This window comes from Cyprinodon tularosa, unplaced genomic scaffold (assembly GCF_016077235.1).
Source record: "Cyprinodon tularosa strain WSP-4 unplaced genomic scaffold, ASM1607723v1 ctg960, whole genome shotgun sequence".
NCBI classification, from domain to species: Eukaryota; Metazoa; Chordata; class Actinopteri; order Cyprinodontiformes; family Cyprinodontidae; genus Cyprinodon; species Cyprinodon tularosa.
The window spans coordinates 17,094-152,500 of NW_024039741.1; the positions used below are offsets into that span (position 1 = coordinate 17,094).

General features: G+C 45.1%; 4 protein-coding genes across 6 annotated transcripts in view; 2 read left to right on the forward strand and 2 right to left on the reverse strand.

Annotated features, from left to right (window-relative positions):
- Positions 1–8,033: 8,033 nt before the first annotated feature.
- Positions 8,034–27,900, reverse strand: nudcd1 (NudC domain containing 1). Its single transcript, XM_038275485.1, has 10 exons — positions 27,662–27,900; positions 25,644–25,798; positions 24,300–24,485; positions 23,859–24,042; positions 23,483–23,671; positions 21,495–21,702; positions 19,178–19,322; positions 17,695–17,820; positions 10,228–10,387; positions 8,034–8,489 (listed from the first exon to the last, which is right to left on the reverse strand). The coding sequence occupies exons 1-10, from the start codon at positions 27,774–27,776 to the stop codon at positions 8,200–8,202; spliced, it is 1,758 nt and encodes a 585-aa protein (XP_038131413.1). The 5' UTR covers positions 27,777–27,900; the 3' UTR covers positions 8,034–8,199.
- Positions 27,901–28,094: 194 nt separating this feature from the next.
- LOC119776857 (transcription and mRNA export factor ENY2) lies at positions 28,095–35,241 on the forward strand. Its single transcript, XM_038275486.1, has 4 exons — positions 28,095–28,277; positions 29,817–29,887; positions 31,006–31,080; positions 34,944–35,241. Exons 1-4 carry the CDS (start codon positions 28,210–28,212, stop codon positions 35,018–35,020), a joined length of 291 nt encoding a protein of 96 aa, XP_038131414.1. The 5' UTR covers positions 28,095–28,209; the 3' UTR covers positions 35,021–35,241.
- Positions 35,242–44,795: 9,554 nt separating this feature from the next.
- Positions 44,796–120,865, forward strand: pkhd1l1.1 (PKHD1 like 1, tandem duplicate 1). Of its 3 annotated transcripts, none has more exons than XM_038275481.1 (77): positions 44,796–44,848; positions 45,018–45,123; positions 45,284–45,361; positions 49,385–49,529; positions 49,603–49,711; positions 49,797–49,854; positions 49,928–50,021; positions 51,762–51,815; positions 51,897–51,970; positions 52,052–52,094; positions 54,209–54,279; positions 54,361–54,471; positions 56,251–56,343; positions 62,207–62,472; positions 62,554–62,645; positions 62,718–62,877; positions 66,237–66,372; positions 66,454–66,597; positions 67,482–67,636; positions 67,712–67,816; positions 67,890–68,039; positions 68,108–68,232; positions 68,304–68,467; positions 68,602–68,771; positions 70,476–70,608; positions 71,099–71,253; positions 71,345–71,467; positions 71,541–71,646; positions 75,362–75,469; positions 77,235–77,399; positions 77,477–77,598; positions 78,847–78,979; positions 79,348–79,540; positions 83,057–83,199; positions 83,281–83,385; positions 83,465–83,650; positions 84,371–84,538; positions 84,651–84,856; positions 88,230–89,202; positions 89,278–89,526; positions 89,761–89,910; positions 90,399–90,573; positions 90,894–91,050; positions 91,132–91,288; positions 91,375–91,584; positions 92,789–92,918; positions 93,350–93,591; positions 93,756–93,892; positions 93,984–95,013; positions 96,617–96,808; positions 96,902–97,053; positions 97,126–97,285; positions 98,483–98,645; positions 98,720–98,808; positions 99,148–99,272; positions 99,399–99,528; positions 102,636–102,754; positions 103,044–103,173; positions 103,265–103,438; positions 107,285–107,388; positions 108,035–108,161; positions 108,259–108,380; positions 108,462–108,552; positions 108,627–108,775; positions 110,845–110,967; positions 111,055–111,166; positions 113,093–113,209; positions 113,280–113,445; positions 113,527–113,759; positions 113,873–114,037; positions 114,111–114,268; positions 114,347–114,482; positions 116,702–117,046; positions 117,120–117,271; positions 117,347–117,493; positions 118,550–118,703; positions 120,330–120,865. In XM_038275481.1, exons 2-77 carry the CDS (start codon positions 45,066–45,068, stop codon positions 120,539–120,541), a joined length of 12,558 nt encoding a protein of 4,185 aa, XP_038131409.1. In that variant the 5' UTR covers positions 44,796–44,848; positions 45,018–45,065; the 3' UTR covers positions 120,542–120,865. The 3 variants fall into 3 exon arrangements, with proteins under 3 accessions (XP_038131409.1, XP_038131411.1, XP_038131410.1); XM_038275483.1 differs by having other exon boundaries at positions 83,060–83,199; XM_038275482.1 differs by lacking the exon at positions 44,796–44,848 and adding an exon at positions 44,872–44,917.
- Positions 120,866–125,038: 4,173 nt separating this feature from the next.
- Positions 125,039–135,407, reverse strand: part of LOC119776855 — a 23,839-nt gene continuing 13,470 nt past the window's right edge. The window contains exons 6-13 of the mRNA XM_038275484.1: positions 134,469–134,519; positions 134,232–134,360; positions 130,970–131,086; positions 130,680–130,796; positions 130,423–130,494; positions 125,479–125,628; positions 125,181–125,261; positions 125,039–125,096 (exon numbers count right to left, since the gene is read on the reverse strand). Coding sequence (XP_038131412.1) covers positions 125,050–125,096; positions 125,181–125,261; positions 125,479–125,628; positions 130,423–130,494; positions 130,680–130,796; positions 130,970–131,086; positions 134,232–134,360; positions 134,469–134,519 — 764 coding nt within the window. The 3' untranslated portion in view covers positions 125,039–125,049. The remainder of the gene's footprint in view (positions 125,097–125,180; positions 125,262–125,478; positions 125,629–130,422; positions 130,495–130,679; positions 130,797–130,969; positions 131,087–134,231; positions 134,361–134,468; positions 134,520–135,407) is intronic.

Sequence of the window (135,407 nt, forward strand, 5' to 3'; positions counted from 1 at the left end):
CCCAGATCTAGGTAACGCAGACACGCTTCTGCAAAGGACAACCCAGATCTAGGTAACACAGACACGCTTCTGCAAAGGACAACCCAGATCTAGGTAACGCAGACACGCTTCTGCAAAGGAAAACCCAGATCTAGGTAACGCAGACACGCTTCTGCAAAGGAAAACCCAGATCTAGGTAAAACAGACACGCTTCTGCAAAGGAAAACCCAGATCTAGGTAACGCAGACACGCTTCTGCAAAGGAAAACCCAGATCTAGGTAACGCAGACACGCTTCTGCAAAGGAAAACCCAGATCTAGGTAACGCAGACACGCTTCTGCAAAGGAAAACCCAGATCTAGGTAACGCAGACACGCTTCTGCAAAGGAAAACCCAGATCTAGGTAACTCAGACACGCTTCTGCAAAGGAAAACCCAGATCTAGGTAAAACAGACACGCTTCTGCAAAGGAAAACCCAGATCTAGGTAACGCAGACACGCTTCTGCAAAGGAAAACCCAGATCTAGGTTCTTCTGACTCTCAGCTGTTTATAATTTCTTCTAGATGTGGATCCGTTCCTGCAGGATCCAGAGGTGATGATGTCATTCTGACCTCTGACCCTGAATGAGGCACGATCAAAGCCTCAGAGCTGACGGCTCTCTGCTCTTCACATAAAGGGTCCATTAGCAGAGCCGCTCCTGCCGGACCCCATGAGGACCCCTAAAGACAAAGCTGCCACGGCTTCGCTTTGCTGTTTTTAACCGTCTGGGTGAAAAGAAGAGCAGCTAATGCGTCTGCGGCGTTAAAAGGATCAAATAAAGCAGATAGATTCATCTGATGAAACAGACGCTTTTCCCTCAGCTGAGAGAGAAAAGCTGCATGATTGGATTTCAGTCCATCGGATCCGTCTGAGATTGAGGCTGCAGCACCAGAAAGCAGCTTGATGAGAAAAAAAATATGTTTATGGAAATTTATGGAAATGGATTTTTTTGCTCATAAAGAAAAGGCGGAAAAAAGAGACGAGGGAATCTTCTGTCCACCTCCTCCAGAAGCATCTGAGAAATCACTGACAGCAACAGGAAGGAACAGTTTGAGCATCCATTCTGATTTAAAGGAAAAGTCGCTCATGTTCCGAATCTAAACGTCTGAAAGTTCTTTAAATCTGAAATGATTCCATCCTGTTCAATAAATGATCAGTGTTTTTAATCCAGAGTCATTTTCATGTGAATGTGCTTTACTGGAGGCATCCATGTTTGTCAAGGAACACTACTGCCACCTACTGGTTAGTGACGTCACAGTGCGGTATCGGCTGTTGATCAAGTCCCAGTGCTGTATCTGGTGTTTGTCACAACGCGCTATTATCCAAGTCATCTTGAAAACATTCTTCTTCCAAATGTTGGCTACATATTACGGGTTTTTTCTCTGGCCAGAAGTTCGATGGCAAATCCTCCCTCTTCAAGTTGGCGATCCAACGACCAACCCGTCCGTGGAGGATCAGGAATCAGAAAGGTGGAATAACTCTTTGTTTTCACTTTTACCCGATGTATTCCAGCATCCAGCTGCCATGCACGTGGGCATTGTCAGTTTCACTACAGCTCTGGTGAATTTCAATGGTGAAGTCCTCTGGAAATCGTCAATAATTGTTGTTGATTGCAGATGTGTCTAGTAGTTCCCATTGATTTAGCTTGGAAAGCGGGGAGAATGGCGCTAGGCTTACCGCACCGTGACGTCACTGCTGGAAGATGGCAGGAGGGAGGGGCTACTATATTTGGGCAAAAATGGCCGCTCCCAGACTCAGTGATAGCAACAAAAATTAATGTTTTTTTTTATTGATTAACGCTAAATTCATTAAATCACAGCGAACGTATTAGTTTTTGGTGTAAATATTGATCCATTGATTGTTCCTTTATGAACGGACTTTTCCTTTAAAGCTTCATGCATTTGGTCAGATAATCTAATAAAACCTGCAGATGTCTGAATTTGTAAATAAAAGTCAATAATAGATAATTATCAATAATTGTCTGTTCTCATAGACAGAGATGTCCAAAGTATTCATGTTTATTCCTCCAGTATAAATCCGGCTGTTGAAAAACACTTTTGAACTTCAGGTTTTTTACTCCAGTAAAAGTGTAAAAGTACCATTTTTACAACAACTTTTTAAACTTTTTTTATTATTTTCTTCTACCAGTTTCAGGTAAGGTTTTGTTTTCATGATAAAGATGAACATGTGGCTGATATTTGATTTTTTTTTTATTTAATCAGCTCTGTTTTAGTACAATCAAGTTTTTTTTTATTTACCCATGTTTTGTTTTTGTTTTTATTGTTTTTGCATAGCAGATTATTTTTCCACATTCCTGAATTAAGGTTGTTTTTGGGTTTTTTTTTAACCAGACGATCCTTTTACATTAAATAAATGACATATTAAATAACATTTAACCACACAGGACAATGTTAACGGCGTTATCAGAGCTGAGTTTAGTTTATAGGCGTGTGATTGATCGGATGATGGGACGGATGATTGCAGCGATCGATGCTGCTGGTATCCAATCCATTGGCGCTTACGGCCCCATGGAGGCTTGGGTCGGTTCCGGTTCCATCAATTCCAGCAGGTCGTTTAGCTCTGAAGCATTAAAACTGGCCCAGGGGTCTCATTGGTCAAAGATTGCTTGCAACCAATAATAAACCCCCAAAAGCTAAAAATGGTGCATGCCAGTAAAATATTCAGATTTGAAAAACAAGCAAAAATCCCAGCTTTACCTCAAAGTTTGTGTTCAAGGATTCCTGTCAAGTCAAAACCTCTGGACTCTGTTAACCACAAATGGTCCATGATGAGTCAGATGATTTATCCGCTGGCCGCCGTGGGAGAAAAAACTAAATGGTTTAACTGAAGCATGTTGGTCAGTGAGGAGGAGAGTCTGATAAACTGGGTTGGTCGCCACAGTAGACTGGATGGGAGACAATAATCTGAGGATCAGAATAAGATGAACATCCGGAGCTGCGATATCTCAGATTTATGGCAAATTCACCGAATCATTTCGTTCCAATAAGTTGCCAACAGGGAATTAATTATGTGTTGATTATTTTTAACCGCTGGGAAAGAGAAAGAAACCTGCCATTTCTCAGGAACCCCAGAGTTTAAAAGCTGAATCTCAACTAATAATAATTAATAAACTCAATTAATAAAAGCAAAAAGCCAAAAATCTGGATTAGCTGCCCACTAATCTATCAGATTTGGATTATTATAGTTAAATCTTTGATCTTTAATAAACTGCCGCATGACATCATGTCCATTTTTTCACATGCATGAACTATTAATCTCGAACTATAATACACTTACAGTGATATTTGGACACGTCATCAGTGATTAACCAGGCGTCTCGGAGTGTTTCAGGTCACCCTCACTCAGGTGACCCAGCTGAGAGTGATCACTCCTCGGCTTGTGTCCAAGTAGCGCACCACGGTTCCCCCTACAGTTCCACAGCCACCGTGTAGCCTTTTCTGCTAGCCTGGTGAGACCATCCTGATCTCGCGAGCTTTCAAGGTTTCACTCGCAGATCTGTCTGGAGACTCTCCGTTAAAGAAAATTTGGAGCCGTTCACCAAACGAACGTCCAATCAGCGTTGGCTTTGAGGCGGGTTGAGGTGTGACGCAACGAGAAGCGCGACAGTTCAGTCTAAAGAACATGGCGGCTTCAGCCGATGAAACTAGCGTTAGCGTGGCTATCGAGCAAGTTTTATGGGAATTACAGAGTATTTCTTCACTGAAAGAAGAGCAAAACACTGCTCTGGAGGCTTTTCTCAGAGGAAAAGATGTTTTTGCTCTTCTCCCGACTGGTTTCAGCAAGAGTTTGATCTATCAATTGGCTCCTCTTCGTCATCGCTCTGTTAGTACGTCATATGCTTCGTTGATCTGATTGGTTTATTTGGCCCGTCTATCACCAACATAGGCCAATCAGCTAACCAGTATTTTCGCCCCTTCCCAAAATTACTTCAACGGAAGGTTTCCAGAGGGATATGCGTAGGGTTGGGAATTGAAAAGATTTTCACGATTCCGATTCCCTTTTCGATTCTATGAAACGATTCGATTCTTTATCGATTCTTTTTTCGATTCCAATTTGGGGGGAAAAGGAGAACAAACAGTTTGATTATCAGAATCAACTTTGTTTACTTAACTATTGCACAATCTTACAAACTCAACAAGATCAAGATGTCCATAGGAAATGTGAAACTGGAGTAACATCTGTGTTTAAATGAAAAATGAATACAAGACAACAATGTCTAATAACAAATGATGGGATAATAACCTATTTTAAATAACAAAAATACTAATTATAAAACAGTAGTAGGGAAAATTAACAGTTCTTTTGCAGAAAGATGAGCATATCTGCTTTTTCTGGAAGGATACGGGATCTTTCAGGGCTTATGGTGTCTCCAGCCGTGGAGAACACCCTCTCAGATGGGGTGGAGGAAGCCTGCACACAGAGGTAGTATTCAGCCAGTCCAGATAGCAAGGGCAGCGTATGTTGCTTGTTCCACCACCACAGTGTGGCGCTATCCCTGCAGGGGATGGAGGGCAAGCTTTTATAGAGCTGGATTTCCTGATCTACCCTCTGGGCTAAGGAAAGACGGGGCTTTGATTCACAAAGTGACCGCAGCTCGTTGTCTTCCTCCTCGAATATTTCTTCCAACTTGCGTAACTTGCGTAACTTGCGTAACTTACGTAAAAAACGTGACGTAGGTCGTGCTCCCCAGAGCCGGCGCTCTAGGCTCTGGTGCTGCGGGAATCGAAAAAAGAATCATTCAGCGAGCTGCCAAACGATGCCATGGAATCGGAAAATACGGAACCGGTTCTGAACAGGAACCGGTTTTCGATTCCCATCCCTAGATATGCGGAGCAAATCCATCTGGCGGAGTCAGGTTACTTTTCTGCGGCTTCAAGAATTTTCTTGGTGGCTTCCTAAAATGCGGTCCTCTAACACCAAGGAGTTTGAACACTCTCTGGAGGGAAACCTCTGCACGCGATTTTGACAGATTTGCAGCGGGTCTTCCAGCCATTGCGCGGCACTCTGAGTATTTACCTCTCTTGTGCTCGTTAGCCACCTCAATCCAATCCTCCCATGTGACGATTTGTTCCAGTAAGACCACTTGCTTGGTGTTCTCCGATGTTAACGCCATATCAGGGCGGAATTGCGAACTTGAGTTGCCGTCCTAGAGCTGCCAGTCAGGAGCGGTAGCGAGGAGCCCCCCTGAGGATTAGGGTGGTGGTTTTACAAATGTGATCGACTGCTTGAGAGTAACATGGGTCTTCCTGTTCTCTATCGCTGTGCTGACCGAATCCGCCGAGAATTTTAGAACTTGATCGTAACGCCAGTGATACCGCCCCCCTCCTAGGGCCTTTGGGCAGAAGCTCAGAATGGTGTCCCTTCTCTCTATCTGCCAGGCCCCAGATGTGAAGGTCGGACAGACTTTGGAGGACATCATAGACAGATTGAGGAACTTCGGAAAGCTCCCCAGATCTGCCCTCCCCACTGCCACGACTCCAACCAGTTTTATGCCTCAGCCTTGCCTCCGCTGTACTGACGGCTTCTTGTTCCTGCCACTTCCTCCTGGTCTTGATGAGGATTCCTGCCGACGCCACCTTAGCGTCCGCAGAGTCCCTGTTCATCCCCACCTCTGTTGAGAGCGTGACTCTGAACTCCTCCATTAGTCCACCTCCCTTTTAATTGAATTAAAAGGGAGGTGCCAATTAGTGGAACGGCCAAACAGGGCGATGCTGCTTAAGGGCCGAGGAAGCCAAAGCCATCGATCATTTTTAATTATTTATCCAATCTTATACTTACCAGGTAGGGCTTGTTCTCCATATTTAACCGTGGTTCCTTAGAACCGTTGACCCAGACAGCCTGGTTGCTTACATAGTTGTGCTCATTCGGATGCTGTGGGTCCGTCGGGTCGGTCCTGCATATTGGACTCGATTCACCACATAGATCCAGTAGCAATGCTTCATGAGGTCTGAACCGAGGAGTCATCATCATAGGCCAGGTAACGTTGGTGATCCATGAAAACAAGTTACCTGCCAATTCTCTCATTTTTAACATCCTGCATCATCACAAGTTCAAATGTTTATAGCAAACAAAACTTAGGTTTACGTGTCGCTATGGTTCCCATGAGGAGGAATTAAACAGCGACATCAGACATTGATGATGACGTTGATCTATGATCAATATATATCAAGTAAAATTGACTTAACCTCCCCGTCTGCGTCGCCGTTTTTCACTTTCCTCTAAAATCTACGTTAGTCATTTGGTGTAACGGGCGGCACGTTTCCACGCCTAGTTTCTTTATAACCTTTGGAAAGGAATGTTTGCAAGTTTCAGGTTTAGTTCTGTGTCGACAAACAATTTATAAACCAGCCATGATTATCACACTGCCACCAGCAAGTTTGGCTCTAGATGGGATTTTCTATGCAACTTGTCTCATCAGTTTGCAGAAACTGCCATAGATCATTAAAATGTTTAATATAAATGTGTTTTTTGGGGGTTTTGTGGAGTTTTTTGGCTCAGCAGTGGTTTTGATCTTGGGACTTTGGGCACAGAAGCCATTTTTGTCCAGTTTTATAGTTGAATCATTTTTATTTCTCCCATATTCAGTTGCAGCCTTCATGTCACCTGGCAGCTTTCCTCTGGCATCAAAGTGGAGCGGTTGCATAAATATGAACTAGTGTTTGTATGACCTTCAACATTTTGGATTATTTGTATATGTGTGTGTGTGTGGGGGGGGGTGCATTGGAGCAGCAGGAACCTTGCTGAAAGCAGCAAAGGTGCAGATAGATTCGGCTTCAGGTGACTGCAGAGAGATCAGCAGTGAAACGAGCAGCAATCTCCAGATACCAAACAGCAACACTGCAATCACACTAACAGGAGAGGAGCAAACCCACCGCAAACACAAAGGATGCTAACATACAATGAATGCAAAGGGGAAATTTATGGAGTCACAAATGGGTCAACTTATAAATCTTAGTTGAAACAGAAAAAATAGGAGTTATTTAATTTCACATTTTTCCTTATAATGTGAGAAACTAAAAAAAAATCAAATGTTTTGTATCTGATAGTTGAAGTGAACATCCCCCCCCACACACACACAGAAAGTATGAAAAGGTCAGAGCTTCTATGCTTCTTTTTCTATGTCTGCTTCTGTCTCCTTGAACCCCAGTGGGCCTCAGCAGATGGCCGCTCACACTGAGCCTGGTTCTGCTGGAGGTTTCTTCCTGTTCAAAGGGAGTTTTTCCTCTCCACTGTCGCTACAAGCATGCTTAGTGTGAGGGATTGCTGAAGAGTCATTCAGGTGGAGAGAATCCTGCAAAGTCAGTGACTGCATTATCTGATTGATCTGGATCTATAAAGTGACCTGCGATGACATGATGTGAATTGGAGCTAAATAAATAAAGTTAATCGAATTAGTTTTTCTGTTTGCATTTAAGGATGAAACAATTAATCAGATTAATCAAGTATAGAAATAATCATCAACTAATTTAGTGATTGTTTACTGGAGTATAGAGACTGTAAAACCTGCCTTTAGCTGACAGAGCGACTCACTTAGAGCAGGAATTATACCAAGAATAAAAAATATAAATATTCAGCATTTAATTAACTTTTGGCATTCTGATTATTATTCGATTAATCAAAAAAATAATCAACAGATTAATTTATTTGCAAAATAATCATTACCTGCAGCCCTAGCGCTTTTTTTTTTTCCTTTGCATGTGTTTCCTGTGTTGAAGTATTTTCTGCTTGCAGCAGATTTTTAATCTGAATTTGGTCTATTTTCTGTGTTTCTCCATCAGTGTGCGATCAGCGGTAAAATGCATTTACACCCCTCTGATCTAAAGGAAGTCTTTAAGGAGATCCTTCAGGTGACATGTTGGTGAATTTGCACTATAGAAATAAACTGGAACTAAAATAAAATTCTATTTGGGGCTTAAAGAAGAGGCTGAGACCAAAAGTCCGTCTGAAATCTTTTAGTCTAAAAAACCTCCAGAGAGAATAAATGTGAGATCCCAGCTGTCATTCATTCCTTTATTTCTGCAGAGATTTCAAGTATAAAAACAGATTTCACACAAGTTCATCCTCATAAAACCCCGTCTCGTTCACAGAGAGGAGAGAGACGCCTTCATCCAGGTGGGAATGACCCCCCCGCTCCCGCCGGGTTAACGAGACCAAACCTCAATCTAATTATTATTGACCTTCAGCACAAACAGATTAGAGGAGGTCAGGATGAACAGCCTCTCGTTGGACGCTCTGAAGCCCAGGATTGGCTTGTCCGAGTCCAGGCTTGCCACCTGTTGCTTAGCAACCTCTCCCACCTGACGGCCCTGCTTCCTGTTGAAGAGGACGGTCTCCACGGGCGACGGCTGGCGGTAGATGAAGGCGCGGCGGAGACACTCGCCGAGCGCGGCGTAGGAGAAATCTGGAGCGCAGGTGGCAAACTTTTTATCCTGCTTGGAGGCCTGGACGTAACCTGAGGACAGAGACACGTTCAGCCTGAGCGGCGGCGGCGTCTCATCAGCGACGCCTTGATTAGCAATCACTGATGGATCATCAGGAAAAGAGAGATTATTAAAACAAAGCGTTCAGAGCAGCAGATTGCGTCCAGCGGCTCCTCTCTTCATTTATTCTGCAATCAGACGGGAAATTTATAAAGTTTAATGAAGTTTGGAGTAAGAGACGCTTCTGGGTGCTGAGGAACAGTGAGGCTAAATGTCAGAACAAAGAGATCCCTCTTTACTTCTTCATGCGGCTCTAAATGATCTGAGAAAGTCCAGTTGGCTCCTGAGCTCCTGTTCCTGCTGGGACACCAGGGAAAAATCCAAAGAAATCAGCTGAGATACCAGGAGGAGAACGTCATAGCGTCACGTCCCAGCGCCGTTTATACGGGACAGAGACCCCGATGCTGGAAGACACATCCTCTGGTCTAAAACTGGACTCTAACGTCACTAAATCTGCTGCAGAAGAGCAAAGCTGCGAATTCAGGACATCATCTCAACTGTAAAGCAGGGGGGTGACGGCATCATGCTGCGGGCATTTAGCAGCTACAGTCAGAATGTTTAAACCGAGACGCTTAAAGTCGTAGGGAAGTCATGTTTAAATGTCAAACCATTCTGGCTTAAACATGTATATAAATGTTCTCTTTATCAGATGATATTGTTCCAAAAGTTAGACGTTCAAAAAATAAATCCTGTCTTAAAATCTGTGTTTTTCCGTTATCTTCTTCAGGCCAGTTAGTTCTACGTCAGCCTGAACACCTAAATTCAGCCAATCATATATCAACGGTCATCTGTCAATCAAATGTTTCCGGTCATAGCATCTTGATTCATGTGTCGCAGCTAATATACGCAACGGTTGAAATCAGAATCCTTTCCTTTCCCATTGAGTTGCGTCCCAGTGTTCACGGGGATGGACGTCCGTGTCTTCGGCAGGCGTAGAGCTAACAGAACTGGCAGCGTTGCGAGGCAAGGGCTCAAACATGTACGGCTGGAAGCCTTCTACACCAAACCAAGCTTCTGCCGCCCTGGCGTCCTCTTCCACAACATCTTCGTCCCCGCTTTCCTCCTCTAAATAAAAAATGGATGACGGAGGAGACTCATCCACGACCTCCGACACTAAACTCTCCTCCTCTTGCATGTTTCAGCTGTCCATAGCGTTCCTTGACAGCGTCGTTTCTAAGTCACCAATTTAGTGCTACTTGGTCCCAATGGAATTTCCCATTGGGAACCTACTAGCGCTAAGTTGCTAACTGGTTAGCAAGATGCTTCCGACAAACCGGCCACAACCAAACATGCTTGTGAACCTTCCACCACAACAATCCCGCCTCCTTGATAAACGACCAATCACATTCACTTTATTCACCTGTAAAGTCGGGAACCACTGGGAGAATTCGGAAATGCAACGGTTGGAACGGCTGCTTCCCTACGACTTTAAGGATGGTTTTGGTGGAAAATCGTAGGGAAACAACCATAATAAGAAGTTAGGGATCTCAGTGTTCCGACATTAGATCCTCAAAGGTTCCACATCCTGCGAATCTTCTGGGAGAACCATAGTTCCTCCATGTTCCTCATCTCTAATTCATGCTGGTTGAAGGTTGTTTTTTTTGTTTTTTTAGACAAAGAAACATTTTAAATTCAGGCCAGAGCTGCTTCCCTGAACGCCATCAGATCAGGTTCTAAATACAGTCCTGGATCTAGACCCGCCTGCCTCACCCAGAGCGTTGAAGGTGGCGATGTGCTCCCACATGTCCTCGGGTCGGTCAGGACGCGGCTGCCAGACCAGGGCGTCCACGTCGTGTCGGAGACAGAGACACGGCATCTGGGTGGGATCCACGTCCACGGTGAACAGGTACTGATGGCCGTCCAGGTTTACCTGGAGGAGCAGAGACAGTTCTGGGTGAGATTTTTCCTCCATGTTTGGCTTTAACATCTCACTCTCTGCAGATAGCAGCTTAATTTCTTTCTGATCGGCTAAAAAAAGCATTAAAATCCCGATTAAAGTGTAACAAACATCTTTAATTACTGCTATAGAGAGAAACACCTTTATATCATTTCTATGGGATGTTTAACAGCTGATAAACATAAAAATTTTTGATTGGTATGCGCCACACAAACATGAGCTAACGCTGCCGACTGCTAGCTTATAGTAGTTCTCACTGAAACCAGCACCAAATGATTTAATGGTTGAAGATCATAGTTATTAATATAAGACTGTTAATAGTGACTCCGCCCCCTGACCTATCGGCGACCAACGACTCTCTGACCTTTCAGTGCAACTTAAAGCAGCTGGAACCACGAGCTAGCAGGCGCTAAAAATGGATCCACAACACGGTTACTAACGGAAACACTAAAGGTGAATCAGTGCAAATGTGGCGCTTAGCGCCCCCAGGAGACAAATATTTCTCATTTATATACACTATATTGCCAAAAGTATTTGCTCACCTGCCTTGACTCACATATGAGCTTAAGTGACATCCCGTTCCTAATCCATAGGGTTCAATATGACGTCGGTCCACCCTTTGCAGCTAGAACAGCTTCAACTCTTCTGGGAAGGCTGTCCACAAGGTTTAGGAGTGTGTTTATGGGAATTTTTGACCATTCTTCCAGAAGCGCATTTGTGAGGTCGCACACTGATGTTGGACGAGAAGGCCTGGCTCTCAGTCTCCGCTCTAATTCATCCCAAAGGTGTTCTATCGGGTTGAGGTCAGGACTCTGTGCAGGCCAGTCAAGTTCATCCACACCAGACTCTGTCATCCATGTCTTTATGGACCTTGCTTTGTGCACTGGTGCACAGTCATGTTGGAAGAGGAAGGGGCCAGCTCCAAACTGTTCCCACAAAGTTGGGAGCATGGAATTGTCCAAAATGTCTTGGTATGCTGAAGCATTCAGAGTTCCTTTCACTGGAACTAAGGGGCCAAGCCCAGCTCCTGAAAAACAACCTCACACCATAATCCCCCCTCCACCAAACTTTACACTTGGCACAATGCAGTCAGACAAGTACCGTTCTCCTGGCAACCGCCAAACCCAGACCCGTCCATCAGATTGCCAGATGGAGAAGCGCGATTCGTCACTCCAGAGAACGCGTCTCCACTGCTCTAGAGTCCAGTGGCGGCGTGCTTTACACCACCGCATCCGACGCTTTGCATTGCACTTGGTGATGTATGGCTTGGATGCAGCTGCTCGACCATGGAAACCCATTCCATGAAGCTCTCTGCGCACTGTTCTTGAGCTAATCTGAAGGCCACATGAAGTTTGGAGGTCTGTAGTGATTGACTCTGCAGAAAGTTGGCGACCTCTTCGCACTATGCGCGTCAGCATCCGCTGACCCCGCTCCGTCAGTTTACGTGGCCTACCACTTCGTGGCTGAGTTGCTGTCGTTCCCAAACACTTCCATTTTCTTATAATACAGCTGACAGTTGACTGTGGAATATTTAGGAGCGAGGAAATTTCACGACTGGATTTGTTGCACAGGTGGCATCCTATCACAGTTCCACGCTGGAATTCACTGAGCTCCTGAGAGCGACCCATTCTTTCACAAATGTTTGTAAAAACAGTCTGCATGCCTAGGTGCTTGAATTTATACACCTGTGGCCATGGAAGTGATTGGAACACCTGATTCCAATAATTTGGATGGGTGAGCAAATACTTTTGGCAATATAGTGTATGTATAAAGATTTCTATCATTATATAAACAAAAATACAAAAGTATAAAAGAGGTGCGTTTCTTTTGCTAACATCAAAAGCGTCTGCATTGATTATAGCAACGAGAAGTCATAAAATTACGAGAATAAAGTCGTAATATTAAGATAATAAAGTCCTAAAATAAGAAGAAACAAGTTGTATTTTATGACAACTCTTCCCAGAAGCCCTTTCTTCCCTAAAATGAGGAATGTGGAGCATCATGGGAAGTTCTACTTTAGCATCGGTTTGACAAATCAGGAAATCTTTTAGCAGCAGCATCAAACTGGACAGGATGTCAAAGTGGACTCTGGTTGCTGATTGGTGGAGCTGGTCGGCCGTCATCTGGTGGGCGGAGATCCAGGCTTTCTTTCTGAAACGGGTTGCTGTACGATGACTTAATTCTCGTAATATTATGACTTTATTCTGAAAATAAAAATAAAAATTATCTCTAGCCTGGCCCTAATACTCTATCGAAGAAAACAGATATTTTATTTTGAAAAATAAAATATGAGAAAATAAAAGAAATCAATATAATTTGAAGAAATTTTAATCTGAGAAAAATCCTTTTTCCCTTTTTGATTAAAATATGGATTAATGTGAAGTGAAAGATGTTGTTTTTCCGGGTGGATCATCTAAATAATTGGTCCTTCTAACTGTCAATCATTCTGGTGACATGTTTACATAAAGCCGTCCTTCGTGCTCAGAGCTCCAAGCTTTCCTTCTGAAACCAGTTGTTGTATGATGACTTTATTCTGTAATATTACAACTTTATTCTCATAATTTTACGACTTTATTCTCAAAATAAAAAATAAAAAGAATTTCTACGTAATATCAGATTCTCTTTCCTTTAAAAAATGATTCCAGTGGATCAGGAAAGTCTGAACCATCAGGAAGACGGAGCAGAAGCCTGGATCCTGCAAAGCATCATGGTCCCTCCCAGGGCGGGGGGGGGGGTTTAGGCCTCGTCTCCTTATTTCATTCAGCGGTTCTGTTTATGTTCCGTTTGTTGGCAGACAGAGGAAGTTTTTAAACAAGCCGATTTTCCGGCTCTGAGTGTTTAATGTTTCTAACGGATGATTTGATTGGACGCCGCTCGCCGGCCCAGAGGTGCGTTTATATCGTTAATAAAACCAGCGGAGCAACAAACGCTCAATCATTTCAGGACGGCGCCGTTCCTCCCAGAAACTTTGATCAAAATGCTCCTTTTTCTTCAAATGTTTTTTTTCTGCTGCTGAAGCTTTCGCCCCAATTTCACCTCCATCAGAAAAAAATGCTTTTCTTCACTTTTTCAGGAAGTTACAGCAAATCTGGACCAAATGAAGGTTCATTAAAGTTCAGTTAAAAACCTTCAGCAGCTCCATTTTTATCAGTTATTCCCAGAAACACTTTAGGCCTGATGGTTTTCTATTTAAGATGCGAGGGTCCAGATTATTCTGGATTAATGTTGAGTTTAAAACCAGTTCACTTCCAGAGTAAATAGAACATTACAGGGTTTTAGCTAGCAATGCGTACAGCATACGCCTGTTTTTGAGATGCATGGCTTTGATATGCCCTAAATCTCCCCCAGAAATGCTCAAATGTTCAAATTTCCCAAGCAGCAGCTGCTGGAGGTGGATAAATGAACTTTAGCTGCTGGACGCGCCGCATCAACCAATGAGAGCAGCTGATCTAGGAGCTGGCAGGGAGTCAGACGCAGCGCTGCTGATGCAGAGCGCTATGATCACTCCTCTGAAACAGTTTATTAACGCCTAAATTAACTTCAAATGTAGAAACCTGCCGGCAGAATATGTTGGCTTTTATTATCCTGCTGCCTGCAGTTTGTAGCACAGACCTGAAAAACGCTAACATCTACTTCCAGCCGCCACCAACAGGAGGGGAAAACCCTGGAGAGGCGAGCGGGCCTGAGGCAGCTGCTGCTGGGGATTCCCAGTGACAGCGCAGCGCCGGTATGTGGGGGTCTGAGCGGCTCCCACAGAGAAATAATCTTTGAAGGCAGGATGGTAATCTGGATGAACTGACTGCACAGACCATGTTTTCAGGAGGACTTTCTCACTTCAACATAGATTCTAACTACTTTCTACCCGCTGATCACAGCTAATATAGCAAAGCTGCTCTCTGGCATCGAACACAGGAGCAGCAGAAGCATCTGGACTCACTTTACTGGACGCCTGACCTTAATGAGGACGAGCATCAGAAATGAAGCAGCAGAAGCGTCTTTGATGGCGTTAACCGTTAGCCTCGTGAGACCGTCCTGATCTTGCGAGCTTTCAAGGTTTCACTCGCAGATCAGTCTGGAGACTCTCCGTTAAAGAAAATTTGGAGCCGTTCACCAAACGAACGTCCAATCAGCGTTGGCTTTGAGGCGGGTTGAGGTGTGACGCAACGAGAAGCGCGACAGTTCAGTCTAAAGAACATGGCGGCTTCAGCCGATGAAACTAGCGTTAGCGTGGCTATCGAGCAAGTTTTATGGGAATTACAGAGTATTTCTGCACTGAAAGAAGAGCAAAACACTGCTCTGGGGGCTTTTCTCAGAGGAAAAGATGTTTTTTTTTCTTCTCCCGACTGGTTTCAGCAAGAGTTTGATCTATCAATTGGCTCCTCTTCGTCGTCGCTCTGTTAGTACGTCATATGCTTCGTTGATCTGATTGGTTTATTTGGCCCGTCTATCACCAACATAGGCCAATCAGCTAACCAGTATTTTCGCCCCTTCCCAAAATTACTTCAACGGAAGGTTTCCAGATGGATATGCGGAGCAAATCCATCTGGCGGAGTCAGGTTAGTTAGCTGTGAACGTAGCATCAGACTTTGATTGTTTGAATTAACCTGTGAAACATTATATTGTTCTTAAAATTATCTCATGTCTTCCTTTTAACATTTCCTCTAGACAAGCAAACATACTTCCCATAATCCGGACTAAAGTAGTATTGGAACAAAGACTAAAAGTTATAGCATTCTACCTCAAAATGCAGGAAATAGTTTCAGGGTCTAAATTTAAACTTTTTTTAGGGGAGGAAACACCCAGACCCCCCCTACGCCACGCAAATCCTAAAGATGTGACATCCTATGGATATATATTCCTAGATAAATAGAAAATAGCTAATAGAAAAAGCTGAATATCATGTAAAACAACAGCATTTCTCAAACATCATCAGACGTTTGAGCTGTGAAATAATATATAAATTTCCACCCGTATAAAAAACGGTGATATTGAAGAAGGATCTAGAGAACCAAGACTGACCCAGTCAGTGTGAGCGGCCATCTGCTGAGGCCCACTGGGGTTCAAGGAGACAGAAGCAGACATAGAAAAAGAAGCATAGATACAAAAGGCAACTGTCAACCAGCTCCACAGGCGGCCCCGTCCAGGAAACACACAGCCAGGCAGACGAGCTCCGAGCCAGCTCCCATGTCAGAGGATGAAGAGAGCACATCCAGTTAGTCACAGTCAGAGAAACAGGACTACACTGGAAAACAGGCCAAGCTCCAACATCTAGAAACAAAGGTGTTGATGGCAGCAGCACAGCTGATATTTCACTCCAGGATGGAGTCACAGCCAAACAGGAAGCATGGATCAGATCTGAGGCTTAAACAGGAAGTGAGGTTTTAGCGAACGCAGGCGTCTGCAGAGGACAGACGCCTCCAACGTCACCGCCGTCATGAGCGTCATCTGTAATACGACTGAGAAACAGATGAAACAACATGAGGATTTTAGTCTGTTGCTGCAAAGAACACATTTTAATGGAAATAAAAACTCTTCAGAGGAAGATTTTTATCAGATATTAGTTTTAACAGATTTATTATATTCATATCTGATCTATGAACCAATATCAAAAGAATGCAGTTTGTAAAAAAAATGCGAAAAAGTTAAATAAAAGAGAAAATCATTTGAAAAAAAACGTTCCTTTAAAGTTTTATGGATTATTTTCTTAAATGCATTTTTTGTTTTTTGTTTACAAATCCTGTTTTTTGCTTGAATAATGGAATAAAATCTAGATTTGCACATTTTCACGGCTGCAAAGTAGCTTCTTTGTTCATCACTTCTATTCTCAGTGATGAGATTTATAGTTTTAAACGTTATCTAACCTCATCCTGGTTTCCTTAATAAAGCTTGAAGTTCAAACAAGATGAAGGATTTTATGTTGGATTTATGGAATAAACCGTCTGTAAGCGTGCAGAGCTTCTCCCAGATGTTGGTCTGCAGAAGGAATAACAGATCCTGCCATCAGGGGTGAGTCACAGCCTCCCCCACAGCAGCAGCACAAAAAAACCTGATTTTCTTATTGAGCCGGGATCAGAGCCGAGGCGAAGAGCGGCAACAATAGCAGCCAAATGATCAGCAGCGGGCTGAGAGAGGTCAGCGTATAGATCCTGGAGGAGCAGCTGGAGCCTTCAGAGGGAGGTGGAGAGGCGGCCATGCGCGGAGAGCGAAGGTAAGGCTTCCTGGGCGAACAAAAGACGCCATTCAGGCGGCGGCGGTGCAACGGACCGAACCGTCCTTCAAACACAGCAACAATAATCCAGAAGCTTCTGAGAATAAACGGAGGCCGTCTATTCAGGCCCTCGTTACGTCCTGATTACCCAGCTCTCCGTTCGCCATCAAAGGCTGCAGCAGGGAGGCTTTATCTGCCGATTACTCAGAAGCAGAACGTTCACCAGCACGGGTTCACCATGACGCCATTCAGCAGGCCACCTTCAGCTTCAGATTCTTCTGGTTCTGATCCAAACAGCATTTAAAAAATGCCCAAAAACAAACACGTCCCATAAAGTTCCTCAAGGTGGAGCCGATTACCTGGAATTCCAGCCCAGTACACTGGAAAAAATCTAAATCTAGATAAGTCATTTTTTCTTAAAATAAGCGCATTTTTCCTTGAATTGAGGAGGTAAATGAGACATTTTGCCAATGGAGCAAGATGATTTAAACTTAAAATAAGAAAACACAATTGCATTGTCTTATTCCAAGTGCATATTATCTAATTATCTTATTTTTAAGAGTAAAAATACTCCTTCCATTGGCAAACTTTCTGATCTACTTCCTCAAATTAAGGGGAAATACAGTTAATTTAAGAAATGTTTACTTATTTCTAGATCATTTTTCCAGTGTATGAACCCGGGACCCTCTCGGGTTCTGATTCCGGCCTTGATTAGTACAGCTACCATGTTTTCCTTCCACTCAACTTTCTCTAAATATGCTAACGCCACGTTCAGAACGCACGCAGCAGCTAAAACGCGCGTACTGCTTCATTTTTCATGCTTATATCAGTTTAGTTCTGCCGGCAGGTTTCTACATTTGAAGTTAATTTAGGCGTTAATAAACTGTTTCAGAGATGATCAGATATCACCAGGAATAAAAACCTAAAGACACTTTTCTTTCTGCAGGGAAGAAAATATGGAACCTTAGCTTGGAGCTAAATGAAAGCGTCCAAGTCGCAGCGGCTGAGTAGAGGCGTCACATGTGACCTGAAAGGTGAGGGAACAGGTTCAGCCGACAGGCGGGTTACTCACCACCTGAGTGGCTCTGAGCGTTTCCCCATCGAAGCGCGTGAGGCTGAAGCCGTCCTCCGGGAAGCCGTCACAGTCCTCCAGCTCCTGGGAGTTACAGGGCGGCTTTTCCCCGTCAGCGCCTCCATTCTGGGCACAGAGGAGAAGAATCAGAGGCTGCGGCGCCACCTGGTTAGCATTCATTAGCATCTAAAAGGCCTGATCTGCACAGGAGGAAGGAGCGGGTAAAGGATAAAATGTTTCTCTGTTATGATGAGGAAGAGGAGAATAACCATGATGAAGGAGAATACGAGGTTACAGAGAAAGGAGGAGGAGCTTTGGAGGGATTTTAATACACTGCAAAAAACATCTAGAAATAACAGTATTTAATTAAGTATATTTACCCTTTATTTGAGCAGGTAAATAAGATGATTTTTAATGGAATTAGTATTTTTTACTTAAAATAAGATAATTAGATAATATGCACTTGAAATAATAATTCAATTGTTTTTTTTCTTATTTTAAATGTAAATTGTCTTGTTCCACTGGCAAAGTGTCTCACCTAAGTCCTCAATTCAAGAAAAATGCACTTATTTAAATCTACTTTTTTTGCAGTGTATGATGAACAATATGAGCATCAGATGAATATCAGCAGCTTTTCCTCTACGGCTGCAACTACAGATTATTTAGCAAATTGATTTATCTGTCGGTGATTTTTTTCCATTAATAATCAGATAAACGAAGATTCTTTAAAGAAGAATGTTTACGAAATCAAACCAGGTGAAACTCAAAGCTCTAGCCAAAGCGCTAGCCATAAGCTACTACCTCCTAGTTGTTAGCTGCTAGCTGTCAGCTGCCAGTTGTTAGCTGCTAGCCATTAGCTGCTACCTCCTAGTTGTTAGCTGCTAGCTTTTAGCTGTCAGTTGCTAGTTGTTAGCTGCTAGCCGTTAGCTCCTACCTCCTAAATGTTAGCTGCTAGCTGTCAGCTGCTAGTTGTTAGCTGCTAGCAGTTAGCTGCTACCTCCTAAATGTTAGCTGCTAGCTGTTAGGTTCTAGCTGTCAGTTGCTAGTTGTTAGCTGCTAGCCGGTAGCTGCTACCATCTAGTTCTTAGCTGCTAATTGTTAGCTGCTACCTTCTAGCCATGAGCTGCTAGTTGTTAGCTGCTAGCTGTTAGCTGCTATCTTCTAGTTCTTAGCTGCTAACTGTTAGCTGCTACCTTCTAGCCATTAGCTGCTAGTTTTAGCTGCTAGCCGTTAGCTGCTACCTCCTAAATGTTAGCTGCTAGCTGTTAGGTTATAGCTGTCAGTTGCTAGTTGTTAGCTGCTACCTCCTAGTGTTTAGCTGCTACTTGTTAGCTGCTAGCTGTTAGCTGCTACCTCCTAGCTGTTAGCTGCTAGCTGGGTTCACCCGGAGCTTTCCTAACGGCTTCATGCTGGACGTGTTTCTGGTAGAAAGAGAGACGGGATGGAACAAAGCGCCATCTGTGTCTCGGTCCGAGCGGCTCACCAGGTCCTCGGAGGTCAGGTGTGTCAGTCGGTCATGGATGAGGGCCGCCTGCTCGTCGCTCATCACAAACTCCCCTCTCCTGTTTCCCAGCACCAGCTCGGGCCACATGGGCCCCTCGCTGAGCTTCTGCAGGGTGACCTCCAGGCTGGGGGGACAGACACACACAAACGTTAGCAAACACTGAAGTAACTAAGATCCAACGGTTCTGATCCGTCCAGCTAAAACGAGTCCAGAAGGTGGTAGGTCTTTGGAGGGTCTCAGTGGAACCAGTGAGATGTTGGTCTGTGGGTCACTGGGAGGTCAGGTTTATGGACGGCAGGTCCAGGATTTCCCTCCAATCACCATGGGTCAGGGCCACTAATATCTGTTTATTCACTGGATCGCTGTTAGCCCAGAAAAAGTGAGGCCACCGGCCGCCATATTGGTACTCTCCCCACTCCCACAGAGACGTGCAGTAAAACTCCTCCCTGTGCATTTGGCTGCAGAAACCAGCAGTTTTCTGGCTGCAGGAAGACGTTCCACTGGTCATTTCCCAGTCAGTGGATGAACTAGGCAATAAATCCATCTATAGCCGATGGATCCTATAGTTTAGTCTGCAGACTAACATTAGTCTGGCTATCTGAGACTGACTGGAAGACATTGACTGATAATGTTGCTTATTGTTGTGTTGTTACATCGTTGTCTGGGACTCTGATCAGCAGGTTCTGGTAGAACCCCAGGAGAACGTCCTGCAGCTCTTCCAGCCCGTCCCTGATTGGCTTCCTAACGCGCTTCACATGAACCAAAGGCTTAAAATAAAAATCAGCCCAAATGAAGGATCTAAAATAAAAACATCCTACAGAGATTTTCTGGTTTTAGAGACCAAACAACACGACATCATAGCAGCAGAGCCTCATTATTCGCTGTGTTGGACTAAATGATGCTGATGAGGAAGAGTCTTTATGGATTCTAGGAAAAATCTGAATTAATCAGCATCAGATTATAATTTCATTATCTCTGCTGAAGGCAGGAGATCCTCATCAGGCTGCAGAGGTTCCTCGCTGCGTGTCGGTCAGAAAGCAGAGCTTCAATCCTCAGGGTTCATTTGCTTTTCATTAAAGCCCAATGAGGATCTTTGGTTCCACCTTAAAACAAATTAATTTATTTCTAATTTAAATTACCTCAGTCTATCAAAGGCGTAAAGAACTACAGAAACTACAGATTTATACTGTAAAACACGAACAAATAGATAAAAAAGAAAAATGGACGTTTCAAAATGGAAGCCAAAACGAACCCGGTTAATAAAAACAATCCACCTTAAAGGAAAAGTTCGCTCATATTCCGAATTTAAACTTCTGAGATGTGTCTAGTAGTTCCCATTGATTTAGCTTGGAAAGCGGGGAGAATGGCGCTAGGCTTACCGCACCGTGACGTCACTGCTGGAAGATGGCAGGAGGGAGGGGCTAATATATTTGGGCAAAAATGGCCGCTCCCAGACTCTATGATCGCCACGAAAATTATTATTTTTTAACTGATTAACGCTAAATATATTAAATCACTGCGAACGTATTAGTTTTAGGTGTAAATAATGATCCATTGGTGATCCAGCAGGTCCCGTCTGTGGTGCAAACGTCCTGCAGAACATCAGAGAGAACCGTCAGGATGCCGCTAAGGGTGGATAAAATGGGATGGAGCCAAAGGAGGAGATAAGTGTCCTCTGGAAGGACATCTGGATGAGTTCAGAGAGTCGACATAAAGACGATGGCAGCAGGAGGAGGAGAAGGAGGCTGTATGGGAGCTGCAGCTAAAAAAAATTTATTTATTTCTCTGCAGCAAAAATGGACAAACGAAGGCTCCCTCCTCTCCCTCCTCCTCCTCCCTCCTCTTTCCCCCCTCCTCCCCCTCCTCCTCTCCCTCCTCCTCCTCCCTCCTCTCCCTCCTCCTCTCCCTCCTCCTCTCCCTCCTCCTCCTCCCTCCTCTCTCCCTCCTCCTCCCCCTCCTCCTCCTCCCTCCTCTTTCCCTCCTCCTCCCCCTCCTCCTCCTCCCTCCTCTTTCCCCCCCTCCTCCTCCCCCTCCTCCTCCTCGCACAGCGTTAGAATTCATCACCAATACAAAGCAGGATTGAACAGAATGGATGTTTTTCCATTAAAGCAGCAGGAAGCAGAGCTAAAGGTCTCAGAGGGAGGATGTGACTCAGCTCATATTGACGACTGAATCAATAGATCCAGCTTATAAAAACTAGTCAGCCTGAACGGGACAGATGGGCTTTAATGGCCGACACTCGGAACCATCGCGTAGAGGAAGAATCAGAACCTGGAGGGTTCTGTTAGAACCACACCTCTTGTTGTTCTTGATGATCCAGGCGCTGGCCTCGGGGTCCACCGACCCGTACAGCTGACCCTCCAGCAGCGGCGGGAAGCCCCCCACCCCGACGCTCAGCGTGTCCGCCGTCAGCCGGAAGCTCACGTCCTCTTTGGCCACGCCCTCAGGGAGGCGAAGGCTCAGCGTGATGTCATCAGCCGTCTGCTGCCAGAAGTAGAGCGGATCTGAAACCAGAGAGAAAAAAAAACGGGTCGGCTGGGTTCTAGGAACCGGGTCAGAGCGGAGAGGAAGAGGAGGAAGAGGAGGGGGAGGAAGAGGAGGAAGAAGAGGGAGGAAGAGGAGGAGGAAGAGGAAGAAGAGGAAGACGGGGAAGGGGGAGGAAGAGGAGGGGGAGGGAGGAGGAGGAGGAGGAGGAGGAAGAGGAGGAGGAGGAGGAGGAGGAGGAGGAGGAGGAGGAGGAGGAGGAGGAGGAAGTGGAAGAAGAGGAAGACGGGGAAGGGGGAGGAAGAGGAGGGGGAGGGAGGAGGAGGAGGAGGAGGAGGAAGTGGAAGAAGAGGAAGACGGGGAAGGGGGAGGAAGAGGAGGGGGAGGGAGGAGGAGGAGGAGGAAGAGGAGGAGGAGGAGGAGGAGGAGGAGGGAGGAAGAGGAGGAGGAGGAGGAAGTGGAAGAAGAGGAAGACGGGGAAGGGGGAGGAAGAGGAGGGGGAGGAGGAAGAGGAGGAGGAAGTGGAAGAAGAGGAGGAGGAGGAGGAGGAAGGCTGGAATAAAACAGAAACCTTTCAAAGTTGAAAAGTTTCAGATAAAGTTAGAACAGAATTAACAAAGAAAAAAGCTTTGATTAAAAAAAGATGAAATGATTCAGACGATGATGAAAGTAAAGAATAAACTTTAAGCAGATTCAGGATGAATGACATCATTATGACACAGATCCTGCTTCTAGAAGCACATTAAGAACTTAATTCACAGGAACAAAACTTGGAATGTAACTTTCTACAGCTTCAAATTCACAATTATTAAATAGTTCTGGAGCAAAACTGAGAATAATTTATCTATTTTTTTTTTAGTTTTTGCGGCACTAGTGGCTAATTTTTTTTGACATTAGGCTGACAGGAAGTGGATTTGCTCACCTCATCCCACCACAGGTGGAGTTGCAGTGTGAGTGAGAGAGAGACTGAGAGAGTGAGAGAGAGAGGGTGAGTGAGAGAGAGAGAGTGAGAGTGAGAGAGATCCTTTTCCAGGACCTGGTTTAGCTCAGCGAGGCTACCTGCACGCAGCGAGGCTACCTGCACGCAGCGAGGCTACCTGCACGCAGCGAGGCTACCTGCACGCAGCGAGGCTAACTGCACGCAGCGAGGCTATCTGCCTGCAGCGAGGCTAACTGCCTGCAGCGAGGCTAACTGCCTGCAGCGAGGCTATCTGCCTGCAGCGAGGCTAACTGCACGCAGTGAGGCTAACTGCACGCAGCGAGGCTAACTGCACGCAGTGAGGCTAACTGCACGCAGCGAGGCTAACTGCATGCAGCGAGGCTACCTGCACGCAGCGAGGCTAACTGCCTGCAGCGAGGCTACCTGCACGCAGCTCTGAAATGACAGAACTTAAAGATCTGGCTACTTCAACATTATAAAAGTTAGGGCCATTATATTTATAATAAATAACATAATTCTGTATGAAGGTTGGTTTACTGATTCACTTTTGTTCAAAATCGATCGTATTAACGCAGCGTTTCTGATTTGAGCGTCGGATCCTGCTAACGAGGCTTCCTTTTTAACGAACTCCCTGTTTTAACCAGACTGTAGCTCAGAAAGCAGCAGTGATCTTCTCCATGAAGGAGATGAACCTCCAGCTGCAGCCAGAGGAGGTTCTGCAGAGTTCTGCTTCTCAAACCAAACCTTTTGTTTCCTGCTTAGTTTGATCAGCTGATAAAAATCGAGCAAAAGTTCCAAACTTGATCAAACCGGCTTAAAGATCCAAACCAGCTTCCTCCCCATCAGCCGCTCTGACCCACCTGCCTTCTCCACCTCCATGGGCTCCGGTTCCGGCTGCTCCACGGGTCGGCCGTCCACGTGCGTGAAGACGAAGGGTTTCTCTGACGCCACCATCAGGCCCCTCCCCTGCGGCTCCACGGCGGCGTAATGAGGCACCGACTTCCCCCTCAGGACCCTCCTCTTCCTCACCTCCATCTTCTTCTCTGGACCTGCAGGTGGAGATGAAGGTTCTGGTGATGAGGAAGCTCTCTGGACTCGGATCAGGTTTTCGCTCAGAGGTGGAAGGTTCTGAACTAAACGGACTCTAGGGAAGCAAACAGTGAAACCGGGCCGCCATGCGCCTCGTTAGCTAGAACCATCCAGAATCAGCCGGACAGCAGCTTCCTTTGGACCCACCTTGTCCGGCGGCGCCGCTCACAGTGACCCACTCCAGAAACACACAGAACCCGCTCCCCGTGGTCTCCTGGGGGTCCTTCTGGACATGCAGCAGCAGAACCTCCACGGCGTGCACGCCGGCCTGGACGTGGGAGACGCTGTGCAGGATGGTGAACGGGTCGCCCAGCCGTTCGCTGAACAGAACCTGCAGGAACCAGCGTTGTTCAGACCCAGAGAACCAACCATCATTTTGCAAATCGGTTCATCTGTCGATTATTTTTCCATGAATCAATCAGAGCAGAAGGTTGATCAAAGATTTTATGACGAGTTTAAAAACTTTTCCACCCGTTTCTGACCCGTTTCTGGAATATTTCTGACCCGTTTCTGGAATATTTCTGACCCGTTTCTGGAATATTTCTGACCCGTTTCTAAACAGTTTCTGACCCGCTTCTACCCACTTACCTCCCACTTGGTCTGACAGCCGTCTCCTCTCTTGCCGGTCCGGAGGAGCTGCAGCCGCCCGCCGCCGTCGGACAGAACCGCCGAGGTCGCTGAGGAGAGGCTGATGGACGGGCAGAGCCGCTCAGAACACGGGTCGGATTCTGGTCCGAACCTGAAGACCTCCTTGGGCTTCCCCAGCGCCGTGTCCTGCATCCAGAACCAGAGACAATTCTTTAGAGTCCAGATGTTCAGTCCAGCTGTGGTTTGAGCGTATCCAGAACCAACTGGTCCCACTGGAACCAGATAATCCGGATCACTGATGTTTAAATTCTGATCCGGGTTTAAAGCTGTTTCCTGCAGCAGCACCAGCAGGTCCAGTTCTAAGGCATCCAGAACCCGGCTGAGTGACCATCAAGCAGGGTTCTGGTACCGGGAGGAGGCAGAAGGTCCGACAGGTCTTAGTTTGCTGCTCGCCCTACAAAGAAGTCCAGAACCCAGCAGAACCATCAGATCCAAGAAGCTTTGATCAGAAAAACAACCATAGAGATGATCAAGGTTCTGTTTGGACCTCCGTCCTTCAGCAACCATCTCCATCAGAACCATCAATCAAAGCTGAACCGGGTCTCAGGAAGCTGGAACCGGTTCTGACCCAGTTTCCATTCGGGTAGTTTAAGCTGGAGGATTAGAATGATTATGGTTCTGATCCGGTGAAACATCCAGAACCTTCTGGATCGGTCCAGTGTTCGGTTCGGTCTGGCGGTTTCTGACCAATCAGAGTCCAGAGCGCTGAGAGACACGCCCACATCACTACCAGCAGATTTCTCTGCTTGGTTCTGGTGAAACTGGACCTGAAGGTTCTGTTTATCCAGAAAAGATGACCGACCCGTTCTGATGGTTCTGGTTCTTCCTCAGGGTCTAATCTGGGTTCATGATCCGGACCGTTAGGAAGAACTTTCTGTCTGTTTGATGGTTTCTCACCTGACAGGTGAGTCGGATCAGAACCAGATGCTGCAGCTCTGAGCTCCAACATCCAGAACCTTCTAACATCGATGGTTCTGCTGAGGGGCAGAGACAGCGACCCAGATGATGATGAAAATGATCTGGTTCCGTTAGTCTCTGATTATCTCTGAATTCTGGACATAAAAGCGGTTCGGCACCAAACCGGATCAGAACCAAGCTTCAATCCTTTAATAAGCCCCATGATTAACTGCATTATCAGAACCGGACCTTTCGATGGAGCCTGGACTGAACAGAACCTCTTCCCTCTAACGCTGACCAACGCCGCCCCCTGCTGGTGACTGCGCTTCACTGAGGAAACAGGACCGGCTCCTCCAGATGAACCCGGGGATCCTTCCAGAGACTCACCAGGGTGACGGTGAGGCTCAGAACCCGGGCCTGGCGGTCCACGAACAGAACGCTGTCCTGGTACCACGGGTCCAGCTGCAGGTAGTTGAACATGGCGAAGGCCTGCATGTGTTCCAGCGTGTACTGAGCGTCCGTCAGCTGCATCTCCTCCACAGCTGGGCAGGATGAGACATGAACAGAACCAGAACATCGGGTTATTCTGAGCTGCTGATACAGAGGAAAGAAAAACAACAAAACATCTCAGATTACTTAATATCGCCATGACAACCAGGACAACCTTTGGAGTTGGTCGGCTCAGTGATGCCGATACTGTGATCATTGTCCCACAGACCACCATTCATATCTATTAGAGCTGGAGGTGGAGCGATGCACCGATTGGCCGATATCTGCTGAGAAGGTTGCAGTACCCGGTTCGATTCCCAAAGCCTGCCACTCTGGGTCCCTGAGCAAGACCCTTAACCCCACCGTGCTCCCCGGGCGCCGCACAATGGCAGCCCACTGCTCCCCAAGAGGATGGGTTAAATGCAGAGAGGGAATTTCTCCAATGTGAGATCAATAAAGTTCAATTCAAAAAAAAATTTATCCAGACATGAAACTTTGAAACATTTCCTAATCAATAAAAGTTTTGAGACTAATTTTAACCTTTTCTCTAATTTAAATTTTTTATTTGCTTTTCAGATGGATTTTTATTACTTATTTTTGTTAAGTAGCATTACGCCGATTACATTCTCTCCACTTCCAGTCAGATTCAAACGCTCACCTTTCACCAATGAAAATGTCTCTAACATCCAGCCGACCAATAGAGACGTGTCTTTGATCAGGGGAAAGCCCGCCCCCACAAGGAAGGAGAGAATCTGATCCAGAAGATGCATTTTAAATCCATCCATCCATCCATCATCCATCCATCCATCCATCCATCCATCCATCATCCATCCATCCATCCATCCATCCATCATCCATCCATCCATCCATCCATCCATCCATCCATCCATCATCCGTCCATCCATCTATCCACTTTTAATGTTTTTTTTGTTAATAAAGATTTATTTCAATTTAAAATGAGGCTTGTGTAACATTTTTATCACGTAAAAGTAGACAGAAAAAGCTAAATCTGCTGTGAGAATCTGCAGGATGTTAAAATAATCACAGCAGCTGATCTTCAATTAAAATCCTACAAATCAAAAGCAGATAAAACCCATGAAACAAACCAAAGAACCAGCAAAGACAACAGGAAGTCAGACATTCCCTCTCTAATATCGCCTTTCTATGATCGGATCTCCTGATTCTCCTCTTCTAGCTTCACACAGCAGCTTCCTCCTGTGGTTTAGGAGAAACACGGCTGGGAAATATTTCAGCACTGAGAATAAAACAAACAAGGCAGCAAGTTCATCAAAATGCTTGAAAGTTTTCCAGGAACCTTGGAGAACTTTCTGGAAGAACACTTTTAATCATTAGAGAAAACATGGAGATGATTGAAATCATCTCAGGACTGAAAACAAGGTCTGTTTGTTTTATTCCTAGACAGAAATTACACATATAAACTATTTCTCTTTCTAATCTGGCATAAATTACATTTAAAGACATAAAAGGGCCCAACAGAACCACGGTGCAGTGAAAAAGTGGCCAAAGTCCAAAGAAAAACCCAAAAGGGGCTTCAGGAATCCACCAGAACCTCTGATCTGCTGTGATTTACTACAGGCAGCAAAGAACCAGAATTCAGACTGGATTAGGATCTGAATCTGGATTAGGATCAGGATCTAAATCTGGATCAGGATCTAAATCTGGATCTGGATCATGATCTAAATCTAGTTTAGGATCTGGATCTAAATCTGGATCAGGATCTAAATCTGGATCATGATCTGAATCTGCATCAGGATCTAAATCTGGATCTGGAGGTTCGGCAGGAGACCTGAACCACCTTAAAGCAGTTGGAGATGAGGCTGGTTTTAACTCCTGGGCTGTATAGAGCGCAGGTTCTCCGGAGGAACCCGGGCTGCTCAGCCTGCTAAGCCGCTCACCAGCGTCCAGGTCCACGGTGTAGGTCGGGATGGGGTCCAGAGACAGGCGGTAACTCTCAAAGTTGGGGTCCAGCAGGTCTCTGTTGACCTTCAGGGTGTAGTTAGCTGCAGCCATAACTTCTCAGTGATGAAGACTAGTTTTCAGACCCAACAGAACCGGACTCATCCGAGCTGCAGCAGAACAATGCTGGTCACCAGCGATTCACGCGTTCGTGTTTTCAGACGGACCTACTTCACAGCGGACCCCCCGATGCATCATGGGAGGTGGAGTTCTTCACCATTTTGCTTCAAAAACATTTTTTTCACATGATTTAAATCATGTTAATTATTCTATATAATGTCTATTATTTTATTAAATGCATTTCTGGGTGAAATGTGTCTCTTACTTTACCGGAAGTTATTTTATTGTGGATCAAGCCTCAGCGGAACCATCGAGCTAGACCTCCTCGGAAGGTCCGTCACAACAAAGGGAGGATTTTAACTGCTTGTTCTGGCTTTCCGTCTTTAAATCCACGGTTCTGGTGCATGAGTCCGGTTCCGATCTGATCATGAGCAAAGAATACCAGCTGAGAGCCGCCATCAACCAGAAGCTGATAGAGATGGGAGAGAGGGAGAGGTGAGGCTGCGACACAGATGGACCCATGCTGCCACAGTTCAGCCTGGTCCTGGTGAACTGATGATGATGATGATGATGATGATGGTGGTGGTGGTGGTGGTGATGATGGTGGGATGATGATGATGATGAGTATGATGAGGATGGTGGTGATGATGATAATATGATGATGGTGATGGTGGTGGTGGTGATGATGGGGGTGATGGTGGTGATGATGGTGGTGATGATGATGAGGATGGTGGTAATGATGATAATATGATGATAGTGATGATGGTGGTGGTGGTGATGATGGGGGTGATGATGGTGATGAGGATGACGATGGTGATGAGGATGATGATGGTGGTGGTGATGATGGGGGTGATGATGGTGATGGTGATGAGGATGATGATGGTGATGAGGATGGTGGTGGTGATGATGGGGGTGATGATGGTGATGGTGGTGATGATGATGAGGATGGTGGTGATGATGATAATATGATGATAGTGATGATGATGATGGTGATGGTGGTGGTGGTGATGATGGGGGTGATGATGGTGATGAGGATGATGATGGTGATGAGGATGATGATGGTGGTGGTGATGATGATGGTGATGATGATGATGGTGGTGATGATGATGGTGATGATGATGATGATGGTGGTGATGATGATAATATGATGATAGTGATGATGGTGATGGTGGTGGTGGTGATGATGGGGGTGATGATGGTGATGGTGATGAGGATGATGATGGTGATGAGGATGATGATGGTGGTGGTGATGATGATGGTGATGATGATGATGATGATGATGGTGGTGATGATGATAATATGATGATAGTGATGATGGGGGTGATGATGGTGATGGTGATGAGGATGATGATGGTGATGAGGATGATGATGGTGGTGGTGATGATGATGGTGATGATGATGATGATGGTGATGATGATGGTGATGATGATGGTGATGAGGATGATGATGGTGGTGGTGATGATGATGGTGATGATGATGATGGTGGTGATGATGATGGTGATGAGGATGATGATGGTGGTGGTGATGATGATGATGATGATGATGGTGGTGATGATGATGGTGATGATGATGGTGATGAGGATGATGATGGTGGTGGTGATGATGATGGTGATGATGATGATGGTGGTGATGATGATGGTGATGAGGATGATGATGGTGGTGGTGATGATGATGATGATGATGATGATGATGATAATATGATGATAGTGATGATGGGGGTGATGATGGTGATGGTGATGAGGATGATGATGGTGATGAGGATGATGATGGTGGTGGTGATGATGATGATGATGATGGTGGTGATGATGATGGTGATGATGATGGTGATGAGGATGATGATGGTGGTGGTGATGAGGATGATGATGGTGGTGGTGATGATGATGATGGTGGTGATGATGATGGTGATGAGGATGATGATGGTGGTGGTGATGATGATGATGATGATGATGGTGGTGATGATGATGGTAATGATGATGATGATGATGATGATGGTGAGTCAGTGTAACCCAGTGATTGAACTCTGACTGTGTGCAGGTTGAAGGAGCTCCTCAGGGCCAAACTGGTGGAGTGTGGATGGAAGGACCAGCTGAAAGCTCACTGCAAAGGTTTGTTTCCTCTGGACCTCAGCAGGTTCTGGTTTAGTTATCAATATTTATTCATCAGAACATAGTAGCGGTTGATTTGCCCGCCTCTAGAACCTCCTCCTCTAGAACCTCCTGATATAGAACCTCCTCCTCTAGAACCTGCTCCTCTAGAAGCTGCTCCTCTAGAAGCTGCTCCATGGTTGGTGTTGTCCCTCAGGTTGCTGATGTCTTTCCACCGCCTTCTTCCTGGTCTGTACTGAATGTAGAGCCGCAGATTCCAGATTCTCCGATAAGGGATTAGAGTTTGGAAAGATGTTCTGATAAAAAGCCAAACGGTTTTAGTGAATTGTAGACTATTTAGTTGGAGTCTTGTAGTTTTTTCTGAGTAGTTTGTTTTTGCTGTGAACTGCAGCTTAATAACGGAGAAGTTTTCTCCTGTTTTTAGGTTTTCATAGCTTTATTTTTACTGACAGACAGGCTGCTATCATCACTGGTTTAATATGTTTAGATCATTTTATCTTCATACCTTTGGGACATGTAGATGTGAGCGGTTTTTGCTCACCACTAGATGGCCCCAGTGAGCATTTGAAGCCCTAAGGCTTTATTTGAACACATTTGCTGAAGAACTGTGAAGCTTCAATAAAGCTTCATCTATTCATGTATTCTGGGTATGAATATAGTTCATGATTGTTGGCTATAAATCAATCTACTTTTTAATTATTCATGATCCAACATCTTCTCTGCCTTTTTCCTTTTTTTTTAATCATTTATCATGAACATATCCAGCAGTAGCAGTAGGTAAATGCAGCTCCTCTCATTGAATGTGATGTTAATAAAGGTGTGAAAAACAGTTTTTATTCTCTTTAATTTGGAATTGTTGAGTTTTTCATTCCACTAAATGCACCAGTATGTGGGTTTGATTAAAATGTGTTTTAAATGTTACAGAAAAACTTGGAAAATGAGTCGTAACCCGATTCACTGCCAGCTTGTGCCTCTCAGCCAGGATTAAATCTGTTCTGAGTTTAAATCTGAGGCTGGATTTAAATCAGTTTAGAACCTGCTGAGGATCAGATGATCCATCAAGTTCCTCTTTCCTTCCCACTGACTGGATGTTTAAAGCTGGGACTGTTTGTGTGCAGATGTGATCAGAGAGAAAGGTCTGGAGCACGTCACGGTGGAGGACCTCGTCACAGAAGTGACGCCCAAAGGCAGAGGTAATGCAGAGCCTCAAACACGACAGCAGGGGGGGGAGAAGGACACAAATAAACAGCCGAGGTGCAGCTAGAAGACACCAAACTGTAGCCCAGTCCTTAAACTGTCCTGTTCAGTTTGAAAAGGCAATTGAGTTATTATGATTTCTAGAATTGAAGCTTTGTTTTAGATTCCTAAAAGGTGGACTGACTGAATCCTCTAAATCATGCAGTCTAAGCTGCTATAGGCCTAGACTGCTGGAGGACATAGAGACCGCTTCTCATCATTCTTCCTCATTCTCACTTATCCCATTCAGCAGAATCTGTTAAATCAATCTCTCCTGTTTGGCTGTGACTCCATCCTGGAGAGAAATATCAGCTGTGCTGCTGCCATCAACATCTTTGTTTCTAGATGTTGGAGCTTGGCCTGTTTTCCAGTGTAGTCCTGTTTCTCTGACTGTGACTAACTGGATGTGCTCTCTTCATCCTCTGACATGGGAGCTGGCTCGGAGCTCGTCTGCCTGGCTGTGTGTTTCCTGGACGGGGCCGCCTGTGGAGCTGGTTGCCTTTTGTATCTATGCTTCTTTTTCTATGTCTGCTTCTGTCTCCTTGAACCCCAGTGGGCCTCAGCAGATGGCCGCTCACACTGAGCCTGGTTCTCCTGGAGGTTTCTTCCTGTTCAAAGGGAGTTTTTCCTCTCCACTGTCGCTACAAGCATGCTTAGTGTGAGGGATTGCTGAAGAGTCAATGAGTCGATGCAATCAGCTGGTTTTCCTTAGATAGAAAACTTTGAATCAATCTGACTGGATGATCTGGTGAACTGGAAAGTGTCTTGAGACGACATCAATCCCTAACAGGAAGGAGGTTTTTTTGACTGGTTAGATTTATTTATAACAAAATATTTGACGTTATGCTAACCTGCACCCTAGAGCTACAGCCACATACAGGTGCTGGTCATAAAATTAGAATATCATGAAAAAGTAGATTGATTTCAGTAATTCCATTTAAAAAGTGAAACTTGTATATTATATTCATACATTACATACAAACTCATATATTTCAGATGTTTATTTTGTTTAATTTTGATGATTACAAATGACAACAAATGAAAATCTCAAATTCATCATATCAGAAAATTAGAATATTACTGAAGACCAATAAAAACAAAGGATTTATAGAAATGTTGGCCAACTGAAAAGTATGAACATGAAAAGTATGAGCATGTACAGCACTCAGTATTTAGTTGGGCCTCCTTTGGCCTGTATTACTGCAGCAATGCGGCGTGGCATGGAGTCGATCAGTCTGTGGCACTGCTCAGGTGTTATGATAGCCCAGGTTGCTCTAATAGTGGCTTTTAGCTCTTCTGAATTGTTGGGTCTGGTGTATTGCATCTTCTTCTTCACAATACCCCATAGATTTTCTATGGGGTTAAGGTCAGGAGAGTTTGCTGGCCAATTAAGAACAGGGATACCATGGTCCTTCAACCAGGTACTGGTAGCTTTGGCACTGTGTGCAGGTGCCAAGTCCTGTTGGAAAATGAAATCTGCATCTCCAAAAAGTTGGTCAGCTGCAGGAAGCATGAAGTGCTCTAAAACTTCCTGGTATGTGGCTGCGTTGACCCTGGACCTCAGAAAACACAATGGACCAACACCAGCAGATGACATGGCACCCCAAACCATCACTGACTGTGGAAACTTTACACTGGACTTCAAGCAACGTGGATGAAGTGCCTCTCTTCTTTTCCTCCAGACTCTGGGACCTTGATTTCCAAAGGAAATGCAAAATTTACTTTCATCAGAGAACATGACTTTGGACCACTCACCAGCAGTCCAGTCCTGTTTCTCTTTAGCCCAGGCAAGACGCTTCTGACGCTGTCTGTGGTTCAAGAGTGGCTTGACACAAGGAATGCGACAGCAGAAACCCATGTCTTTCATACGTCTGTGTGTGGTGGTTCTTGAAGCACTCACTCCAGCTGCAGTCCACTCTTTGTGAATCTCCCCCACATTTTTGAATGGGTTTTGTTTCACAATCCTCTCCAGGGTGCGGTTATCTCTCTTGCTTGTACACTTTTTTCGACCACATCTTTTCCTTCCCTTCGCCTCTCTATTAATGTGCTTGGACACTGAGCTCTGTCAACAGCCAGCCTCTTTAGCGATGACCTTTTGTGTCTTGCCCTCCTTGTGCAAGGTGTCGATGGTCGTCTTTTGGACAACTGTCAAGTCAGCAGTCTTCCCCATGATTGTGTAGCCTATAGAACTAGACGGAAAGACCATTTAAAGGCTTTTGCAGGTGGTTTGAGTTAATTAGCTGATTAGAGTGTGGCACCAGGGGCCATCAATTTTGAACCTTTTCACAATATTCTAATTTTCTGATATGATGAATTTGAGATTTTCATTTGTTGTCATTTGTAATCATCAAAATTAAACAAAATAAACATCTGAAATATATGAGTTTGTATGTAATGTATGAATATAATATACAAGTTTCATTTTTTAAATGGAATTACTGAAATCAATCTACTTTTTCATGATATTCTAATTTTATGACCAGCACCTGTACATCACTGTGTTGCCATAGGAACGACTGCTTTACCTTTCCTTTGGAGTAAAGGATCCTTCCCATTCACATTTATACCCCCCTTCCCCCACCTTCCACAGCTGTGAGTTGGACTTTATTGCGAGTCGCACTAGATAGTTATGGGTCAGTGTTTAGGGAGCGGTTTGGGATTCAACCATTGACTGGGGTTCAAGGAGATGAAGCAGACACAGTCTCAGTGTGTCACAGTAAATGCTGAGCCCATCACTCTGTCTAGGAGAGTAACAGGACTAAACACTGAAAAAAAAGGCCCAACTTTATCATCTTATAATCAAAGCGGTTGATGGCAGCAGATCAGCTGATGCCTCCCTATTGGACGGTTTCAAAGCTAAACAGAATGCTAGAGCAGTTGAAGCTACTATGAGAAGAAAAGTCTAATTTACCTTGAACAGCCGGTTAGCCTCAAACACAACATTAGCCTCAAAAAGCTGGTTAGCCTCAAACGTTCTTGTTAGCCTTAGACATTTGGTTAGCCTCCACAGCCGGTTAGCCTCAAACAGCTGGTTAGCCTCAGCAGTCAGTTAGCCTCCAATAGCCGGTTAGCTTCAAACACCACATTAGCCTCAAAAAGCTTGTTAGCCTCAGACAGTTGGTTTGGCTCCACAGCCAGTTAGCCTCAAACAGCTGGTTAGCCTCAGGCAGTCAGTTAGCCTCATACAGTCGGTTAGCCTCAAACACCACATTAGCCTCAAAAAGCTTGTTAGCCTTAGACAATCGGTTAGCCTCCAACAGCCGGTTAACTTCAAACAGCCGGTTAGCCTCCAACAGCCGGTTAGCCTCAAACAGCCTGTTAGCCTTAGACAGTCGGTTAACTTCAAACAGCCGGTTAGCTTCAAACAGCCTGTTAGCCTCAGACAGCAGGTTAGCTTCACACAGCCAGTTAGCCTCAGACAGCAGGTTAGCTTCACACAGCCAGTTAGCCTGAGACAGCAGGTTAGCTTCACACAGCCAGTTAGCCTGAGACAGCAGGTTAGCTTCAAACAGCGTGTTAGCCTCAGACACCAAGTTCCCTGAATGTGTTGATTGTCTGAAGCTCTCAAACATCTGGAGGTGAGAACATCAGGATGAGTCAATCAGAGAACAGAATAATGGATTATTGTTAAACTGTGTGAGACAGGCTGCATCTATATGTCCTGTAAGCAAAGGATTGTGGGAGCTGTTTGCCTCCTAGGGGCAGATAGGAACATCTGGAGGTTAAAAGAGCTATGATCCTGTGACTGCGCCCATCATGATGTTCTGTTTTGGTATCATGAATAATCATGGATCTCTGCTTGTTCTGTCTCCACCTGCAGCGCTCGTACCGGACAGCGTGAAGAAAGAACTCCTGCAGAGAATCAGAGCCTTTCTGGTTCAAAACACGCCGCTCTGAAACCCCGCCCCCCGCCTGATGCGACCAACACTTGAAAGGACTTTTTATTTGATATTATGTGTTTTGGTATAAATGTGATTCGTTTTGCTGCTTTTTTGGCAGAAAACCAATAAAGCCTTCTGCCTGCCGCCTGTCTGGACTCGCGCCGATCCGTCTTTTCTGTCAGACAAGCTGATGACAGACGTGTTCCAGAAATAAAGACATAGAAGTTATGAGAGAAATGCATTGTTTGTCTGTCTCATTTGGCTCACAGAGTGTTGGTTAGGAATGCAGCGCTTGTCTTCTCACTGGTCACTCCCTTTCCTGTCACATAAACTAGACTTTAGTTTATAGAATAGCTTCAGCTTAATTTGTTCACCTTTGAAAAACACAAACTTTTGATCTCGTGTTTCAGATCAGCTCTGAAGACCAGATGTTCTTCCAATTCTTTCTTCCTGTTCCCAACATCTCAGTTTCTAAAGGCTTTCCAGATGTTTCCAGACGTATCTAAAGGTGTCCGCTGTGGTTGGATTGTCTTTGTCCCGCTATGGCAGCCGGTGTAGACTTCAGCCAGTCCAGCTGCAGTAGGGTCCTCTGGGTGTCCCTGTAGAAGTAGGCCGTCTCTCAATTCACTAGAACGCAAGTACGGACTCGTGTCCTCGCCAAGTCTGTTCTTGAGAAGAATCCAGGAAAGTCTGGACTCTGGGAGAACGGGAGCACGCAGAATAAATCTGGGTCAATTAGAACAGAAGCGTACTGATGACATCACCAAACGCTCGGCTCATCTGGAGCTGCATTTCACCTCCTATTATTAATAGTTTCTAGATAATAGTAAATTCTAAGTTTTTTCATTTAGTGGGGGAATAATAATGAACACAGTCAGATAAACACAAATCAAATGAACATTTTGCCAAATAAGACAACAAAAAACAAAACCTCCATCAGAGCCAGCGACCCTTCACACACAGCTATGCAGAGAGAGGGCTGCTGCAGACGGGCTAACGTTAGCCCTGGCCACCGTTAGCCTCGGTCCTGGTTGCCGTGGTCCTCTCAACTTTAGAACATTTTTTTATATTACGCATTATATCAGTAAATGGTCCATATAGTGAAACTGAAAGTATAATATTCTCTCCTCAAATTATATTAAAATGTACTTTTATTGAACAACAGCAACAGGAAAGAGAATTAAACTTAATCCTCTGAGCTCTGTGAGCGCTAACCTGGAAGCTGCTGCAGTGCATGCTGGGACAGCTGTCAGTCTGGAGAACGGACAAGTCTGCTCTGATGCTTGCTGGGTAACAACATCCGTGGACTTTGTTCGTTCTCGGCCTGCTGTTCTTTTGAATTGGAACAGTAATATGGCTGAGGATGATGACGTTTCACGAGGACACGAGAACGCACAAGTACCCGGAGAAATGGCTGAAGTGTTGAGGGCAGCAGATGTTTTCAGATTCGATCCTTCCAGCAAACATCTGTCCATCCTAGGAGCCTCTGAAGCCACAGGAATGACTCCTCCTCTGCACATCAGGCTTCCTCTTCGCTCAGTAGAGTCTGGGCATGTAGCTCTATGTTGTAGAGCTGGAAAAGTGTTAGATTCTATCTATCAGCTTGTGATAAATGATGATTCTGGCTGCAGAACGGATGAACCAGAGGTCGCTGCCTTCCGGCAACTTAGGAGCCACCAAAGCCGTTAAAACTCCTCTAGGTTTAAGCTTTAATATGTCTCTTTGACTTTTTCATATCTAAACATGAAGTTTGATTAAAAAAAGCAAAGATCCTATAATATGGAGAACCGCTCTGTCTCTCTGTAATAAAAGGAAATCTATAACTTCTACATCCATATTTATAAAGGAAGCCATACAGACATGAAGGGGAAATGGGAACTAGGGATGAATGTAATAATCAGACATGAAGCAGCTGTTTCAGGATATTAAATAGTCCAACATGAAAAGAATATGAATAAAAAATCTTACAGACGCCTCTTCTAGCATCTACATTCAGCCGTACCTCCGATAAACTCTGGAGATCCGACTCTAATGATCAGCCAGTTGGAAGGAGAGACGATCACCTTTAGATGTTTTACTGATAACATGAACAGAAAGATTAACAGAAAAAAAAAAACAGCTCAGAAAAGGTTTGTTGGTTGGTTTATTTTTTTCCTTGGATTCTTTTTGCATCGACAGCGAAGCTGACTTTGCTTTTCTGCTGGCGAATAATCTCAGTCATCCAGGTCAGAGTCCTTCCAAAAAAGTTAAAAACAATCCACTGGATTCTGTTTCCAAGTCTAAAGACGTTTCTCTTCCATCCAGGAAGCTTTTTCAAATCAAAATGCCAGAAATAGTGTTGAGTTCCAGGTTTTATACAGTGGCCAATCGATGGGCTACTTCCTGGATGGGAAGCGACACATCTTCAAACTTGGAAACAAAGTTTCTTTAACTTTTTTTGGGGGAACTTTGCTTTTATCTTAGATGTGACCTCAGACACATCTTCAAATCCTCTTACTGCCAAACGTCTACCTCTGTCAACGATTGTCTTTGTGGTGAAGACAGGGGCACATTTAGGAAATTTGGGGCCCTAGGCAAAAACAGGCAGGGGGCCTGTCTCCATTTTTCATTTGGATGAAATAATGAAATCATGACAGCAGACAAGATAGAGGAGAGCAGGAGGCGGGGTTACCAATCTACTCGCTCTGGAGAGCAGAGTTCGCTGCTTTTAGATGTTGTCTCCAAAGTCTCCAGTAGCAGAAAAAAGTCTCTAGATTTGGCGCTAGGAGCTTTTTAGAAATCAAAGTGCTAGAGGGGTCTGAAAAGTGGCTAAATATAGCGACTAAAGCGCTAAGTTGGCAACACTGCTCTTTGCATGGTTTGTTTTCAAATGGTTTGCTGCTGTCTGTTTGGACCTTTCTGAACATGTGCAGCAAATGGACTGATCCAATATGGTGGACACTGAAGGGGGGGGCTGAGACACACTTAATATTATCAGCGTTCTGATGGCATTTTAGCAAAAGGATTTGAATCAAAAACATAATTAATGTGCAGAAATAAGGAATAGTTGTATTAACCAGACATGGAAACAGAGTTTTATGGGGCCCCCAGGAACTTGGGGCCCTAGGCAGCTGCCTAGTATTGCCTAATGGGAAATCCGCACCCAGACTCAGTGATTGAGACGGACATTTTTGGATTAAGTCTAAATTCATTAAATTATGTGAAGGTGTTCATTTTAGGAATAAATAATGATCCAATGATTATTCTTTGCTGATCTGACTTTTTCTTTAAGCTCTTTTTCTCTTAGGTCACGGATCAGCGGACTGCGGTCCGGATCCGGATCCACCTGCTGGCTAATCTGGACCCAACCTGATTTAATTATATTACATTTATAAATTACCGCATGTTGTCTGACAGCAGTGTCTAATTTCACTTGCACCTCTTCTCCTGTTATTACGGTAAAGCCCTGGGGAGCGTCCGGCTCCAGGCTGCACGTGATCCAAATGAGCCAATGAGCTGTCAGTCTGGGTTGCTGCTGCTGCTACTTTTAGACACAGCAGGCAAACCTGTGGCAAGCCGGGCGATGGGAAAGAAGGAGAAGACCATGAGAAAAAGAGAGCAGAGAAAGTGTGGACTGCTGGAAGAACTGCGGTGAACTGGTGAAAGAAAAGTGAAATGGCGTGCTCAAAGATGACCCTGCACATTTAGAGGATGTTTGGCTCAACCTGCTGCTGTGAAGCAGGATTCTCCACCATGAACAGAATCAACAATAAATCTGGATCCAGGCTCAAAATGAGCTCCTTGATCTGTGCTTGAGAATGGCTTAGTCTCTGGTTAAACCCAGGTTTAAAGCCTTGCAGGGCAGCCTAAAGCCCACTGCCAACATTAAGACAGAAAAAAGAAAGAAAATAACAAACCATCAGTTCAGGGGTTTGAGAAAATATGGGAATCAGGAAATTATCTATAAACCAAACTGAACGATGGTTGTTCTCTACTTAAAGAAACACTTTAGATTTTATTCTGTTTAAAGTAACAGATAATAATTAAAAATGTTTCCTTTACTGGTTGATGATTTTCTTGATGAGTTTTAATTGGTTACCGCTGGTATAGACTGAATGTAAATGTGTTGTTGTGGTGAAACATCTGTAAATGATGATCTAGGCTGGTGTTTTCCAACCTTTTTTTAACCTATGTACCAATTGGGCATTTTGTCTCACCGTGAGCCTCTCTCTCAGTCAAAATGACTGTCCAAAAGGATGTCTATTCTATTAACATTTCTCTATCTGGAGAATGGGGCTGTTCTATGTGTTGCCTTCTAGGTTCAGAGGGCCCCCTGCCTGTCTTTGCCTAGGGCCCCACATTTCCTAAATCCGCCCCTGCTGCTGTTTTGTGCACAGTCATGTCCATCAGAGGAAGATGAGCGAGATGTTCTCACGTCTCTCCTCACTGAACCTGCTGGACAGCATGTCTCCCTTTGTTCCTCTTTTTGAGAATCTTTCGCTCTACTGAAAGGCATCCGCTGCTGATTGTCCAGGCTTCAGAAAAACACTGACAGGGGGTTATTTGTGCTGCGAGGCTTTCATTTTGTTGTGTGGGATGTGTGAATTTTCTTCATACAATACAGTCCTGTTGGTCTTTGTGTTCCTGCCAGTGTTATTTAGAGGAGAAACGCTGCTATTAAAGCCTTATCTGAAACAGCTAAAACATTTTAATCTGCTATTTGTGATAAACAGTCAGTACATGTTGTACTGTAGCACTAAAGACTCCAAAATACTTCACATACACTCAGTCATTCACTCACGCTGATGATGGTTAGCCGCACCTGCCTACAGATGGAGTGTTGAATTAAACGAGGACCTTTGGTTAAAATGTTGACTGGTGCTTTGATAAAGTCCCAGATATTCATCAATTCAATTTATTTCTATAGCGCCAATTCACAACACGTCATGTGATTGCATCGACTCATTGACTCTTCAGCAATCCCTCACACTAAGCATGCTTGTAGCGACAGTGGAGAGGAAAAACTCCCTTTGAACAGGAAGAAACCTCCAGCAGAACCAGGCTCAGTGTGAGCGGCCATCTGCTGAGGCCCACTGGGGTTCAAGGAGACAGAAGCAGACATAGAAAAAGAAGCATAGATACAAAAGGCAACCAGCTCCACAGGCGGCCCCGTCCAGGAAACACACAGCCAGGCAGACGAGCTCCGAGCCAGCTCCCATGTCAGAGGATGAAGAGAGCACATCCAGTTAGTCACAGTCAGAGAAACAGGACTACACTGGAAAACAGGCCAAGCTCCAACATCTAGAAACAAAGGTGTTGATGGCAGCAGCACAGCTGATATTTCTCTCCAGGATGGAGTCACAGCCAAACAGGAACAGACCAGATGAAGCTACTATGAGAAAAAGCAGAGAGAGCAGAACGTTAGAGATTGAACTAACAGATTCTGCAGAGTGGGAGAATAGAGATAGAATGAAGCAGAATGATGAAAAAGGGGTCCCTATGTCCTCCAGCAGTCTAAGCCTATAGCAGCAGAACTATAGAGATAGCTCAGGATAACCTGAGTCGTTGGTAAGCTGGAAGCAGCTTCATTTTATCTCTGAGAAATTTAAGATAGAAGAGAATATAAATAACCCTTTTTTTCTCACAGTTATTAAAAATAGTAGATTAAGGAACAATTTTGAAAGCGTACAAAAATGCAAACAGACCCTTTAAAAGGGGAACAAACGCAGTTAAAAGCATATAAGCAACAATTCTAGCTTGTTGGGAGCAGAGATTATATTCAGTGATAACGCTCCTTTTTAGATGCTGCCTTATGTCACTGAATGAGCTCTGCAGCTTCATGCTTGGGAGGACGTGCAACATTTTTATCTTTCTATCTCCTGCACTGTGTTCAGGAGATTAGCTGCTGCTCCAACAGACCACACCAAAGAAGGTGGATGAAGCCACTATGGCCATAGAAAGTTCTTAGTGGCGCCTCCCCTGCAGGTCTGGATGCAGCGGCTGCTGGTGGAGTTTTCTCCAGGGGAGTTATCACACTAGAATACTTATATGAATGCCAACAACAAAAAAACATAAAAACACTTTATAAAAACCAAACATAATTTCATTTCCAGGTATAATTTTTGTCCATAAATCTTGTCCTTCTGAGGCTGTGAAGGTAAATCTGTGTTTTGGTCCGATATTGGGTCACAAACCTAAAAAAAATACGGACCAGTTTAACAATAGAGAAGCTATTAGTCAGCTTAATATTTTTTTTATATATATAAATTATTTATTTTCTGATAATGTGTTTATTTAGGAGCAACTGTGCAAATTAACAAACATTTAGAAAAAGTAGACTAGATTCTATTATTTTCCATGTGAATCTCAGATTGTTCATTTTTCTTTGCCTTTTCTCCAAAGTTCTTTAAATCAGTCTCAGCTGTCTTTATCCAGGCTGGATCAGATCCTGACCTTTGGAAAGGGAAGCAGGAAAGCAGAATAAAGCCTTAGCCTCGCTGCATGCAGTTAGCCTTGCCGCACGCAGTTAGCCTCGCCGCACGCAGTTAGCTTTGCTGCATGCAGTTAGCCTCGCTGCATGCAGTTAGCCTCACCGCACGCAGTTAGCCTCGCCGCACGCAGTTAGCCTCGCCGCACGCAGTTAGCCTCGTCGCACGCAGTTAGCCTCGCTGTATGCAGTTAGCCTCGCTGCATGCAGTTAGCCTCGCCGCACGCAGTTAGCCTCGCCGCATGCAGTTAGCCTCGCCGCACGCAGTTAGCCTCGCCGCATGCAGTTAGCCTCGCTGCATGCAGTTAGCCTCGCCTCACGCAGTTAGCCTCGCTGCATGCAGTTAGCCTCGCTGCATGCAGTTAGCCTCGCTTCATGCAGTTAGCCTCGCTGCACGCAGTTAGCCTCGCTGCATGCAGTTAGCCTCGCTGTATGCAGTTAGCCTTGCTGCATGCAGTTAGCCTCGCCGCACGCAGTTAGCCTCGCTGCATGCAGTTAGCCTCGCCGCATGCAGTTAGCCTCGCCGCACGCAGTTAGCCTCGCCGCACGCAGTTAGCCTCGCTGTATGCAGTTAGCCTTGCTGCATGCAGTTAGCCTCGCCGCACGCAGTTAGCCTCACCGCACGCAGTTAGCCTCGCCGCACGCAGGTAGCCTCGCTGCATGCAGTTAGCCTCGCTGCATGCAGTTAGCCTCGCCTCACGCAGTTAGCCTCGCTGCATGCAGTTAGCCTCGCTTCATGCAGTTAGCCTCGCTGCATGCAGTTAGCCTCGCCGCACGCAGTTAGCCTCACCGCACGCAGTTAGCCTCGCCGCACGCAGGTAGCCTCGCTGCATGCAGTTAGCCTCGCTGCATGCAGTTAGCCTCGCCTCACGCAGTTAGCCTCGCTGCATGCAGTTAGCCTCGCTTCATGCAGTTAGCCTCGCTGCACGCAGTTAGCCTCGCCGCACGCAGTTAGCCTCGCTGCATGCAGTTAGCCTCGCCGCACGCAGTTAGCCTCACTGCATGCAGTTAGCCTCGCTGCATGCAGTTAGCCTCGCTTCATGCAGTTAGCCTCGCTGCACGCAGTTAGCCTCGCTGCATGCAGTTAGCCTCGCTGTATGCAGTTAGCCTTGCTGCATGCAGTTAGCCTCGCCGCACGCAGTTAGCCTCGCTGCATGCAGTTAGCCTCGCCGCATGCAGTTAGCCTCGCCGCACGCAGTTAGCCTCGCCGTACGCAGTTAGCCTCGCCGCACGCAGTTAGCCTCGCTGTATGCAGTTAGCCTTGCTGCATGCAGTTAGCCTCGCCGCACGCAGTTAGCCTCGCCGCACACAGTTTGCCTCGCTGCATGCAGTTAGCCTCGCCGCACACAGTTAGCCTTGCCGCACACCGTTTGCCTCGCCGCATGCAGTTAGCCTCGCCTCACGCAGTTAGCCTCGCTGCATGCAGTTAGCCTCGCTTCATGCAGTTAGCCTCGCTGCACGCAGTTAGCCTCGCCGCACGCAGTTAGCCTCGCTGCATGCAGTTAGCCTCGCCGCACGCAGTTAGCCTCACTGCATGCAGTTAGCCTCGCTGCATGCAGTTAGCCTCGCTTCATGCAGTTAGCCTCGCTGCACGCAGTTAGCCTCGCTGCATGCAGTTAGCCTCGCTGTATGCAGTTAGCCTTGCTGCATGCAGTTAGCCTCGCCGCACGCAGTTAGCCTCGCTGCATGCAGTTAGCCTCGCCGCATGCAGTTAGCCTCGCCGCACGCAGTTAGCCTCGCCGTACGCAGTTAGCCTCGCCGCACGCAGTTAGCCTCGCTGTATGCAGTTAGCCTTGCTGCATGCAGTTAGCCTCGCCGCACGCAGTTAGCCTCGCCGCACACAGTTTGCCTCGCTGCATGCAGTTAGCCTCGCCGCACACAGTTAGCCTTGCCGCACACCGTTTGCCTCGCCGCATGCAGTTAGCCTCGCCGCACGCAGTTAGCCTCGCTGCATGCAGTTAGCCTCGCTGCATGCAGTTAGCCTCGCTGCACGCAGTTAGCCTCGCTGCATGCAGTTAGCCTCGCTGCACGCAGTTAGCCTCGCCGCACGCAGTTAGCCTCGCCGCACGCAGTTAGCCTCGCTGCATGCAGTTAGCCTAGCCTTGAAGCTAAACTAGGTCCTGAAAAAACCCAGAGTGACCCGTCTCCATATGTCTTTGGGTTTGGGTTTCGATGTTCGGCCGATCAGGTCCAAACGGTTTCACCTCCAGCTTCTCTTGGTTAATTCGCTTTAAGGAGCTTCAATTCTGAGACTCGAAGATTTTTCCTCTATAGGGCGGAAATACCTCACCAAACGAATGAAACTGCTTTACTCGTCATTAAAGATTAAATATAGATATATATCTTGCACATCTAAAAATTTTATATGACTATATTTCGAAAAAAAAAAAAAAATTACATTTTTATTTGTTTTTTACGTCTTGATCGAGACGTGGGGTGGGTGGGGCGGCACCCTAGCGCCCTCTATTGGCCCACTGCCACTTGTCTGGACATGTCCTTAGTTTTCCCTGTGTTAAGACCAGAATAAGCAAAACAAACTCTTATTTTAGTTTTATCATGATGTTAAAGCTTCCATTTTTATTTGGTAATTTGTTGTTTCAAATATTTTTCATTTTAAGGTTGTCGTCACGCTTCTTTTTTGTGAAGAGGGAACATTTAATAACAGCAGTAATCAAATTTATGAGTGGATTAGAATTCAAATGTTAAAATATTACCTGTTTTTCTGTAGATCTTATACTTCTGAGGGGGGGGGGTTCCACCTGGTGGTGGTAGCAGGAAGCAGCTGCTGGGAACCTCCAGAATATTTATCAGCTAATGTACATCTTCATCATCACCTTCAGCAGCAAACATCTTACCATCTAATGTGTCAGAAAGACAGAAAGATGATCTAAAGACTCAGGTTCTGTTATTCTATATATTAAATAAAATCCTCCCTGAGGGACAGGAAGTGTTCAGCCGTCTGCAGGTGTGGCTCTGAGTACATCTGGCTCCTTTACATATTTGGCTCCTATTAAATGCAACATTTTCTCCCCTCATCACTGGACTAAACACTAACCATCCATTTCTGCTCTACTGCTCTCTGATTTATAGACTTTTTTAAAGCTTATTTTATTTATCCTTGTTGAATTTTATTATTCTTTGTTTTTATGAATGAAACCAAAGAATAAATCACATTTCAAATAATTGGGTCACTGACCTACTTCAGGTTTGGTTTCAGAGTTAAAAACAGATCTGCTGACATGCCTTCCTAACTGGGACCAGCTCAGGCTCCTCCCACTTCCAGGTGAGGGGCGGAGCCTTCGGCCCCCTATATAGAGTCAGGACACCTGCATGGATGCAAACGCTGCGGTTATTTCTGTCTCATCCTTTCATCAGCAGGTGAGATTCAAACGATGGAAAATTTTCCCCTGATACTTTTCTAGATAATTTCTCATTATTCAGTTACAGGTTTGTTTTTTCTACTTCTAAAGATGATATTCAGCAGATTTAAAGGAGCAGGAATCTGTTCTTTTAATTAATTTAGGCTGAATTGCTCCTGTTTTTTCAGTGCAGGACGTCCAGGTGGAGAAGCAGGGAAATCTGAGAAACGTCCAGGATGGAGTCCCAGTGGAGGCTGACGGCTCTCCTCCTCACCCTCTGCTGCTGCTGCTGCTGTAAGGAACAGACTTCATGTTCTTCATCTCAACTTCTTCCCTTATGATGTTCTGCCTGTTAAAGAACCTGGAAACTCTGAGCCACAGTCTCCCAAACATGCCCACCTGTAACACCTCAGATGATGTAACCTGCCTTGTTAACAGTTTTTCTCTGTCTCAGGTGCTCAGAGGGTCGGGTGGGTCTCTCCTCATGTGGGAAGCACGGCGGGAGCAACAAGGCTCACCATCATGGGAGACGGTAGGTTATGATGATGTAGAAGTTGCCTTTATAGAAAACAGACATATTAAAGTAAATCAAAGTTTATTTATACAGCACTTTACAACAACAGGAAGATCAAAGTGCTTCACAGAAACATTAAAACATTGCAAAAACCCCCCAAAATGATAAGCATAAAACAATGTGTCCTAAGTATTAAAAGCCAGTTTAAAAAGTGAGTCTTTAATCTGGACTTAAAAAGATGCAGATCAGTGTGAACATGCAGACCGACGGGCGGATTGTTCCACAGTTTAGGTGCGATAACCACAGAGGAACGATGGCCCCACTGTTAATACCGGGACCTAAGATAGAACCGTTTGATCAGCAGAACGGAGAGCTCTGCTGGGGCCATGTACTGTAAAAGTAAAATGCAAGTAAAATAAAATTAGATTTTAATTAATTAATAAAACGTAAAATCCAGATTATATTGATGGATGTTGTAGTTTAAATCAGGGGCCATCTGTGGCCTCTGGACTCACTTTGGGCCTAAATATCAACAATTGTTAATAAATTATTATTACCCGATTAATATCTTTAACGATGGAAATAATTTGTGTTTCTTCCTTTTAAAAAGGAAACAACTAAAAAATATTAATCTCCATATATTTTAACATACTGTATTTAAATATTATTTCCTAGTTTATTGTTATTGTTGAATGGAGGCTGGTGGCCGAGTGGTTTTACTGAATTGCGTTGCGTTCGGGTCTCAGAGGTTCTGAGTTCAACTCCCACAGTCTGCCACTGTGGGTCCCTGAGCAAAACCCTTAACCCCCCACTGCTCCCCAGGCGCCGCACAATGGTAGCCCGCTGCTCCCCAAGGGGAGGGGTTACATGGAGGGAATGAATTAGTCCAGTTTGGGATCAATAAAGTTAAATTATAAAATTATGTTATTATCATAATATTATTATTATGCTGGTAAAATAAAGTAAAATCAGAGAATTATAGAAATGTTTTAACTGCAATGTTTGCTTAAATAATAAGATGTTGCTTCTAGAACAATTAGCTTTTACTGTCTGGATTAATTTGTTGATCGATCTTATAATTGCAAAAGTTCTTAACATGAGTTGTTCTTTTTTTGTTTTGAAAAAAGCAAATCTAAAACTACTTAAGTTCTAAAAAGAAGAGAAAGACATTTTATTTTCTTCTAAAATAAAAATGTTCCTGTTAGTTTTGGCCTAATTACTGCAAAGGATTTTCATTTATTCACTAAATTACCTGTTTTTGACTCCTTTAGGCATTTGCATTTATTTAGTTAAATATTTAATTAGATAACTTTTGGTCTTTCATATTTCGTGCTGTAAACTGTGTGTGAGGGCAAGAGATGAAAGGGTGAATTTGAGTGAAACTTTGCCAAAAAGCAAATAAATTCACAAAAACTCTCATTCATTCAATATAAAATAATTTATTAACATAAATCATTAAGCCTCAAATTAAACAACAAGTTAAAACTCTTAATTAATCGAGGGAAACTCAACTAATTAGCTGAAATATGAAAAAAAGACAAATGCTCAGAATGGATTTTATGTTTAAGAACCAAAGTTTAGTTTAATTTAATTTATTAAGTTAAAGTAGCTTTAAAAACTAGCTTGGAAAAGTTGGAACATCTTCAATAAAAGTCCACAAGGTGAATAAAACATTTTTTTTCAAACCAAGAAAAATGAAATAATAATAAAACTAATCAGAAATGATTAACTGTTCATAAAGTTTACTGCAGCTGAGCAGTGATTTTCCTTTAGGGAATTAAAACAGGTTAGGAACCCTGAAAAAAGCAGGAGGAAACTTTATTAAAGCAGCTTTTCAGCAGACAGACGGCTTGAATGAGCTGTGGCGCTAATGGCTAATGGCTAACAGGCAAGATGGAGCTGGTTCTAAAGGTCTATAGGTCATCGTTTAGCAAATCAGTGTCAGAAAACACAGTGGCTGTTTTTCAATTCACAGAATAAACCTGAGTCAGAAGCTTAATGATGACATCACCGCCCGCTCGGCTCGTCTGGAGCTGCATTTCACCTCCTGTTATTGACAGTCTAGATAATAATACTGACTTTTTTCCATTTAGTGGGTGGATAATAATGAAGACAGTTAGATAAACACAAATCAAATGAACATTTTGCCAAATAAAACAATAAAATCGTCCATCAGAGCCACACTATGCAGAGAGAGGGCCGCTCCTTCTATAAACAGATAGACGCCCGTTGAGGTCGTTTAAAGTCTATTTTTCGTACAAAACTAAAGGGTTAAACGCTAATCCGACATCTTGCGTATGCGTATTGACTATGGGTATGCTGGTCTGACGGGGGTATGCTCACCTGACGGAACACCGGCACCACCTCAACCCTGACAGAATAGGCGGGAGAAGATGGATTGATTAATTATAATTAATCCAATTATTAACTTAACCCATTTTTCATTATAAGTAATGTAATAGTTTTTACATCCCTAATTCACTTAAAGTTTTCCCCAGTCCTTTACTTCCTGCAGATCAACATTAGAACAATATAAGAATTATTTGAAAATATCTGGTAAAGATTCTCAGTCATCCAGGTAAAAGTCAAGTTTTTTTTTTTTTGGAATGACTTTTACCTGGATGCCAATCCACTGGACTTTGATTTAAAGTTTGAAGACGTTTCTCTTCTTTTTCGATTCAAAATGTCAGAATTAGTTTTGAGTTTGAAGCTTTATAGAGTCGACCAGATAAAATCCTTGTTTTGGCTCAGAAAGCATCCAAATGGAAGCGGAAGAACGGGTTCCATTTGCGGGTAGAAATGAGGAGTCATATGGGTTCTTTGTTAGCCTGCAATATCCGACACTGGTCTATGCCTCTGAAAGGAGGCGTTAAAGGGGATTGTTGGCCTGGCTGATCAGCTGAGATGTTTAGGTCCTTTCTATGGGGGTGGGGGCTCTGATGATAGCAGGAAGGAATCAACTCTATCGCTGAATTCTAGGTTTTTGAAAGCTCTGTTTAAGGTTAGTTTTTCTTTCTTAACAAAGATGGCTTCCTTCACACCCCTCTCAAACCATCTGTCTTCTTTGTCCAAAATGTGAACATTCTGGTCCTCCAAATGTGAAAATATAAATAAGTTTGAACATTTTAATATAACAAATTAAAGAAATGGCTCTGATGTTCTTACAGATTGTTAAAACACACTTCAGTTCTGCTCTTTGGAATGTTTAAGTCTTTTTAACTCACTTTGTGTGACAACTATGGAGGACCAATCCTGCCATATTTAAAAATAAATACAGAAATAAATAAATGCTCAATAAATAAATAAGATACAAATTAAATTAGACAGTGAGACGTAAATGTATATATCTCTTTTAATTAGTTTCTTTATTTATTCGCCTCATTTATTATATTCTTATACTTTATTTATTTATTACTTATTTTTTTAAGCATTTATTTATGTGCATGTGATAATATTTTTGTCTGTATTATTCTTTCTTTGTATTTTTTACCCTCTTTATTTCTTCAACTCTATTTATTTCTGTCTGCATTTCTGCCTCATTATGCAAATGATGAAGGGGTGCGCCTCCATTTATTTATTTCTGTATTTATTTTTAAATATGGCAGAGTTGGTCCTCCATAGACTTCCTCCTTAGTAAATAAAAACTATCCATGTGCCAAAAAGGGTGTTATCTACTATCAACAGGTGTTTCCTGTTAATGCGTACCTATAGTGAAGTATTGCTGTTTGCACTCAGAGGGTGGAGGTGTTTCTTTCCACCACCAGCGCCGCTTTCTGTTCACTAAAGAAGCTACAAGAACTCAGATCAGCAAAACAGATGACTGTAGATGTATAAAAAACAGATCACCATGAGCTCATGGTCATGATCTGTTCTATGACCTAAATCTCAACTAAAGGGAAATATCTAACAGTAACATTTAGAAAAAAGTCCAGCTCTATCTACACATTAAACCAAACCATCTGGAAAGCAGGGCAGTCTGATGTTTCTGGACGCCGTAGCGACGTGTTCCTCATTCCTGCTCTTTAATGCTTTCTTTCCCAGGCTTTGCTCAGGAACGTCAGTTCCAGTTAAATCCTAAAGATGACCAGTTTGGCAATCAGGTGACTCTGGTATCGGACACGCTGTCGGTCCCCTGCGATGTGGAAAGGGACTCCACGCACGCCAACCAGATCCTGTGTTACACCAGGTAGACGAACACACCTGGCCCCCCGGACGCTCTGTGGGTCCTCTGACATGTAACCACTGTTGTTCCCTAACAGAGCGATGCCACAGGATCAGTATGTGGTCCATGTCAGCGTGGATGGAGTTCCCATTGCTGACGCCAACATCTGCAACGGCAATTACAAAAGTTACCATTGCAGCTTCTACGTAGGTTTGACCAGATAGTTCCCTGTCTGCTTCTGCCGCTCTGGCTTTCTGCTGCTGGTTCTTATTTCTCTACATCCATCCTCAGACCCAATGGTGGCGTACTCCAACAATTTACTCCCTGAGTCCAGCCACCGGCCTTCCAGGTAGAACCTGCACACCTTGCTGGGATCTAACAGTGTTTACACTTTGAATAATCCAGTGCAACCTCTCCTGCAGGAACTCTGGTCACGATTCGGGGGCGGATCTACTCCGACGTCTACGGAAGCAACACAGAGCTGAGCTCCAACGGCCACGACGTCAGGTTTCTGAGGTGTGGAAACTTTGCAAACACATCAAGTTTATCTAGTTTACGTCTTTCTGAGGCATTATTAGGGCCAGTGGAAAAAAAAAAGTTAAGTGATTTTTAAATTTTATTTCAGTTTAGTAATGGAAAAAAGTCAGAATTCTGAGAAAAAAGTCCGAATTCTGAGAAAAAAGTCCGAATTCTGAGAAAAAAGTCAGAATTCTGAGATTAAAGTCAGAATTCTGAGAAAAAGTCAGAATTCTGAGAAAAAAGTCCGAATTCTGAGAAAAAAGTCCGAATTCTGAGAAAAAGTCCGAATTCTGAGAAAAAAGTCAGAATTCTGAGAAAAAAGTCAGAATTCTGAGAAAAAAGTCCGAATTCTGAGAAAAAAAGTCAGAATTCTGAGAAAAAAGTCCGAATTCTGAGAAAAAAGTCAGAATTCTGAGAAAAAAGTCCGAATTCTGAGATTAAAGTCAGAATTCTGAGAAAAAGTCAGAATTCTGAGAAAAAAGTCAGAATTCTGAGAAAAAAGTCAGAATTCTGAGAAAAAAGTCCGAATTCTGAGAAAAAGTCCGAATTCTGAGAAAAAAGTCCGAATTCTGAGAAAAGGTCAGAATTCTGAGAAAAAAGTCAGAATTCTGAGAAAAAAGTCAGAATTCTGACTTTTTTTCTATACTAAACTGAAATAAAATTTAAAAATCAGTTAACTTTTTTTTTTTTTTCATTGACCCTAATCCTCTTCCGTACATTATCATTCCAAAACTCCTGGTTTAAAAATATATTCTCCTTCTTTTAGAAACGTAATAATTTAAAACGTGTGGAGGTATATAAATTCAGCCATCTTTACTCTGTTTCCCCTAAATAAAATCCAGTGGGACTGGTTCTATTCTCCTGTGACCACTAGGGTGATGACCTTTTTTACAACCTCATATACCTGTATCGTATGTATTTAATGAACTTTTATCAAAGATTACATAAAATCGTACAATAGAAAACGTAGTCAAGGCAATATTAAGATATTTTTAATTTGTAAGATATTTTTAAAGACAAATTTGGGGCTTTTTTCAGTAGCTTCTAGGTCATGAGACCTACTGATTCAAATTCTTTGTGAAATAGTTTTAACTACATTAGCCTGATGATGCTAATTTATTTTTATTCCATTTTAAGCCTTTCTTTAAACTTTTTTTTACAACAATAATTGATATTTCTTCAATAGCTTCCAGGTCATGTGACCCACTGACTCCAAATGAATGTCAAATGAGAAACACTCATTTTTATTCCATTTCAAGCCTTTGTATATTTTTGCCTTACCTTGCTTCCGTCCCCGGCTGGATCCGGACCGGGACCTGATGGCTCGGTTCTAATGCCGACTCCGGTCCAGTCCCAGGATTCAAATTAGATTTGGTCTGTTCCAGTTTGCATGTTTTCTAAACTAAAACCAGGCTTTGTTGGGCTGCTGGATAAAACCTGGAACTAAACGCTATTTCTGACATTTTGATTTGAAAAAGCTTCCTGGATGGAAGAGAAACGTCTTCAGACCTGGAAACAAAGTCCAGTGCATTGATTTTAATTTTCCTTTTTTGAAATGACACATGGAATAAACATCATTTTAGTTATTAATAGGCAAAGATTATTCATTCATGCTACAGGAAATAATTTTTGAGAACAAAAAGTCAGAAGCTAGTGACCCCATCGGTTGTAGAGCAGACGGTTTGGGGATAAAGTTCAGTTCAGTTCAGTTTGTCACCTGAATGTTGTTACCTGCAGGTCTTACATGGGAGGGATGCCCTGCGAGCTGCTGAAGCCTAACTCAGATGAACTGTAAGTGGTCTGGCTGTCGATGTTCAGTGATTTTTTGGTCGACCTGTGAGATAAACAGTTTAGCCATGTCTGTGTGTGAAGGTACAACCTGCAGCTGGACTCTGAATCCTCCGACTGGGGCTACATGAGCTGCATGATGACGGGGACATATGTTGGTGAGATGCTGCACTAATGATACATCTTGACCTCTGGAAGTGAAGGAACAGCAACTCAACGTTTCGTTTCGTTTCCCACAGGTCATCAGAACATGAGCTACATCCTGGACGGTTATTATGGAAGGTGAGGTTCTGCTCAGAGCAACAGATACAGTTTTAACCGCTCAGGTTAAACCCGGGTCGCCCACGTCCAGGACTAAGGTCTCCATACATGGAGCGTTCCAAACCAGTCCTACTTCCCCCGGTATGCGTCCCAACCAGGGGCACATTTAGGAAACTTAGGGCCCTAGGAAAAGACAGGCAGGGGCCCCTCTGAACCCATTCTCCAGATAGAGAAATGTTAATAGAATAGACATCCATTCTCTGTTCTAGGTTGTGTCCCTCTCTTCTTGTCCCTTTTCTTCTTGTTTTCCTCTCTATGTTTTGTACTCAGCTGACTTTTCATGCTGTCTCTAAAGGAATGAAAGATTTTTTCCAAGCACTAAGCTCACTTAGCTGATTGCTCCTTCCTGTGTTTCCAAAAAGGCCAAAGTAAATAACCCAGTCCTTCTTTTCACTGTAGACAAGCCATGATCTGCTTATCTGTTCTCCATTTTTCATTTGGATGAAATAATAGCTGCATGAATCATGACAGCAGACAAGATAGAGGAGAGCAGGAGGCAGGGTTACCAATCTACTCGCTCTGGAGAGCAGAGTTCGCTGCTTTTAGATGTTGTCTCCAAAGTCTCCAGTAGCAGAAAAAAGTCTCTAGATTTGGCGCTAGGAGCTTTTTAGAAATCAAAGTGCTAGAGGGGTCTGAAAAGTGGCTAAATATAGCGACTAAAGCGCTAAGTTGGCAACACTGCTCTTTGCATGGTTTGTTTTCAAATGGTTTGCTGCTGTCTGTTTGGACCTTTCTGAACATGTGCAGCAGATGGACTGATCCAATATGGTGGACACTGAAGGGGGGGCCTGAGACACACTTAATATTATCAGCGTTCTGATGGCATTTTAGCCAAAAGATTTTTAGCAAAAACATAATTAATGTGCAGAAATAAGGAATAGTTGCAACCTATTCTCATTATGAGTTCGTATGAAATCTTACGAAAAGTTATGCACCGTAATTTCGTACGTTTTGGACGTTTTTTTCGTTGTATGCGCATGTGACGCACCATTCACGAATCTAGAATATAAATTACAATTAGCCCTAACCCTGACCCTAAGGTATAAAACAGCAAGCAACGTAGTTAGAGACATGAATAAGTGATGATTGCACTGTTTTTCCCAGTTTTCCGTCCGTCCGCCGATCTGCTTTTTTTTTTCAGCGCATGCACACTGATGTGGTTTTTTGAGAAAAAATGTCCAAAACGTACAAAATAGTGTGCATAAGTTTTTGTACGATTTCATATGCACTGATAATGAGAATATGTTGGTAGTTGTTTGAACCATACAGGTAAACAAAGTTTTATAGGGCGTGCAGGTGGCGCAGTGGTTAGCGTGCACAGCCCAGTCCTTGACGCGGCCGACCCGGGTTCGAATTCTGACCTATTCCTGTCAATCTACTTTCAAAAACATGAACCACAAGTGCCATAAAAAACTTGGGGCCCCAGGGAACTGCCTAGTTTTGCCTAATGGTAAACCTGGTTCCAACGTTAGATGTCTGGAAAACAATCAGCTCAGAGCCAAAGATGGAGGTCAGAATTTCTGCCAATTGGTAAAATAAAAGGTCTGTCTTTTCTTTCTTGTCTCTTGTTGCCATGATGGACGGCCAGAGTTCCCGTATGCCTGCAGACTCCAGTTTTCCCAGTCAGGTTTATCCGGCCATAAAAGAAAGCTACTCATTTACCAAAACATGGACTCAGCCATAAAAATGGAAGCCCCCCCCAAAGCAAAGTGCCTCCATACGCTTAAGGACAAAAGAAACCTCAGCAATTATTACCAGCAATTCCCTCTGGTTATAGACTGACCTTATCAGCCAGTAAATCTCCTCCTCAGGCCTCTTCCTAACACCGTGTTTCTAAGGCAGCAAAGTGAACGGATTTAGAATCAGATTTTTATGTTCTGACATAAAATGGCTTCAAAAAGCAACATCCTGATCTAAAAAATGCCTTTTAAGGTAGAAAGCAAATATGTGCAACAGGAAAGTATTAATTGCTAACTGATTTTAAGGCGTATTTGTGCATCATGGAAGGAGGCAGAGGCACCTTTATTTTAAACACACCTGTATTGTTCACAGTTCAATGTGTGTCGTGTTTTTAGGAGCCAACCAGAGAAGAACCTGTACTGGATCTCATCTCTGTCCAAACTCTCCATGTTCCAAACGTTTGCAGGTACGCCAGAAAGAACAGCCCCATGTTCCAGACTCTGTTTCTCTGCAGACTGTTATAATCTCTGCTCTGCTTCCTGCTCAGAGGTGACCGGAGTCTCTCCATCCAAAGGCAGCATCATGGGGGGAACTCTGCTGACGATCCACGGACGCTTCTTTGACCAGACAGACGAACCCGCCAGAGTTCTCGTAGGAGGTATCGTGACCTTGGAAACGGAGTTATAAAAACCGGTTCTCTTAAAGCTCGACATGTTCAGACCCGTTCAGCATGAATAGATGAGCGTCGACAGGTTTTGAAGTCATGCAACCGAGATAATCCTTAAAACACGACATGATGCATTGAGACATCAGACAAAAGAAAAGTGTCAAAGAAGAAAGGAAATGATCTGTTGGGTCTTAGAGGCTCAGCAGACCGTGGCCAGAGTGATTCAGCAGGTTGTCTTTCACTAAGCTGCTGCAGGCAGACTGCTGCTAACAACACAGCGCTGATGACAGACAGGCAGAAACTTTATGAAATTAAATTTACGTCTTTATCTGTGGAAACGTTCTGTCAAAGCAGCAGCAACTTCTGTAATATACAATCACTACGGAGTGAATTTTGTTCCATTTTTGTTGAAAAGAACACATTTTTTAAAAAGGAAATAAAAAAAAATTGCAATCCAAAAAAAAACAGCTCTTTGATTAAGATCACTCTCAAAACATTTTTTTTTACTTTCTTAGATTTTTAGAAATTCAGTTAAATAAAAAACTTCACACTTCTTTTTTTTATTTTTACAGATCTTCTATCTTATAATTTATTTTTTTAGATTAAGTTTTACAAATGTCATTCTTTTCAAATTGTGTTTTACAGATCTCATTATCTTCCCCTTAAACCCAGAACCTTTAGTTTATATATATATTTTATATCACGACTTTGTTTAAACCCAATAAAAATACTGTGTCTTATTTTCAGCAGACCAATAGAAATGCAGCTTTTCTCTTCTCTCCAGAGGAAGGCCCGCCTCCAGAAGGGAAGAGAATCTGATCCGTAGAAATTAGTTTAATAAAATAATGCGCTTCGTTAAACTGCATCTGAAAAAGACTAATTAAAAACAAAAATATAAAAAATTGTAACAAATAAAAATTAAAAACTAGAATATGATTTGAGAAAAATTTAAAAAATGAAACCTGTGAAAATAGCAATGTTGCTCTTAAAACCTATTTCTGATTAAGAAATCAAAGTTTAACTTCTGAAACAATCTAAGATAAAAAAACAAATGTATCATAACTTCTAATAATCAGCAGCTTTATGAATGGATGGATGGATGGATGGATGGATGGATGGATGGATGGATGGATGGATGGATGGATGGATGGATGGATGGATGGATGGATGGATGGATGGATGGATGGATGGATGATGGATGATGGATGGATGATGGATGGATGGATGGATGGAGATGATGGATGGATGATGGATGGATGGATGGATGGATGGATGGATGGATGGATGGATGGATGGATGGATGGATGGATGGATGGATGGATGGATGGATGGATGGATGATGGATGATGGATGGATGATGGATGGATGGATGGATGGAGATGATGGATGGATGATGGATGGATGGATGGATGGATGGATGGATGGATGGATGGATGGATGGATGGATGGATGGATGTTGGATGGATGATGGATGGATGGATGGATGGATGGATGGATGGATGGATGGATGGATGGATGGATGGATGATGGATGGATGATGGATGGATGATGGATGGATGGATGATGGATGGATGGATGGATGGAGATGATGGATGGATGATGGATGGATGGATGGATGGATGGATGATGGATGATGGATGGATGATAGATGAATGATGGATGGATGATGGTCCCAATTACCAGAAGACCCATTAGTGGTCTATGGAGCGGTGAAGGTGAATGCCGCCTTTAACCCTGTTATTATGTCTGATCTGGTGGTTTGATCTGCAGGCCGGCCCTGTGAAGTACAGACTGTGACCGACGACAGAATCACATGCAGGACGGCTGAACGAGCGGCGGACGATGACAGGAAGCTGTATCCAGGTGACAACAGAGCACCTTCTCTGTCTGCTGATCTGAAGCTGATTTAGGCCGTTAAAAGACTGACGGCAGCTAGCTTGACTATTTGAGGAATTTGTTCTGTCATCACAGCATCATACTGTTGCTAGATTGTAAAGCATCAATGGGCTTCAATGGACCAGAAAAGATCATCCAAAGATTATCAGACAGAGAGGAAGAACAAGTTATAGACCTTACATCACACAGAACGGTTGCTATAGAGTGTAGCAGCAGAGTGAATGACTTCATAGTTTAACATTTCTAAAAAATACAAAAACTACTTATGAGTCAGATAACAATCTGTTTCCTGATTGGCCCAAATAGATCATTCAGTGATATTTTTAAAACAAGGCGTAAACAGTCATCAACATGCAAATCTGCCAGCTGTAATGGTTTCACTGTTTCTATACAAATGAATTTGATAAGATTTGAATGTTATTCAAACTATGCAGAAATGAAAAGCTGGAATTTCCGTTCATCGTATTCAAAGACCTGATGGTAGCTTCGGTCTCTTTCTGATGATCTGACAGTGACCCAGAGCAAGTCTATTCTGATCCTCAGCGTGAAACATTCAGCCATTATTCCTTCATTTACCACAACGCAGCATAACACCTCACTGACCGTACCACACAGCACTGACCGTACCACACTGCATTAAACGTATCACACCGCACTGACCCTAACACAGCACTAATCGTTCCACACCTCACTAACCGTACCACACCTCACTAATTGTACACCTCACTAATCGTACCACACCACACTAAACGTATCACACCGCACTGACCCTAACACAGCACTAACCGTACCACACCGAATGAATCGTATCACCCTACACTTAACACACCACACTGCACTAAACGTATCACACCGCAATAACAATACCACACCGCACTAATTGTACCACACCGCACTAATCGTAACTCCGCACTAACCTTAACACACCTCACTAATCGTACCACACTGCACTAATCGTAACTCCGCACTAACCTTAACACACCTCACTAATCGTACAACACCTCACTAATCGTACAACACCTCACTAATCGTTCCACACCTCGCTAATCGTACAACACCTCACTAATCGTACAACACCTCACTAATCGTTCCACACCTCACTAATCGTACAACACCTCACTAATCGTTCCACACCTCACTATACCACACCTCACTAATCGTACAACACCTCACTAATCGTACAACACCTCACTAATCGTACAACACCTCACTAATCGTTCCACACCTCACTAATCGTACCACACCTCACTAATCGTACAACACCTCACTAATCGTACAACACCTCACTAATCGTTCCACACCTCACTAATCGTACCACACCTCACTAATCGTACAACACCTCACTAATCGTACAACACCTCACTAATCGTTCCACACCTCACTAATCGTACCACACCTCACTAATCGTACAACACCTCACTAATCGTACAACACCTCACTAATCGTACAACACCTCACTAATTTTTCCACACCTCACTAATCGTTCCACACCTCACTAATCGTACAACACCTCACTAATCGTACAACACCTCACTAATCGTACAACACCTCACTAATCGTACCACACTGCACTAATCGTTCCACACCTCACTATACCACACCTCACTAATCGTTCCACACCTCACTAATCGTACAACACCTCACTAATCGTACCACACCTCACTAATGGTAACTCCGCACTAACCTTAACACACCTCACTAATCGTTCCACACCTCACTAATCGTTCCACACCTCACTAATCGTTCCACACCTCACTAATCGTACCACATCTCACTAATCGTTCCACACCTCACTAATCGTACAACACCTTACTAATCGTTCCACACCTCACTAATCGTACCACACCTCACTAATTCTACCACACCTCACTAATCGTTCCACACCGCACTAATCGTACCACACCGTACTCACCGTAACTCCGCACTAACCTTAACACACCTCACTAACCGTACCACACCTCACTAATTGTACACCTCACTAATCGTACCACACCTCACTAACCGTACCACACCGCACTAACCGTACCACACCGCACTAACTGTACCACACCTCACTAATCGTACCACACCTCACTAATCGTTTCACACCTCACTAATCGTACCACACCTCACTAATCGTACCACACCTCACTAATCGTACCACACCTCACTAATCGTTTCACACCTCACTAATCGTACCACACCTCACTAATCGTTTCACACCTCACTAATCGTACCACACCTCACTAATCGTTTCACACACCTCACTAATCGTACCACACCTCACTAATCGTTTCACACCTCACTAATCGTACCACACCTCACTAATCGTTTCACACCTCACTAATCGTACCACACCTCACTAATCGTTTCACACCTCACTAATCGTTTCACACCTCACTAATCGTACCACACCTCACTAATTGTATCACACCTCACTGATCGTACCACACCTCACTAATCGTTTCACACCTCACTAATCGTACCACACCTCACTAATCGTTTCACACCGCACTAACCGTACCACACCTCACTAACTGTAACTCGGACCTAATTGTACCACACCGCACTAACCGTACCACAGCTCACTAATTGTACACCTCACTAACCGTACCACACCTCAGTAACTGAATCAGACCACAACATAACATAAATTACCAACTTTATTTAGAAAGAGCTTTAACAACAGCTAAAACAAAGTTTTTGTCATACAGCTAAAACTATACATTAAAAGAACAAAAACTATGTATAACAAAAAGATCAAATAAAATCTCATTATGGACAACAGAATGTATTTAAAGTTGGTCCCGCCCCCTGAGCTTCATTTAAGACCCCAGCACATGCATGAGCTGCTGTGGATTTGACCCGCGGGGCCACAAAGGTAGCTAGGAATGGAGAAGAAGAAAAAAAGAAAAAAATGTCATCAAATAATCAGAAAAAAAACATTAAAATCTAAAATGCGCAGTCAGCCAGTGGAGGGAGGCCAGAAGAAGGCTGCTGGATTCTGGGTTTGGACTACCAGTTAGAAGATGTGCAGCTGCACGTTTTTAACAGAGTACATTACAGTCGTCTTTGTTATGATTTTATTCTTGTATTTTAAAAGAATCTCTAGCCCGGCCCTAATCGTAGATATGTGTCCATCCTTGAGGCTAATATAAGATCGACTTCCCTTCCAGTACATCAGCACATTTAGCCCGGTTTATTCAGCTCGGTCCCAGTTATCCCCTAATCGTCTTGCAGATGCATGAATCTTTGTTCAGGTTGTCACAAGAACACAATCAGGCTGTTTCCACGTTCATGTCACCTTCCCTCTTTGTCTGTTCGTAAAGATAGCTTTTACTTCTCAGTTACAGCCTCCAGGACAGAGAAGCATGAATAAGGTACCATCATGGTCTCTGACTGTCAACACTACGTCTCATTAATGTCCTGTTTCTTCTACTTCAATCAATTATCAGCTTTACTATTCAGTCTATGTGTCTGCGGTGCTAAAATCTTATTTTGATATAAGATTAATGAATGTAGGATCAATGATAGAAAAAAGCTGAAAGCAAAAATCTGCTAAATTAAATTTATAAAAAATCACAATAACATAAAGAATTTGACTTTTTGCTAATTAAAGAAAAACAGATGAGTTAATGACACAATGGCTGCCTATCCAACAAATGCTATATGAGATCAGTCATATTATATTCAAATAGTTTTTAAACAAGTAGATATTTAGGAAATTAGGAGACTAGGAATAGAGCTAGAGCAACTAGAGGCAAACCTAATGCCCTCCTTCACCCAGGAAGGGAGCTGGATCCAGAACACAGCATCCAGAGTCACTCTGAAATCCTCCAAAGGTTTAACAGTAATCGGCTGTTTTATGGAAGATGCTAGGCTAATAGCTACGCTAAGATGTAGCAGTTTCATCTGAACGATGAGATAAAAAGAGCAAATCTGATTCCTCTTCGTCGTGTTGAATGTTTATTTTATTTACTCAGCTATATTGCAATAACTGCCTGGTTGAAAACACTACAGCTTGAATGCAAACTAAACACTCCCTGTCTCACTTTCAACCACCGTAAACAAATCAGTGAGTGACTGAATGACACCATGGCAACGGCGAGAGGGGAAACCCACTGCAGAGCAGCCTAGAGGCGCAGAGCTCGGCCGCTCCAAAAACTCTGGAACGACATTTTCCTGTAGACTTTAAGATCTACTTTATTCTTTAAATACACATAAAACTAATATTTGTGACAAATTAAGGGTATAAAATCCGGAATATCTTCAGAACGGCTCCAAATGACACAAAACTCATATGGGTGAGTAGAACATGATGGAATAACCTAAAATCAAGGGGCCGATGTAAAAAAAAAAACGGCGTTCCCCTTTAATGACCGCTAAAGGCCGGCCCATAAAATCTGTATGAAAACTTCAGTTTATTTCTATAGCAAATTGCATCGACTCATTGACTCTTCAGCAATCCCTCACACTAAGCATGCTTGTAGCGACAGTGGAGAGGAAAAACTCCCTTTGAACAGGAAGAAACCTCCAGCCGAACCAGGCTCAGTGTGAGCGGCCATCTGCTGAGGCCCACTGGGGTTCAAGGAGACAGAAGCAGACATAGAAAAAGAAGCATAGATACAAAAGGCAACTGTCAACCAGCTCCACAGGTGTCCAGGAAACACACAGCAACAAAAACGGAGACTGGTTCTTCAACAAGACCACCAATGACCTCTTCTACCTTGGTTAGACTCACTGTTTGAACTCAGAAGGTTTTACCTTCAGCTTCAGCTTATCTTTAAAGACCACATAGCCTGGATTGTTTTCAGATTAAAGGTCCGGACAGGTTATCTAAAATGATTCTGATTGGCTGATAACTCTTTAGAGGCGGGATCATCAGCACCTCTTCCTGCTGATGTCACATAGAGAACGTGATGTAAGCTGTTATATTTAATCGATTCAGAACTGTGTGCAAAACTTGCTGCATTTCTGCCCCCTAGTGGTTGTAGAGCATTAAAACCTGTCAATCATTTAATTCAATTCTATTCAGTTTATTTCTATAGCTCCAATTCAAATCATGTCATCTCAGGTCACTTTCCAGTTCACCAGATCATCCAGTCAGATTGATTCAAAGTTTTCTATCTAAGGAAAACCAGCTGATTGCATCGACTCATTGACTCTTCAGCAATCCCTCAGCATGCTTGTAGCGACAGTGGAGAGGAAAAACTCCCTTTGAACAGGAAGAAACCTCCAGCAGAACCAGGCTCAGTGTGAGCGGCCATCTGCTGAGGCCCACTGGGGTTCAAGGAGACAGAAGCAGACATAGAAAAAGAAGCATAGATACAAAAGGCAACTGTCAACCAGCTCCACAGGCGACCCCGTCCAGGAAACACACAGCCAGGCAGACGAGCTCCGAGCCAGCTCCCATGTCAGAGGATGAAGAGAGCACATCCAGTTAGTCACAGTCAGAGAAACAGGACTACACTGGAAAACAGGCCAAGCTCCAACATCTAGAAACAAAGGTGTTGATGGCAGCAGCACAGCTGATATTTCTCTCCAGGATGGAGTCACAGCCAAACAGGAACAGACCAGATGAAGCTACTATGAGAAAAAGCAGAGAGAGCAGAACGTTAGAGATTGAACTAACAGATTCTGCAGAGTGGGAGAATAGAGATAGAATGAAGCAGAATGATGAAAAAGGGGTCCCTATGTCCTCCAGCAGTCTAAGCCTATAGCAGCAGAACTATAGAGATAGCTCAAGATAACCTGAGTATTTTAGATGAGGTATATGAAAGGTAGAGCAAAGTTTCTCCTTGGCTCTACCATGAGAGACACTTACATTCAGCTTTGTCCGCCGTTCTTGCAGGTGGGCGAGGACTGAAGATGGAAGTGTGGAGCAACAAACGGCCAAGTTCCTTGGATGAAATCTGGAGCTACAATGAGAACACAACGGGTTACTGGTCACAGTGGATCGACTCGCTGCCTTACAGCTTTCCTAATGAATACGACCTGTTTGCCACTCGAACCAGAGGCTTCTTTGTGCCTGCGGTCAGCGGAAACTTCAACATATACCTGCACTGTGATGACCGCTGTGATCTGTACCTCAGCAACTCCAGTCGGCCAGAAGACAAGGTGATACCTACTGATTGTCACATAGTTTAGCAGCTTTTGCATATTTTGTCCTGCTTTGACGTTTGGACTTTTTAATTCCAGGTGAAAGTTGCTTTTCAGCCAAGATATGTCAGAGACTACTTCCAGCTGGAGTCCCAAAGATCTGAAGTGATTTTTCTGGAGAAAGGAAAACCGTAAGAAAGTTTCCTAACTCATTAAACTACAGCTCCTTATGTCCTGATTATAAACAGCTCTACTTTCTCTAGATACTACCTGGAGCTTCTGCAGCACGAATACGGCGGCCTTGCTAATCTCAACATCGGCTTGTTCCACGAAGAAAGTCCCTTCACAGAAGACCAGTCAGATGATGCTGTCAACGAAGTCCAGAACATTGTCGCTAAATACGAAGCACTTGATGAAAAGCAGGTTAATGTTTTATCCATAAGGACCCTGTTCTAATTGTGTTTCCCTTTCTAGGGACATTAAAGGAATAGTACACCCAAAACATGATTAGCCTTCATTTTCTACTCACCTCCATGCTGAACAACACTCTGGAGTACTTTTTTGATATCTCAAATGCATCTGGAGATCTGGGAGGCTTCTTGCTGTCTGCTGACATTCAAATAATGGAGGTCTATGGCGTCCCGAGGCAGAAAGGTCCATAAAAGTCCACAAAAAACGTGTCAATATTCCTCCATACTGCTCGTCCAATGTATTCCAAGTGTCCTGAGTGGGTAGCGTCCAGAATTTACTCGAAACGAAGTCATTTAGAATGTTTTTAGAGCATAAACAGTAGTGTAAAGGATTTCCTGAAAGCGCGTTCACGAGTCTACGGAAACCGCGGCAGACCAAACCGGATGAAAGTGCGCATTCAGCGTCTGCTCTGCCGATAATGCAAGCGTAGAAGAAGAAATGTGCTGTTTACCTGTGCAAAGAAAGAAACAACGAAAGAAAAATGTCTGAGGACTTCAGTGTTGAGGAAGAGCATGAGTTCTTTGCCGAGCTGAATGTGCACTTTCATCTGGTTCGGTCTGCCGCGGTTTCCGTAGACTCGTGAACGCGCTTTCAGGAAATCCTATACACTACTGTTTATGCTCTAAAAACATTCTAAATGACTTCGTTTCGAGTAAATTCTGGACGCTACCCACTCAGGACACTTGGAATACATTGGACGAGCAGTATGGAGGAATATTGACACGTTTTTTGTGGACTTTTATGGACCTATCTGCCTCGGGCGCCATAGACCTCCATTATTTGAATGTCAGCAGACAGCAAGAAGCCTCCCAGATCTCCAGATGCATTTCAGATATCAAAAAAGTACTCCAGAGTGTTGTTCAGCATGGGGGTGAGTAGAAAATGAAGGCTAATCATGTTTTGGGTGTACTATTCCTTTAAGGAACCTTAAACCCTTTTAGATTTAACTTTTTTTTAAGGTTTTAAATAATAAAATGAACTTTTGTAAAGCATTATATCCAAATCTACAGCTAAAGGATAATAGCAAGCTGAACCCAAAGGAAAAGGTCAGAATGTACAGCAGTGATTAATTCTGCGGCTGCCTCCTCTAAAGGCCAGATTTGTCAGCCGATGACATCATAGCGCGGCGCTGAGGCCTGTTCGGATTGGAAGACTCCTCATGCGGCCGACTAATGCGTCCTTCTTTTTGCCTGTTTTGAAGCCTGGGTCTGCCGTATCCTCTGTAGCCTTGGGTATCCCATGATTCATTGCGAGTCCAAGCTAGCTGGCTGCTCCGTGATCAGAGAAAAAAGCAAAATGGCGCCAAACAGTGGTGAATATTGGAAATGCAGTTTAATATATTCCAAGTATGTGAATAGTTATGTCTGAAATGAATGAAAATAGTTGTTGTAAGTTTGTAATGAAAGTTCGTGTTGACATTCGGGGGGTGGGGGGCTGATGGACCTACAGTTACATCTGAACGCTCTCATTAGGTTTTTGTATTTTACAAAAATGAGCTCAAACATCTATTATTTAATGCTTTCCTATTGTTGAGAACAAAAGAGAACAATAATACACTGATATTTATATTTATAAATAGAAAGATGCATTTTAATGCATTACATAGGGCCCAACAACATTAATGTATGAAAAAATAACGAAGAACAGCCGATTCCGATGCCAAAATCGATATACCATGAGGAACAATTTAAATTCCATCCATCTGGAAAAAAAAGTATATGCAGCATTTTAAATATAGCATATTTTTTTTCTTGTAAACTTTCTGGTAAACTTGGAGATATATCTTATTGCGTGTTGCATATCCCAGTAAATCTGTTAAATCTGCAGCTCTCCCTACTTCCCTCTGTTTAAAAAGATTTATCAACCTCTTTACTAAGATAATGATGCCAGAAACAACATTTCTAGATCTGTAGAAGCTCTGCAGTCTGATTCTGTCTGTACAATGAGAAAACGTGTTAATTTTAAGCTGTAACTGATGGTCCTCTGAGACGCCAAGCTAGTAAAGAAGAACATTTAAACTATGTTTAAATTTAAACTGTTTTCTCAAGCTTCTTGCATTATAATACTAACTTGTATAAACTTACTATCTGTTGCCATTTTTTACTATGTATTTTCTAGTATGTCTAATGAGCAGATTTTTCCGTGGTATCTCTAATTTGTTTAACCAACTGTCTCCTAACTGTAACTTAAACATCAAAGTAGCTGCTGGTTAATATTCACTGAGTGCTGCTGTGTCTCTCCTCCAACCACGTAGCTACTCTGTACGTCAGTGAAATGCGACTGCAAATCAAATGTCTCAAAGCGACAGATCCGATGATGTTACACCAAGAGGCGGGACATAGGAGCAGAGCGACAGAGGAAACCGAACCCTGACTCAAAACGCTCTGAACACCGTTAGCTGCACCCAACATCTGTTTCATTTGGCTAAAGTAAATCAGTGGAAAGGAGAATAAAAACGTTAAATACTGGTGGGGACTGTTCCCACCAGACCTTCAGGAAGTTACGCCTGTAATGTTTGGTTTATTGAAAGATTTTATCTGTTGGTGTAAATGGGTTTAGCTAGAGCAGCAGTTTGAGCATCAGAGGGAAATGATGCACTTCACCAGCAGCTGCTGGAGTTGGAAAATGTAACTTTAGCTGCTGGACGCGCCTCATCAACCAATGAGAGGAGCTGATCTGGGAGCTGGCAGGGAGTCAGACGCAGCACTGCTGATGCAGAGCGCTATGATCACTCCTCTGAAACAGTTTATTAACGCCTAAATTAACTTCAAATGTAGAAACCTGCCGGCAGAATATGTTGGCTTTTATTATCCTGCTGCCTGCAGTTTGTAGCACAGACCTGAAAAACGCTAACATCTACTTCCAGCCGCCACCAACAGGAGGGGAAAACCCTGGAGAGGCGAGCGGGCCTGAGGCAGCTGCTGCTGGGGATTCCCAGTGACAGCGCAGCGCCGGTATGTGGGGGTCTGAGCGGCTCCCACAGAGAAATAATCTTTGAAGGCAGGATGGTAATCTGGATGAACTGACTGCACAGACCATGTTTTCAGGAGGACTTTCTCACTTCAACATAGATTCTAACTACTTTTACTGGACTTTACTGGACATCTGACCTTAATGTGGACGAGCAGCAGAAATGAAGCAGAAGCTTTTTTGTGAACGTAGCATAAAATCGTTAGATGCTAAAACCCAAAGCATCACATCATTCAATGTTTTTATATCTAACAGGAATTACTTCTTTAATTCTCCAACCGTGGTTTTTGCCTCAGTTCTTCATCATTGCTTCACTTTGACTCATCTCTGCCCTCTTTCAGGTGCTCACCTTTGACAACTGGCCCTCGGGGGCCCCATCGGTCAGGGAGGTGCAGAAGGTCAGCATCAGTAGCGGCTGTGCCACCCATCTATGTGGAAGCACCTTCTTCCAGCTGAGCTACGGAAGCGCCCAGACTGGTAACATCTAGGTTCCTCCACATGTCGGTGGGGTCGAGTGCAGCTCAGAGTACAGCTTTGGTGTTTTTCTGTCTCCTGTAGGACCACTTCCTGTGAGCACCTCAGCAGAGGAGCTGGAAGCAGCTTTGAACAACCTGTGGTCCATCAACCCCGACACTGTTGAGGTCAGCAAACAGGAGGACGGTCAGGGGTCTCACTACACCATCACCTTCAACTCTGACAGAGGTACGGACTCACTCACTACCGAAAGCTCTGAAGGCCCACTGAATATAACCAACTGGATCATTTCCAGTTATCTTCTAGGTGTTCCTAACCATCCCATCCATTCAGTCCAGTTTCCCAGGAACATATTCCTGTTGGCCCAAATCCACAACTCTTTATTGGTCCAACCAAACCCAAACCTTCCCTAACCTCTCCATAGTGAGCTATAGAGGGGGGTACAGGTCCAGGCAGTGTTGAAGTCTCAAGCTTTCAAACACCTGACCTGTGTCAAGCATGTCCAGATGCTAGAGTTGGAAAATCTGAACATTTGCAGCTGGACGCTTCGACCAATCAGAGGAGCTTAGTTAGCCTAGCACCTACGCTACGACGACTACAACAGAATGGATCCTGATCTCGCTGAACTGACTGTAAAGATGACGTCTTGAGGTGGACTTTCTTGATTAGAAACTTCTCAAAACTCCTTTTTTCCTTCTCATCACAGCAAAACAACTTGATTCTATCTGCTGTTGTAGAACAGGGGCAGGAAAAGGTAAAGAAGCAGAGCGGCTTTTCCCAACACTGTTTCCCATCCGGCTCAACATTTTAGACATACGCCTGGAACTGGTGTTGCGCTTATCTCCAAGTTGAGGCATTGGACACATTTTTGATGAGTGGATGGCAGTAGTTCTGAACGGAGCATAAAGGGACTGTAGACACAGTGGTTTAGGCAGTGAATGGTTGCACACGTTGCTGGCAATGGGTCACAACAGAACCCTCCCAGCTGAAGAAACCCTGTTAAGATACAGAGCCTGTGATGGGACACGAAGAAACAGGGCCACACTTGGAGAAGACTCACACGTCGTATAGATCAGCCAAACTGAATGAAGCCGTCTTTTCTCCTTTACTAGGTGACTTTGCGGCTCTTTACTTTGAGGTTTTCAGCTCAGACACCAACATCTCTGTTTCTGAGGTCACCAAAGGTCAAAGCAACATGGCGACCTTCACTGTGAGCTGGGCCGGGGTTCCTACGGCGCCTATCGCCTTCAACGCCACCGAGTCTGAGGTCTGTAACTGTCGCGTATAGATTTGGTCTTCATGTTTTTCCCTCTGAGACGTCTGAGGTTGTGTCTCCAAACAGGTGCAGGCGGCCCTGGAGGACCTGATGAAACCTGACTGTCCTTCTGAAGTTCTGACCACCGAAGGCCTGAACGTGAAATACTTCAATGACTTTGAAAACTCTGAGGTCAGTGATGGCAGAGTGAAGAGGACGATTGTGTGATGGAGACGTCTAGCTAACTGTCCCCTGACCTCCGCAGTTCACAGGAGCTCAGAGCGGGACTCCTGAGGGCAACTCTGGCTTCTGTGGGTTCTGGTCTCTGAAGAACGCCGGCCATCTTTTCAGGGAGTCCTTCACCAAAGAGTCAGGAGAGCAGTACGGACCGCTGCCCCTGGACCAGCACCCCACGGTAAAGGCCTGAGAGACGTCCTAAAGTCCGCTCACCTCCAACCTTTTAACGTCTGTCTCCTCCCTCAGCTCTGCTTCGCCTACAAAGGGCCGCTGAGGGACGAACTTGGGCTGAAGTTCACCTACAGCGACAGCAGCGGTCAGACTCAGTCAGAAAACACCAGAATTCCCGCTTTGCTCAAAAGCAAGGACAGGTAGGTAGAGCGCGAGTTAAAAGCTGTGATTGGATGTTCTGCAGAGTTTGAGGCTGAGCGTTTCTTTGCAGATGGAGCTATGGGTGCCTGGACCTTCTGAGCGCTCTGCAGACAGCGTTCCTGGGAAGCAGGTTCAGCCTGCAGGAGTTTTATCTCTACGGCGACCAACCTGGTGCTGATTACTACGTGGATGTGGTTCACATCGGGAAGACTCCAACCACCATGGATGTAAACGGTGCTGTTTAGACATGATCCTGGGTTCCTTATCTGTCAATCTGTCGTCGGTTAAATCGGGCTTCCATTGGTGAACTCTGTGAGAAACACTGTGTTGAGTCGCAAACCAACTTCTTTTGTTTTCTGGTTTCTCAGCTGTTCCTCTCAGGAGAAGACCTCCCCCGTTCGAGAGCTCTGGGAGGTCCATCGAAGCGTTCTCAGTCACCAAACTGCAAACTGCACCTTCACAGATCACATACGAAATCACCGCCACGCCGCTGGATTGTGCGTTTGGTTTCCCGCTAATGGAGATCAGCTTCATGCAGGTAACATATGAGGTCTGACCACCTACCTCTCTCTCCACCCGCGTCACGCCATCCGCTGCCCGTCCTCTTTCCCGGAGTCTTCTTTCTTCCTAACCTTTTAGAAGATTTTCATTCCTTCTCCCCCCGTGAGTCCGGACTATTATCTCTAAATGCTGGTGAAGATTCTCAGCAAGCAGGTCAAAGTCATTCCAAAAAATTTTAAAAACAATCCATATGAGTTTAGCCGTTTCACCATCTCTGTGTGCATTCTCATGTCAAGAGGATTTGCCAACGGAATGAGAATTTCTTTTGTTTGTTTTCGGGGCATTGCAGGCTAACAAAGAAGCCAAACTGTCATGAACCGAGGACAGAGGGAGCCAGTATTCAAGGAGAGACAGTCAGTAGGAAAGTTCTAAACATTTATTAAATATCAAGACGAAAACTAAAGTGGAGCTGTGGCTCGCTGATACTGCAGGAGGGGGAGCGGGGTACAGCCCAATCTCAGACACTCTGTGGGAGAAACACAGGTAAGTGACCACGATCATCTGACAGAAGATGGTTATCTGAGTTGGTCACTTACCTGGTTTAACAGTCCAGTCCAAGAATGTCCCCAAAGCTGCAGTTCCAGAGGTCTTGCAGGAAACCGATCCTGGTCAGGGATCCAGAACAGACAGAACAGGATCCAGATCAGGCAGGAACAGACAGGTGGCAGGATCCAGGCTTCCAGACATCATAGAGCTCTTAGGCGGGTTCAGAGTCTGACTGAGACCAGAAGCATGACCAGCACAGGAGCAGACAGGATCAGGTGCAGACAGGCAGGCTCAGTGGCAGAGGGTAGCAGGGACAGGACGTGGAACCAGAACTTGATGCAGGACCTTTAAACTGGTCTCCACCTTGGAGCCAGGCTTACTGAGAACCTCCCCACATAATGAGCCAAAACCCAGAGGACTCCGCGGGGGAGGAACAGTGGACGATCAGGAGACGAGACAAACACTAAAACCCTCTTTCCCCTGGCTGCCAGGATCTAGGACAAGAACCATGTCAAAAACTGAACAGACAGACTAACAGAAAACAAATAATGATCTGGCCCTGAATGCTCAGGCTGAACAGAATATAACCCAGAAGAAACAGGTGAGAGGAATAAATTATAATTGAGGCAGGGAGGGAAAACGGCAGGTGAAAGAAATATCCAATTAAGGGGGAGCAAACAGGCCAGATCATGAACCAAATGACCCCCATTCCAGAGGGGGGGACCCGTTCATCCGTTTCTATTTGCATGTTTTCTAAACCAAAACCAGGCTTTGTTGGGCTGCTGGATAAAACCTGGAACTAAACGCTATTTCTGACATTTTGAATTGAACTGGAAGAAATTTAAATCTCAATAAGTCATTTTTTCTTGAATTGAAGAGTTAAGTGTGAAACTTTGCCACTGGACCAAGACTGTTTACATTTAAAATAAGAAAAAATAATTGCATAGTCTTATATAAAGCGCATATTATCTACTTGTGTTGTTTTAAAATTAAAAATACTAATTCCATAGGCTAATCATCTTATTTATCTACTCAAATTAAAGGTAAATACTCTTCATTTAAGAAATGTTGACTTATTTCGAGATGATTTTCGCAGTGTGGATGGGAAGCGAAACGTCTTCCAACTTGGAAACAAAGTCCAGTGGATTGTTTCTTAATTTTTTGAAATAAACCTTTTATGCTTTTTGTTCTGAAGATGTCTAACCGCAGCGAGGACGCCGCAGAGTTTGTTACCGGAGGCACCGCCATCTCTGTCACCCGCCCCCAGAGCGCCACGCCCCCTCTTAGCGGCACATTTGACGTAGAGATTTACGGAGGCCGAGCTGAAGGTAAATTGGCGCCAGTCAGGGTCTGTTTGTGATTCCAGGGCGGTGCTGGGCCTGTGGAGGTGACGGGCAGACGTCTGTGAGCTCTTTGAAAGGTTTCCAAAACAAATCATCCAGATTCCTGCTCATCCTCCTCCTGTCAGAAGACAAAGAGCAGAACAGGAGGAGCGAGTCTGAGATTCTTAAAGGTCACAACGTGTTGACAGGAGCTGGATCTGAGCCACACCAGGAGCCAGACTTTTTTAATCATTTAGCACATCTTGTTTTAACATTTAAACACGGTGTTAATCCTCTCTGTCACCATCGCTTCAGGCTCTGATTGAAGCGCCTCATTTCTTCTGGTTTAAAGGAAAAGTCCATCAAGGAATAATCAGTGGATCATTATTTATATCTAAAACTAATACAATCGTGGTGATTTAATGAATTTAGCGTCGCCGCCTCATCCTTCCCAGCCTGGATGATGCTGACCGAGCGTCTTCTCTGTGTCTATCAGGTCTGCCTGTGAACATCAGCAGGGAGGACCTGAAGTACGCTCTGGAGGGAATCCCAGAGATGGGCCAGGTGGAGGTGCAGGAAGTGGGGAGCTGCAGACGTCCCAAGTGGAGGGTCACCTGGCTGAACAGACCTGGAGCCCAGCCGCTGATGAAGGTCTGTCTGCACGGGGTTTTGGTCCTAAAGGTTCAGTCAGGAAATGCTTTAAAGTTCCTGCAGAGGCGATTGATGAATTTTCTCCCTGTAGGTCAACGACTCGTCGGTTGTTGGTAATAATGTCAACTTTGAGGTTCAGGAGACAACGAAGGGAGGACAGTTGATCCGAGGCCTGACTGGAGACTTTTTCCGGGTTTGGGAAGAAGAACCGCAGGTACGTCCTGATTGCTCTGTCTGCCTGAGCCCTTCCAGCCTCACCAACGCTCATAACATGCTGCCTTCTGCAGGTGGAGCTCTACATTAACGGCATTCCCTCCAACTGCTCAGGGAACTGCAGCTTTCAGTGGTCTGAGGAGGAAACTCCAGTGGTGACTGGAATCAGTCCGTCACAAGGTGCGTGCTGAGCTTAGGGGAGGGATTTCAGGTGGTTCTGCTCCAGCCCTCCTGACTCACATGGTCCTCAGATCTTCTCTGTAAGGTCCCTTCATGAACCAAAGTCAAGCAGAAACGTGTCCTCTGAGAACCATCAACCTCTGATCCTTCCTTCTAAAGATGTTCTAAAGCAGAATATGGATACGGTTCGAATAAAACAGACGAGTTCAGTTAAATATTCTACTGAAATAAAGCGCAGGTTATTAAAAAAAGGATAGAATTTCAGATCCAAAGCACTTTAGATAGTGCCGTGGGAAAAAAAGTATTCAACTATTTACTCCAGTTAAATAAACGGATATCGATGGATGTCATTCTGTCGGCACTTTATTTTACCTTTGCAGAGAGAGAACAATTCATCATGACGCCATTACTGCACCGTAATCAGACCTGTTCTGATCTGGGCAGCGTTCGTTTCCTCTTACTGACAATAATGGAAAGTAGTCAGAATCAAACCTAATTACAGACACTTTGATTAAACAGTAACATGTTATAAATAAACCTTCAGAGAAAATCTGGATTGTTAAGGGAAGAAGTTCAATTCTATTCAGTTTATTTCTATAGCTCCAATTCACATCATGTCATCTCAGGTCACTTTCCAGTTCACCAGATCATCCAGTCAGATTGATTCAAAGTTTTCTATCTAAGGAAAACCAGCTGATTGCATCGAAATTTCGCTGATCCGATCCAAACCTTGGTTGATCGGAAATTCAAAATCTCCGTTTACATGGGTTCATGGGAGTTTGCCCAACCAGTCCACATGTGTTTTGTGGACTTGGAGAAGGCATTCGACCGTGTCCCTCGTGCTGCCCTGTGGGGGGTGCTCCAGGAGTATGGAGTCGGGGGCCCTTTATTAGGGGCCATCCGTTCTCTGTACAAGCGGAGCAGGAGTCTGGTTCGCATTGCCGGCATTAAGTCGGACCTTTTCCTAGTGCATGTTGGACTCCGACAGGGCTGCCCTCTGTCACCGGTCCTGTTCATAACTTTTATGGACAGGATTTCTAGGTGCAGACAAGGACCGGAGGGGGTCTGGTTTGGGGAACAGCGGATCTCGTCCCTGCTTTTTGCGGATGATGTAGTTCTGCTGGCTCCCTCCTGCCAAGACCTACAGCGTGCGCTGGGGCGGTTCGCAGCCGAGTGTGAAGCGGCTGGGATGAAGAAGAATCAGCTCCTCCAAATCCGAGGCCATGGTTCTCGACCGGAAAAAGGTGGCTTGTCCCCTTCGGGTTGGAGGGGAGTCCTTGCCTCAAGTGGAGGAGTTCAAGTATCTTGGGGTCCTGTTCACGAGTGAGGGAAGAATGGAGCGGGAGATCGATAGACGGATCGGTGCGGCTGCTGCAATAATGCGGACGCTGCACCGGTCTGTCCTGGTGAAGAGAGAGCTGAGCGAAAAGGCAAAGCTCTCAATTTACCGGTCGGTCTACGTTCCTACCCTCACCTATGGTCATGAAATTTGGATCATGACCGAAAGAACGAGATCCCGGATACAAGCGGCTGAAATGAGCTTCCTCCGCAGGGTGGCTGGGCTCTCCCTTAGAGATAGGGTGAGGAGCTCGGTCATTCGGGAGAGGCTCAGTGTAGAGCCGGTTCTCCTCCACATCGAGAGGAGTCAGTTGAGGTGGCTCGGACATCTTCTTCGGATGCCCCCTGGACGCCTCCCTCGGGAGGTGTTCCAGGCATGTCCCACCGGGGGGAGGCCCAGGGGACGGCCCAGGACACGCTGGAGAGACTATGTCTCTCGGCTGGCCTGGGAGCGCCTAGGGCTTCCCCCAACAGAGCTGGAGGAGGTGTCTGCGGAGAGGGAAGTCTGGGAGTCTCTGCTTAGTCTGCTGCCCCCGCGACCTGGTTCTGGATAAAGCGGGAGACGACAAGTACGAGTACGAGTACAAGTACGTTTACATGGACACTAAATGAAATGATCCGATCATCGGAGCGAGCGGAAAGAAAAAAGGAGAGAGGAGGAAAAAAGCGCTTGGCAGCGAAATGTCCGAGAGAAAATGTAGAGAATGAGCGATTGAACCGGCGTGGGAGAGCGAGTGGGCTGTGGAGAGAGAAAAGAGGAAGAGGAGGAGGATAAATTTCTGCTTCCTGCAGCTTTAAATGAACTTGAGTGTATAAGTCGGCGTTCCTAGACTCCTCCCGCCATGTTGTTCACAGCGAGAGCGAGAGCGACCGGTGGTTTCCTGTTGTTGACAAGGCGGAAAAACGTCACGCTGACGTCGCACACATGCGCAGTGAAGATTATTTTACTCTTAAGATCCGAATGGGAGTTTACATGGACGCCAATCAGAATGGCGATCGGCAAAAACCACCTCTCTCATTCGGACTTAAATTTATTTCCGATCGGACCGAATCGGATTAGAATCTTCAGTCTGACATGTTTACATGAAACATTTTTGATCTGATCAGGCTTTCAATCTGATTATTTGTGTCCATGTAAACGTAGCTATTGACTCTTCAGCAATCCCTCACACTAAGCATGCTTGTAGCGACAGTGGAGAGGAAAAACTCCCTTTGAACAGGAAGAAACCTCCAGCAGAACCAGGCTCAGTGTGAGCGGCCATCTGCTGAGGCCCACTGGGGTTCAAGGAGACAGAAGCAGACATAGAAAAAGAAACATAGATACAAAAGGTCAACCAGCTCCACAGGCGGCCCCGTCCAGGAAACACACAGCCAGGCAGACGAGCTCCGAGCCAGCTCCCATGTCAGAGGATGAAGAGAGCACATCCAGTTAGTCACAGTCAGAGAAACAGGACTACACTGGAAAACAGGCCAAGCTCCAACATCTAGAAACAAAGGTGTTGATGGCAGCAGCACAGCTGATATTTCTCTCCAGGATGGAGTCACAGCCAAACAGAAGTATGTCTTGTCTACGAACAGCCCTCTCTCAGGAAATGGACCAAAGATAGACAGACAGACAGACAGACAGACAGACAGACAGACAGACAGACAGACAGACAGACAGACAGACAGACAGACGGATACCATGGACTCCATTTATTTGTCCAATGTTTCAATTACAATAAACACAAGTACATTACATACTCATACTCAACAACCAAAAAGAAAAAAACTAAAGACGTTCGTCGACCGCCTCAAAACCTGAGAATAAGCATTTCATTATTTACACAACATTAAACATCTCCTCCTCCCCAAATAGAAATAAACTGATTAAAGTCTGACGCCATCCTATAAGATGCAAACTCCGCCTAAAACGCGCCGCCAGCAGTTCTGAACATCAGTTCAACATCTGCTGAACCTGCTGAGCCAAACGCTCAGCTAGTGTTCTTTGACAAACACCAGATACAGCACTGGGACTCGATCAACAGCCGATACCGCACCGTGACAATGTCACTAACCAGTAGGTGGCAGTAGTGTTCTTTGACAAACATGGATGCCTCCAGTAAAGCACATTCACATGAAAATTACTCTGAATTAAAAACACTGATCATTTATTGAACAGGATGGAATCATTTCAGATTTAAAGAACTTTCAGAAGTTTGGATTCTGAATATGAGCGACTTTTCCTTTAAGGAATTTTCCAGAAGCTCAGATTTTTTCTCAGCAATAAGCTGCTTCTGGTCCATTTTATAAATGTTCTTTCAGGTAGATTTTTGTTTAAAAAACTTTTGCTGAGAGGAACCGGGACAGAACCTCTAACTGCAGCCAATCGTTCCAGGATCCGACGGACTGGGAACCCTGCTCACCATCACTGGGACCGGATTCAGACTGGGAAATGCTTCCATCATGGTGGGAAACTCCTGGTGCGCCGTTCAGCAGGTCACAGGTGGGGAAACACCTGAAGTTGTTACTTCCTGTAGCTCGGATGGCAACATCCTCTTTAATGTTTGCAATTATAAAAATAATATTTGATCAGATTATCAGGAATGATTCTGTTACAGCAGTTATTAATTTACCCGCATGAACTGATAGATAGAATTATAGAACTAACAAATATAAAGAGAATTGATTTGGTCGAAATACAGATAAAATTAAATAGATTATAATCAATACATATGATTTATAAATTCTATGTATAAATTTACTTCTTGAGTAAAATATCAGGTTATTTTACGCACAACGAGTTGATATTTAGATATCAGCTGAAAATCTAGTTATTGTTCTTTATCTTTTCTGAAAACATTGTAAATATTATAAATAATACTATAAATATTAGTTTTATAGGTTTACATTAAAACATTTATTTGAAAATTATTCCTTCTGCTTAAATTTGGGATTTTGTAATCATGTTATTTCTTAATATTTTCTTACTTTATTACTTCAATTAATATTAAACAATTTAAACTTAAATTTGCACACTTTGATAACACTTTAAACATTAAAGTAGAAGTTATGAATCAATTATTGTAAATCCCTTTATCTTCCCACAATGAGGAAATTCCCTCCCTGCATGTAACCCCTCCCCTTGGGGAGCAGGGTGGGGTTAAGGGTCTTGCTCAGGGACCCAGAGGGGCAGTCTGTGGGGATCAAACCGGCTACTGCAACCTTCTCTGAGCGCAGAGCGCTGCTCTGACCACTAGGCTAACGCTCCCCTAGTTACCTAATTACTCACCACTATTATAACCATTATATCTTTATTCAAAAGTAACAAAGTACATTTACTTGATTGATGTACTTAAGTACTTTTTTCCTTTACTTTGAGTATTTTTGTTTCAGCTCAGCTTTTTAATCCTCTGTTGCTGTTTTTCATCCATCATGGCGGATAGCAGCCGTTAGGACTGAATCTGGACGCCACTGATCTACAGATTTAATGACGTTCCACAGATGAGAGAAACTCAGAGCAGATATTATTAATAGTTTATAACTCAATTAAGTCGTTAGTTGTTGCCAGGTGACCAAGTTGTTCAGTAGGAGGAGTCTAAAAGCAGAGTTTTAGTTTCTTTGTGGTCGTAGATTCAACCTTAAGCCTCTATAGTCAAAGAATGAGGAGAATTTTATTTGTTTTTGAGTAATAAATAATATCTGTCCTTAATTTTAGTGTCATTTCTATGCTGAAGTTCTTTCCAGGTGGTTTAGAATCTATATCAGGTGGTTCTACGCATCAATATATCAGGTGGTTTCTGAAAGTTACAGCTTCTTTAAAATTACTCTGAAAATTAGACAGAAAACTACAAATATTAGAACATTTAATTATTTGATACGTAAGTATTTTCAAACTTGAGTACTTCAATACTTTGAGTAACTTTAACTTGTAGTTGACTAAAAAGTGACGACGAGTATCAATACTTTCACTCCAGTACTAATATTGAGTACTTTGTCTACCACTGTCTATATCTATATAAAGATTTTATGTATATATATATAAATAGATATAAACTTATTTGTAAAGTTTTGTTTTTTTTATATGTCATATATTAAACGTTGATCATTTATTCTTTTTAAATCCTCATCCTAAAAGGCAAAATTTGTAAGTGTTTCGTTTTTCTTCTACATCATCTCCAGTAAGGTTAATGGGGTTGATCCATTCAGAACCAGTTTAGACCAGCATAAACTGTCTGATTCCAGTAAGTGAACGGGTATTTGGTGTCCAGCTTCCACTCAGGTGTGCAGAGTGGGCGGAGCCAGTGCAGGTACCTACCCGGTGTCTGTGAACTTCCCCTCTCTGGGCGACGCGCGCTACGCTGACGACAGCGTCCTCTACTTCACCTACCAGCTCATCGTAGCCTCCTTCTCTCCGCAGTCTGGAAGTGTTGCAGGTGGGGTGAACTCTGAACGTTGACCTGAACGTTGACCACAAAGATCTTTAAAGTCCTAATTCTGTCTTTCTTCTCAGGTGGCACCGTGCTGACTGTCACAGGCTTTGGCCTCAGTCAGAACGCCACAGTTACCGTCGGCGGTGCAGGATGTGAGCTGATCCATGCGACCGCCACCGAGCTGAAATGCAGAACGCCAGCAGTAAGTTTCAAACTGCAGGGCGCTGCTTAAAGCTGCAGAACAGCAGGATCAGGCTCCATGAAACATCCTGAGATAGATTTTTACCTCTTAAGGATGTTTATCTAGATCAAAGGTCACGGATTAGCGGACCGCGGTCTGGATCCGGACCCACCTGCTGGCTAATCTGGACCCACCTGCTGGCTAATCCGGAATCAACCTGATTTAAAACATTTATAAATTACCGCATGTTGTCTGACGTCAGTGTCTAACTTCCCTTGCGCCTCTTCTCCTGTTATTACGGTAAAGCCCTGGGGAGCGTCCGGCTCCAGGCTGCACGTGATCCAGATGAGCCAATGAGCCGTCAGTCTGGGTTGCTGCTGCTGCTAGTTGGAATTCAACTTTTTAATAAATGTTTTTCCTTCTCTGGAGGACAGATGAAGTGAATCGTCTATTATTTCTATCGTTTTGAGTTCGTATGAAATCGTACGAAAAGTTATGCACCGTAATTTCGTACGTTTTGGACGTTTTTTTCGTTGTATGCACATGCGCATCTTACGCACCATTCAAGAACATAGAATATAAATTACAATTAGCCTTAACCCTGACCCTAAGATATAAAACAGCAAGCAACATAGTTAGAGACATAAATAAGTGATTTTTGCGCTGTTTTTCCCAGTTTTACGTCCGTGCATGCGCACTGATCTGGTTTTTTGAGGAAAAACGTCCAAAACGTACGAAATACTGTGCATAACTTTTCGTACTATTTCATACGAACTGATAATGAGAATATGTTGCGACTGATAAGGAACTGACACTGAACGGATGTCGACCATCAGATAACTGACCTGGAACTGACGGACCACGGATGGTGTACGTTGGTACATCGACAACATGTGTCCACGTGTTTTGGTGTTTTTCAGCGTACTTTAATGTTCTCATAACTTATCCAACGTATGGCAGCGTTTTTGCCAGATTTTTCCTACTTCAGGCATCTGCTGGTCTAAATCGTCAAAGTGTGAGACGGGCCTCAGACTTTTTTTGTTTTTAAACTTAAGAACTCAAATACATCCAGAAAACACCACAAAATGGGAATGAAACCAATAAAACACAGAAAAACCGGAATCAAGGTGAAACTCAAATAGAAAACTTAAACAGAACCAAAAAGTGCAGAATCCTGACGGATAGAGGAGCTAAAGTTAAATCCTGCAGTGCTTCAGAAAGTCGGCCTGATTTCCCTTTAACTCGCTGTCATGATTTCCCTTCTTCCAGGGAGCTGTGGGATCGCAGGTCGTCATGGTGACGGTGGGAAACACGAGTCAGACCGCCGACACCTCCTTCACCTACGATAATAACCTGACCCCTCAGATCTCTGGCCTGAGTCCTCTGACTGTGTCTGTGACAGGTCAGTAACGAGGAGACGCTGAGCCCCATAACGCCACAGTACCTCTGAGCAGCCTCACAGGCCACCGTACTTTGGCCGAAATCAAACATCGCTCAGTGTTTCCGTGTACGACCACTTCGCTCTCAGCAGTTTTTCTCCTCCAGCTGCGTAACGGCAGGTTTCTGCCTTTTGTTGAGATGGAAGCTGAAATCCCAGGAGACGAACAGGTAATCCTGTAAAAGCTCGACACCTTTTCCAGGGAGAACACCTGCCAGCCTGAGTGATGCGTTGGTTAAGCTCTGCGGAGCGGCAGGTGGCGATTGGCGGAGAGCATCAGAAGGTTCTGCAAGATGGCGGCGGCGTGATTGCTCTCTTTCTCTTTTGTTCAGGAGATCAACTTCTCATCATCCAGGGTTCTAACCTGGGAGGCCAAGATAACGACAGCCTGGTTCTGGTCGGAGAGAAGGAGTGTGTCGCCGCGCTGTGGACGGAGACGCAGATCAGCTGCCATCTTCCTGTGATGCCACCTGGTGTTTACAGGGTGGATGTGCAGGTCGGGAACAGAGGCTTCCCCCAAACCAGGTACAGAGTCTGAGCTCTGGAGAACATCTGTCTGAATCCTGAGGTTCTCCACCAAGAAGGGAGGATGAGGGGGATGGTGAAGAAAGAAGGGAGGATGAGGGGGATGATGAAGAAAGAAGGGAGGATGAGGGGGGTGATGAAGAAAGGAGGGAGGATGAGGGGGATGGTGTAGAAAAGAAGGGAGGATGAGGGGGATGATGAAGAAAGAAGGGAGGATGAGGGGGGTGATGAAGAAAGGAGGGAGGATGAGGGGGATGGTGTAGAAAAGAAGGGAGGATGAGGGGGATGATGAAGAAAACAAGGGAGGATGAGGGGGGTGATGAAGAAAGGAGGGAGGATGAGGGGGATGATGAAGATAACAAGGGATGATGAGGGAGATGATGAAGAAAGAAAGGAGGATGAGGGGGGTGGTGAAGAAAAGAAGGGAGGATGAGGGGGATGATGAAGGAAGGAGGGAGGATGAGGGGGGTGATGAAGAAAGGAGGGAGGATGAGGGGGGTGATGAAGAAAGGATGGAGGATGAGGGGGTGATGAAGAAAGGAGGGAGGATGAGGGGGGTGATGAAGAAAGGAGGGAGGATGAGGGGGATGGTGAAGAAAAGAAGGGAAGATGAGGGGGATGATGAAGAAAGGAGGGAGGATGAGGGGGATGGTGTAGAAAAGAAGGGAGGATGAGGGGGATGATGAAGAAAACAAGGGAGGATGAGGGGGGTGATGAAGAAAGGAGGGAGGATGAGGGGTATGATGAAGATAACAAGGGATGGTGAGGGAGATGATGAAGAAAGAAAGGAGGATGAGGGGGGTGGTGAAGAAAGAAGGGAGGATGAGGGGGATGATGAAGAAAGAAGGGAGGATGAGGGGGGTGATGAAGAAAGGAGGGAGGATGAGGGGGATGGTGTAGAAAAGAAGGGAGGATGAGGGGGGTGATGAAGAAAGGAGGGAGGATGAGGGGGATGGTGTAGAAAAGAAGGGAGGATGAGGGGGATGATGAAGAAAACAAGGGAGGATGAGGGGGATGATGAAGAAAGGAGGGAGGATGAGGGGGATGATGAAGATAACAAGGGATGATGAGGGAGATGATGAAGAAAGAAAGGAGGATGAGGGGGGTGGTGAAGAAAAGAAGGGAGGATGAGGGGGATGATGAAGAAAGGAGGGAGGATGAGGGGGGTGATAAAGAAAGGAGGGAGGATGAGTGGGGTGATGAAGAAAGGATGGAGGATGAGGGGGTGATGAAGAAAGGAGGGAGGATGAGGGGGTGATGAAGAAAGGAGGGAGGATGAGGGGGATGGTGAAGAAAAGAAGGGAAGATGAGGGGGATGATGAAGAAAGGAGGGAGGATGAGGGGGATGGTGTAGAAAAGAAGGGAGGATGAGGGGGATGATGAAGAAAACAAGGGAGGATGAGGGGGGTGATGAAGAAAGGAGGGAGGATGAGGGGGATGATGAAGATAACAAGGGATGATGAGGGAGATGATGAAGAAAGAAAGGAGGATGAGGGGGGTGGTGAAGAAAAGAAGGGAGGATGAGGGGGATGATGAAGAAAGGAGGGAGGATGAGGGGGGTGATGAAGAAAGGAGGGAGGATGAGGGGGGTGATGAAGAAAGGATGGAGGATGAGGGGGTGATGAAGAAAGGAGGGAGGATGAGGGGGTGATGAAGAAAGGAGGGAGGATGAGGGGGATGGTGAAGAAAAGAAGGGAAGATGAGGGGGATGATGAAGAAAGGAGGGAGGATGAGGGGGATGATGAAGAAAACAAGGGAGGATGAGGGGGATGATGAAGAAAGGAGGGAGGATGAGGGGGATGGTGTAGAAAAGAAGGGAGGATGAGGGGGCTGATGAAGAAAGGAGGGAGGATGAGGGGGATGGTGTAGAAAAGAAGGGAGGATGAGGGGGATGATGAAGAAAACAAGGGAGGATGAGGGGGATGATGAAGAAAACAAGGGAGGATGAGGGGGATGATGAAGAAAGGAGGGATGATGAGGGAGATGATGAAGAAAGAAAGGAGGATGAGGGGGGTGGTGAAGAAAAGAAGGGAGGATGAGGGGGATGATGAAGAAAGGAGGGAGGATGAGGGGGGTGATGAAGAAAGGAGGGAGGATGAGGGGGGTGATGAAGAAAGGATGGAGGATGAGGGGGTGATGAAGAAAGGAGGGAGGATGAGGGGGTGATGAAGAAAGGAGGGAGGATGAGGGGGGTGGTGAAGAAAAGAAGGGAAGATGAGGGGGATGATGAAGAAAGGAGGGAGGATGAGGGGGATGGTGTAGAAAAGAAGGGAGGATGAGGGGGATGATGAAGAAAACAAGGGAGGATGAGGGGGGTGATGAAGAAAGGAGGGAGGATGAGGGGGATGATGAAGATAACAAGGGATGATGAGGGAGATGATGAAGAAAGAAAGGAGGATGAGGGGGGTGGTGAAGAAAAGAAGGGAGGATGAGGGGGATGATGAAGAAAGGAGGGAGGATGAGGGGGGTGATGAAGAAAGGAGGGAGGATGAGGGGGGTGATGAAGAAAGGATGGAGGATGAGGGGGTGATGAAGAAAGGAGGGAGGATGAGGGGGTGATGAAGAAAGGAGGGAGGATGAGGGGGATGGTGAAGAAAAGAAGGGAAGATGAGGGGGATGATGAAGAAAGGAGGGAGGATGAGGGGGATGATGAAGAAAACAAGGGAGGATGAGGGGGATGATGAAGAAAGGAGGGAGGATGAGGGGGATGGTGTAGAAAAGAAGGGAGGATGAGGGGGATGATGAAGAAAACAAGGGAGGATGAGGGGGGTGATGAAGAAAGGAGGGAGGATGAGGGGGATGATGAAGATAACAAGGGATGATGAGGGAGATGATGAAGAAAGAAAGGAGGATGAGGGGGGTGGTGAAGAAAAGAAGGGAGGATGAGGGGGATGATGAAGAAAGGAGGGAGGATGAGGGGGGTGATGAAGAAAGGAGGGAGGATGAGGGGGGTGATGAAGAAAGGATGGAGGATGAGGGGGTGATGAAGAAAGGAGGGAGGATGAGGGGGTGATGAAGAAAGGAGGGAGGATGAGGGGGATGGTGAAGAAAAGAAGGGAAGATGAGGGGGATGATGAAGAAAGGAGGGAGGATGAGGGGGATGATGAAGAAAACAAGGGAGGATGAGGGGGATGGTGAAGAAAAGAAGGGAGGATGAGGGGGATGATGAAGAAAGAAGGGAGGATGAGGGGGGTGATGAAGAAAGAATGGAGGATGAGGGGGATGATGAAGAAAGGAGGGAGGATGAGGGGGATGATGAAGAAAGGAGGGAGGATGAGGGGGGTGCTGAAGAAAAGAAGGGAGGATGAGGGGGATGATGAAGAAAGGAGGGAGGATGAGGGGGATGAAATATAAAAGAGGAAAAATGCTGAATCTTGTCTGTATGGTTGGGTTTAGTTAATGTTCCAGACATCAGGGGTAGATGTTCCTCATCTTCTCTGTGGAACATCATGGCTGATGACGCTCACAGTTCTCCACTCGCTGCAGCTGAACCTGATCTTTCATCCTGTCCCTCAGCAGCGGCGTCAGCCCGACCATCCGGTACATCCTGGAAGTGAACGAGATCTCTCCGCAGTCCGGCTCATTGATGGGCGGAACCACGCTGACGCTTTCTGGTTCTGGTTTCAGCAACATCACCTCTGAGAACCAGGTCTCTGTTGGTGAGTAACTCTCTACATCCTCACCGCTGCAGAAACAGCAGCCGACGGTTAACTAACGAGTCCACGCTCGCTGTGAGACAGGAAGCAGAAGCTGCGCCGTGGTGTCCGCCTCGGAGAACCAGCTGCAGTGCATCATTCAGTCAGAGGAGAAGACGCACGCCGTCACCAACCAGGGCTCTCACCTGAGTACGGTCCTACAGAACCTCCACCTTCACCGTCCCTGACGGGTAACTGGACCGGGCTGATGTGTGTGTCTGGCTTTCAGCTTATGGACTCGGCTACGCTTGGAGTCCATCCTCTCTCCGAGTGTTTGTTGGAGACACGGTGACGTGGCGATGGGAGGCGCCTGCCTTCCAGAGGGTGGGGTACCGAGTCTTCAGTGTTTCCAGTCCCAGTGGCACCAAGTATGAAGGAGGACCCCTGAACAGCGGACAGACTGAGACGGCGAAAGGTGAAAAAACGCATTTATGGCGAAAAGCAGAATGTTTGGATGACGGAGCCAGAACAGTTATTCCATCTATATTTATATGCATTGAAGTAAATATAGTCACTTTTATTAATATCTCCACCAGCGGGGTCCTGACCCCCATTTTTAAGAAGATAATTAGAATTTATTGTTTCCTTATTTTCCCGGGTATCCCATACTGCCCCCTGATTGGGCCTCACAGCCCATGGATGCCCGCCTCCTGCTCTCCTTTATCTTGTCTGCTGTCATGATTCATGCAGCTATTATTTCATCCAAATGAAAAATGGAGAACAGATAAGCAGATCATGGCTTGTCTACAGTGAAAAGAAGGACTGGGTTATTTACTTTGGCCTTTTTGGAAACACAGGAAGGAGCAATCAGCTAAGTGAGCTTAGTGCTTGGAAAAAATCTTTCATTCCTTTAGAGACAGCATGAAAAGTCAGCTGAGTACAAAACATAGAGAGGAAAACAAGAAGAAAAGGGACAAGAAGAGAGGGACACAACCTAGAACAGATAATGGATGTCTATTCTATTAACATTTCTCTACCTGTAGAATGGGGCTGTTTTATGTTCTCAGTTCAGAGGGGCCCCCTGCCCATCTTTGCCTAGGGCCCCACATTTCCTAACTCCGCCCCTGCGAGGGATTAACGTTAAAACCAAGTTAAAGGTTAAATGTTTGGAATCAACCCTTTAAAACTTCCTCAGGGTTCTACAGCTACCGCTTCACCGTCCCCGGCACGTACTACTACAGCAGCGGCTACGTCGGCGCCTCCATCCTGATGCAGGGAGCAGTGAAGGTCATGAGTCGGGAGGAGAAGAGCGGCGACGTCTCCGTCAGTGTGGGAGGGGTTCTGGCCACATATGAACCAGCAGGTAAACGCGTTCAAAGGGATCAAACCAGGAAAGCGATGAAATTAAAACTGGGTGTAAAAAAGGAGGAAAGTTAGAAAAAACTCTGATGATGATGTCACTGCGTGACCTGCAGGTTCGAGGAGAGTCTCCAGAGCAGCAGCAGACTGCGTGGCCTCCACACGCTGCCAGCCGGCCAATCAGACTTCAGGAAGTCTGTCCTTCAGCTTCGCCGCCTGCTCCACGCCCACGGTCCACACCATCTCCCCCAACCAGGGCTCCTATCACCAAGAGATCCGCATCCAGGGAGGAGGCTTCAGTGACGTCACCTGTGCTAACGAGGTCAGCAGAGTCACGCCTGCAGCCAAGAAATCCTCACACGCTACTTAGATTAGCGTCCTCTGCAGACATTTCACTTCCTACATGTGAGAACTTTAACACGGCCTGACAGCCAGGATCTTCAGCCAGGGCCTGAGGTTCATCATCATCATCATCATCATGTTCTGGAGGGAAATCAGCTGATTGGCTGCAGAACTTCTCATGTTTTAACTGTTCAGTTTAATCATTCTCAGCCCTCCTGGCCCAAACCATGACATCGCCACCACCGTGTGAGCTGCTCTGGTTCAGATCTCTATCCTTCCAATCACCCTGATCTCCGTCCATCTGTTTTTATTGCTAACTGCAGATTAGCATCGTGCAGCGCAGCTTTTATTTAGTTCAGGAAGTCAGCTGCGAGCCGCGGCGTCTGACAAACACGCAGCTTCCTGCTTCAGATTCCTTCCTGTCTGTTCAGGAAACGATATTATTAACGAAATTCAGCAATAAGCTGAACTGTCTGCTGATGAATTAAAACTAAATTCCGTAATAAAGGATTTGGTAAAAGCTGTCTTGATGCAGGGAAGTGAAGGTACTGGTTTATTTTAAAGCAAAGTTTGTAAAAATGAGATTTTAAAGATGCAGAAGATGATAAATTAATAGATAGAAATTCTACAAATATACAGCAATAGCAGGTCTGCAGGTAATAAAATGATCCATCCAAGCCTAGATGTATAAACATAGAGAAACGTTCAGTTTCATGTTCAGGTCTCAGTCTGACCCACAGAAACATGAGGAATTACTGAAGATGCAACAGTTCAGTCATTTTCATGCTGCTGCTGGCAAGAACATTCAGAGAAAGTTCAGTGGAAGGAAAAAATTCTTCAGTTTTATTTTTATTTATAATTGTTGGTCTGATGTAATTTTTTGAGCCTCTGATAAACTATTGATATTAATTAATATTGAATTTTATTTGATCTTATTGTCATTCATCTTCAGATTATAGATTAGCGTTGAAATATAAGTCTGGATGATTATGGGTCTAGCTCTGGATTTAGATCTACAGACCTTAGATACAGCTGGTTATAGATCTACAATTCTTAGATTCAATTGGTTATAGATCTACAGCTCCTAGATCCAGTTGGTTATAGATCTTTAGATCTTAGATCCAGTTGGTTATAGATCTTTAGATCTTAGATCCAGTGGGCTATAGAGCTACAGCTCCTAGATCCAGTTGTTTATTGATCTGTAGATCTTAGATCTAGTGGGCTATAGAGCTACAGCCCTTAGATCCAGTTGGTTGTAGAGCTACAGACCTTAGATCCAGTTGGTTATAGATCTGTAGATCTTAGATCCAGTTGGTTATAGATCTGTAGATCTTAGATCCAGTTGGTTATAGATCTTGGATTTAGTGAGCTATAGAGCTACAGACCTTAGATCCAGTTGGTTATAGATCTGTAGATCTTTGATCCAGTTGGTTATAGATCTGTAGATCTTAGATCCAGTTGGTTATAGATCTTTAGATATTGGATCCAGTTGGTTATAGATCTTTAGATCTTAGATCCAGTGGGCTATAGATCTACAGCTCCTAGATCCAGTTGGTTATAGATCTTTAGATCTTAGATCCAGTTGGTTATAGATCTTTAGATCTTAGATCCAGTGGGCTATAGAGCTACAGCTCCTAGATCCAGTTGTTTATTGATCTGTAGATCTTAGATCTAGTGGGCTATAGAGCTACAGCCCTTAGATCCAGTTGGTTGTAGAGCTACAGACCTTAGATCCAGTTGGTTATAGATCTGTAGATCTTAGATCCAGTTGGTTATAGATCTGTAGATCTTAGATCCAGTTGGTTATAGATCTTGGATTTAGTGAGCTATAGAGCTACAGACCTTAGATCCAGTTGGTTATAGATCTGTAGATCTTAGATCCAGTTGGTTATAGATCTGTAGATCTTAGATCCAGTTGGTTATAGATCTTTAGATATTGGATCCAGTTGGTTATAGATCTTTAGATCTTAGATCCAGTGGGCTATAGATCTACAGCTCCTAGATCCAGTTGGTTATAGATCTTTAGATCTTAGATCCAGTTGGTTATAGATCTTTAGATCTTAGATCCAGTGGGCTATAGAGCTACAGCTCCTAGATCCAGTTGTTTATTGATCTGTAGATCTTAGATCTAGTGGGCTATAGAGCTACAGCCCTTAGATCCAGTTGGTTGTAGAGCTACAGACCTTAGATCCAGTTGGTTATAGATCTGTAGATCTTAGATCCAGTTGGTTATAGATCTGTAGATCTTAGATCCAGTTGGTTATAGATCTTGGATTTAGTGAGCTATAGAGCTACAGACCTTAGATCCAGTTGGTTATAGATCTGTAGATCTTAGATCCAGTTGGTTATAGATCTTTAGATATTGGATCCAGTTGGTTATAGATCTTTAGATCTTAGATCCAGTGGGCTATAGAGCTACAGCTCCTAGATCCAGTTGTTTATTGATCTGTAGATCTTAGATCTAGTGGGCTATAGAGCTACAGCCCTTAGATCCAGTTGGTTGTAGAGCTACAGACCTTAGATCCAGTTGGTTATAGATCTGTAGATCTTAGATCCAGTTGGTTATAGATCTTGGATTTAGTGAGCTATAGAGCTACAGCTCTTAGATCCAGTTGGTTATAGATCTGTAGATCTTAGATCCAGTGGGCTATAGAGCTTCAGCTCTTAGATCCAGTTGGTAATAGATCTGTAGATCTTTGATCCAGTTGGTTATAGATCTGTAGATCTTAGATCCAGTTGGTTATAGATCTTTAGATATTGGATCCAGTTGTTTATTGATCTGTAGATCTTAGATCTAGTGGGCTATAGAGCTACAGCTCTTAGATCCAGTTGGTAATAGATCTGTAGATCTTAGATCCAGTTGGTTATAGATCTGTAGATCTTAGATCCAGTTGGTTATAGATCTGTAGATCTTAGATCCAGTTGGTTATAGATCTTGAATTTAGTGAGCTATAGAGCTACAGCTCTTAGATCCAGTTGGTTGTAGAGCTACAGACCTTAGATCCAGTTGGTTATAGAGCTACAGCTCTTAGATCCAGTTGGTTATAGAGCTACAGCTCTTAGATCCAGTTGGTTATTGATCTGTAGATCTTGGATCCAGTTGGTTATAGATCTTTAGATCTTAGATCCAGTTGGTTATAGATCTGTAGATCTTAGATCCAGTGGGCTATAGAGCTACAGCTCTTAGATCCAGTTGGTAATAGATCTGTAGATCTTAGATCCAGTTGGTTATAGATCTACAGACCTTAGATCCAGTTGGTTATTGATCTGTAGATCTTAGATCCAGTTGGTTATAGATCTACAGACCTTAGATCCAGTTGGTAACGGATCTGTTTGGTTGTCTCTCCTTGCAGGTGACGGTTGGCGGCGCTCCCTGTCAGGTGACCAACAGCTCCCAGTCGGAGCTCAGCTGCCGCCTAAGCCCCACCTCCACGCTCCCCATCGGCGTGGCTCTCTCTGTATCAGTCAGAGTGAAGAACCTGGGCGGCGCTCTGGTCGCCATCGCTGACGAGTTCAGTCGGCGCTTCGTGGTGCTGCCGGTGGTGGAGTCGGTGTCTCCCGCTGTGGGCAGCACCACCGGACTCACCAGGCTGCTGATCAGCGGCTCTGGGTTCTCTGAAGGCAGCGTGGCGGCGGCAGGCGTGACCTGCAGCATCCTGATGGTGAACTACACGCACATCCTGTGTGACACGGCTGCGTCCCAGCAGCGCTCCGGAGACGTCGTGTTCCGCAGCGGCCTGATCCAAAGCTCTTGCCGCTCAGACTGCTCCTTCCAGTTCTCCTCCTCCGTTACTCCCACCATCAGCAGCATCTCCCCCGACAGCATCAGCGGTCAGACAGACGTGGTCGTCTCGGGCTCCGGGTTCGGCGGCATCATAGACGACGTGTCCGTCTCTATCGGCGCCACGGAGCTGGAAGTGATGGCTGTGAGCGGCGAGAACGTGACAGCGAGGGTCCACGCCCTGCCGGCAGGAGACCACGCTGTGAGAGTGGTTGTGAGGAGCAGAGGTCTCGCTTCGGGTCAGGTCACCCTGAGCAGCCGCGCGCTGGCGGCCCTGCATCCTGCCGTAGGCAGCGTGGCCGGGGGAACGCCGCTCACCCTCACAGGGAACGGGTTTGCTCCGGGGAACACGAGCGTGACGGTGGACGGGGAACCCTGCACGATCCAGGAGGAGAGTCCCGGTCGGCTCCTCTGCCTGACGCCTCCTCACGGCGAGGAGCAGGTGGCCGTCAGGATCCAGGTGTTGGGCGTGGATTATCCTCCGCTCAGCTTCAACTACTCTGCAGGCCACACCCCCATCATCAGCGCCATCAGCCCCCCCACCGGTAAATAGATCAGATCACCCCCCCTTAAATAAACTTTGTGTGGAATGATCAGAAAAGATGGTTTGTTTCCCGCAGGTCCGAGCGGAACCGTCGTCACGCTCACCGGATCAGGATTCGGTTCTGACTCGCAGCTCCTCTCCGTCACCATGAACGGCGCTGCCTGCGAGGTGTTGTCCGTCTCCGACGCTCAGGTCCGCTGCACGACGGGAAGCAACCCGGGCGGCGGCTATCCGGTCGTCATGCACCACCGGGTCAAAGGTCACGCCCAGTCAGAGGTCCGCTTCACGTACCAACTGACGCTCAGCAGCGTCCAGCCCAACCAGGGTGAGAGGTTAACGCCACTTCCTGATTCCTCTGCAGAAAAACGTTCATTCATTGAAAAACAAGTAAAGCAGGAAATTTAAGGTTCTTTTGTGAAAATATTAAAAGTTAACATTTTATTAAATGAGAGTTCTCAGGGAAATTATGTTCTGATCTATTCGTCCGTCTGCAGATCCACACGAAGTCTTCTCCTGGTTCCCTGTGCTCCCATTAACCTTTCATTGTCCTCTGAATCAGGAAGTTTTGGAGGCGGAGCTTTGCTGTCCATCCTTGGTTCCGGGTTCGATCCGATCAACTCCACGGTTCTCATCTGTGACCAGGAGTGTCCTGTTGTCCGGGAAACGTCCACGTCCACCAAGCTGTACTGCCAGTCTCCACTCAACAACGGTCAGTTCTGCCAGCGTGTCCCGATAGAAACCCGAGTGTCCTTAAGGTGACTTTAGAAGCTTTACAGTAGAACTTAGAGTCCATCAGAGGACAGACCCAGACTCCGTCCGTCAGTGGACAGACCGAGACTCTGTCCGTCAGAGGACAGACCGAGACTCTGTCCGTCAGAGGACAGACTGAGACTCCGTCCGTCAGAGGACAGACCAAGACTCTGTCCGTCAGAGGACAGACTGAGACTCCGTCCATCAGAGGACAGACTGAGGACTCCTTCCGTCAGAGGACAGACCGAGACTCCGTCCGTCAGTGGACAGACCGAGGCTCCGTCCGTCAGAGGACAGACCGAGACTTTGTTTCCATTGGTCCTGCTGTTAGCCAACTCTCTGACTCTTTGCTCTGCTGCAGAGACAGAAGCTGCTGAAGTTCATAGAGGACAGACGCCGTCCCCCAGACGTCTCATATCTCTGCCATCTTGCTTCTTGTCTCCTCAGCCTCTCAGTCGGACCTCAGCTGCCTGGTTTCTGTCGTCAACCCGTTAGACGCCGTCAACATCTCAGAGGGCTTCACCTACCGATCGGCTCTGACTCCCGTCATCTCTGAGGTGGCGCCGCGACGGGGAGGCACCGCTGGTGGCACGCGGCTCACCATCAGCGGCTCCGGTTTCAGGTGTGTGCGAGCCGCCCTGTCCCCCCTGAGCACCGGGTTTCCTGCGGACACCTGTGGACGTCCCTGAAGGACATTTTCCCTCCTCAGACACATCTAGAGTTAGAAACAACATAGTTAGATTGAAAACGTTTTGTGCTGTTTTTAAAGTCCAAAGTAATCTGAGTAAATACAGGAAGAAGTTTAAAGATTAGGGTCTGACTGCATGAAGTAGGATGGATTTCCAGAACTGTCCAGCATCGTGTTCTGATCCAAACTCACTGACGTCTCCCTCTAGATTATTCCTCCCTCTAAAGTATTTGCCCCCCAAACTCTAATTCCAGCACCAGTGTGAATGAAGTCAATGTGACGATTGCCGGCTCGCCGTGCGACGTTCAGTCCTCCAACAGCACACACATTGTCTGTGTGACCAACGCTCAGAGCCGGTCTCAGGAGACCAAGGTCAGGGTCAGCGTTGGAGACCGCGGCATCGCCAAGATGGTAACCAGAAACCTCCCCCCACACAGGTTCCCCCCACCATCTCGCTAGAGGAAACATTATCCCGTTGGTCTGTCTCTGCAGGATAACGCAGACTTCTTCTACATCGACGTGTGGTCGTCCAGGTTCACCTGGGGGGGGCAGTCTCCCCCTGAGAAGGGCTCGTTTGCCGTCATCAGTGAAGGCCAGACCATCCTGCTGGACACCAGCACGCCGGTGCTCAAAATGCTCCTCATTCAGGGTGGGAAGCTTCTCTGCAGCCATGCTGGAAAATCTTTTTCTTTTTAAACTCCTAAAGAAACTCAGTTTACATTTAATGGTCCTCAGGAGGAACTCTGGTGTTCGACGAGGCCGACTTGGAACTGCAGGCAGAAAACATCCTGATCACCGACGGAGGGCGGCTCCAGATCGGTCAGGAGGGGGCGCCATTCCAGCACAAAGCCATCATCACCCTCCATGGAAACCTGCGCTCACCTGAACTTCCTGTTTACGGAGCAAAGACGCTGGCTGTCAGGGAGGGCGTCTTAGATCTTCACGGTAGGAACGCAAACTTTTACCTCCTTTAAAGACTCTCAGGCAATATTTACACACTTCCACATATATATATATATATATATATATATATATATATATATATATATATATATATATATACACATATATTTGCTTCAACGATCCCCACAGTTCATGAAGATGTCTCCATCTACTGGTGGAGTACAGAACTACAGTTAGTGGTATAATCTGGGATGTTTTGCAATAAATCTTTTTCTTTTTTCCCATTTTAAGTTCCATTGAAATTGTTAATTATTGGTGTGTGTATAATAAAATCCTTTGTAAGTTTTTTTTTCTTCTGAAAATGTCTTAGAAGAGAGTTATATTTATATATATATTTTAAGTTAAACTGTTTTTCTGTTATTTTAGTTTTAGACTTGGACAGATTTTGTTTTGTCATTTTGTTTTAGCAGGTGTAAACAAAAAGAAATTACGTTAAGAACAAATTTTAGTGAAATAAGCTCAAGCAGACAGTGAAAGCAAAACGAAAGGTGTTAGTCATTTTTATTCAAACATTATAGTTTTTACAAAGTCTTTGGTTTTAATTGGGTTGGCAGTTATGTGTTTAAAGCAATGTTTTGGTTAAACCAACCAATCTTTGTCACATTGGCCAAAATACTGGTTAAGCAGCATAACAACTTTCAAAAGGCCAACTGACCATAACTCTCCTACAAATTCCAAATTATATATCTTCTATCATGAAGATAAAATAAAAGAATGAAGCAGAATGATGAAAAAGGGGTCCCTATGTCCTCCAGCAGTCTAAGCCTATAGCAGCAGAACTATAGAGATAGCTCAGGATAACCTGAGCCACTCTAACTAGAAGCTTTATCATCATCGTCCATCTCATCTGGACGGATCCAGGTCCATGTCTGATGACGGGTCAGGTTGAGAGCAGAACCAGGTTCCAGTTCTGAGCTCTTTTAAAAAAGGTTAAAATGTGGAAATGAATGACTTAAATGTAAACCATGTTTGGCGGAGACGGCTCCGCCCCCTCAGGGGGATCAGTCTTCAGGCGACAGACAGCTGATACCGACGTGACCTAAATGTCCCAGAAACTCAGAGCGTGTCTTGTTCTTCCAGCTCCTGTTACACAGACCAGTAATCAGAGTCTCCAACCCTCTAGCATCCACATTATGAGGAACTCATCTTTTAAAAATGACTCATTGTTGACGTCCTATTTCTCCAGGTGTTCCTGTTCCCGTCCCATGGACACATTTAGCCCAGACCGCTACAAGTGGCGCCATCACGCTGACTCTGATGAAGGCAGTGACATGGAAACCTGGAGATGAGATCGTGATCGCCTCCACCGGCCACAGGTACAGGGAGGGGTGGATTTAGGAAATTTGGGGCCCTAGGCAAAGACAGGCAGGGGCCCCTCTGAATAGAGAAGACAACACATAGAACAGACCCATTCTACAGATAGAGAAATGTTAATAGAATAGACATCCATTATCTGTTCTAGGTTTTGTCCCTCTCTTCTTGTCCCTGAGGACCCGGGTTAAGAAACCCTGCCCTAGATTCAAATGTGTCCGTCTGTCAAACAGTCGAAAGCTGGTCATCCACAGAACTTTGAACTCAAACAGAACGGCTAAAAAAGGTCACCCTGCTATAATGGCCTAGTCAAAGTCTTCCTTAAACAGATAGAAATGTTGCAGAGCTTTTGGTTCTCCACGTCTGTTTTTAGGTGAAACGCCTGACAGATGAGCTGCTTTTTGAGTTGAGCTCCTTTGAATTTTTGTGTTTTCAGGCACAGTCAGAGAGAGAACGAAGTCAGAACGATCGCCTCGGTGTCAGCCAACGGAAAAACTCTCACACTGACCGAGCCGCTGACATTCACCCACCTGGGAGTATCGGTCACGCTGCCCGACGGCACCATGTTTGAGGGCAGAGCCGAAGTGGGTCTCCTCACCAGGAACATCGTGGTCCGAGGCTCCCAGAACCTAGAGTGGAGTGACGAGATCGTAGCCTGTCCTGACGGCTTCGACACAGGTGAGGGACCGGCTGGATGAAGCAGAACTCAACAGAACTACAGAACCTAAAAACTGTTTTTTTAGATTCTGTGGTTGTTTCCTGGTTTCATCCGGAGTTGTTTTCTGGAGTCTGCCATCTTGCTGTGCTTTCTGAGTCACTCTCATCCTTTCTGGCTGGCGCAGGTGAATTTGCCACTCAGACGTGTTTCCAAGGCCGCTTCGGAGAGGAAATGGGCAGCGATCAGTTTGGTGGTTGCATCATGTTCCACGCTCCCAGGCCGGGGGAGAACCTCGCCATGGGAAGACTGGAATACGTGGAGGTAAGATGCCTGAAAGCTTTCCTGATTTTCTGGCACATACTATAAACGCTTGTTTATGTTGTTGAGCATCGACTCCTCTGTACTCGGTCAGATCTTCCACGCCGGTCAGGCCTTCAGGCTCGGCCGGTATCCCATCCACTGGCATCTGATGGGAGACATCAACTACAAGTCGTACGTCCGAGGCTGCGCCATCCATCAGACCTTCAACAGGGCCGTAACCATCCACGACACCCACCGGCTGCTGGTGGAGCACAACGTCATCTACGACATCATGGGCGGAGCGTTCTTCATCGAGGACGGCATCGAGACGGAGAACATCCTGCAGTACAACCTGGCTGTGTTCGTCAAGCAGAGCACCAGCCTCCTGAATGATGACGTCACCCCTGCTGCCTACTGGGTCACCAATCCCAACAACATCATCCGACACAACGCCGCAGCAGGAGGGACCCACTTTGGGTTCTGGTACCGCATGCACGACCACCCCGACGGCCCGTCCTACGACCCAAACATCTGCCAGAAGAGGGTTCCTCTGGGCGAGTTCTCCAACAACACGGTGCACTCCCAGGGGTGGTTCGGACTCTGGATCTTCCAAGAATTCTACCCCATGAAGGACGGAGGCTGCACTTCCAGGACTCCAGAGCCCGCCGTCTTCCACTCCCTCACCACCTGGAACTGTGAGAAAGGCGCCGAGTGGGTCAACGTGGGCGCAGTGCAGTTCAACCGCTTCGTCATGGTCAACAACGAGAAGGCCGGCATTGAAGCCAAGCGCATCTACCGCTGGGCCGTGAGCGGCTTCGGGGAGGATGGGGGGGCCACCGTGTCCAACAGCACCATCGTGGCCCACGTGGACGAGCTGGGACTGGGGCCTGAGTACTGCACGCACCGGGGCGTCATCACGCCTTTCGACGATGGCTTGAGTGTCCTCAACACTCGATTCATCAACTTTGACCGCAGCAACTGCTCGGCCATCGGAGTGACGTCCATCGTGGGGACGTGTACAGATCGCTGCGGCGGCTGGGCCGTCAGGTTCAGCGGCATCCGGTACTGGAGCTCCCCCAACAAGGCCGGATTCAGGTGGGAGCACGAAGTCCAGCTGGTGGATGCTGACGGCTCCCTCACAGGTAAACACCTCAGACCCAGAACTCCAGAACCAACCATCATTTCCTCCGGTTCTCCTCCAAAGCAGCTGCACCTTCCTCCTTGAAATGGTCTTCAGCAGTGGTTGGAGGTCCTAAAATGTTGGAGAGAATAAATAAAAATTATGCAACAGCTTTATAAGTCTGAAGCTAAGAGGTTAGATTCTAGTTTAGTTGGGCTATAGTTCTTCAATAATTGTCCATTTATGGAGTCAGAAAGGGGTCAAAATGTTTGTTAACTTATAAATCTTACTTGAAACTGAAAAAATTCAAACAGAAAAAAATAGAAGTTGATGTTTAATACCATATTTTTCCTTATAATGTGAAAAACTAAAAAAAGCAAACATAAAATAATAAGATATGAATCTAAATTCAATTTAATATTTTAATTACACTTTTTCTCTTTTTTTATTTCTTCTTTATTGCAGTTTTCGATTTTATGATTTAAGATTTAAATTATATTCTTATTATTTTCTGTTTGCTCTTTTAGTTTCTCAGATCATAAGGTAAAACTTTTTGTTTTAAATAGGATTTATAGGTTTACAAAGATTTGTCATGATTTTAACTGTTGTCTGACCCAAAAGCAGTAAACCAACACAGAGAGATCAAGGAAAAAGTTTAACAGGTTTATTTAGGAGATTGTGAAGAATCCAGTGTTGCTCTGAACACTGCTCAACCGGACCTGAAAGGTGAGGGGAAGACGCTGCGGTTAGTTCAGGCTCGGTGGGAAATTTGATTCCCGAACTTGAAGAGGAGAAATAGATTGCTGACTCAGGTTTCCAGAAAAGTAGTTGACTCTTTGACTCCAGTCGGTGTGGGCGTGTTCCAGTGTTTGTCTCTTACGATGGAGGGCGGACAGGGTTTACCCAGAATGCGATTGTTTGTAGGTGAACAGAGAAACTGACTGCCACTTAGATTTCCTGCGGTACTTGAACTGACTGTGGTGCAGATGAATCCCTTGCTCAGTGTGAAGCTCAAACGATCTCTTGGAGGGAAGTGGATCCAAACCTCCAGTTTGAATCCTCAGCTCAGTTTGAAGCTCAGATGATCCTTCCAGGGAGAGAAGGTCCGACAAATCCACTTTGCAGGATGACTTCCTGCCAAGAGGCAAAGACAAAATAACAAGGTTAAGACTCAGGTTGACAAAAACTCAGTTTGACTCAGCAAAACTCAGCTTGGCTAGAGTACCCAAAACTAGCAAACACTGGCGTCGAGGTAGTGGCAGTCAGCAGCTTAAGAACACTCCGTTAACGAGGTAACCCTCTGCAGGTGTGTGTGGAGGCGGACCAGAACCAGGCGCCTCCTGGTGGAGGAAGGGAGACAAATACAGAAACATAAAAACACACAGACAGGAATCCTGACAAGATTTTGACCCCTTTCTGACTCCATATCTATTAATCTAGAAGGGCTGAAAAAAACCCTCCTTGTTTGTTAGAGGGAAAAGAAAACCTGGAGAAATATTGATCAAAACCACGTTGGAAGATTAAAGAGTCTTAGAATGAAGCAAATGTTCTCCAGGTGTCCCACCACAGAGTTGGTGATTATCTAGAACAGCAGTGGATGTTTAAAGCTCCATGTTTTTTTGCAGGTAATATGAACCATAAAGTGGTGCCGATGAGCAGCTTGCTGGACCCGGCCCACTGTTCACTGAGTGCCGAGTGGAGCGTCGGTTTTCCAGGAGCGGTCTGCGATCACACCGTCAGCTTCCATCGTCTGGCTTTCAACAACCCCACTCCGACCTCTCTGAAGGCCAAAGATGTCATCCTGACCAACTCTCATGGTACCATGACCTGCCTTTATAAGCCTTTACCGCCATCTGCTGGTGCTGAGCAGTAACTGCAGCAGATCAACACCATGCGCTGGTTTATTTCAGGCACCAGTGTGGTTCCCTTCCTGAAAAAGAGGATGACCCATAAGTTTGGCTGGATGGCCCTGCTGCCGTCTGGACAGACGTACAACTGGTTCTTCAACAACGCCGGCCAGATCACCAACATCACCTACGATGCCAAGTTCTACGGCTTCAAGGTGAGAATCGATGGGAGGCTCAGACGGTCCGACCCGCTCCTTCTGACGGTTTGATTTCCCCTCACCTTGCAGTCGGATCAGTTCGTCATCATCAGGCACAACTTCACCCAGAGTCCTGACAGCTTCCGCATCATCGATGACAGGAACGGCTCGTCGACGCCGCTGAGCTTCAGCGACAACAACAACGGAGACTGGTTCTTCAACAAGACCACCAATGACCTCTTCTACCTCGGTTAGACTCACTGTTTGAGCTCAGAAGGTTTTACCTTCAGCTTTAGCTTATCTTTAAAGACCACATAGCCTGGATTGTTTTCAGATTAAAAGTCCGGACAGGTTATCTAAAATGATTCTGATTGGCTGATAACTCTTTAGAGGTGGGATCATCAGCACCTCTTCCTGCTGATGTCATATAGAGAACGTGATGTAAGCTGTTATATTTAAACGATTCAGAACTATGTGCAAAACTTGCTGCATTTCTGCCCCCTAGTGGTTATAGAGCATTAAAACCTGTCAATCATTTAATTCAATTATATTCAGTTTATTTCTATAGCTCCAATTCACATCATGTCATCTCAGGTCACTTTCCAATTCAACCAGATCATCCAGTCAGATTGATTCAAAGTTTTCTATCTAAGGAAAACCAGCTGATTGCATCGACTCATTGACTCTTCAGCAATCCCTCACACTAAGCATGCTTGTAGCGACAGTGGAGAGGAAAAACTCCCTTTGAACAGGAAGAAACCTCCAGCAGAACCAGGCTCAGTGTGAGCGGCCATCTGCTGAGGCCCACTGGGGTTCAAGGAGACAGAAGCAGACATAGAAAAAGAAGCATAGATACAGATTCTGCAGAGTGGGAGAATAGAGATAGAATGAAGCAGAATGATTAAAAAGGGGTCCCTATGTCCTCCAGCAGTCTAAGCCTATAGCAGCAGAACTATAGAGATAGATCAGGATAACCTGAGCCAATCTAACTAGAAGCTTTATCAAAAAGGAAAGTTTTAAGCCTAGCCTTAAAAGTAGACAGGGTGTTTGATTCAGATTTTATTAAGCAAAATTAAGGCCTGAAACTTTCCAGTTTGATTCTTCTGGCTACAATAATAGGAAAATAACAGAAATATTCCCCTTTATGGAAAAAACCTTGAATTATAAAGCGTGTCATGCAACATCAAACCTGCTCTGTCCTTTAAATCACACCGGGGCTCATTTATTTCCCAACACTCCAAGACATCCAGGTATCTAATAAAGAGCCAAACAGAAACATCCTTTACTGATCAAAATTAAACCCAATAGTTTAAATCGTTTAAATGTTCCAGAAATCTGTTTTTTGAACCGTTTCTGTTGTTCTTGTTCTGATAACCGGACCAAGCCTGAGGCTGAACCACCGTCCAGAACCGCTGGCTGTTATCACTGAGATGTTCTGTTTCTGCAGTGTCTGGGAAGGCGGGCCATCGCAGGCGCCGTGACAGCGTGGACCGCTCCATGCGGGACGTCGTGACCAACTTAGCTGTCCACCGCTGCTTCTTCCATAAATGCATCCCCCCGGCTCCACCAACCCTCGCCCCCATACCGGACCGCCGACCCAACGACTTCATGTAGGTCCAGCTGCACCTGATCTAAACCCGCTAACCAGAATCTGACTGAACTGGTTCTGCTTTGCTTTCCTCAGTCTGTGGTCTGATGCATCGTTCTGGAAAAGCTCTGCTGAGAACAACTTCACTGTGCCAGCGGATGGAGCTAACGTGGTCATCCCCACAGGTGAGCCTCAGTCTGGTCTGGTCCATCTTAAACTAACATTTATAAACAGATAAAAAGTTATTTTCTAAAAAGAGAGCAGAACGTTAGAGATTGAACTAACAGATTCTACAGAGTGGGAGAATAGAGATAGAATGAAGCAGAATGATGAAAAAGGGGTCCCTATGTCCTCCAGCAGTCTAAGCCTATAGCAGCAGAACTATAGAGATAGATCAGGATAACCTGAGCCACTCTAACTAGAAGCTTTATCAAAAAGGAAAGTTTTAAGCCTAGCCTTAAAAGTAGACAGACTTTTTAAGTAAATGTTTTGATCAAAGCAAGGCTCTGTTGATTGTTCCTCAGGGAAGTGGATTGTTCTGGACGCCGACACTCCGTCCCTCAACAAGCTAACCATCATCGGGGTCCTGGAGGTTCCCGACACCTTGAACAGAACCGTAGTGATAGATGCTGTTTACATCTTGGTCCAGGTGAGCAAATGGATCCGGTCCATCGTGTTTAAATCCTCCTCCTGACCTCTGAACTTTAGAGAACATGGAGGTTCTGGCTGCTGGGAATGATGGGATGTCTGAGGGAATGTGTGGGAATGTCTGCAGGCCGGCAGGCTGCTCGCCGGATGGGAACACGAGCCGTTCCAAGGAGAGCTGCAGATCCGACTCAGAGGGAACCACAACACTCCGGACTGGGTGCTGCCCAACGGACCCAACCAGGGATCCAAGGTTCTGGGTGAGAAACCCTTCAGGATCAAAACATTCAGATCTTAACCTAGAACTCTGGAGGTTCTTCTCTGGATTTGGACTGAACACGGTTCTGGTTCGCTTTATGAGAAAAGGGAAGAATTATAATAGAAGGTTAAAACCAGTTTTTTTTTTTTTTTTGAAAATTCCAACCATGGGCGGTTCTAGACAGGGGCCAAGGGGGGGCCAGTGCCCCTGTAGATTACATCTTGGCCCCTGTTATGGCCCCTTTACTGAAGACATGATACTCAAAGATGTTCTAATGATGATCTGCGCTGGAACAGGCATCGTCACTGATGAGTCCTTTGGAACTATGTCATTTTTTTTCTTTATAAATTCTGTTTTACTAATTATTTAAAAACAATAAGGTGATAAATTCAGTGGCATTGAGACAGGATCCCAGTTTTCATCTGCTAAATACTTTTCTAAAAAAATAAATAAATAAAAAAACTCTAATTTTTAATGGCTAAATTTATCAGTTTTTCTTGAGTTCTAATTCAGATTTTATAGAAAATGGTCATTTTAACTTAAAGCTACAGTGTGTAACTTTTAGCGACATCTAGCGGTCAGACTGCAGACTGCAGCAACATAAACATCTCCCCCCAACCGCTTCTCCCCCCCAACAGTACGGCGAGCGTTACGGGACAAAATGTCTTCCACGACGTCCGCATCACCTACCTTCTCAAGTGATGAGGTTTGTTTACATAGATAATTTTACAGATAGTATTTCACTAGTCTGTGTAGGGTATAGATTTCATGTAGACTTAAGATAATAAATATACCCGTTATTTTTTCTACATCGTTGTGACGTTTTGGCGATCTCGCAATCGCTAGTTTGTTGGCTCTGCGCTGCCGTAGCGCAAAGATGTCTGCCTCCATGGCTGCGAGACCCGCTCCTATGTAATTATAAATAACCAATTCTAAGGCAACGCAAATATTAAGGTTAAGAGGCTGAGCTCGTAGATGATGATAAATAACATAGTTATGTATAATATATTACGTTTCTGACTGTATATCCCTGTAATTATTACACACTGTAGCTTTAAATAAAGAAAAAAATATGTAAAATTCCTTAATTCTGAACTTATATTGACCTAATAATACATTTTAATTTAAACCTAATTGAATAGAAATTTCTCTTCACGCAGCTGTCGAAATATATTTAGAATCTCATTTATTACATTTTCCAACTTTAACAACAACATAGATCAAAAATACACATTTAGCAACATAGAAACAAACAACATTGGAAAAAAGAAAGGGGAAAAAAACACTTAGAATATCTAAAATACAAAATCAGAAAGTAGAAATATAGCCTATGAACCTTGTACATCTTGCTGGCTTTCTAAGAAGTCTGTTAATTGTTCCAATATTTTGGAGGAACTTTGTAGCTTCCACTTTTAAGCATAAGTCAATTTTTCCGTGGCCAGAGTGTTAGAGTCTTGGACCAAACGACGGTGCTTCCAAAGCTTTCCAATGGATAGCAACACAGGATTTAGCCTGAAATGAGCAAATATTCCATCTTTTTCTCAGCATTCGACAATCTTAAGTCTGTTGTTAAAAGTCCATGAATGAAAAACATAGGAAAGACGAGTGGAGCTGATGTCACAGACTCATTCTGTTACCTTTTCCTTAAATTTAGGGCAGTTCCACAGGCAGTGATAAAGGGTGATCTACTATAGATCTTTATATATTTGAATCCCTTTCCCTGTTTTTTATTTCATGCCTTTCTGTTCGCCTATGAAAACACGCTGGCCCCTTCCTGGCCCCCTTCTAGCCCCATCCTGGCCCCCTCCTGGCCCCCTCCTTGCCCCATCTTGGCCCCCTCCTTGCCCCGTCCTGGCCCTATCCTGGCCCCCTCCTGGCCCCCATCCTGGCCCCCTCCTGGCCCCGTCCTGGCCCCCTCCTGGCCCCATCCTGGCCCCCTTCTAGCCCCATCCTGGCCCCCTCCTGGCCCTATCCTGGCCCCCTCCTGGCCCTATCCTGGCCCCCTCCTTGCCCCATCTTGGCCCCCTCCTTGCCCCGTCCTGGCCCTATCCTGGCCCCCTCCTGGCCCCATCCTGGCCCCCTTCTAGCCCCATCCTGGCCCCCTCCTGGCCCCCTCCTTGCCCCGTCCTGGCCCCCTCCTTGCCCCGTCCTGGCCCCGTCCTGGCCCCCTCCTGGCCCCATCCTGGCCCCCTTCTAGCCCCATCCTGGCCCCCTCCTGGCCCCCTCCTGGCCCCGTCCTGGCCCCCTCCTGGCCCCCTCCTTGCCCCGTCCTGGCCCTATCCTGGCCCCATCCTGGCCCCCATCCTGGCCCCCTCCTGGCCCCGTCCTGGCCCCCTCCTGGCCCCCTCCTTGCCCCGTCCTGGCCCTATCCTGGCCCCCTCCTGGCCCCCTCCTGGCCCCGTCCTGGCCCCCTCCTGGCCCCCTTGTAGCCCCATCCTGGCCCCCTCCTTGCCCCGTCCTGGCCCTATCCTGGCCCCCTCCTGGCCCCCATCCTGGCCCCCTCCTGGCCTCCTCCTGGCCCCCTCCTGGCCCCCTGGAACATTTGGTGTAGAACCGCCGCTGTATCCAACATGTATACATATGTATACTAATATATGCAACTGCAAATAATATCAAACCCAAGAAGAGAAAAAATTAAAAATAAAATGGGGGGGGGGGGGGATAGGGGGGGTGTACCTGTCTAATGGCTTCCATAAAAGGGGAGAGATGCATATAATGGGGGCTGAACCCTTTTCTTTAGGCTATGGCGTTCTTTATCCGTGCGACCATCCAAAGCAGGCGGTAGCCGGGGGCCCCACCCCCCCAAGAATACGTCCATTTTCACATTTTGCTTTATCTTCTCCATTTTAAACACATTCTTCAACCTTTCTTGCCATTGGTGAAGGTTTTTGGGGGGAAAAGGCTTAAGCCAAGACAGAGTTTTCATTTTCCTTGCTACTTATAGCAGAATCTGTAGTTTAAAAGCAGTTTCAGTTTGGATGTGGACCTGATTCGTTCAGAACCATCAGGGTCTGGTTCTTCAGGAAGGGTCCAGGAAGCTCTTCTGGTGTCGGTTTGGTTCAGATGTTTCATCCTGAGCCTCATCCTGGTTCTGTGGTTGTTCTGCAGGCGTGTTTGGAACTCTGGACCTGTACGGACAGCCTCCCAACGTTTACCACACCAAGCTCGCCGCCACCGCCGCCGCTGGGTCCATGACGCTGGTTCTGACGCAGGCCGTGGACTGGAAGGTCTGTGGAAGGTTTGATGACAGCTTAAGTGGAGGATTTTGTTTAGTCCACAGAAAGCTTAGAAAGTGATCACGGTTCTGATCCAGTTCCTTTCAGGACCACAGCTAGAGGACATGTAGAGACGTAGCGTAGATGTTCTGTCTCCTTTAGGCAGACCCAGAGAGTTTGTTTTAGGTCTGATGCTTTTCCAGTAGGGAATCCACAGCAGCTCGATCGGCGCTCAGTGGTTCGGTACTGTCCGGTCGCTGCTCCTCACCTATTCGCTGTCATGTCTGTGACGGTTGTGCAGGTGGGAGATCAGGTGGCCGTCTCCACCTCCAGCTACAGCGCCTCAGAGACAGAAAAACACCGGATCTCCGCCGTGTCGGCCGACGGCCTCATCCTGACCCTGAGCCAGCCTCTGAGCCACACTCACGTCGGTACGTCCACCTCCAGGGACAGAGCAGCATCCAGGAAGCATCGGTTCCACCCGGCTCACCTTCTAACGGCCTGTTTCTGCGGTTCCTGCAGGTGGAACCCACTCCGTGTCAGGAACATCCTTCTCCTACACGCTGGCTGCAGACGTTGGTCTCCTGAGCAGGAACATCCGGATCATCGGTGAGGAGTATCCGGCCATGATGGCGGAGTCCTTCGGGGCCCGGCTGTTGGTCGGAACCTTCTCCAGTCAGGGAATCAGCTATAAAGGTACCAGGATCTCTTCTTTTGCATTTCAGGATTGTCCAAAAAGCTCCTTAAAGCTTTATGTTTTCCAGTTTATTGACATTTTCCCCTGAATGTCTTTTTTTTTATGCTGAAACGATGAACAGCCTATGATTAGAGCAGCCGATTGGCTTTTAGATTTTCTACATGTTGCAGTTTGGTGTTTGTTCCACTAGGTGTCTCTGCATGACCAACTTTACGCTTTAAACCTTAACAGGTTGGTGCTATATATACACTCACCGGCCACTTTATTAGGTATCCCATGCTAGTAACGGGTTGGACCCCCTTTTGCCTTCAGAACTGCCTCAATTCTTGGTGGCATAGATTCAACAAGGTGCTGGAAGCATTCCTCAGGGAGTTTGGTCCATATTGACATGGTGGCATCACACAGTTGCCGCAGATTTGTCGGCTGCACATCCATGATGCGAATCTCCCGTTCCACCACATCCCAAAGATGCTCTATTGGATTGAGATCTGGTGACTGTGGAGGCCATTTGAGTACAGTGAACTCATTGTCATGTTCAAGAAACCAGTCTGAGATGATTCCAGCTTTATGACATGGCGCATTATCCTGCTGAAAGTAGCCATCAGAAGTTGGGTACATTGTGGTCATAAAGGGATGGACATGGTCAGCAACAATACTCAGGTAGGCTGTGGCGTTGCAACGATGCTCAATTGGTACCAAGGGGCCCAAAGAGTGCCAAGAAAATATTCCCCACACCATGACACCACCACCACCAGCCTGAACCGTTGATACAAGGCAGGATGGATCCATGCTTTCATGTTGTAGACGCCAAATTCTGACCCTACCATCCGAATGTCGCAGCAGAAATCGAGACTCATCAGACCAGGCAACGTTTTTCCAATCTTCTATTGTCCAATTTCGATGAGCTTGTGCAAATTGTAGCCTCAGTTTCCTGTTCTTAGCTGAAAGGAGTGGCACCCGGTGTGGTCTTCTGCTGCTGTAGCCCATCTGCCTCAAAGTTCCACGTACTGTGCGTTCAGAGATGCTCTGAACGCACAGTACAGGTGTACCTAATAAAGTGTCCAACTGCTCGTTAACACTTAATTTCTAAGCAGCCAATCACATGGCGGCAACTCAGTGCATTTAGGCATGTAGACATGGTCAAGACAATCTCCTGCAGTTCAAAGCGAGCATCAGTATGGGGAAGAAAGGTGATTTGAGTGACTTTGAACGTGGCATGATTGTTGGTGCCAGAAGGGCTGGTCTGAGTATTTCAGAAACTGCTGATCTACTGGGATTTTCACGCACAACCATCTCTAGGGTTTACAGAGAATGGTCCGAAAAAGAAAAAGCATCCAGTGAGCGGCAGTTCTGTGGGCGGAAATGCCTTGTTGATGCCAGAGGTCAGAGGAGAATGGCCAGACTGGTTGGAGCTGATAGAAGGGCAACAGTGACTCAAATAACCACCCGTTACAACCAAGGTGGGCAGAAGAGCATCTCTGAACGCACAGTACGTGGAACTTTGAGGCAGATGGGCTACAGCAGCAGAAGACCACACCGGGTGCCACTCCTTTCAGCTAAGAACAGGAAACTGAGGCTACAATTTGCACAAGCTCATCGAAATTGGACAATAGAAGATTGGAAAAACGTTGCCTGGTCTGATGAGTCTCGATTTCTGCTGCGACATTTGGATGTAGGGTCAGAATTTGGCGTCTACAACATGAAAGCATGGATCCATCCTGCCTTGTATCAACGGTTCAGGCTGGTGGTGGTGGTGTCATGGTGTGGGGAATATTTTCTTGGCACTCTTTGGGCCCCTTGGTACCAATTGAGCATCGTTGCAACGCCACAGCCTACCTGAGTATTGTTGCTGACCATGTCCATCCCTTTATGACCACAATGTACCCAACTTCTGATGGCTACTTTCAGCAGGATAATGCGCCATGTCATAAAGCTGGAATCATCTCAGACTGGTTTCTTGAACATGACAATGAGTTCACTGTACTCAAATGGCCTCCACAGTCACCAGATCTCAATCCAATAGAGCATCTTTGGGATGTGGTGGAACGAGAGATTCGCATCATGGATGTGCAGCCGACAAATCTGCGGCAACTGTGTGATGCCATCATGTCAATATGGACCAAACTCCCTGAGGAATGCTTCCAGCACCTTGTTGAATCTATGCCATGAAGAATTGAGGCAGTTCTGAAGGCAAAAGGGGGTCCAACCCGTTACTAGCATGGGGTACCTAATAAAGTGGCCAGTGAGTGTATATATATATATATATATATATATATATATATATATATATATATATGAGTTTCTTGCCTGTGTCGAAAAAGTTCAGGCTCAGGATTTTTTTTTTCTTTAATCCCTGCATAGATATGAAATGGTCTGGATGAATAGTGGATTCTGATTGGCTGTAGGTCGTCCGTTAATCAGGGTTATAGGACACCTAAAAAAAAAAAGTTCAGGTGAAATAGTCCGATAGTTTTTGGCAGCTCAAATTTTAGCTTGAAACGGGGAGATTGTTTACGCTGGTTACCTAGGTACGGTGGCTGAGAAGTGCAAAACACATTTAAAATTAAAAAACACATTAACAAATAAAAAACAAAATAACATTTGAAGAAACAAAATTATATTTTATAAAACAAATGTATTTTTGAAAAAAAAGTTAAAATTTTAGCAAACAAATTTACATTTTAGGAAACAAATTCGGAATTTTAAGCAGGAGGACTACAGATTGAGCTGTTTGTACTACAAGTCAGGGTAATGGTGACGTCACATCCGGCCACTGGGACATTCCCTTTCCGTGTAGCCGTCTTTTGTTCATTTGTTTTTGGCTATGTAACTGTGTTTTGCCGCTTGCAGTTTTGTCTTTGCACTTGTACAAGTGTTTCAGAACGGTCAATTTTTTTTTAGATGTATATTTGTTTCACTATAATGTATTTTATTTTCTCTAAAATTAAACTTTCTCTCACCTAAAATCTAACTTATTTAAAATTGTGAATTTGTTTCCTAAAATGTAAATTTGTTTTTAAAAATTGTAACTTTTTTTTCAAAAATACATTTGTTTCATAAAATATAATTTTGTTTCTTCAAATGTTATTTTGTTTTTTATTTGTTAATGTGTTTTTGAATTCTAAATGTGTTTTGCACTTCTCAGCCACCGTACCTAGGCAACACATCACATCTCAAGATGCCAAATTTCCTAAAAAGTAGCCAATCACAGGCGGGTTGCTTTTTCCGATGGGTAACTTCTTCAAAGGAGCAAAAGTTGACATGAGAAAGCAGAAACCGGTGCACAGGAGGAGGAAGCAGGCTGGGAAATCAAACCACACCGAGGAGAGAAGGAACGACCTCCATGTTTTATCTATGTTAAACACGCGTTTGAGGAAGAGTTAATGAGCGTCTGTGTGACATAAAGCTGCTCAGAGGATTTATTGCATGTGTGGAATTTTGGCATAATCCTGACGCCATAGATTTTAGATTATTTCATCTTTATTTATTCATATAATCTTACTGATATCCACAATCTATTTTTTTTTACGAGAGATCAGTTTGATTCAATAACGTTTTACAAACACATTAACAATACGAGTAAAATAGATCATAAATGTTCTGACCTCTCCAGATCTTTTCTGGTCCATTTACTTTAGAGCCACATTCCTCCTCCATACGCTGATCTGATGGTTACTTTCAAAGTGCCTTGCCCAGAGGCACGCTGGCAGGTGGCGTGGGAGAAAGCAGTCACCAAACCCACAGCTTTCCCAATCCGCAGCGCTCACGTTGGTTTCTTCCCAGTAGCTGGTTCTGATGGAGCGCTTCTCTCAGACCTTCTTCTCCTGGTTTTCTTTCTCCTAAAGGAAAAGCTCAGATCCGGAACGTGGAATTCTTCCGCTCCGGCCAGGAAGGCTGGACCGACTCTTACGACCCCCGCTACTCCGTGGCGTTCCTGAACCTGGGAGAGGTACGGCGGCGCTCACATTAACGCATTAAGACATCCCAAAACAAGGGGTGGAAATAGAAAATGTGGGGCCCTAGGTAAAGACAGGCAGGGGGGGGCCTCTGAATAGAGAAAACAAATATTTCTATAGCTCCAATTCCCATCATGTCATCTCAGGTCACTTTATAGATCCAGATCAACCAGATCATCCAGTCAGATTGATTCAAAGTTTTCTATCTAAGGAAAACCAGCTGATTGCATCGACTCATTGACTCTTCAGCAATCCCTCACACTAAGCATGCTTGTAGCGACAGTGGAGAGGAAAAACTCCCTTTGAACAGGAAGAAACCTCCAGCAGAACCAGGCTCAGTGTGAGCGGCCATCTGCTGAGGCCCACTGGGGTTCAAGGAGACAGAAGCAGACATAGAAAAAGAAGCATAGATATTTTTCAGGCTGATTGATCTTTGGTGACCTTTTGAAGTTTTCCTTAATATTATTTAAATATAGGAATGAACACGTCTGCTGTACAAACATTTGAAAACATTTTTAGATTGATTTAAAGAAGCTCAGATGTTCCTGATCTCTAGCTTTGGACTTCGGCTGCTTCTTTCTTGCAGCTCCGCTGTTGAAAAGCTGCAGATTCTGATCCGACTCGGTTTATAATTTAAAGGTTTCCGGGAACGACTCATACATCCAGGGATGTGCCTTCCATGACGGCTTTTCTCCTGCCATCGGAGTCTTTGGGACCTCAGGCCTGAATGTCGACGACAACGTCATCCATCACACCGTGGGAGAAGGTAACCCAGCGGATCACACCCTCACTGACAGCGCGGGTAAACGCTCCTGCTCCTCCAGACTTCCCTGAGGGTTGCTGGTTTTTTTCCGTGTCTGCAGGCATCCGTATCTGGGGCGACAGGATCACGCTGAGGAGGAACCTGGTGATGATGTCACTGTGGCCTGGGTCGTATCAAGACAGAGAGGAACCCTTCAACTTCGATTGGAACGCAGCCATCGAGGTTCTTCCTCTCCTACAAACCATTCGCTGCTGGGATTTCCCAAAGAATTCCCAGCATTCCCAACCTGTTTGCTTTCCTTAGGTGAACCAGGGGACCAACGTGGTGCTGCAGCATAATATCGTGGCGGGTTACGAGAGGGTGGCGTACCGCATCGACGGAGAACCCTGCCCAGGTAAATAAAATGACATCCTGAACCGGAACGTTTTCCTCTGGGAGCAGAACGAACCGTCTCCTCTGCTCCGGCAGGTTTCCCGAAACCTAACGAGGCCTGGATCCAGAACGAGGCGCACGGCGGGCTGTACGGAGTTTACCTCAACAAGGATGGACTGCCCGGATGCAGCTTCATCCGAGGATTCTTCATCTGGAAAACCTTCGATTTCGCCATCTACTTCCAGGTCTAGGAAAACTCCACCTTATGATCGTGATAAAAGGAATTCTGCTCTTTGGTCTTTGGTTCTGTTTACAGTTAGTCTGTTAGAGACTCAGCCACCAGTGAGGGTCAGTTAGCCAACAGTGAGGGCCAGTTAGCCACCAGTGAGGGCCAGTTAGCCACCAGTGAGGGCCAGTTAGCCACCAGTGAGGGCCAGTTAGCCACCAGTGAGGGAGTTAGCCACCAGTGAGGGCCAGTTATCCACCAGTGAGGGCCAGTTATCCACCAGTGAGGGCCAGTTATCCACCAGTGAGGGCCAGTTAGCCACCAGTGAGGGCCAGTTATCCACCAGTGAGGGCCAGTTAGCCACCAGTGAGGGCCGGTTAGCCACCAGTGAGGGTCAGTTATCCAGCAGTGAGGGCCAGTTAGCCACCAGTGAGGGCCGGTTAGCCACCAGTGAGGGTCAGTTATCCAGCAGTGAGGGTCAGTTAGCCACCAGTGAAGGCCGGTTAGCCACCAGTGAGGGCCAGTTATCCACCAGTGAGGGCCAGTTAGCCACCAGTGAGGGCCGGTTAGCCACCAGTGAGGGTCAGTTATCCAGCAGTGAGGGTCAGTTAGCCACCAGTGAGGGTCAGTTAGCCACCAGTGAGGGTCAGTTAGCCACCAGTGAAGGCCAGTTAGCCACCAGTGAGGGTCAGTTATCCACCAGTGAGGGCCAGTTAGCCACCAGTGAGGGTCAGTTATCCACCAGTGAGGGTCAGTTAGCCACCAGTGAGGGTCAGTTATCCACCAGTGAGGGTCAGTTAGCCACCAGTGAAGGCCGGTTAGCCACCAGTGATGGTCAGTTAGCCACCAGTGAGGGTCAGTTAGCCACCAGTGAAGGCCAGTTAGCCACCAGTGATGGTCAGTTATCCACCAGTGAGGGTCAGTTAGCCACCAGTGAGGGTCAGTTATCCACCAGTGAGGGTCAGTTAGCCACCAGTGAAGGCCGGTTAGCCACCAGTGAGGGTCAGTTAGCCACCAGTGAGGGTCAGTTAGCCACCAGTGAAGGCCAGTTAGCCACCAGTGATGGTCAGTTATCCACCAGTGAGGGCCAGTTAGCCACCAGTGAGGGTCAGTTAGCCACCAGTGAGGGTCAGTTAGCCACCACTGAAGGTCAGTTAGCCACCAGTGAGGGTCAGTTAGCCACCAGTGAGGGTCAGTTATCCACCAGTGAGGGCCAGTTAGCCACCAGTGAGGGTCGGTTAGCCACCAGTGAGGGTCAGTTAGCCACCAGTGAAGGCCAGTTAGCCACCAGTGAGGGTCAGTTATCCACCAGTGAGGGCCAGTTAGCCACCAGTGAGGGTCAGTTATCCACCAGTGAGGGTCAGTTATCCACCAGTGAGGGCCAGTTAGCCACCAGTGAAGGCAGGTTAGCCACCAGTGAGGGCCAGTTAGCCACCAGTGAGGGTCAGTTAGCCACCAGTGAGGGCCAGTTAGCCCCCAGTGAGGGTCAGTTAGCCCCCAGTGAGGGTCAGTTAGCCACCAGTGAGGGCCAGTTAGCCACCAGTGAGGGTCAGTTAGCCCCCAGTGAGGGTCAGTTAACCACCAGTGAGGGCCAGTTAGCCACCAGTGAGGGTCAGTTAGCCACCAGTGAGGGTCAGTTAGCCACCAGTGAAGGCCGGTTAGCCCCCAGTGAGGGTCAGTTAGCCACCAGTGAGGGCCAGTTATCCACCAGTGAGGGTCAGTCAGCCACCAGTGAAGGCCGGTTAGCCCCCAGTGAGGGTCAGTTAGCCACCAGTGAGGGCCAGTTATCCACCAGTGAGGGTCAGTTAGCCACCAGTGAGGGCCAGTTAGCCACCAGTGAGGGCCAGTTATCCTGATGTTTCGACCTGGGAAACCGGATGTTTGACATTTTATTTAATTCGTTGAATCATTCGTTTCGCTCATCAGAAACGCTCACTTATATAAACCACAATGATTCTTTATTTTGTCCTGACTCATTCATTTGCTCATTTCTTCATGTTAATTGTTCCTTTTTAGCAGTTTTTAAAGAAAAAAGTTAAAAAAAGAAAGCTTGGTGAACCGATGAACTGACCCTCTTCTCCTCCTCAGGTCACCATGGACGTGGTCATTTCCAACGTGACGCTGGTAGATAACGGGATGGGCATCATGCCCCTCATCTACGGTCCTCCTTCTCTCTCACATGCATACGCAGATAAAACTGTGGACGTTCAGGTGAGCCGGTCCAGGATGTCTGAGTGATGCCTGCAGCTGCTCAGCCTGGATGCTTTTACATTCATTCCCACTTTTGTCTTTTCCCAGAATTCCCTGATTGTTGGCAGCAGCCCATACTTCAACTGTTCTGAAACGCTGAGCTCCGACGACTTCAACGTCGCCTCCTCATCTTCACACCGAGCTCCCAGGCCTCCTCAAGGTGATGCTTTGCTTCCTGTTTCCAAGGACTTTATCACCGCCGAACGTATTTGGTTTACCCTTTTTTATCAACAGGTCAGAGTTCAGAGTCATACTGATGAATCTTTGTGTGGAGGTTTCTGAGGGGTGCTAACGCCGTGCAAATGAATGATTTCACAGCAGGTTCAAACGGTGGTGCAAACATAGGAGAAAGAAAATGTTGCAACTTTGGAAAACTAAGACACAGATATAAAAGTACAGATGAATGACCGAGACGTAGGAGGAGTTACTTTGCTTTAGGCGCCGCTGTCAGGTATCAACAGCCTATAAACGCGGCCTTACATAAACATATCGCCAGAATGATTGACATTAGGGGGACCACTTATTGAGATGATCCACCCGGAAATAAAAGATCATCATCTTTACCTTTAAATAGTTTTTAATCTGAATAAAAATGTTTAAATCTAACCGAATGATAATTATAAAATTTGTTTTGGTCTTTTAAGGGATGGTGACATGTAAGAGATTATTGGAATCTAAGGCGTCTCCTATTCATTCTCATCAATAAAATCAATCAATTCTTTATTGTCAAATACAAGTTACATTGTAATCGAGATTTCCGTTTCAGGACAAATCATTCATCACATCCGTACTGACAGGGAGAACTATTTAGTGAGGCAATAGGTGCCGCTGAATGCTGCCTTTGGCGTGTTCTTACGTCGGCCAAGGGCGCCACCGTGAGGCGATTCCCTATAGCGCTGCCTTTATCTCTGTGGAAGGATAGGAGCCACATTGGGGATTGAGAGGGGGAAAAAATGCATATTTTACACTTTATCTTTGACAGGAAACAGTTTTAGATATCAAAAAAACACGTCAGCACAAAAAAAGCACATGTAACACGAGACAAACATTTCAGCAGAAGGAAAATATCGGAGGCTGGAGCCACATGAAGGTCAATCTGACATTTGAAGGAGGGAGCAGTTCTTCTGGGCCCTTCCGCCATAACATCCAGGGGGGGTTTTGATAAGGGGGGGGAGGCCGAATCCAGGATAGCACTTATTGTTTTGAGAGCAGGCTGCACAGGAATATTCCATCAGCCTTGAATCTTTTCTTTCTGGCTCTACGTGGCGAAATCCAATATTCCAAATTTATTGGGCTTTTCTGCCTTGAAGTAAACGTGCACATCCAGCATATTATCCCATCTCACCTATGAGTTCAACCAGTGCAGCCAGCCTGCGTTCAATCGCACCCAGCATACGGCTCAGCTCACGGTCCTTGTTGGTGCATCAACCACTGCCGACAGCCTGATCAATGCCCAAATTGCCGCAGACATCCTTTGTAATTGTAGATACAGGTATGCTCAGGTATCCAAACAGGACAAATCCGAGTATCATAACTCCGAAAATCCACACATCTTCGATATCCTCCACTGACAGCATTGCAAAACGCACCATTCTCCAAGCCTTCCAGGAGTCCATGGTGTATCCCACGAAGTATGTCCCAGCAGGACCCCTTTTACCTGTGTTCAAGTTGAGAACATTTGATCAATTGCATTGAGAGACCAGCTGACCAGATCCATTGATTGAGTTTGGCTGATTGGAGAGCTCAGAAAAGGACAAGACACAGCAAAGCAGGGACAGCAGGGAGAGCAGGGCGTTGCAGAGCAGCAGGAAAATGCGACCGCCTCCTTCAAGAGTCAGAACAGAACAGATTTCTGACAGCAGCAGCCTGAACTGTGGTCTGACCCAAGATGGCCGCCCTGTAGGCACATCGACCTCGCTGCCCGCTGCTTCTAATGAGGTGTGAACATATTCATGTCTATGGTGCAGAGGAGTCATCACCTAGCAGTGATTAGCCAATTAGAAACAGAGATGGAGAAGAAACAGGACTGGAAACAAATGTTCCTGGAATAGGAACTTCCAGATTTACTACCATCTGCTGTGTTCAGGAGGCCGATCTGGAATCTGCTGGCCGAACCTCCAGTCGGGTCACAACATGGCGCCCGGTAAACCCCACCACCTCAACATGAACTACAACGCCATCAAAGGCCTCATGAGGGTCACAGGTGGGTTCTGGGATTTCTTCTTCTGCTTGTTTCCATGACTCTCTACTCATTCCTGGTTCTTCTGCTTCAGGCACGACGCTGGTTGGCTTCCGTGATGTCTGCTCTGGGCAGAAGAACGTCATGTTCATCACCAACCCCCTGAACGAGGACCTGCAGCACCCGGTGCACGTTTCAGCCATGAGGATGGTGGACAGCACCGAGGACGCCAAGGTGTTTATTCACAGGCCGGATGTGGGGTGAGTTCCACTCGGACAGAACCTGGAACCGAACCGTCTTGTTTTCTGTCTGATTGAGCATTTAATGTTCCTGCTCCACAGCAAAGCGAATCCAGCCGACTGCGTGGACATGGACTGTGATGCCAAGAAGAAGACCCTGTTGAGGGACTTGGACGGGTCCTTCCTGGGAGCTCCCGGAACCGTGGTGCCCCAGTCCGAGTACGAGTGGGGAGGAGATCCCAGGAGGGGATTGGGCGACTATCGCATCCCCAAAGTCATGCTGACGTTCCCGAACGGCAGCCGGATCCCTGTGGAGCAGGTCGCTCCTCACAAAGGTAAGGAGGGCGGGAAGCGAGAACTTCAAGCTTCCGGATCCTTTATTCCGCCTCAGTCAGACCTGATAGTTCAGGTTCTATCAGAAGCTGAGGTTTCTACCTGCTGCATTCAGGTGTGATCAGGAAGAACTGCACCTACATGAGCTCCTGGCAGAGCTACGAGTGCTTCGGCCTCAACTACAGGATGGTCGTGATCGAGAGTCTGGACTTGGACACAGAGACCCGTCGTCTGTCTCCTGTGGCTGTCTTTGGAGATGGCTTTGTGGATCTGATTAACGGTAAGGTTCTGGCAGTTTCTCCCTGGCCAGGTGAGGTGGAACACCTTTTTCACGTCCAGGATTTGCTGCACAGGGCCTCAGGATCACGGCTGGTGCGCCGGGTACACCTGCCAGGAGCGAGTGTCTCTGTTCCACAGCATCATGGCCACTGGACACGCCTTCGAGGTCTACTTCACCAGCGTCAGCCCACAGAAGCTCCGCCTCATGATGCTGAACTCCGACCCCACTGAGGTCTGTGCAGCTCTAAGCGTTCAGTCATTTGGGTCGTCTTTGTTCCCGATCCGATGGCTGCTTGTTTGACTCTTGCAGAGCGTCCTGGTCTCCGTGTTCTACTCCAACCCTCAGCAGCTGGACGTCTACGTGGAAAACAGGCTCGTTCCTCCGACCAACGCTGTGTGGAACGACGACAGAACCGACTACGTCCTGAAAGAGCCGACATTCAGAGGTAAAAATGCAATAAATGTAATGATGTCAGAATGTTGGACCCAGAATTCAAGGCGAGACAGGCAGTGCGAGAGTTTAAAGCGTTTATTAAACAAACAGGCGCGCAGGGCTGCTCGTCTGCTGCGGGGTGGATCTCCGCAGGGATAGGAGAATACAGGTCAGTGACTGGATGTAGAGCTGAATATGACTTGAAGATAGCCACTGACCTGATTCAAAGTTCAGTCCGTTCACGGAGAACATAGTAGAATCCAGGAGGGAGGTTTGACCGCAGTTGTGGCGGGCAACGCCCCCAGAGTTCCTAGAGAGTGAGCGGAGCGGGCGCCAGCCGACGCCGAGCAGCAACCGAGTCCAGAAGGGAAATCCAAGGCTGTTCCAGGTTCAGAAGCCAGTAGAATCCAGGATCAGAACAGCCAAACAGAGCAGACAGGGGCAAGGAGAAACTCAAGATCCTCAGGGCAGAAACTGGTCAAAAGCAGAAAAACAGACAGACTAAAGGATGCTAGGAAACGTCTCACCAAAACTCACGAATAACCTGGCGCTGATGGGAGGCAAACAAACAACCTAAATAGTAGAGGAACCAGGTGGAAATGATCGGCGATAATCAGCCTCAGAACTAATTAGACAGGAGAGCAAGGAGCAAAGGAAAAAAAACAAACCATCAGCGCCGAGATCACGACAATAAAAAAGTAAAGAAAAATAAAAAAAAACTTTTTAAAAGACGTCAAAAAATCATCAATGTTGGCGTTTAATATGAAGTTAAAACCCAGAAAAAACATTTGACCAAAGTTCTAACGTTCCTCAGAAAGAAACCAAGAACCGCCTGTTTAAAGCTCTGCCAACAGAACAAAGTCTCTCCCAGCTCTGAAAAACAGAGAGCTAGCTCTAACCTGACCCCGCCAGATGGATTTGCTCCGCATATCCATCTGGAAACCTTCCGTTGAAGTAATTTTGGGAAGGGGTGAAAATACAGGTTAGCTGATTGGCCTATGTTGGTGATAGACGGGCCAAATAAACCAATCAGATCAACGAAGCATAAGACGTACTAACAGAGCGACGACGAAGAGGAGCCAATTGATAGATCAAACTCTTGCCGAAACCAGTCGGGAGAAGAGCAAAAACATCTTTTCCTCTGAGAAAAGCCTCCAGAGCAGTGTTTTGCTCTTCTTTCAGTGAAGAAATACTCTGTAATTCCGATCAAACTCGCTCGATAGCCACGCTAACGCTAGTTTCATCGGCTGAAGCCGCCATGTTCTTTAGACTGAACTGTTGCGCTTCTCGTTGCGTCACACCTCAACCCGCCTCAAAGCCAACGCTGATTGGACGTTCGTTTGGTGAACGGCTCCACATTTTCTTTAATCGAGTCTCCAGACTGATCTGCGAGTGAAACCTGGAAAGCTTGCGAGATCAGGATGGTCTCAAGAGGCTAAGCTAGCTCACAGTTAGCGTCCTGTATACTTAAACGAGTCTGACAGCAAACCCTGTCTATTAATGATAGATCTACATCTCTGTTCATTGGAAATCAGAAGTTTCACATATTTTGTTTATATTTTTTATTCAGGGATGTTCCAGTTTTGTCATATCTGATAAATACGTTTAATGTGTCAGAAAACATATTTTTCTTTATTGATTCAGTATTTATGGAGCGTATTGCATTCAGCAAAGAATCAGATAGCTTATCTCTTAATTATGAAATCTCTTCTCATAACCAGGAGATAAGGTCTCAGCTGCTGCTAAACGATAATGTCGAGTCGGTAGCATCTGTAGCGTTAGCGTGTCTAATGACCGATGAAGTTTCACCTGACTGACAACAAAGCTGAAAGGTTTCCAGGGGAAAATTAGGGCGTACCAAAGCTAGACGTTCCAAAAACAGGTCACACAATTTACGCCCGTCCGCATTGCTAGCTAAAAACCAGACCTCCAACAAGAACAGAACAGGTGAGTTAGTTTGATGCATCCCTGCAGGATGATGATGTACTTTGTACCTTTGTCAGCATTGGGCTCCAGTTGAATCTCAGTCAGCATGAAGGAGGCTGATTCAGTGACCAACAGTAAAAGCTGGATCCTACTTCATGTTATCTGTTCAAGCCGTACGATTGAAAAACGCTCCATGTTCCAGCAGCTGTGTTCATGGAAGTGAAATCCTTCGATAGATTTTCCTTACCTGGCTGCATCCTTTTCCGTCGTTTTCTCAGGAAAATGTTTTTATTTTTCCTTCCCCAGATGAGTTTGTGCCTCTGATGAACGCCTCCATGGGATCCAACTACTTCGACCAGGACTACAAGCTGCTGAAGGTCCTGGTGAGAGGCTCCACGCCGGTGGAGATCAGGACGTCTCCGCTTATCGTCGTGGCCTTCAACATGCCCGCCCTCACCGAGGACGAGTTCTTCGGTCAAAACCTGATCCAGAACCTGGCCACGTTCCTCAAAGTTCCCCCCAGCATGATCCGCATCACCAAGATCATCAGGGAGGATGGCGGCGTGCGGCGCAGGAAGAGGTCCACGGGCTTAACGGTGGAGGTGCAGATCAAAAAGCCCCCACTTCAGCAGACCGGCAACACCAGCACCGGTTGGTACTGGAACCAGCTCGCCGTCTGGATGCTCTCAGAGAAACGTAGATGAACTGATCCTCTTTCTTTCAGATGAGGAAGACTTTGCGCTGCTGAGGAGCATCGCAGATGATCTGGGTCAGGCGGCGGTTTCTGGGAACCTCAGTCAGTCCATCGGCTACAACGTCTCCTCCATCGGCATCATCCCGCCTCCTCCTTCATCTTCAGACCCCACCTGGAGCCAGGTGAGCTGTTTGTAGACGCCGAGGCTCGTTGCTGAACTTGAAGAGCAACTTAAATCCTCCACATTTCACCTGCAGGTGGCAGCAAAGGAAGCGTCCAGAGAAGAACCGAAGGCGAGCTACATTTCGAGCGTGTCGCGCCTGCTGCTGGTGGAGGACCCGATAGCCGGAGAGTTCGTGGGGCCGCTGCTCCAGCAGCCGCGTCTCATGGCCGTGGACGAGCAGGTGAGGGTTCAGCTTCAACAGAAGCGTAGTCGTGACATCACCACACATCTGGACCTGATTTAACCTCCTGTTATTAATCAGTCTCTAGATAATAATAAATGATTTACAAAGGTCTGCTTATTGTCCTGCAGCAGCGTGTCGCAGATATTTTTGATTCATGCTCAATATTGAAGCGTGGTCTGTGCTAAGTTATTCCACGTCACAACGCCAGAGGGCCAATCAGGAGCTAGCTGTGGGTCTAGATACGGCCGAGGCGGTGAGGAAGTGGGGCCAGTTTGTGCAACAACGGAGGGACATGAGGGCCAAAAAGAGCGGGGATCCAGGTGGAAAAAGGGTCCCAGCGTTCTCGCGCTACGATTTGGGAGAGGTGCAGCAGAGTGTCAGTGGAAGGGGGGCGGGGCATATCTGCGTTCACTGCAACACACGCAGACGATCTGATTTCTGAGCATAAACCGGGCTTAAACCTTTATTTAGCAGCGCAATCATTATTAAACTGTTCAGTTATTGTAGAGAAACCTCCTGCCAGTCTCTATGCTGAAATATTTAAGGTAGGGGGGGCAGAGAGCAGTAGCCTCCTCACTCCAGACAAGCGTGAAATGTAGATAGAGGCTCCCTAAAGCCGTGAACAGAAACAGTTGTTGTGAAATGTTTATCTGGGCAGTGAAAGATATATGAACCTAATGTCCTCGATGAACTGAAGTTGTTTTCCTCCAAATGTGTGAGAAAGTTCTTTATGCAGGGGGTGGGATGGTCCCCATGGAGAGTGTGTGCGGGGCTTACTCCAGTCAGAGCCTTTTTCTCCGTCTAAAGACCTAAAATACATTTTTCTCTTGCAAAAGTCCCAGTTTCTCCACTTCAGGAAATGATCCTAACAGAAGGTGAAGAGATAAGAGCTTGAATCTGATGGATTAACAGCAGGTTTTAACGTAGCTGCTTGGTGCAGCTGCACCCAAACATCTGGTTAGAAGTTAGTGTCAGCATGGAGGAGCGGAGGACCTGATGAAGTCCTGCGGCAGCGTTTCCTGCTCGCTAACCGGGCCTGTGCTGCTGTTTCAGGGTAACTGTGTGTCTGTGGGCGTGACCACGCTCACCGTGAGCACCAGCCTGAAGAACGGCAGCGGAGATCCGGTGGGCGGACTGGAAGGAAACACCACCATCCTGTTCAGCGGCTGTTGGGCCAACTTCAGCGACCTCTCCATCCTTAACAGCGGTGAGTCTTCTCAGCCTGATGCTACGTTCACAGCTAACGCCATCAAAGAAGCTTCTGCTGCTTCATCTCTGATCCACATTAAGGTCAAAGGTCCAGTAAAGTGAGTCCAGATGCTTCTGCTGCTCCTGTGTTCGATGCCAGAGAGCAGCTTTGCTATATTAGCTGTGATCAGCGGGTAGAAAGTAGTTAGAATCTATGTTGAAGTGAGAAAGTCCTCCTGAAAACATGGTCTGTGCAGTCAGTTCATCCAGATTACCATCCTGCCTTCAAAGATTATTTCTCTGTGGGAGCCGCTCAGACCCCCACATACCGGCGCTGCGCTGTCACTGGGAATCCCCAGCAGCAGCTGCCTCAGGCCCGCTCGCCTCTCCAGGGTTTTCCCCTCCTGTTGGTGGCGGCTGGAAGTAGATGTTAGCGTTTTTCAGGTCTGTGCTACAAACTGCAGGCAGCAGGATAATAAAAGCCAACATATTCTGCCGGCAGGTTTCTACATTTGAAGTTAATTTAGGCGTTAATAAACTGTTTCAGAGGAGTGATCATAGCGCTCTGCATCAGCAGTGCTGCGTCTGACTCCCTGCCAGCTCCCAGATCAGCTTCTCTCATTGGTTGATGCGGCGCGTCCAGCAGCAAAATTTCAATTTTTCCAACTCCAGCAGCAGCTGCTTGTGAAGCTCATGAGGCGCTGCTCTAGACGCAGGGGGGGTTTAGGACATTTGGGGCCCTAGGCAAAGACAGGCAGGGGCCCCTCTGAATGGAGAAGACAACACATAAAACAGCCCCATTCTCCAGATAGAGAAATGTTAATAGAATAGACATCCATGATCTGTTCTAGGTTGTGTCCTTCTCTTCTTGTCCCTTTTCTTCTTGTTTTCCTCTCTATGTTTTGTACTCAGCTGACTTTTCATGCTGTCTCTAAAGGAATGAAAGATTTTTTCCAAGCACTAAGCTCACTTAGCTGATTGCTCCTTCCTGTGTTTCCAAAAAGGCCAAAGTAAATAACCCAGTCCTTCTTTTCACTGTAGACAAGCCATGATCTGCTTATCTGTTCTCCATTTTTCATTTGGATGAAATAATAGCTGCATGAATCATGACAGCAGACAAGATAGAGGAGAGCAGGAGGCGGGGCTACCAATCTACTTGCTCTGGAGAGCAGAGTTCGCTGCTTTTAGATGTTGTCTCCAAAGTCTCCAGTAGCAGAAAAAAGTCTCTAGATTTGGCGCTAGGAGCTTTTTAGAAATCAAAGTGCTAGAGGGGTCTGAAAAGTGGCTAAATATAGCGACTAAAGCGCTAAGTTGGCAACACTGCTCTTTGCATGGTTTGTTTTCAAATGGTTTGCTGCTGTCTGTTTGGACCTTTCTGAACATGTGCAGCAAATGGACTGATCCAATATGGTGGACACTGAAGGGGGGGGTGAGACACACTTAATATTATCAACGTTCTGATGGCATTTTAGACAAAGGATTTTTATCAGAAACATAATTAATGTGCAGAAATAAGGAATAGTTGTATTAACCACACATGGAAACAGAGTTTTATGAGGCCCCCAGGAACTTGGGGCCCTAGTATTGCCTAATGGTAAATCCCTGCTGCAGTCTGAGCCTCTAACGACTCGTCTCTTCTCTGCAGGGGAGAACCTGACGATGGTCTTCACTCTGAAGGACTGGGGCGCCCAGTCCAGATCTTTCTCTGTGAAGAATGTCCCCACCACGGAGAGCCCGCCCACCACTGGCGACGACAGCGTGTTCAGTTCCAGCACGGCCTTGTCTGCAGGCAGCCTGTGTCTGATCAGCGTCATCTATGAGGCGGCCTGCTGCTCCACCAGCATCCCGCTCTGTTAGCCGGTGCTCTACTCCGGTTCTTCTGGGTTTGATTGGATGGTGGAGGTTATCTAAAGATGAGGGAGGGGGGTTCTGATCCAGTCTGTGGTCAGTAAGGCTCCAGGGATCTTGGTCACCAGTTTTTTAAGCTTTCTACGGTTCTATTAATGTTTTTCTTCAGATTTCGGCTCCTATTACCTGATTTTTACAGCATTTTGTAAAATATTTGCCAATTTAAAATGAAGGAATGAAATAATTCTGAGATTAAACTGACCTCAAAGAAAATGAAGTTTTAAACTTTGGCACTTTAACTGATGGTTTCACATTAAATATACTTTAAAAGGATTCTGCTTCTGTTGGCGTCTCTCTGTTGATGGTACAGAAAGCTGGAGTCCAGTTTTTTTTCATCTTTGTTCTTCATCTTCCTCTGAGGATGCTGCAGCACTACCAGTAGTTTAAATAGCCCTATAGGCTCATTGGTCTTTAGTCCAAAAATTACTTTCACAGCAGCCCCTGTTCAAAATGACTTCCAGCTGCTCTGATCGTCCCCATCAGGCCTGAAGGTCTGTTTATCCGACAGTTGGGAATTACGAAGAATTACATGAATTCCAAAGCAGGCAGCTTCTCTATAGAAAATGAACCACGGGTGTAAATGCAGCCTTCCAGGCGGAGAAAGGGGAACATTTTCACAGTCTTCAAGGATCCAAAGACTCGACAGACATGGATTATTATTGTCTATCAGAAGATCCCTGCAGAGTTTGATGCTCAGATGTTCATTTTACTGACGACAGCTTTCAAAATGTTGGACAGTTCAAAGCAGGATTTGCTAAACTTGTTTTCCTGAAACGAGGAGCTGTTCCCACCGTGAGGCCGTCACAACTGCAGCTGGAAGGATGAATCTGTCGCTAAGCTGTTGATAGCAATGCTAGCAGATCTATGGTGACCAGATTTGGGTTTCTGACAGAAAAAAGAAAAGGGTCGGGTTTAGTCGCTCCGTCCCCCGCTGGCTCCCTGCCCCCGTCCTTCGGGGTTCCTGGACCGGCCCTGGAGCTGACGGCTCGGTTCTGCTGCGCCGTAGTCGACCAAAATCTCGGACAATATTAATGTCCCATGGGACATTTTTTAGGTATAAAAAGTAGGACATGTCCAGGAAAAGGAGGACGTCTGGTCCCCCTACCATATCAACAACTTCAATGTTTCAGTGAGTGAGTGCTTGTTGCTATGATGCGTCTTTGCTCAGCAGCTTGGCTCGTTGTAAACCAACCAATCAGAGCACAGCTCATCTAAATATTCATGATCAAACCATAAAAGGAAGAAACCTGTGGTTTCATTCTAGGGCTTTTAACCAGGCGGCATTAGGGCTCATAGAACAGCTAACAGCCGATACCGCACCGTGACGTCACAAACCAGTAGGTGGCATCATAACGATACGAACAAAAAGCTTTAAATGACAGAGACATTCACAGATCAGCAGTCAGACCGACCTTCAACACCAACATCACAGTGAATTTTCCTCCATATTGGGGGGGGTGGACCAGAGCCAGGAGCAGAACTGTACAAAGTTTTAATTTAAATAAAGTCACAGGATTTTTAAAAAAATGATTCTAAACCAAAATAATCTTAAAAAGGTCAACAGATTTTATGAAGTCATGATCTGATGAATAGAGATGAAGCCACAGTGGAAAACAAGCCCTCACCATCCTCCCTCCACTACCGTGCTGGACAGTTACTGAGCCGCCATCTTGTTTTCAACCCTTCAGTGGGTCAGACTGGTTCAGGGTCACAACCTCTAATGTTGAATCTGCTAACTGAGGCTTTAGATCAGGGGAACCAGTTAAAAATCAGCAGGTCGGATAAAGAAAATCATGGTTTTTATTCAACATTTCATGTTATACATTGAGATTCTAACTAAAAAATATTAAAAAATAGAACATTTTTCCATTTTAAAATCTAAAGTGTTTTTTGAAGTAGAGAACAACAATCGCTCAGTTTGGTTTATAGATAATTCCCTGAATCCCATTTTTAATAAAACACCTGAACTGAGCGTTTGTTATTTTCTTTCTTTTTTCTGTCTTAATGAGTCTTAAAAGCAGCAGCAGCAGCAACCCAGACTGACAGCTCATTGGCTCATTGGATCACGTGCAGCCTGGAGCCGGGCGCTCCCCAGGGCTTTACCGTATTAACAGCAGAAGCAGAGCAAGTGAAATTAGACACTGTTATCGTACAACATGCGGTATTTTATAAATGTTTTAAATCAGGTTGGGTCCGGATTAGCCAGCAGGTGGATCCGGATCCGGACCGCGGTCCACTAATCCGTGACCTCTGCTATAGAGTCTGAAGTGAAGCTGTGGGGTCATTCCTCTGAGGTTCACACTCTGACCTTGGACTGAATTTTGGTGGGACGTCCACTCCTGGGACGACCTGGAGCTGAATAAGATGTCTTGCTCTCCTTGCAGGTGACTTGACGGCCTTTCCCAGGTTGATAACTCTGTTCCTGTAGCATTTTCAAGCAGATCTGATATTCATCACATCTGAGTGACGAAGCTGCAGCATCCCGATAACGGCTGCTGTTGAAGTGCTTCCTCTGTTTTTGTTCTGCTGACATTAGAAGTGTTTTTTCACAGTTTTAACTTCATTAAAAAATGTAACGGTAACAGGTAAATTAAATAAGCTCTGCAGCTTTGATTAAGTTCTGCCATGAAGTTTCTCAGAAGTTTTCCCCGGCTGCAAAGTTTCTTTTAAGACGAAGCTAAAAGCTTATCTCTATCTATATAAAGGGATCTCTATAGTTCTGCTGCTATAGGCTTAGACTGCTGGAGGACATAGGGACCCCTTTTTCATCATTCTGCTTCATTCTAACTCTATTCTTAGTTTAACTTCTAACTTTATATTTCCTTTTTAGCGTCATAGTAGCTTCATCTCTCTACAGGGACAGAGCTACAGGGTGACCCGCCACTTATCAGGTGATGCATCGTTTGCGGAGGTTAGTCACCGTTTCTAGAACCAATGGTTCTCCTCTAATAGAGAGGGTGGAGCAGTAGAAAGGTCCTGACTGATTTCAAATTTGAGAGTTATTAGCCTGCATTAACCATAACGCAATAAAGCTTTTCCAACACACTGCAAAAAATGGAAATCTAAATGAGTAATTTTTGCTTGAATTAAGCGCATTTTTTCTTAAAATGAGGAGTTAAGTGGAATACTTTGCCAATGGAACTAGACCATTTACATTTAAAATAAGAAAAAAAATTAGCTTTGTCTTATTTCAAGAGCATATTAACTAATTATCTCATTTTAAGAGTAAAAATAATCATTCCATTGGCAAATCATCTTATCTGCTTAAATGAAGGGTAAATACACTTAATTTAAGATATTTTTTACTTATTTCTAGATGGTTTTTGCAGTGCAATAAAGCGAAAAAAATGAGTTTATGTTTTTCGGGATCAGTTTTTGTGGTTTATGGGGAGAAAGTAAGTTCTCCCAGTCATCTAGGAGTAACTGATTAAAACCTATTTAATGTGGATATGATGTAGAACCAAAAATTATTCATTTAGTCAGCAAAGATGTATTATTATAAGAGTGTTTATCTATGACCAAGAGTTTAATGAAAATCTAGCCTTTATTTGGGAAAAATGGACGCCGTTTTCCATTCTGGCTCCATCTGTGCTGAATAACTAATGACAGATTGTGGAAACGACTCGAGGATTTATTCATGAGTTTGTTTCCGTTCAGGTTGGAGTAACTGAAACTGGATCGGTTTTATTTTGACAGGCGGTGGACTTTCGTTTTCATCATGACTGAGTGTGATTAGCTCCTCCTCCTCCTGGTGGACTGAGCGTGCTCAGTTTGCTTCAGCTAGTTTGTCCGCTGGACTTTGTTTTCCAAGTTTAAAGACGTTCCGCTTCCCATCCTGGAAGTTTTCTCAATTCCAAATGTCTGGATTAGCATTGAGTTCCAGGCTTTATAGAGTAGCCAAACAGAAGCCTTGTACTGGATTAGAAAACATGCAGACTGAAGCTGGAAAATCAGCTCCACTCCGTTGATAGTGGGAGTCGTTATTGGCCAGCAACAACCGATACTGGCCCATTGAGACGTCCCAGCAGCGTTGACCACAGACTTCTCAGTGCGTCTGGTCGCTCTCCTTTCCTGCTTGTGTGCTGTGTTGGTCTCATTTTTAGGACAATACGGGGTCAGTTATTAATCCCTATCAACTAGTCTCTATCTTGGGAAGCGAAACGTCTTCAGACTTGGAAAACAAAGTCCAGTGGTTTGTTTTTCAACTTTTTAGAATGACTGTGACCTGGAAGACTGACGATCTCCTCCAACATTCAGATAGTTTGATTCAGGTCCAAAGTGACTTTTGTTCCCCTCAGCATCCTGGAGTTTATTAAGTTTTTTCTCCTCAGTGCTTTTCACTCACAGCTCAGTTTAACGTCAAACCTGTAGATTTAAGCTTTTGCAGTTTGTTTTTTTCCTCCATTTCTGAGAGCAGCCAGCATCTCATTCCATCATCATCATCACCGTCATCATCATTAGTCTGGGCTCACAGGGCAGTAATCACCATCATCATCATCATCATCTAGAGTCCAGGCAGCAGAGAGAAATGTTAGACAGGGGGAAGGTGCTGCTGCTGTGTGGGCGTGGCCTCCCCGCCGACCTTTACCTGAACACGCGTGTCCTCCTGCTCCAATCCCAGAGTTGGTGTACAGCGGAGGGCTAGAAGCAGCCTGGTTCTGGCCCGGTTCTAAGTTTAATAGGAATAATGGAGTCATTATAAACTGCAACGCTGTATGAACCCCCCCACAGAGAGGGGAATAAGACCAACATATGAAAATATTACAGATTTTAAAAGCTTCTTTAGAAACATTGAAATATTCATCTAGAAGAAAAGATTTGATTTTAAAAGATGAACCAGGAGGAAGCTGATGAATCCTCTGCTGGGAGACGTGGCTCAGACCCACCAGGAAAGTCGGCTTTGTGGCTCGGGTTCACGTTTTCGTAGCATTCACCGGAGGAGGTGCTGGAGGAGTCGAAGGAATCCTGGGAGATCTTTGACGCTCTGCTGTACGGAAAACCAGCAGCTGCAGAGTCTTTGTTTGGAGATCTAGAACCTGGAACAAGGAGGAAAACAGAGAACGTTCTGACCACACTTCTAGGTTCAGGATGGTGATCATCCAACCAATAAGGAGCAAAGGCAGCTCCGTCATCAGTCACATGATCCTCCTGGAGGGTTTCTAGGTTTGCCCCCCATGAGGGGGGCATCCCAGAACCAGAATCGCAATAGACTGGGAACATCTGATAGAGGAAGAACATTTCCCACACAGTACCATCGATACCGTCGGTACCGTTGGTACCATCAGTACCATCGATACCATTGGTACCATCGATACCGTCGGTACCATCGATACCGTTGGTACCATCAGTACCATCGATACCATCGGTACCGTTGGTACCATCAGTACCATCGATACCATCGATACCATCAGTACCATCGATACCGTTGGTACCAGCGATACCAACGGTACCATCGATACCATCAGTACCATCGGAACCGTTGGTACCATCGATACCATCGATACCATCGGTACCAGACCCGGGTCTCCGCTAAGCAGAGGAAGAAGGACTGATGTTCTGATATTAGACCTTTTCCAGATCTCACAGGGAAAATTATTCATTCAGACTAAAAACCCAAAACGGAGAAAAGAAAATCAGCTTCACATCAATTCAGAACAAATAATCCAAACAACCAGAAGAGATTCAAATCTAATCTTTACAGAACTTTAGCATTAGATTATAAATATTAATACCAGATTATCAGCAGGATTTCATCTCAGATCCACTACTATGGAGGAACAATTCCGACAGATTTATTTATTTATGAACTGTTATTATTTCCTTATTTCATTACAACTGAGTTATGGTTCCAACAAAAATGTATCTCTTTCAACTTAAAATGAATTCATCAAATTACAAAAGAAAATATGTAATGTTATGAAAATAACTAACAGTAATAAGTCTAAACAAATTGTAACAATCAAACCAAACACACCATTTTTTCCTCATGGACACTCTGTTTAAAATTGTGCATCGATCATATAAGCTTCCTTTCCGAAAGAAGATTTGCAATTTTTCCACAATGTCAGACTGACCACGATTAGTGGAAATGGGGACGAGGTCGAAGGACGGCCTTAAATAAACATATCACCAGAATGATTGACAGTTAGGAGGACCACTGATTGAGATGATCCACCCAAAGAAACAACATCCTCCACCACACATTTAATGACCGTTTGGAGGTAGTTTTTTACTTAAAGGGAGATTGTAGTTTATTTGGGCAGAGGTGGATGAAATACTCAGCAGTAGTACTTGAGTAAAAGTATTGATACTTGTAGTCACATGTTAGTAAACTACAAGTAAAGTCAAACATCTGCTGAAAGTAAAGTACTAAAGTACTCACGTTAAAAGTACTTAAGTATTCAAAAATACTAATTACATTTTCTAATATTTTTTGTAATTAAAGTTTTTATTTTGTTTTATGAACATATAACAAAAACAAAAAACAAAACCAGTCAGGTAAACATTGTTGATTGTAAGACCGCATTTACATCCATCACACATTGTCCTGGTTTCCACCCAATTAAATACAGACTCGACACCTAATTAAGTCCCGTTTAGCTTGACCGATCCTGGTCTTGTCCAGGTTCGGATCAGAACTTGGTACTCCCTAATTTAATATGTTTATGTGTAAATGCGAATGCAACCTAAATGTTGTTCCAAGTTATCACTGTTGCAATGTAGTAGAAACATAGGCACTAAAACTGTCCCATTCTTCTGTTACAGCCTCAGAGTAGTTGTTCAGTCTTCCAAGCATTTTCTCACAGGCTGTATTTTCAGTCATTCTCTCTCTCCATGTTTTGAAAGCTGGAGTCTGTGGTATCTTCCATAGAGTCAAAATGAGACGGGCACAGGTAACAAATCCAGTGTTCAGTGCTCTGAAAGCTGCTTTATGGACACCTGGAACCAAACCTGTCCCCCAACAGGCACAGTCTTGGTGAAATAGGCAGTTTACTCTTAACCATCCCTCCATGTATTTTATAACACTATTCCATATTGGAGAAATCAGCGGACATTCCCACAAAGCATGCAGCAATGTGCCTCTTGCTCTACATTTTCTAATATTAATACTTTTCTGTGTAATTTTCAGAATAATTTTAAAGAACCTTTAACCTTCAGAAACAATCGGATGTATTGATGCATAGAACCACCTGTTATAGATTCCACACCAAATGGAAAGAACTTCAGCGTAAAAAGGCCACAAAATAAGGAGCATTATTATGATTATTATTTATTATTCAAAAACAAACCAACTATAAAAAAACAGGAGAGTCTTGATTCTCCTCATTCTTTAAATATAGAATAAAGTTTTAAGGTTGAATCTACGACCACAAAGAAACTATGACTCTGATCTGAGACTCATTCTACTGAACAACTTGACCACATGGCAACAAATAAGACCTTAATAAAATGATAAACTATTAATAATATCTGCTCTGAGTTTCTCTCATCTGTGGAACGTCATTAAATCTGTAGATCAGTGGCGTCCAGATTCAGTCCTAAGGGCTGCTATCCGCCATGATGGATGAAAAACAGCAGCAGAGGATTAAAAAGCTGAGCTGAACCAGAAAGAACAAGGAATTAGCAGCTTCCTGGAAATGGAGAAATAGTTACAAGTACCCCCAAACAAAATTGACTCAAGCATAGTGTTGTGGGAAAAAATTACTCAACTATTCACTCCATGTTAAGAAGAAATAAGATTTTCTGTAATGTTCAGGTTCTAGAGTGTGTGTGTGTGATTCTTTTGTTTTTTGAATTGTTTGTTACCTTTGTGGGTGTTTCCATCTTGGAACCTTGCTAAGGAGGAGGCCCGCCTCAAACCCAGCTCTCTTATAGAGGGAGCCATGATGGCTGAACTTTGATTGGCTGTGGGTAAATTGAGAAGGCGGGGATAGCAGTATATAGGTGGACTGCTGGCTATAGTAAGAGTCTGATGGGAAAGCTGCCATGTTGTTCTAAGTATAACAATGCTCTGATGGAAGAGACTTAATAAATGACCTTTTGTTTTTGCTCCAACCAACTTTGCTGAGTTTTTTTCCTTCCACACCTCTCAGCGCAACACTCCAGTTAAATAAACAGAGATTGATGTATTTCACTCAGTCGGCACTTTATTTTATCTTTGCAGAGAGAGAACAGTTCATCAAACGGCCCTTATTGCACGGTAATCAGACCTGTTCTGATCTCAACAGCATTTGCCTCACTTACTTAAATTATTCAGAGTCAAAGCAAATTACAGAAACTTTGGTTAAACAGAAACATGTTATGAATAAACCTTGAGGAAGAATCTGGATTGTTATGGGAAGAAGTTTGTCTTGTTTACAATCATCCTCACTCAGGCATTGTGTGGCCTTGCAGGTGAAACAGGCTGAGTAAAAACTTTTATTGTTTATAGGATAAAGCTTCTGGTGGGAGAGACCCAGCAGGAAACCTTTAGTAACCACTGCTGTAAAGTATCCTGACTAACTGCTGTATGTGCAGTGATACTCAGACCAGAACTGGCTAACGGACCCGTTAATGGACTTCTGCATGGCTGGACCAGACTTTCTAATAACTGGACTGATGCAACATGTTTGGATAAAACTTAAGGATCCAGAAAAACAACAAAGACGATCAAATCTCCGCTGATGTGTTCTACTGGACCATGAAGCCTCAAACAGAAACAAAACGTTTATTTCCTTTTTATGTTCAACCATTTAACAGCTTTTTGCTGTTTTCTTGCTGCGGCTCCTTTTTGTCCCTTTTTAACGGAAGCCTATTTCTATTCTGCAGATGAAACATGTTTTAAAAATGTTTTTGTTTTGTTAAAACCTTTTAGACTCAGCAGGATTAATGATTTTAGGGCCCACATAATATCTGAGACATTTCAAAGTTTTCATGCAACATGAAAGCAAACCAAACAGGAACCAGACTGTGTTGCACCATCTTCTAAAGAATACTTATTGTAACCGAGCAGGAAGTCTGAAGGCCAACAGCATCAGATCTTTGATTATTTCAGAGAAGAAAAACGGCTCTGATGAAATCAGCTAAGATTTTGGCGCCAAAATGTAAAAATTCAGCAAAAAACTTCCAATCTGTTGTTTTCTGCTCTTTATTAACATTTAAATATTCTTTTCCAACATTTCAAGGAAAATATAAATTATAAATGTTAATTCATATCTAAAACTTACACCTGTATGCATGTAATAGATCTATTTTTACACCCTAGAGCTACATACACATTTTAATTTAGATATAAATCTTTAAATATATAGGCCTAAGCGATATGTAAATCTAAATCTATATCTATATAGAGCTATATCTTTAATCTAAATCTTAAATCGCAAGCTTGAAGGTATAAAAATCTACCAAACTCTTTATTATCTTAACTCTTGGCCACACCCCCAGCGCATGAATCTTCCCCTTCTGATTGGTCCCCCATACGCTGGGGGAGGAGCCACGAGTTTTGGCATGGTTAAAAACCAATCCCTCTGTAGATTTAAAGATAAAAGATTTGATTAAAAGACATATACTTAGATCCAATATTTAGATTTAAGGTTTAGATATAAATTAAACTATTAATTCCAGATAGGGGTTGGAAATCTACCTAGAAACATGTAGAATTGTCTTTTATGGACAATTGCTTCATGATGTGATGCTTCAGCTGCTCAGTGGGTTCTCATCTTTTTTTAAAATCTCTCACTTTGGTCTTTGATAACAGCTTAAAATCAAATCAGTAAAAACAATCTGCTGAATGTTGTACCACAGCCTTGTGTGTAAGAAGTGCAAAGGGTTGCATCTCTGCAGTGACTCACCTTCCTCAGCGAGGTCGCTCAGAGCTGGAGGCTTCAGTGAAGCATTGGGTTCGGTTCTGTATCTCTGAGAATCTGCAGACGGAACAGCACGCTGCATCAGTCCAATCACAGAGCCTTCAGCACAGTTTCCGTGCAACATGCATCAATCTGCAGAGGCTGAAGACGAACTGCGGCGCATCTTCCACCGCAACAACAGAAACCAAACCAAGCAAATGGCCCAGAGACAAAGCAAGAGCAAGAAAAAGAGAGCAGCTCACTCTGAAAGGTTGAAAGCCTGACAGACGGGTCATTGCTCGGGTCATACTGCTCATAGTCTGTATCTACTGACGCGCTGTCAACGCTACTAATCTGGGTCCAAAGAATCCTGGAGGGGACTTTTTGAGACAGAAACACACAGAATGAACCGCTGGGTGATCATGAATGAATCCTGCATCAGTCAGCAACCTCCCATCACAGGGAACCAATGAAAACAGGTTATAATGGAGGAAAAGCGCAGACATGATTAGTATCTGAAGCAGCTGTTGGATGGAGCTGTTAGAAGACTCACCGTCTGCCTGCAGCGGGTCAGAACCGACTTTAACCAGGTTTAGGTTCTCCTTGTTGCGGTTCTGGGGATTCTCGTGGGAATATCTCTGGTAGGAGCGAGTTTGCTGCACAGGGAACACTGAGCACAGAAAAACAAACACAAGCTTTAAAAAACAGCTACTTATTAATGAAGAAGCAGGAATTTAACGTTACGATACGCATGGATGTATACGATTTCACCTAATATATCCTTATAGATTAACAAAGACAATATATGCTGATATTTAAGATGTACACTACCGTTCAAAAGGTTGGGGTCACATTGAAATGTCCTTATTTTTGAAGGAAAAGCTCTGTACTTTTCAATGAAGATAACTTTAAACTAGTCTTAACTTTAAGGAAATACACTCTATACATTGCTAATGTGGTAAATGACTATTCTAGCTGCAAATGTCTGGTTTTTGGTGCAATATCTACATACACTATATTGCCAAAAGTATTTGCTCACCCATCCAAATTATTGGAATCAGGTGTTCCAATCACTTCCATGGCCACAGGTGTATAAATTCAAGCACCTAGGCATGCAGACTGTTTTTACAAACATTTGTGAAAGAATGGGTCGCTCTCAGGAGCTCAGTGAATTCCAGCGTGGAACTGTGATAGGATGCCACCTGTGCAACAAATCCAGTCGTGAAATTTCCTCGCTCCTAAATATTCCACAGTCAACTGTCAGCTGTATTATAAGAAAATGGAAGTGTTTGGGAACGACAGCAACTCAGCCACGAAGTGGTAGGCCACGTAAACTGACGGAGCGGGGTCAGCGGATGCTGACGCGCATAGTGCGAAGAGGTCGCCAACTTTCTGCAGAGTCAATCACTACAGACCTCCAAACTTCATGTGGCCTTCAGATTAGCTCAAGAACAGTGCGCAGAGAGCTTCATGGAATGGGTTTCCATGGTCGAGCAGCTGCATCCAAGCCATACATCACCAAGTGCAATGCAAAGCGTCGGATGCGGTGGTGTAAAGCACGCCACCACTGGACTCTAGAGCAGTGGAGACGCGTTCTCTGGAGTGACGAATCGCGCTTCTCCATCTGGCAATCTGATGGACGGGTCTGGGTTTGGCGGTTGCCAGGAGAACGGTACTTGTCTGACTGCATTGTGCCAAGTGTAAAGTTTGGTGGAGGGGGGATTATGGTGTGGGGTTGTTTTTCAGGAGCTGGGCTTGGCCCCTTAGTTCCAGTGAAAGGAACTCTGAATGCTTCAGCATACCAAGACATTTTGGACAATTCCATGCTCCCAACTTTGTGGGAACAGTTTGGAGCTGGCCCCTTCCTCTTCCAACATGACTGTGCACCAGTGCACAAAGCAAGGTCCATAAAGACATGGATGACAGAGTCTGGTGTGGATGAACTTGACTGGCCTGCACAGAGTCCTGACCTCAACCCGATAGAACACCTTTGGGATGAATTAGAGCGGAGACTGAGAGCCAGGCCTTCTCGTCCAACATCAGTGTGCGACCTCACAAATGCGCTTCTGGAAGAATGGTCAAAAATTCCCATAAACACACTCCTAAACCTTGTGGACAGCCTTCCCAGAAGAGTTGAAGCTGTTCTAGCTGCAAAGGGTGGACCGACGTCATATTGAACCCTATGGATTAGGAACGGGATGTCACTTAAGCTCATATGTGAGTCAAGGCAGGTGAGCAAATACTTTTGGCAATATAGTGTAGGTGTATAGAGGCCCATTTCCAGCAACTATCACTCCAGTGTTCTAATGGTACAATGTGTTTGCTCATTGGCTCAGAAGGCTAATTGATGATTAGAAAACCCTTGTGCAATCATGTTCACACATCTGAAAACAGTTTAGCTCGTTACAGAAGCTACAAAACTGACCTTCCTTTGAGCAGATTGAGTTTCTGGAGCATCACATTTGTGGGGTCAATTAAACACTCAAAATGGCCAGAAAAAGAGAACTTTCATCTGAAACTCGACAGTCTATTCTTGTTCTTAGAAATGAAGGCTACTCCATGCGCGATATTGCTAAGAAATTGAAGATTTCTCTCAACGGTGTGTACTGCTCCCTTCAGAGGACAGAGCAAACAGGCTCTAACCAGAGTAGAAAAAGAAGTGGGAGGCCGCGTTGCACAACTGAGCAAGACGAGAAGTACATTAGAGTCTCTAGTTTGAGAAACAGACGCCTCACAGGTCCCCAACTGGCATCTTCATTAAATAGTACCCGCAAAACACCAGTGTCAACATCTACAGTGAAGAGGCGGCTGCAGGATTCTGGGCTTCAGGGCAGAGTGGCAAAGAAAAAGCCATATCTGAGACTGGCCAATAAAAGAAAAAGATTAAGATGGGCAAAAGAACACAGACATTGGACAGAGGAAGTTTGAGGTGTTTGGATCACAAAGAAGAATGTTTGTGAGACGCAGAACAAATGAAAAGAAGCTGGAAGAATGCCTGACGCCATCTGTTAAGCATGGTGGAGGTAATGTGATGGTCTGGGGTTGCTTTGGTGCTGGTAAGGTGGGAGATCTGGACAGGGTAAATGGGATTCTGAATAAGGAAGGCTATCACTCCATTTTGCAACGCCATGCCGTACCCAGTGGACAGCGCTTGATTGGAGCCAATTTCATCCTACAACAGGACAATGACTCTACACACACCTCCAAATTGTGCAGAACTATTTAGAGCAGAAGCAGACAGCTGGTATTCTATCTGTAATGGAGTGACCAGAGCAGTCACCAGATCTGAACCCCATGGAGCTGCTGTGGGAGGAGCTTGACCGTACGGTACGCAGGAAGTGCCCATCCAACCAATCCAACTGGTGGGAGCTGCTTCTGGAAGCGTGGGGGGAATTTCTCCAGATTACCTCAACAGATTAACAGCTAGAATGCCAAAGGTCTGCAATGCTGGAATTGCTGCAAATGGAGGATTCTTTGACGAAAGCAAAGTTTGATGTAAAAAAAATCTTATTTCAAATACAAATCATTATTTCTAACCTGGTCAATGTCTTGACTCTATTTTCTATTAATTTCACAACGTGTGGTGGTGAATAAGTGTGACTTTTCAGGAAAACACTAAATTGTTTGGGTGACCCCAAACTTTTGAACAGTAGTGTTTGCGGCGCCGTTTGTAAAGTTAAGCAGTGAAAAATTAGGAGCAATACTTATTTAGCGTGTTTTAAGAGAAAAATGAGGGGCTTGTTTTTTAGTTTGCAAAATAAATATTTAGCTTCAAACTAAATATTAAGTTAGCGCCGTTAACAGACTGAACTCACTATGATGGCGTCTATGAAGCCAGCAGAGAACCAAGTTCAGGATGAGAAGCACCAGCAGGGCCAGAGACAGAACCATGATGCTGAGATGTTCTGGAGATGGAACATATGCAGGACTGGAGGTCATCAGAACTGGGACCAACAGAAACACTTCATTAAAAACATTCCCAGCTTTAAAACATGTTCATAACGAATCTATTGATCTGTGTTTTGAATTGAAATCTAACCCTAAATGTTTACCTGTGGTCAGAACTGTCACAGTTGCATTCGGTTCTTCAAACCCAGAGGATCCTGAAGGAAAGACAGAAACTTTAAACTTTATCATTAACATTAAAACATTCATCTGTAACAGGAGGCACCACCAGGGGGCGCTGCCTCCACAGCCTGAGCTGTGAGAGCCAAAAGTTTCTTCAACTATTGTCTCCCATTCCAGGTAGGCAATAAAAGTTCTGCTGGATTCTCTTTGTTTTAGTCTTTTTCCTGCTTCACAAAGGGAGGCAGCAGCTTGACATGAAGCCATGATGGCAATTTGGAGCGAGATATGTAAGAACGACAGCAGTCAGAACGGCCTGGCCCGGGCATTACAAACATGGCCACGCTATATATATATATTCATATATATATATATATATATATATATATGCATACTGCTATTATGTAAATAGTTTTATAACAAACTAAACTTGTTGAGTGTTGACCACATGCAAGAGCTGTTTGATTTCCAGATGTAGAATTTATAACAGCAAAGATGGCAGAACACATGTTACAGAATTATATCTCTAATTAAAGGTTATTTATATAGCACTTTACAACAACACCAGGAAGACCAAAGTGCTTTAGAGAAAGATTAAAATATAAAAAAAAAACTAAAATCAGAAACATAAAACAATGTGTCCTAAGAAGTAAAAACCAGTTTGAAAAAATGTGTTAATCTGGACTTAAAAAGGTGCAGATCTGTGAGAACCGCATATGGATGGATGGATGGATGATGGATGGATGGATGGATGGATGGATGATGGATGGATGGATGGATGGATGGATGATGGATGGATGGATGGATGGATGGATGGATGGATGGATGGATGGATGGATGGATGGATAGATGGATGGATGATGGATGGATGATGGATGATGGATGGATGGATGGATGGATGGATGGATGGATGGATGGAAGATGGA

Coding starts and splice junctions, on each gene's coding strand:
- nudcd1 (XM_038275485.1), bottom strand. CDS start 27,776: ATGGCTGCAGCTAACTACACCCTGAAGGTCAACAGAGACCTGCTGGAC. Junction 23,672..23,858: donor GAGCGGCGCCGCCGGACAAG/GTGGGTCCAAAG, acceptor CTCCACCTGCAG/GTCCAGAGAAGAAGATGGAG. Junction 8,490..10,227: donor CGCCACCTTCAACGCTCTGG/GTGAGGCAGGCG, acceptor CTCTGTCCTCAG/GTTACGTCCAGGCCTCCAAG.
- LOC119776857 (XM_038275486.1), top strand. CDS start 28,210: ATGAGCAAAGAATACCAGCTGAGAGCCGCCATCAACCAGAAGCTGATA. Junction 29,888..31,005: donor GCTGAAAGCTCACTGCAAAG/GTTTGTTTCCTC, acceptor GTTTGTGTGCAG/ATGTGATCAGAGAGAAAGGT. Junction 31,081..34,943: donor AGTGACGCCCAAAGGCAGAG/GTAATGCAGAGC, acceptor CTCCACCTGCAG/CGCTCGTACCGGACAGCGTG.
- pkhd1l1.1 (XM_038275481.1), top strand. CDS start 45,066: ATGGAGTCCCAGTGGAGGCTGACGGCTCTCCTCCTCACCCTCTGCTGC. Junction 62,646..62,717: donor TTTCTGGAGAAAGGAAAACC/GTAAGAAAGTTT, acceptor TACTTTCTCTAG/ATACTACCTGGAGCTTCTGC. Junction 93,592..93,755: donor TCCTGACGGCTTCGACACAG/GTGAGGGACCGG, acceptor TGGCTGGCGCAG/GTGAATTTGCCACTCAGACG.